The sequence below is a fragment of the Dendrobates tinctorius genome, unplaced genomic scaffold (genome assembly GCF_039654945.1).
Source record: "Dendrobates tinctorius isolate UK_male_01 unplaced genomic scaffold, ASM3965494v1 ptg000054l, whole genome shotgun sequence".
Lineage (NCBI taxonomy): Eukaryota > Metazoa > Chordata > Amphibia > Anura > Dendrobatidae > Dendrobates > Dendrobates tinctorius.
In genome coordinates this window covers 17,176,690-17,320,138 of record NW_027361722.1, presented here as the reverse complement: position 1 = coordinate 17,320,138, position 143,449 = coordinate 17,176,690, and the positions used below count along the sequence as shown (strand labels likewise).

The 143,449-nt window shown below is 46.0% G+C and overlaps 5 protein-coding genes and 1 pseudogene across 11 annotated transcripts; 4 read left to right on the top strand and 2 right to left on the bottom strand.

The window, feature by feature from the left end:
• The first annotated feature begins 8,396 nt into the window (after nt 1–8,396).
• Nucleotides 8,397–12,301, top strand: LOC141091533 (aquaporin-3-like). The gene is made up of 6 exons (XM_073577181.1): nt 8,397–8,558; nt 8,771–8,897; nt 9,929–10,066; nt 10,563–10,681; nt 11,127–11,344; nt 11,718–12,301. The coding sequence occupies exons 1-6, from the start codon at nt 8,433–8,435 to the stop codon at nt 11,887–11,889; spliced, it is 900 nt and encodes a 299-aa protein (XP_073433282.1). The 5' UTR covers nt 8,397–8,432; the 3' UTR covers nt 11,890–12,301.
• Nucleotides 12,302–32,870: 20,569 nt separating this feature from the next.
• On the top strand, nt 32,871–36,172 carry LOC141091532 (aquaporin-3-like). The gene is made up of 6 exons (XM_073577180.1): nt 32,871–33,027; nt 33,226–33,352; nt 33,945–34,082; nt 34,448–34,566; nt 35,075–35,292; nt 35,512–36,172. The coding sequence occupies exons 1-6, from the start codon at nt 32,911–32,913 to the stop codon at nt 35,690–35,692; spliced, it is 900 nt and encodes a 299-aa protein (XP_073433281.1). The 5' UTR covers nt 32,871–32,910; the 3' UTR covers nt 35,693–36,172.
• A 5,306-nt stretch (nt 36,173–41,478) lies between these two features.
• LOC141091531 (aquaporin-3-like) lies at nt 41,479–50,311 on the top strand (annotated as a pseudogene).
• A 17,447-nt stretch (nt 50,312–67,758) lies between these two features.
• On the bottom strand, nt 67,759–80,714 carry GTPBP8 (GTP binding protein 8). 4 transcript variants are annotated; one of them, XM_073577177.1, is made up of 7 exons: nt 80,589–80,714; nt 78,063–78,402; nt 77,522–77,620; nt 77,169–77,299; nt 75,416–75,515; nt 74,932–75,050; nt 67,759–68,562 (listed from the first exon to the last, which is right to left on the bottom strand). In XM_073577177.1, the coding sequence occupies exons 2-7, from the start codon at nt 78,384–78,386 to the stop codon at nt 68,484–68,486; spliced, it is 852 nt and encodes a 283-aa protein (XP_073433278.1). In that variant the 5' UTR covers nt 78,387–78,402; nt 80,589–80,714; the 3' UTR covers nt 67,759–68,483. The 4 variants fall into 4 exon arrangements, with proteins under 4 accessions (XP_073433278.1, XP_073433276.1, XP_073433277.1 ...); XM_073577175.1 differs by having other exon boundaries at nt 80,482–80,628; XM_073577176.1 differs by having other exon boundaries at nt 78,063–78,414; nt 80,482–80,618.
• Nucleotides 80,715–80,724: 10 nt separating this feature from the next.
• LOC141091528 (Golgi pH regulator) lies at nt 80,725–115,285 on the top strand. 4 transcript variants are annotated; one of them, XM_073577172.1, is made up of 15 exons: nt 80,725–80,864; nt 81,268–81,419; nt 82,526–82,585; nt 82,968–83,071; nt 89,589–89,695; nt 90,300–90,401; nt 90,553–90,673; nt 90,763–90,843; nt 104,277–104,386; nt 107,912–108,000; nt 108,419–108,511; nt 108,843–108,938; nt 110,967–111,056; nt 111,547–111,612; nt 113,801–115,285. In XM_073577172.1, exons 2-15 carry the CDS (start codon nt 81,378–81,380, stop codon nt 114,005–114,007), a joined length of 1,368 nt encoding a protein of 455 aa, XP_073433273.1. In that variant the 5' UTR covers nt 80,725–80,864; nt 81,268–81,377; the 3' UTR covers nt 114,008–115,285. The 4 variants fall into 4 exon arrangements, with proteins under 4 accessions (XP_073433273.1, XP_073433272.1, XP_073433274.1 ...); XM_073577171.1 differs by having other exon boundaries at nt 80,829–80,962; XM_073577173.1 differs by having other exon boundaries at nt 80,859–80,988.
• Nucleotides 115,286–117,821: 2,536 nt separating this feature from the next.
• PDZK1 (PDZ domain containing 1) lies at nt 117,822–131,113 on the bottom strand. Its single transcript, XM_073577170.1, has 9 exons — nt 131,036–131,113; nt 129,451–129,662; nt 127,932–128,208; nt 127,368–127,504; nt 123,042–123,237; nt 121,247–121,443; nt 120,845–121,087; nt 119,501–120,268; nt 117,822–118,273 (listed from the first exon to the last, which is right to left on the bottom strand). The coding sequence occupies exons 2-9, from the start codon at nt 129,658–129,660 to the stop codon at nt 118,220–118,222; spliced, it is 2,082 nt and encodes a 693-aa protein (XP_073433271.1). The 5' UTR covers nt 129,661–129,662; nt 131,036–131,113; the 3' UTR covers nt 117,822–118,219.
• Between the last annotated feature and the right edge of the window lie 12,336 nt (nt 131,114–143,449).

Below are 143,449 nucleotides of genomic sequence, written 5' to 3'. Positions count from 1 at the left end.
AAACCGCGTGAAAAATGGAAGAAATCCGCAGGAAAAATGCAGGTCATTTGACCTGCGGTTTTCTTCCATTCTGCACGGAAAAATCCGCAGGGCTCAAAACTCCGTCTGCACTCAGCCTAAATCTTTCCTGTTTGAAGTTATGCTGGGCTCTGCCTCCAGTTCTCTTGAATTCCAGAAGGAACGTGGGATGCACCAGGGATGAAGCAGCTGTCAGCACAGTGAGTACAGATTGTGCTGAAGTGTCCACCCCCCCCCTCGACCGTTCTAGTACAAATCGATCCAGTCAACTTTAGTCCCAACTGTCCTGGATACTGCGGACAGTTCTGGATTTGGGTCTACGCCTTGTAGTCTCATGCATCTGCTGAATGTCCCTCTGACAACTCCACCAGCAAGGGTAGAAAGAAATGGCAAATTGGTGTGGCTACACATCGCCTCCTCTGCAAAGCAAGAGACATCATGGGAAATGTAGTCTGCAATCAGGGAACAATGTCAGAAGAAAAAAAGAAATTAAGATGGTAGACGACCAGGAGTAGCAACAGAACCAGCCATAAAAATCAGACTTTTGTTTTTTAAACCCCCTAGGCCAGCTGCAGCCATTTTTTTTTATTTCTCCTTCTCATTTTCCAGGAGTCTTTACTTTTTATTCACTTTTTTTTTTTTTTTCACTTTTTCATTTTTTTTTTTTCTGGGCGAGCTGTACTTTTAAATCACAACATTCATTTTACCATTTGATGTAGTGGAAGACAGAAGTAAAAAATTCCAAGTGGGGGAAAAACTGCAAAAAAATAAAAGGCTATTTTACAATTTTTTTTTTTTTTTTTTTTTTTTTAGTGTCCATTAAACGATAAAAATGACTTGGAAAGAAGATCCTAAAGTTCAGCACAATTACAGCAATGCCACACTTGCATAGTTTTGCTTTTGTCGCCATTTTCTTGAATCTGTAACTTTTGACTTTTTTCTGCTGATGGATGAACACGAGGGCTTGGTTCTTGTGATACCATTTTGGGGGTTATATAGTCTTTATAGTGGACTTCTTTCGGAGATGGGGATGATTGTGGCGTGTGAAAAACACTAATTCTACAATTAACTATATATATATTTTTATTTTTTTATAAATTTTTACGTCTTATTAGTTTAGGTAATTGCATGCCTGGCAACACCACATGTAAAACATTTTTTGCGAGCACTGAAAACGAAATTCTGCTATTTAGGAAAGGAAAAATTGGATTCAAGAAAAAATGCGTAATAAATGGCTTCTTCCCATGCCTGTATTATAAGAGTCAGACAAGAACGCAAACCACAATCCCAAAACAGAATGTCACCGTCAAGCCTTCAACCACAGGTTATCAAGGCAAAGACTTCCCGTATAAATCGGACCGAGATCAGATCAAAATGCTTGGACTGGCCGGCTGCTCGCAAGACCGCTTCATATATTTCTGTGTAGCTGTCACGCTCAGGTAGGCAGATCCGCCGGTCAGTCTGATCAATGCGTTGCAATCTCGCTCGGTCCGATTTATATGGCCATCTGACTGCACCCTAAACAGTCTCTTCTCGGAGAAGAACCAGCAAGATGATCTCAACTTAAAGGCTGTCCCATGAGCAAAATATATTACATAGCCACAGAATAGATAAAAAATGTATGATCACTGGGTGAGGTGATTCGTCTGGTGAGGCCCACGGAAGGAGGTCCCAAAGTTCCTTGTGTGAATGGAGTAAAAGTGCTTAAGTGTGACCACTGGAGTCGGTGCAAATCTAATTGTGTTTTACCAGGCGTTTTCGACTGCGAAGTTGCTCTATACTTTACTATAGATTTTTTTTTTTTTCTTGTTTTTTTTTGCATTTTTTAAGGATATGTTCACACTACATTTTTGTATACATGGTCAAAAATGACGAGTTGGTCAAATGGAAACGGCTGCAGAAAACTTTTTTTTTTATCCAGAATTAGCATCTAAAAAATAGCTCCGAAATTGCTTCTGAAAAGTTGGATGAGTGGAATCTGTATGATTCAACTTGTATCATGTGAGTGTGCGATGTTCTCACCTAGCATACGTACGACATGGAATGGGTTTTACACATCATCTTTTACATACTGTAATTTTCTATGTCATTTAAAGCTATTTTTCAAACTAATAAAGCAACCTTATATATAGATACATAGAAAGATATCCACAAGATACATAATTAGTGCCGTACTGTACATGTATTTAGCTAATATATGGTATGGGGTCCTCCCCTATTTTTAATAATCAGCCAAGGGAAAGCAAACAGCTGTGAGCTTGTCTTATTATGCTGGGAAGTGCCCAATAACTATGAAGCTTTCCAGTTTATTAATATCAGCTCACAGCTGTCTGCTTAGCCTTTACTGGTTATTAAAAAGGCGGACCCCCCCCAAAAAAATGATGTGGGGTCCCTCCTATTTTTAATAACTAGCAAAGGCTAAGCAGACAGCTGTGGGCTTACATTATAAGAACAGCCTAAGAACACTAGCCCCAATTAGATGCATCAATTCTGTTGCTTAGCTTCGGCTCTTCCCAGTTGCCCTGGGGAGCTGGCAATTGGGGTAATGGGTTTGTGGGGTTGAGGTCAGTAGCTGTGGCTAACAACAAGCCCATGGGTTAGTAGTGGAGACGTGCCTGTCAAACCCCCCCTTTGTTTAATTCTTTTGACTACAAGGTTAGCAAACACACAGAAAAGTCCTTTATTTGTAAAAATCACTTTCCGACAATTTCTCTCTTTTGCTCATTTATTACAATAAGGAAATAATCTACACTGGTCCGCCGTAATCCAAAAAATGGAGATCCTACGACATCCAGTGTATGGAGCCCCGTTCAGAGAACGAAGCTCCATATATAGGAGCAGCAGCCAATGCCGGTTCTCACGCTGCGCTCTGTGAGGACCCAGCAGCTGTAAGCTACGGTAACCTTACTGATGTAACCCTGCATCAAAGCAGCCGGGCTCTCGCAGAGCGCAGCGTGAGAACCGGCATTGGCTGCTGCTCCCAGTCCATTCATCCATCAATCAATCCCTTTGAGATGTGTGAATAGAAATCGGATGCCACATGCGTGTTTAAAGAAAGAGGAAGAAAGCACAAATAGGGTCTTATGCCACAGATTTGAAACCGGAATCTCCAAGAAACTGCTCACCTGGTGGTGCAAGATAAAGGCTCAAAGATATCGGCCGCTGCAGATCCACGGGATGGTTAACGACTCTATGAAACAATGTGCACAAGGAGTGTGGATTATTTCCGCCCTGCATCAACAATACAGTTCCAGAGTTGATAAAGTAGTAATGGTGGTTTATTTAACGCGTTCCAAGGTCTCAATGACCCCTTCTTCAGGAGATGCCACACAAAACATAGAGCAACAGTACACTTACAATCCTTAAATACCTACATGATTCAAAAAACGGCGACAAACATTCACTTACCACGTGGTATCAAGATTCAAAATAAGGGACAATTAAAGCTTGTTTATCGGCACAAAATAAATAAAGTTTCAATTTCTTACTAGTAAATTTATATCTTTTGCAGAAAATCAAGGTGAAAAATTCATACAAATAAAGAAATGTTATGATTCATTGTATAAACCATAGTTACGTTATAAAAAGGTTCTCAACCAAAAAAAGGGAAAGGAATCAGGGGAGAACCCACAGAGGAAAGCATCCAAGCACCAGATTTGGCCGCGCTGTAAACGAGCCAACGAAACAGTCAATGAAGCTTGTGAATGGATATGTAGTGAAAATGAGAGGTTTTGTTGAAATACCACCAAAAAAAAGGGCAGTAAGCCTTTATTAGTAATTCATATTAAAAAAAGAATATATATGTATAATAAAAATTGTTACCAAAAAAATGGTTAAAATATTTCTGCAAAAATATATAAAAAAATACACATATCCATTCACGAGCTTCATTGACTGTTTCGGTGGCTCGTTTACAGCGCGGCCAAATCTGGTGCTTGGATGCTTTCCTCTGTGGGTTCTCCCCTGATTCCCTTCCCTTTTTCGGTTGAGAACCTTTTTATAACGTAACTGAAGAAGGGGTCATTAAGACCTTGAAACGCGTTGGATAAACCACCATTACTACTTTATCAACTCTGGAACTGTATTGTTGAAGCACTCTCGGAAATGATCCACACTCCTTGTGCACATTATGCTTTTTTTTTGGTCGCACCCTTTGACTTGCATTGGGGAGTGTGATTCAATTCTAGCAATTCCCAGTCTGATCTGAACTGAAAAAAACTCACAGATAAATACTGACTCATTTAATAACATTGGTCAGAGTTCAATGCCATGTTTTCTCACATTGCACTCCTGCGTATTATGCGCCAGTGTGAGCGAGCCTTTAGGGGGATGATTTTCCCACATTTTTGACAATTATTAAGCCAATTGAATCCAATGCTCACATTTTTTAAGGCAAATATGCTTATAAAATGCTCAAAAAGTGCCTCGAAATCCAACCAGGAGTCTCTTGAGACTTCCAATTTACTCCTACTCCTTCTGTGTTTTTTAGGCTACGTTCATATTTTGTGTTACCCTCATGTCAGGGGCTCAGTCGGGGTTTACGTCTGAAGCCCTAGAAAACGGGTGCATGCACTGATGGAGCCATTGACTCTCACAGTGCATGTCAGACCGAATGAGAATCATGAGGTCAAAGGAACTGGCCAAGGAGATCAGAGACAGAATTGTGGCAAGGCACACATCTGGCCAAGGTTACAAAGGTCAAAGGAACTGGCCAAGGAGCTCAGAGACAGAATTGTGGCAAGGTACACATCTGGCCAAGGTTACAAAAGAATTTTTGCAGCACTCAAGGTTCTTAAGAGCACACTGGCCTCCATAATCCTTAAATGGAAGAAGTTTGGGACCACCAGAAGTCTTCCTAGACCTGGCCGTTAAGCCAAACTGAGCAATCATGGGAGAAGAGCCTTGGTGTCAGAGGTAAGGAAGAACCCCAAGATCACATCCCTAAGGGGGGTGCAGCCGCCAATTCCTACCCGACAGCCTTTGCAGTACCCTCCACCTCTGCAGGCCTGGGCGCTCCCCACTTCTCCCTAACACCGGAGGTGCCCTTCCCCACCCCCAGGCAGGCGGCCTGGGTGAAAGATATAATCTAAAAAAAAGAAGCAGCGAGAAAAGTAGGTGTGGGCCGAGCTGCAGCAGGGTGGAAGCGCTCTGGCAGGCGGGCGCACCGAGGTCGGTTAGCGTACGTGGACATTGAGCGGGGGTACGGCTTCATCAGGGAAGACGGGACCAACGCGAAGGTCTACCTAAACGCGGCCTCCATCAGATTCGGCAGAGCCCTGAAGTAGGGCGATGAAGTGTTCTTTTTTAAGGAAGATTGTCCGTGGGGTATTATGCGGTCGCGGTGACCCTCCTACGTGAGGATTACATGGGGCTATTTCCACAGCCGGAGCAGGCTGCCCCACCACCATCTTCTACACCCCGCGTGTTAGGCGTCAGGTTTCTGCATCTACTCTGCAGGAATCCAGAACCTCACATTCTGCGGTCTCCTGCTGTCTATCTACCAAAGAGGAGATTGCTTTGCAGCAGATCGCTCCAGGGACTAAGTCCCTCTGTTCTCCTACTGGGCATGCTCACGAGACGATCTCCCATTTGAGATCGAGAGTCATGTGCCCAGGTCCTGCTCCAGATCTCATTGGTCCATCTCGGAGATCTGGAAGCTTTCGGAAGGTCCCGGCTATAAAAAGCGTGCATGACCGTTCGGCCATGCGCTAGTATAGTCGCTACTGTGTGAATGATGATGGATGTATGAACCTGCGAATGACTCATTAAGATCCCCTTCCTCTGATATTACGAATGTGGACAGGGACTTAGATTAGAGTCAGCGCCAACGCGTGGCAAGCCTCAAGCCGCTACAACATCATCCACAGTGCTAGCGTCCGACATTGCACGTGCTTCCTTGCTTTGTCGACTAGCGGCAGTGTTCTACGCTGCGCTGCAGTTGCAGCCCACTTTAGCATCCGCAGTAGCGACGCCGCACGCACGGTAGGTCTAGACGGATGCAGCTCCTGTGTTTTGGGTTCTGTCCTGTGACCAGATACCGTGTGTGCATTTACCTGAGACCTGTGACACTAACAGGCTCAGCCTTTTGTGTTTACCTCTGCTGACATCTCTGTGAGCAAACAGAGATTGCTTACCGCATTTGGGTGATGTTCAACCCGTGTGCGATATACCGCCATATTGTGCATCTGCCATTATCTAGCAGCGGTGAAACACCTACTGCACGGTGGACCCCAAGCGGCGAACGCACTTTATTATTTATTTTTATTCAGTGCGTTCCGCCGTTCCTAACACCGCGGTGCATCTCACCCTTTGATGTCTTATGATTCTGCAGCTGCACAGTCGTACAACAGTAGCCACCGGCAACGGAATCAGGTTCCGTTTCCGGTGGCACCGGATGCGTCGGACCGGGATGTCCGCCGCTGAGTACTGTCGCTTTAAGAAAAAAAGTTGCACTTGTTGCGCCTGACAAATATTGCGGAAGGACTGTTTCGTGTCCCCATAATGCTAATGATCCATGTGCAAAAATAAATATATGTTTTTCTTGCTGATGAGGAAACCTGCTCTCCTTAAGGAAAGGGGGAGCTCTACTTCAGAAAGACTGATGGCATCTGGAAAAAACGGGCCGTATTATTGCAAAAATATGTTATACTGTATATATATATATATATATAATGTATATATTGATGGACTTAACCTGGAGGACTCTGAGCCAAGATTGCACTTTCTAAGTTATGTACAGTGTAAATTCTTTAGGATGTTTTCTATGTATTGTGTAAATATTGTAGTTGGTTTGGTCGGGACGACCAAATTTTAGGAAAGGGAGAATGTAGGGGGTTGAGGTCACACAGGAGTGATGCTGCGGTACCGCCAAGGGCGCTACTACCCTGGAATGTGCGTAAGGATGTAGAAAGCAAGCAAGGGAAAGTGCAGGAGGAAGGCTGTGTGAACTGTAATATAACTGATGTGTCCTGGACCGTTGAAGAAGAAAGTAAAATCGTTGATTTGGCATCAGAACCGGTATCTGTGTCCGTTATTTCAACCCTGAGTGCTGGAACCAAGTGTGCAGGAATTGGGTCACACTACAGTGAAATCCCTGATGGTGGACGAGCATCTCGAACAGGTACACCGGTAGAAGCTGATGGTTTTTCTGTGGGAGGAGGTCAGGACACCAGAGCCTCAGTGTCCTCGACTACGAATATCGTCCGGCCACCCTCTTACACCAGGGCAATCAGGATGAGATGGGTAAAGAGCCAGAATTGGCATATCTAATGTGATGCGCCAATTCTGTGGTGGCTGCGGGCCTCTATTTTTTGGCTCGGGACGGGCCATTAGCCCTGAACTGTCCCAGCTCTCAGCTGTCTGCTTTATCTGTGCTGGTTTTAAAATATAGGAGGGACACCACAACGTTTTTTTAAAAAATTTTATTTAATGCGCGACAGGGAAAATAGAAAGCCTCCTGATATTTCCAGGCCGGGGTCAGACTTGCGAGTGTGATGCGAGAAACTCACGCAAGTTTCTCGCTTCAACACCTGGCACTGCTGCCGGCACTCGGGACCGGAGTGTGCGGCTGCATAGAAATACATGCAGCTGCACATTCCTGTCTGAGTGGCGGCGGCAGTGCCGGGTATTGATGCGAGAGACTAGCGCGAGTTTCTCTCATTGCACTTGCAAGTCTGACCGTGGCCTAAAACTGTTCTCAGCGTTGCCTAGTCTCGCTGACTGCAGGGAGACCTGAGAATGATGAGAGTTGTAGTCAGCACCTAGGAAAAGCTCAGATTTTTATTTTCCTGGCCGCCGCCAGAGCATTTAATTCCGGGACGTGACACGCAGATGTTACATAGATGTGATCAGTGTTCACGTGTGCGGAAAGCATTTCCTCTGTGCTGATGAAAAAAAAAAGGACTGCGGGTTTTTCACATGGACACACTGTCTGTGTCAAAAAAGAAAAAACTGACATGTGTGCACCAGGCATAGAAAAGAACGGGTGTGCGGTATTTAAAAAATGAGCCACACACGGACCACAAAAACGGACGTGTGAAGGGGGCGTAAGATACACTTATTAAGCCTTAGGCCAGAAAATGGAGCAACTTTTAGTACAAATCTACGCCTGTTGGATTTCATTTTCAGGTTTTAGGACGATCCAAAATATGGAATATTTATTAAGAGAATTAATTTGGCAAATTTGACTCCACAAATCTTTTTTTTCTTATATTGTCCAAGCCCCAATATCTTAAAGAACAAAACGCCTCACTCCAGAAAATGGCGCTGTCATTGTAGTGAGAGTTAAATAGTTAATGGAGCTCAGAATCAGCTGCACTTCGATCAGAGCCCAGGTCAGTAGATTGGGTCCTATATCAGGAGGATAGAAAGTGCAGCTGTGAAGGAAAAGCAGCTGCAGTCAGAGGGTCAGGGACATGGCGGATATGGATGAGATGAGTCTGCATGAGCGATCACTGGAGACGCTCAAACGTATGTTTAGGACCACTAATCCCTATGTGCGCTGCGGGCTGGCGGAGTTTTTAGGGACTGCCATATTAATTGTAAGTAAAGTGCTGTCATGTTCTGTAACACTGTTATTTCATGTAATACATCCCAACTGCTGCAGAACCTCTTTGAAGTGGTTAAGAGATTCTGTACCATATACGATCACTTTTATATAAAAGTGCGTGGCCCTGCAGTATGTATATGGAAGTGGTTATCAGTGCAAGTGTCATGCAAGAACTGTCTTTCACAGTTCACTTTCTTCCCTTAGTTATTTGGCTGCGGTTCTGTGGCTCAGATGGAGCTGAGTGGTTTTGCCAAAGCTCAGTTTCTAAGCGTCAATATGGCGTTTGGTTTTGCGGTCACTGCTGGCTCGTATGTCTGTGCTGGAATCTCAGGTGAGTGGGTAACTATGGATTTTTTTTTTTTTTTTTTTTTTTAACATTCTATGTTGATGAGGTGAGCAGGTTACAAGAAGTGTATTAAAACTTTGCATGTATTGATGATGTGATTTATATAAAAAGGTCAGCTGTACTCACTATTCTGCTGGTGCAGTCACTGTGTATTTACATTACTGATCCTGAGTTACATCCTGTATTATACCCCGGAGCTGCACTCACTATTCTACTGGTGCAGTCACTGTGCACATACATTACTGATCCTGAGTTACCTCCTGTATTATACCCCAGAGCTGCACTCACTATTCTGCTGGTGCAGTCACTGTGTACATACATTACATTACTGATCCTGAGTTACCTCCTGTATTATACCCCCAGAGCTGCACTCACTATTCTGCTGGTGCAGTCACTGTGTATATACATTACATTACTGATCCTGAGTTACCTCCTGTATTATACCCCAGAGCTGCACTCACTATTCTGCTGGTGGAGTCACTGTGTACATACATTACATTACTGATCCTGAGTTACATCCTGTATTATTCCCCAGAGCTGCACTCACTATTCTGCTGGTGCAGTCACTGTGTACATACATTACTGATCCCGAGTTACATCCTGTATTATACCCCAGAGCTGCACTCACTATTCTGCTGGTGCAGTCACTGTGTACATACATTACTGATCCCGAGTTACATCCTGTATTATACCCCAGAGCTGCACTCACTATTCTGCTGGTGCAGTCACTGTGTACATACATTACATTACTGATCCTGAGTTACATCCTGTATTATTCCCCAGAGCTGCACTCACTATTCTGCTGGTGCAGTCACTGTGTACATACATTACTGATCCTGAGTTACATCCTGTATTATACTCCAGAGCTGCACTCACTATTCTGCTGGTGCAGTCACTGTGTACACACATTACGTTACTGATCCTGAGTTACATCCTGTATTATACCCCCAGAGCTGCACTCACTATTCTGCTGGTGTTTTTAGGTTTCTGATAACCCATTTCCCGTTACACTCCAGGCGCGCATCTCAATCCAGCTGTGTCTTTCTCCATGTACCTCCTAAAGAAGATGACCTGTGAGCTCATGATCGTCTACTTTGTGGCACAATTCCTCGGATCCTTTTTTGGCGCAAGCCTGGTATTTGTCTTGTATTTTGGTAAGAGATCAAACCATGAGATGCTTTTTGACTGGTCGGTCCATTATGAGCAGCCTGCTAACCTGGGTACAGTGTAATACTTGTGTGGAGAGCAGCTTCAGGGGAGGATTGTGCACCCGATCGCTGGATTTTACAACAGTTGACATCTTGAGCTGTCAGAAGGTGGCTGCCTTAAATCCTGTGTAATCCTTTAGGTTCTACTTTTCTCCTAATTTGTAAAAATAACTTTATCTCACTATTGTGATTCTGTATTCTGCAATTGTTTCTTTCTATGCAGCGCCTCCTACAGGTGATCTGTAGCTTTACATGGTATCAAATTCCATGGTCTTCATGTTCTGTATCCTTTAGAGGGACCACCTCCCCTTGCTGATATATTACTATTGAGGTGCCCCCTTTAACTCCCCATGTTATAATAAGGTATCTGAAAATGGACTTTATAACTGTCCTGTAATTTTGTACAACTGCCAATCGCTTATCTTTTATTGGTGACCTCTAGATGCCCTTCATGTGTACAGTGGCGGGAACTGGACGGTGTACGGGCCACAAGCGACTGCTGGGATATTTGCGTCTTATCCATCAGAACATCTGAGCGTGGCTAATGGATTCTCAGATCAGGTAAAGTCTCCATGGGGGAAAAATACATGGCTTTTAAATTACATATAAAACACCTCTGTTTTGTCTGCATCAATCTGGAAAGGACATGGGGAGGAGCCCAATCCCCTCCTTACAATGCTCCTCCCTCAAGTCCTTTCCAGACTGGTGCAGGCAAAGTATAATTTTGTGGTTTGGGGTTCTATACAAGACATCTCTAATGAATTGGTAGCTCAAGACCCATTTGGCGTTCAACGCTACAAGGTGGGGAAAAATATTATCCTGGCTACACAGTATTTACTGGAGGCTCTTCTTGACAGAAGAACCATAAGACTGGAAGCTCACACTAGGCTGAAAAAAATATAAATAAAGAATGTAGATCATTAGACTATTAGGCTCCACCCCTCCAGGAATAGGTCTGCCCCTGAATAAATATACTTTTTTTTTTTTTTTTTTTTTCCCAACCCAGGTGATCGCCACTGCTGCCTTAATGATTTGCCTCCTGGCCATTATTGATGAGAAAAATAATGCAGCCCCCCGGGGTCTTCAACCGTTTGTGATTGGTTTGATAGTCTTGCTTGTTGGTCTTTCTATGGGATTCAACTGTGGATACCCCATAAATCCAGCCCGGGACCTAGCCCCTCGCTTCTTCACGGCGCTTGCTGGTTGGGGTGCTGAAGTCTTCAGGTAACTTGTGTATGGTTTTCCTTTTGTTTGTGTGTTTTTGTTTTTTTTTTCTCATCCTCTTTTACGTGTACTAAATAATATTAATAAGCATATGTCTTGTGCCGTGTAATTGTCTGTTCATAATTTTGTAAACTCGAGAGCTGAAATCTTCCAGCATCCCCTGCTCTTTCAGTTTCTGCACAGTCTTGTTACAGTGACGTGAATACTGGGAAGACGTCAACTTCAGTTATTATATAGAACTTTTCCGTGACTTAAGACATTAAGGAGTCTTCCGATAAGCTTGTTGACTAGTAACTTGTATGGTTATTTTGGGTGGTAGGACATCTCACAAATCTGAGTTGTTAACCTATTTCTGATTATTTTTGTCTTCTAGGGCTGGAGGTCACTGGTGGTGGGTACCAGTAGTGGGCCCCATGGTTGGTGGGGTCATTGGGTCATTTATTTATGACCTCCTCATTGGAATTCATCATCCACCAAGTCTATGCAATGACGAGACTGAAGAGCGCCATCTTCCTGACTACGAGTTGGTCCAGTCGGAGGTGTAGTCCCGAATGTGGTCCTCCACAGATTGACTTTTTAATGGCCATCTTAATGAAACTTAACAATGTTGATTCCAAAACAAGTGCTCCCCCCCTTCCTGGTTCATGTGTATGACTGTTTGCATTCCACCATAAATGGCCCCAGAGAGGTCATGGTTCCTGCTAGTCTTGAGGCCTGGCCCTATAACCGTGGGGAGGACTATACAGTATCTTGGGACTACTGGGTGCCACTTCTTGTAGCAGATTCTGTCATCGGAAGATGGAAACCAACTGTGGGCGGCTGTGGCCTTTTTATCCTATTTTATTTGTTTTTTTTATAATCACTTTTGCGTAAAATCCTATTTCTGTATTGGATTTTGGAGCATTTTAGACAGCTGATTTCAGTAAAATTTTCAATAAAGATGATGGCTGGGGAAAAGTGTGCATGAATTTCTTTAAATTAGGAGGTCTTAAAGTGATCACCCCTCCGTATTTCATCTATCAGCTTTATTTTTTATTTTTCCCCTTATATGCAGTTGAGCTCGAACTGGTCGTTCTTCACTCGTTAGGCCTGTTTCACACTTCAGTTTTTCACGTCAGTCAAAATCCATCACTTTTTGAAAAAAACCGATCCGCCCATTTAGAGAGAGTTTGCGCGCAAGAGTGCGCACGCTCTCGCTGATATGTCGGTGGGGAGGTGCACAGGACTGTTGGCTGCACTAAGCGCTTGTGCTGAGTTTGAACAGTAACTTTTTTCTTTTGCTGACAGAATATTTATCTGTAAAATTCCTCCTCATCTCACCCTAAATTCATAAAATAAAAATATATTTGTGCACTTGGGTCAACCACTCCTCCCTCTGTCTTCACAGGCAGTAAATAAACTTGACACTCTACAAAAAAAAAAAAATTGCTGTCCACCTCAGCCAATCCTAGAGCAGCTTGCAGCTCTTCAGAAACGAAAGCTTCGCAATGATTGGTTGCTATCGGCAAAAGTTTCTTTCTAAAAAATTTTTTCTTTTCTGATTTCTGCTCTATATAACTGAGGATGAAGCGGCATCCCAGGCGATACAGACGCCGTTGTTTACATCAAAGGGACAACGGCCGCATCGCTGACTGCCATGATTAGGACGAGCAATAAGAATCCACCTCCTCTGCAAGGGGAAAGGCATCATGGGAAATGTAGTCTGCAATGAGGGTCACGATGTCGGATGAGGGGAGAGAATCAAGATGGCTGACGACCCAGGCATGGCATGTTACCTGAAACTGACAAAAAAAAGAGAGCAGTTTCCACAGTCAGGTCTTCACAGAAGCACCATGACCCCAGGTGTCATGGCACACCATCTATGTCCTGCGTTTGTGTGGAATGATAGGCCCTTAGTGACAATCATCAGAGGTGGTTGGAGCGGTTACAGGCAGATGGCTGAATAGTCATTATCCACTCCATACTCCCGCTGAATGACCTATCAGAATATGGGGCGGGAAGGGGCTAATGCATAAATTTGTTGAAACTTAATTAGAGCAAAGTGCCGTCTCCTCCACCATCCAGAAGACTCGAGTTCCCGTCTTTCCATCTGTGATTCTTCAGAGACTTCCTTCCTCAGTGGCTGGAAAATTCCTCTAATTTTCAAAACTGTAAATGGGTCCATAAAGAGGGGGAGGAGGGAGATGCGGCAGCTTCAGTAAGCCGGGATGAGGAGTATAAGGAGACCTATTATTGGCTGGGAGCACATAACTTTAGCATCTCTCCTGGACAAGCTGCTACACACTGAGGAGTATCGTCCTGAGAAAAGGTACAATAAGAAAAAGGACCTCAAATCTGCAGATAAGGTCTACATGTCACACGCTCCCACGGCGGTCTGGGGCCTTGAAGCTGGCAGCTGACTTCAGCGTGCATGCGACGGAAAAGCATGACGTCACTGCCATGAGTCCCCAATCATGTACATGTGGCGCCCCTGAGGCTCAGTCACCACAGAGGTACTGCACCTTCTCCTAAGGTGGGAACTCCTTTCCACACTCCAACACTCGCATCCCACACGACAGGGTAGTTCAGCACAACCACATTGAGGTGTCTCTCTCCTCCTAGACATTAGGAGTGCCTTGGTGGTTCCCAGCTTGGAACACTAGATGTGCTGGGAGGTGGGTGGAGTTGAGATCCACATAAAAGAGTGGGAAGGTTTAGAATTACAGGTCAGTCTGACGGGAGGTCAGGTGAGTCTGAGGACGGGTCTGAGAAGGAGTGCTGCAGCTGCCTCAGTGATCTGAGCCAGCTGGCACGGGAAAAGAACAGAAGGAGAAAGATGTAGAACTGCAACCTAAGCATCCATAAGAGAGAGAAAGAACAGTGCGGAACGAAGGAGTAGGAGAACAGAGAGGAGAAGAGGGTTGGAAGAGGAACCCTGCCTATAGGTTCTCAGCGCAAGGCCGGGGCCCAGTCCCCGAGGGTGTATGGACACTTATGGTTCTGCAGCAGACACCGGTGAAGTAGTTGGCAGTAAATGCACTACTCCCATCTAAGACTTGGGGCACAACAGCAACTGAGAGCCAGGACTCCAGAGAAGGCGTCCCCGAGAGAGGCTACAGCTGTCTGCCATACGAGTAGAGTTGTTAGGAACATCTGACAGGAGGAACTCCAGAGTACCACGGTACTGGAGTTCTTCACACCTTAAGGCGCAATAGAGGAGTTGTTCAGGAAAGGTACATGTTGGCGGAGTGTTGGAGAGGAGAATCCTGACTTGCCCGGGAGGTTGATTGAGTCTCTACCCCGAGGACACGGCACGGAGGCAGGCACCAGTGTGTACCACGGATTGTGAGTAAAGCTTTGGAACTGCAAGCCCTGGTGTCTTCCATTCATTTGTGCGCTAACACCGTCAGCACCACTACATCTGGGTACCAGCATTCCTCACACCGCCTGCACCTATCCTCATCTATTGCAATTACACTCCCCTGGGGTTACAGCTTCACCTGTGGGGAGCTACACCATCCACCATCTATGCTGCAACACACCATCAGCCCCAGAGGATCTGCACGCAGCGTTGGCTTAACATCTTGCTTGCCAAACACCACAGGTGGCGTCATGAACTATTCCATCCCACTTAAACTACATCAAATTCCGCCATTACTTGGGCGCCCAGGGCGACGGACCGGGTCACCGCTGCTGTGACACATCCCACTGACACCGGCCTGGTACCGAGTATCCCACAGCCCTGGGAGGGCGACCCAACTTGGCGTAATGAACAGGATGACGAGACCCGATACCATCGGGTTCTGTGTGCCTAAGATTTGTTAGACTTTATACTTTTGAAAATGTGCAGAAGACCTGATTTGATGGACTGTAAAATGGACATTAGAAATTGCCGCTGGCGCGGAGAAGGACGTGAAGAGATAGGAGGTCCTAGGAAAAGACCGCGAAGAGTCTTGGGCATCACCTGCCTGAATTACTATGTGACAGCGACATGGCCCACCCTCCCGAGGGGTTCATATACTGGCTTGGTATGGAGGCGCTGGAAGAAGACGCCGCCCCCGGAAGGAGGGGCAGAAGAAGCCAGTGACGGGAAAGGGGCCGAGGCAGGAAGAACGCCAGAACGTCATGATGGAAGGGGCGCAGAGGCCAGAAGGAAATGGCGGGGGGAAGCCACCCTCCCCAGGCAGCGCTCGCGGAGCATACCACCGCTCTGACACCCTTTACAGCGCCCGCTGCTGCCGCCAGGCCGGTGCTGTCATTGGACGCAGCCTGCCAGGAGAAGATATATGAGAGTCCCGGAGATTGTGGGACGGGAGCGGAGTCCCAGCCCGAAGCCGGCGCAGCTGCGCAGGCTCCTGCCTGCCTGTCCTGGTCCTGATCCAGGACGGATACAGCTACCGGCAGTACGACAGACAACCCCGGGGGTTGCGGCTGCCATCATTCGCCATCCAGTGCCCCCGCAGGAGCCGGAACATCACCGGGAGGTAGCAGGTACGATGACTGCCCCTACCATGATCCTAGTATTAGGAGCCGCGCCCGCAGACAGAAACGGTCCAGTGATCGCGCCGACATCAGTGGGTGGCCACCAAATTGCCTTATACCCGCAGCAGCTGGCCGTAGTATCATTTGCTGTGATACCCCCTGCAGTCGCGGAACAACACCTATCGGTACCCGCTGCCACTCTGGCCGAATAGCTAACGGCAGAAATGCCAGCTGCAACCCCTGCAGAACCCCAAGTAACAGACCCATCAGCTACCACAGTATCCGCACAGGCAGCTGTCAATCTTATCCCTGAAGGAGCAGAATACATGCGGCTAGCCAAAAACCAGAATCAAGATGAAGATACCACATCTGGTAGCGGGACCCAAGCTTCCAGAACCCCAGGAGGGGACCACAATTAGAAAACTTTCAAAATGTCGTGACCCAGTAGGGTTTGTTGCACCGTTGTGCCTGTTTCTATTTTTGTTGGTTATCATGTTTTTCTGGTAGCACTTTTGTTGCCTAATTTTTGCAGTGGCAGCATTCTTCAATTTTGAACTACAGTGATCATGAACTTGGAGTGTATCACAAACGCTCTTGTACATAATTTGCGCCTCTTTAGGTGCCCTCTCTTGGTTTTACATAAAAGACACTTTGCGAAGATGATGTTTTGCATGGACACTTTTCGAAGATGATGTCTACCTCAAGGGACACTGCAGGAGATCCCAGCTGGGAGCGGTGTCCAGCACTTACAAGAATCTTTGAAATGTTTTATTGTTGATAATGTGTTTTATAAGATTATTAGTAATTGAGAAATGGCTTTTAGATAGAGTGAGAAATGTTTTGATATAGAATTCAGAATAAAGAATTGAAAGTAGACAGGTGACGGACCAGGTACTTGCGGTCAGCGTCTTGCGTCTAGAAGAGACAGTGAAAGTAGAAAAATGATAAAGAAATGTGTACTAGAGAAGGAAAGCTGAATAATATTGAAGTGATAGTGAGTCACAGATAATGGCACTTAGAATGAAGAATTGCACTTTTTGACTTGTAGTTTAGATAGTTAAATAAGAATTGTTTGTAACGTTCAAGAATAAGTACCTCCTATACTAGGAAGTTTAGTATAAGAATTGTTTATGCAGCATTATAAAATTTTGTATGTTCCTGTACTGTCAACTTTGTTGTTGTAGTGAAACCTCCACCAGGGGGAGCTGGTGAGGGAAGAGAGGTTATACACTAAGAGCAGCAACCCTGAGCAACAGCACAGGTGCCACAGGTAACAAGAGAGAATAGTCAGACGAACCGAGTCAGAAACTAGCAGGAGCAGACGTACCAGAAGGAGCAGCAATACACGTAGTCAAAATACCAAAGCCGAGAGTCAGAAAGCCAGAACATGAGCACGGGGTCCAAAACGTGAGACGAAATACTTGGTCGGGGTACAAGCCAGGGAGTCAGATGCCAGAGAGGGAACGTAACAGCAGAGACGAATACCAAGAGACGGGGTCAGAAATCAGTCCGGGTCATACACGTGAATATCAGTCAAAGGCAGGAGGATCACCAGGGTACAAGGGTCAGCGGCTCTAAACTGCAAGCTAGAGCTATCACTAACACTGGTCAGCAGGCTGTGAGGGATTTAAATAGCCCAGCTAGCTCCAGAACGAGGCTGAGGAGATTAAACCCCCGCATGACCAGTCCGGAGTTTAGACATCAGAAGATAACCTCCGGACTGGACCATGACAGTACCCCCCTCTCAATGGGGGGCCACTGGACCCCCAGGCTTCCCTGGATGACGAGCGTGAAAGGCCCGGACCAACCGATCCGCATGGACCGAACGCGCCGGCACCCATGACCGATCCTCAGGACCGTATCCTTTCCAATGGACCAAGTACTGAAGTGAACGACGGAGCATACGAGAATCCACCACCTGTTCCACCTCGTACTCGGTCTGCCCATCTACCATAACAGGCGGCGGGTGCGAGGGAGACTCGTCAGAGGAAGGCACCGAGGGCTTCAGAAGCGCTTTGTGGAACACATTAGGAATCCGTAATGACGGAGGCAACCGCAGGCGAAAGACCACAGGATTAATCACCTCTAAAATCTCATACGGACCAATAAACTTGGGACCCAACTTAGCAGAGGGAATTCTCAGCCTTATGTTTTTGGTGGATAACCATACCTTATCCCCCACCTGATAAGCCGGCCCCACCGAGCGTCGTTTATCTGCAAAAAACTTATATTTGCCCTGAGCCTCCCCAATGTTTCTCTGAACTTCCCTCCAAACCTCTTCCAACAGCAAAAAGGCTAAATCAGCCCCTGGACACTCCGAATCTAGTCTGGAGAATTCACCAAAATGAGGGTGAAACCCGTAGTTGCAGAAGAAAGGAGGAGTACCAGTAGACTGATTGACACGATTATTGAAGGCGAATTCCGCCATAGGTATCATAGAGCACCAATCATCCTGTCTGGATGTGACAAGACACCGCAGGATCTGCTCTAAAGACTGATTGGTCCTTTCAGTCTGACCATTGGTCTCGGGATGGTAGGCCGATGAAAAGGTCAGACTGATGCCCAGCCTTTTACAAAAAGCTCTCCAGAATTTTGACACGAATTGCACCCCTCTATCAGACACCACACTGACAGGCACACCATGCAACCGAATCACATGCTCAATGAACAGCCCAGATAGAGTCTCAGCATTAGGAAGGCCCTTAAAGGGTACAAAATGTGCTTGTTTGCTGAACCTATCCACAACTACCCAGATCACGGTTTTGCCATTAGAGGGTGGGAGATCGGTGATAAAATCCTTGGACAGGTGAGTCCACGGTCTATCCGGAAGTGGCAGTGGCACCAATTCCCCGGCCGGCCGGTTGTGGGAGGCTTTAGCGCGGGCACAAGTTTCACAGGAGGACACAAAACCAGTGACGTCAGAAGTCAACGAGGGCCACCAGAACAGCCTAGTGATGGCTTTACGAGTGGCCGAGATTCCTGGATGCCCACTCAGAGCTGAGTCGTGGAACTCCCGAAGCACTTTTAACCGATACTGGACAGGCACAAAGAGCTTATTTTCAGGTATGGACGGGGGAGCAAGAGATTGGGCCTCACGAATCTCCTGCTCCAATCTCTGGGACACCAAAGCCACCACCACCCCGCGCTGAAGAATGGAGGAAGGAGGCTCCGGAGGCGATACCGGATCTAGGCTGCGAGACAAGGCATCCGCCTTCACATTCTTGGAACCTGGTCTGAAAGTGATGGAAAACTGAAATCGGGAAAAAAAAAGTGACCACCTTGCCTGTCTCGGAGTAAGACGTTTGGCGGATTCGATGTAAGACAGATTCTTGTGATCTGTAATGACAGTGATACGATGGACAGCCCCTCCAAAAAATGCCTCCATTCTTCAAAAGCCAATTTAATGGCCAACAACTCTCGGTTACCCACATCATAATTCCTTTCAGCAGAGGAAAATTTTTTAGAAAAGAAGGCACAGGGTCTTAAGTTAGTTAATGTGATGGGCCCCTGGGACAACACAGCCCCCACTCCCACCTCAGAGGCATCCACTTCTACGATGAATGGTTTAGACAAGTCAGGTTGCACCAGTACCGGAGCAGTCATGAAACGTTCTTTTAACAAAGAAAACGCCACCACAGCTGGAGCTGACCAGTTTTTAAGATCCGCTCCCTTTTGGGTGAGATCAGTGAGGGGTTTGACCACTTGAGAGAACCCCTTGATGAATTTTCTATAATAATTGGCGAAACCCAGAAATCGCTGAAGACCCTTGAGATCTCTGGGTTGCACCCAATCCACAATGGCCTGTACCTTCCTAGGGTCCATACGAAACCCCTCAGCGGACAGGATGACCCCTAGAAAGGACACTTCTTGAGTAAAAAATGAACACTTCTCCAATTTGGCAAAGAGTGAGTTCTCCCTGAGCCTCTGGAGAACCGCATGAAGATGACCCATATGACTTTGTCTATCAGAAGAATATATAAGTATATCGTCAAGATAAACAACTACAAAACGTCCAGTAAAATCAGAAAAAACATGGTTAATGAAATTCTGGAATACCGCTGGTGCGGTAGTCAAACCGAAGGGCCTAACCAAATTTTCAAACAGACCCTCAGAGGTGAGAAACGCAGTTTTCCATTCATCCCCCTCCCGCATACGGATGAGATTGTATGCTCCCCTGAGGTCCAACTTAGAGAACCACCTGGCCCCCGTCAATTGATTGTACAAATCAGGTATCAGTGGGAGAGGGTAGGCGTTTCTTATGGTTATTTTATTCAGTTCTCGAAAATCGAGGCATGGGCGTAAACCACCATCCTTCTTTTTTACAAAAAAGAACCCTGCTGCCACGGGAGAGACAGATGGCCGTATATGCCCTTTACGGAGGCTTTCAGAGATATACTCCTTCATAGCAGCTCGCACAGGGCCGGAGAGATTGTACAGCCGGGCTTTGGGCAATTTGGCACCGGGAACAAGATCCACGGCACAATCGAATGGGCGGTGTGGTGGTAGAACCTCAGCCTCCTTTTCGGAGAACACATCCTTAAAACCCTTTAGGTACTCCGGAACACCTTCCAGGTTGACGGATGACATAGACACAGTAGCAAGACAATTTTCAGAACACCCAGGTCCCCATTTAACAATATCCCGGGACCCCCAGTCAATAACTGGGTTATGCCGTTGCAACCAGGGAAACCCTAACACCAGGCCAGCAGGGAGGTTATCCAAAACAAAGCATGACATGCGCTCCTGGTGTAGGGCCCCCACCCTGAGGGTAAATTCTTTAGAACTGAAATGGAGACCATCCTTAGTGAGTGGTGTAGAATCAATAGCCACAATTTTTAAGGGAGTCCCCAACCTAACTGTCCCCAATCTACAGCGAGCCACCAGCTTAGAGTCAATCAGGTTCAGGGATGACCCACAGTCTACAAAAGCCGAAGTATGGAAAAAGCCGTTCTCAACACCAAGTTCCACCTTTAGCAGTACTCTTGAAAAGGAAGAAAAAGGTACCTGAGAGTCTGGGTGACCTCCACGATTATCACCCAGATTCAGCCGCTTGTTAGTCGGAGGACAGGAGGGGCAGTCTTTTTTCCAATGTCCGGGATCTCCACAGTAAAAACACAATTTTCCATCACGTCGCCGTCTCCTCTCTTTCTCCTGGGGGTTGGTGGCTCCCACCTCCATAGGTTCAGATGGAAGCAAAACATCAGGGTTAGCAGGGAAAAACGGAACCCCTCGCTGAGTAACACCTCTCTCCCGCAGTCTCCGATCCATACGGATAGCCTGAGTCATAGCCTCCTCCAATGAACTGGGAGGTGGATGGAGAGCCAGAGCATCCTTCAAGCAATCCGACAGTCCCTTCCTGAACAGACATCTCAGTGCAGAGTCGTCCCAGGACACCTCAGTGGACCATCGATGAAATTCGGAGCTGTACCATTCGGCTGAGTGCTTCCCTTGCCCCAGACCCAAAATAGTGTCCTCTGCCACCCTAACACGGTCCGGTTCGTCATAGATAAGTCCTAGGGCCTCAAAGAACCTATCTACCGACATCCGTTCAGGCGCAGTAGGGGGCAACGAAAAAGCCCAGGATTGGGGACCCTCCCTAAGTAAGGAGATAACAATCCCCACCTGCTGAGTCTCATCCCCAGACGATCAGGGTCTAAGAGAAAACCATAATTTACAACTCTCCTTGAATATATGAAATGTATCTTTTTCGCCAGAAAATGTGTCAGGAAGTTTAACTGAGGGTTCAGGAGAGTGCAAAATAACATCTACAGAGTCACCTGGTGGACAAACAATATGAGAGGTGTTTCCCTGCATGGTCTTAATAGTCTCAGTCAGTTTTTTCTGTAAGAGGGTCTGAGACATGACTGATGATTCACAGAAAAGTCCTGCGCCATCTGCGTCAAACTGGACACTTGATCTGCCAAGTTATGCAGCAGATCCATAGCCAAAGAAAAAAAAATGCAAAATCCCGTTTAAATGTGGGGTTAGTGATAATGTAGTGAAACCTCCACCAGGGGGAGCTGGTGAGGGAAGAGAGGTTATACACTAAGAGCAGCAACCCTGAGCAACAGCACAGGTGCCACAGGTAACAAGAGAGAATAGTCAGACGAACCGAGTCAGAAACTAGCAGGAGCAGACGTACCAGAAGGAGCAGCAATACACGTAGTCAAAATACCAAAGCCGAGAGTCAGAAAGCCAGAACATGAGCACGGGGTCCAAAACGTGAGACGAAATACGTGGTCGGGGTACAAGCCAGGGAGTCAGATGCCAGAGAGGGAACGTAACAGCAGAGACGAATACCAAGAGACGGTGTTGTGAGTTCATTTTCCCCTTCACTACTGAGGCCCGAGGAACTCCCTCTTCTGGTAGAGAAAGGTAGTGAGCCTGATTGTCAAACACCTGGGTCTGATCATGATGGCTGGCTGAGTGGAGTTACTGACTGGATATAAGGCTGCCGACGCCCTTTTTCCCTGCGGGTGACTTCTCTGTGGGATCCTTGGAGACCAGTCTGAATTCCTGCTCCTCCAAAGCTAAGTTTGCTGCTCGGCCTTTTGCTTTTGTGCTTTGACTTTGTTTTTGCTTTGTTTTTCTGGATTTCTGCCATTCCCTGCTGGGGTGTGCTGAATTCATTTAGCTCTGTCTTCTGAAAATACCTGAGTGCTGATTCAGTTTTTGAAGCCTAGCTGCTTCAGGGCCTTTTTCATATCAGCTGGTTGGCTTATGTCTTTGATAGGGTTTTGGCAGATTGCAGACAGCAGCCTTCCTTTCCTTTCCTATCTAGGTAGTTTTGGGCCCCGTCTTTGCTCAGTCTATCTTTCTGTCTGTGTTAGTATTTTCATCTTGCTTCACCGTCATTATATGTTGGGGGCTGCCTATTGCTTTGGGGTCTGCTCTGGGGCAGTTTAGATTTCCCCTTTCTTTCTTTAGGCCTATGTATTTCTCCGGCTGTGATCGAGGGGTCTAGGGCATCGTAGGAACCCCCCACGGCTACTGCTAGTTGTGTTGATAGGTTCAGGGGTCTGCAATCTGATAGTTGCCAACTTCTCTGGTTTTCTGGACTTAGCTTGTATTTCTGCTTTTGCCTCCTACGGTGACTCATTCATAACAGAATCACCCGCCATACCGCAGATCCTAGGGTACTCAATAGCAGGAAAGAATTGTAAAAATAAAAATAAAAAAGTGTGTATATTTTTTCCTCTATATCTCTGCGGCCGTAGGGGGAATTTTTTTTTTCTTTTTTTTTCTCTCAATGGAGATAAAGCAATTGTCTGATCGTGTGGAGCAGCTCGCTGCGGAAGTGCGGGGAATTTCCGCCTACCTTGCTCATTCACATGATGCTGAACCAAAGATTCCTACACCTGATGTATTTTTTGGGGATCGGTCTAAAATTTTGAATTTAAAAAATAATTGTAAATTATTTTTTGCCTTGAAGCCTAACTCGTCAGGGAGCTCCGCGCAGCAGGTTAAAATTGTCATCTCTTTGCTGCGTGGCGATCCCCAGGATTGGGCGTTTTCTTTGAAACCAGATGATCCTATTCTGACTAATGTGAACGCATTCTTTCAAGCTTTGGGGTTGTTGTATGACGAACCTAATGCCATTGATCAGGCTGAAAAGACCCTGCTGGCATTGAGCCAGGGTCGTGATTCTGCAGAATTGTACTGTCAAAAATTCCGAAAGCGGGCAGTACTTACTACCTGGAATGATAATGCCTTGGCTACTCTCTTTCGGAAGGGGTTGTCAGAAGCCGTAAAAGATACTATGGTGGGATTTCCTGTTCCCTCTGGTCTTGACGATTCTATGTCATTAGCCATTCAGGTTGATTGGCGTTTGCGCGAATGCAAAGCTGCACGAGAGGTGTTACCACCAGTTGAACAGGTGTCTGAACCTATGCAATGTGATAGAGTTTTTTCCAGAGAGCAGCGTCAGGAGTTCAGAAGGCGTAATAAGTTGTGTTTTTTCTGTGGAGATGCCTCGCATATTATTTCTGTCTGTCCCAAACGAGAGAAACGCTTTGCACACACGTTTTCTGTTGGGGGTGTTCAACCTAAGTTTCTTCTGGCTATTACTCTGATCTGCTCCCTGTCCACATTTTCCGCCAAGGCGTTTGTGGATTCGGGAGCAGCCCTAAACCTAATGGACTTGGATTTTGCTAAACGTTGTGGATTTCCGATGACACCTCTGGAGACGTCTATCCCTTTGAGGGGAATTGATGCTACTCCTTTGGCTAAAAATAAACCCCAGTTTTGGACCCAGGTGGTAATGCGGGTCGCCCCAGACCATCAAGAAAATTGCAGATTTCTGGTGTTGCATAATCTGCATGATACTGTTGTTCTGGGGTTTCCCTGCTTACAGATTCATAATCCAGTTTTGGATTGGAAATCTGTGTCTGTGGTGAGTTGGGGTTGTCGGTGTGCCTTTAGTGAGGCTCCGGTGTTTTCCACCTCTCCTCAGTCGCATGATGTTCCTGATTATTTGGCGGACTTTTACAATGTATTTAGTGAGAATGAGTCTGCGTCTCTGCCTCCTCATAGGAGTTATGACTGTGCAATTGAACTGAGCCCGGGGTGTAAATTTCCCAAGGGTCGGCTCTTCAATTTATCTGTACCCGAGCATGAGGCTATGCGATCCTATATTAAGGAGGCGTTGGAGAAGGGTCATATTAGACCATCCTCGTCACCCTTGGGTGCCGGTTTTTTTTTGTAGCCAAAAAGGATGGATCATTAAGACCTTGTATTGATTATCGTGCCCTCAACAAAATTACTGTTAAATATCAGTATCCGTTACCCCTGATTTCTGATCTAATCTCCAGAGTTAAAGGTGCTTGCTGGTTTACCAAGCTTGACCTCAGGGGGGCGTATAATCTTATTCGCATTAAGCATGGGGATGAATGGAAGACGGCGTTTAATACTCCGGAGGGACATTTTGAGTACCTGGTGATGCCTTTTGGGCTCACTAATGCCCCTTCTGTCTTCCAGTGCTTCATGAACAATATTTTCCGAGATTTTGTCGATAAATTTTTGATTATCTATCTGGATGATATTTTGATCTTCTCCAAGGATTGGGATTCTCATGTAGAACATATTCGGACTGTGTTCTGGATCTTGAGGGAGAATTCCCTGTATGTCAAGGGATCTAAATGCCTTTTTGGAGTACAGAGGATTTCTTTTTTGGGATTTATTTTGTCCCCGTCAACTATTGAAATGGACCCGGCCAAGGTACAGGCCATTCACGATTGGGTTCAGCCCACTTCTTTGAAGGCCCTCCAGAAGTTTTTGGGTTTTGCTAATTTTTATCGGAAATTTATAGCAAAATTTTCTAGTATTGCCAAGCCATTGACTGATTTGACTAAAAAGGGTGCTGATGTTGTAAATTGGTCTCCGGAGGCTGTTTCTTCCTTTCAGGAGTTGAAGCGAAGATTCACCTCTGCCCCGGTTTTGCGGCAACCTGATGTCTCACTTCCATTCCAGGTAGAGGTGGACGCTTCTGAGATTGGTGCAGGAGCTGTTCTGTCCCAAAAGGATCCTGTAACATCTAAAATGAATCCCTGTGCTTTCTTTTCCCGAAAGTTCTCTCCATCTGAACGTAACTATGATGTGGGAATAGGGAACTGTTGGCCATGAAATGGGCATTTGAGGAGTGGAGACATTGGTTGGAGGGAGCTAAGCATCAAGTCGTGGTCCTCACTGACCACAAGAATTTGATTTACCTAGAGTCGGCTAAGCGCTTGAACCCTAGACAGGCTAGGTGGGCCTTGTTTTTTACACGTTTTGATTTTGTGGTTTCTTTTCTTCCTGGAACAAAGAATGTCAAGGCAGACGCCCTCTCTAGGAGCTTCCTTGCTGATTCTCCTGTGGTGACCAAGCCTGCTACCATCTTAGGCGAAGGGGTAGTTCTTTCTGCCATCTTGCCCGATTTTAGACGTGCTCTGGAAGAGTTCCAGGAGGACAAACCTGAGCGTTGTCCCAGTGGAAAGTTGTATGTTCCTGACCAGTGGAAGAAGAGAGTGATGTCTGAAAATCATTGCTCTGCTTTGGCTGGTCATCCAGGTATTATTGGTACTAGAGATCTGGTGAGTCGGTCTTTTTGGTGGCCCTCCTTGTCTCGTGATGTCAGGAATTTTGTGCAGTCCTGTGGGACGTGCTCCCGGTCTAAATCGTGTTCTCGCTCTAGTGGGTTGTTGATGCCTTTGCCTGTCCCCAAGAGGCCATGGACCCATATTTCAATGGATTTCATCTCTGATATGCCTGTCTCCCAAAGGATGACTGTTATTTGGGTGATTTGTGATAGGTTCTCTAAGATGGTTCATCTTGTACCACTCCCTAAGTTGCCGTCTTCCTCTCAATTGGTGCCCCTGTTTTTACAACAGGTGGTTCGCTTGCACGGGATTCCTGAGAACATTGTATCTGACAGAGGAGTCCAATTTGTGTCTAGATTTTGGAGAACTTTCTGTTACAAGCTGGGAATTCAGTTGTCCTTCTCCTCTGCTTTTCACCCTCAGACCAATAGGCAGACAGAGAGAACAAACCAGACCTTGGAGTCATATTTGAGATGTTTTATTTCTGCTGATCAGGATGATTTGGTTTCATTTTTGCCCTTGGCCGAATTTGCTTTAAATAATAGAGCTAGTTCTGCCACTTTGATGTCACCTTTTTTTTGTAACTTTGGGTTTCATCCTCGATTTTCTTCAGGGCAGGTGGAGCCCTCTGCCTGCCCAGGTGTTGACACTGTGGTGGAGAGAATGCACCAGATCTGGGACCAAGTGGTGGATAAGTTATCTCTCTCCCAGGAAAAGGCCCAGCGGTTTTCCAACCGACATAGGACCATTGGTCCCCAGTTTAAGGTTGGTGATATGGTGTGGTTATCATCAAAAAATATTGCTATGAAGGTGGCTTCTCCTAAGTTTAAGCCTAGATTTATTGGACCTTACAAGATTTTGGAGATTATTAATCCGGTCTCTTTTCGTTTGGCTCTTCCTGACACATTTAAAATCCATAATGTGTTCCATAAATCTTTGTTGAAGAGGTTTGTTGAACCTGTTGTTCCGGGGGTGGCACCTCCAGACCCTGTATTGGTTGAAGGTAACATGGAATATGAGGTAGAGAAAGTACTGGATTCCCGTCTGGCTAGACGGAGACTCCAGTATTTGGTTAAGTGGAAGGGTTATGGTCAGGAGGATAATTCCTGGGTCTCTGCCTCTGATATTCATGCCAAAAGATTGGTGCATGCCTTTCATCGGGCTCACCCTGATCGCCCTGGTGGCGTGGTTGAGGGTTCGGTGACCCCTCCTCAAGGGGGAGGTACTGTTGTGAGTTCATTTTCCCCTTCACTACTGAGGCCCGAGGAACTCCCTCTTCTGGTAGAGAAAGGTAGTGAGCCTGATTGTCAAACACCTGGGTCTGATCATGATGACTGGCTGAGTGGAGTTACTGACTGGATATAAGGCTGCCGACGCCCTTTTTCCCTGCGGGTGACTTCTCTGTGGGATCCTTGGAGACCAGTCTGAATTCCTGCTCCTCCAAAGCTAAGTTTGCTGCTCGGCCTTTTGCTTTTGTGCTTTGACTTTGTTTTTGCTTTGTTTTTCTGGATTTCTGCCATTCCCTGCTGGGGTGTGCTGAATTCATTTAGCTCTGTCTTCTGAAAATACCTGAGTGCTGATTCAGTTTTTGAAGCCTAGCTGCTTCAGGGCCTTTTTCATATCAGCTGGTTGGCTTATGTCTTTGATAGGGTTTTGGCAGATTGCAGACAGCAGCCTTCCTTTCCTTTCCTATCTAGGTAGTTTTGGGGCCCCGTCTTTGCTCAGTCTATCTTTCTGTCTGTTAGTATTTTCATCTTGCTTCACCGTCATTATATGTTGGGGGCTGCCTATTGCTTTGGGGTCTGCTCTGGGGCAGTTTAGATTTCCCCTTTCTTTCTTTAGGCCTATGTATTTCTCCGGCTGTGATCGAGGGGTCTAGGGCATCGTAGGATCCCCCCACGGCTACTGCTAGTTGTGTTGATAGGTTCAGGGGTCTGCAATCTGATAGTTGCCAACTTCTCTGGTTTTCTGGACTTAGCTTGTATTTCTGCTTTTGCCTCCTATGGTGACTCATTCATAACAAGACGGGGTCAGAAATCAGTCCGGGTCATACACGTGAATATCAGTCAAAGGCAGGAGGATCACCAGGGTACAAGGGTCAGCGGCTCTAAACTGCAAGCTAGAGCTATCACTAACACTGGTCAGCAGGTTGTGAGGGATTTAAATAGCCCAGCTAGCTCCAGAACGAGGCTGAGGAGATTAACCCCCACATGACCAGTCCAGAGTTTAGACAGCAGAAGATAAACTCCGGACTGGACCATGACAGTTGTCTTGCAGCCCGCGGACATGCTGTGTTTAACGGGGGGGTATGTGGCGCCCCTGAGGCTCAATCGCCACAGAGGTACTGCACCTTCTCCTAAGGTGTAGTGCCCCACCATCCGGGTAAGGTGGGAACTCCTTTCCACACTCCAACACTCACATCCCACACGACAGGGTAGTTCAGCACAACCACATTGATGTGTCTCTCTCCTCCTAGACATAAGGAGTGCCTTGGTGGTTCCCAGCTTGGAACACTGGATGTGCTGCGAGGTGGGTGGAGTTGAGATCCATATAAAAGAGTGGGAAGGTTTAGAATTACAGGTCAGTCTGACGGGAGGTCAGGTGAGTCTGAGGACGGGTCTGAGAAGGAGTGCTGCAGCTGCCTCAGTGATCTGAGCCAGCTGGCATGGGAAAAGAACAGAAGGAGAAAGACGTAGAACTGCAACCTAAGCATCCATAAGAGAGAGAAAGAACAGTGCGGAACGAAGGAGTAGGAGAACAGAGGGGAGACAAGGGTTGGAAGAGGAACCCTGCCTATAGGTTCTCAGCGCAAGGCCGGGGCCCGGTCCCCGAGGTTGTATGGACACTTATGGTTCTGCAGCAGACACCGGTGGAGTAGTTGGCAGTAAATGCACTACTCCCATCTAAGACTTGGGGCACAACAGCAACTGAGAGCCAGGACTCCAGAGAAGGCGTCCCCGAGAGAGGCTACAGCTGTCTGCCAAACGAGTAGAGTTGTTAGGAACATCTGACAGGAGGAACTCCAGAGTACCACGGTACTGGAGTTCTTCACACCTTAAGGCGCAATAGAGGAGTCGTTCAGGAAAGGTCATGTTGGCGGAGTGTTGGAGAGGAGAATCCTGACTTGCCCGGGAGGTTGATTGAGTCTCTGCCCCGAGGACACGGCACGGAGGCAGGCACGAGTGTGTACCACGGACTGTGAGTAAAGCTTTGGAACTGCAAGCCCTGGTGTCTTCCATTCATTTGTGCGCTAACACCGTCAGCACCACTACATCTGGGTACCAGCATTCCTCACACCGCCTGCACCTATCCTCATCTATTGCAATTACACTCCCCTGGGGGTTACAGCTTCACCTGTGGTGAGCTACACCATCTATGCTGCAACACACTATCAGCCCCAGAGGATCTGCACGCAGCGTTGGCTTAACATCTTGCTTGCCAAACACCACAGGTGGCGACATGAACTATTCCATTCCACTTAAACTACATCAAATTCCACCATTACTTGAGAGGCCAGGGCGACGTACCGGGTCACCGCTGCTGCCTCAGTGATCTGAGCCAGCTGGCACGGGAAAGGAACAGAAGGAGAAAGACGTAGAACTGCAACCTAAGCTTCCATAAGAGAAAGAAAGAACAGTGCGGAACGAAGGAGTAGGAGAGCAGAGAGGAGACGTGGGTTGGAAGAGGAACCCTGCCTATAGGTTCTCAGCGCATGGCCGGGGCCCGGTCCCCGAGGTTGTATGGACACTTATGGTTCTGCAGCAGACACCGGTGGAGTTGTTGGCTATAAATGCACAACTCCCATCTAAGACTTGGGGCACAACAGCAACTGAATAGAGAGCCAGGACTCCGGAGAAGGGAGCCCCCGAGAGAGGCTACAGCTGTCTGCCATACGAGTAGAGTTGTTAGGAACTTCTGACAGGAGGAACTCCAGAGTACCACGGTACTGGAGTTATTCTCACCAGTCAGTCAGGAGAGTCTGAGGACGGGTCTGAGAAGGAGTGCTGCAGCTGCCTCAGTGATCTGAGCCAGCTGGCACGGGAAAGGAACAGAAGGAGAAAGACGTAGAACTGCAACCTAAGCTTCCATAAGAGAAAGAAAGAACAGTGCGGAACGAAGGAGTAGGAGAACAGAGAGGAGACGTGGGTTGGAAGAAGAACCCTGCCTATAGGTTCTCAGCGCATGGCCGAGGCCCGGTCCCCGAGGTTGTATGGACACTTATGGTTCTGCAGCAGACACCGGTGGAGTTGTTGGCTGTAAATGCACAACTCCCATCTAAGACTTGGGGCACAACAGCAACTGAATAGAGAGCCAGGACTCCGGAGAAGGGAGTCCCCGAGAGAGGCTACAGCTGTCTGCCATACGAGTAGAGTTGTTAGGAACTTCTGACAGGAGGAATTCCAGAGTACCACGGTACTGGAGCTCTTCACACCTTAAGGCGCAATAGAGGAGACGTTCAGGAAAGGTACATGCTGGTGAGTGTTGGAGAGGAGAATCCTGACTTGCCCGGGAGGTTGATTGAGTCTCTGTCCCGGAGGACACGGCACGGAGGCAGGCACCAGTGTGTACCACGGACTGTGAGTAAAGCTTTGGAACTGCAAGCCCTGATGTCTTCCATTCATTTGTGCGCTAACACTGTCAGCACCGTTACATCTGGGTACCAGCATTCCTCACACCGCCTGTGCCTATCCTCATCTATTGCAATTACACTGCCCTGGGGTTACAGCTTCACCTGTGGTGAGCTACACCATCTATGCTGCAACACACCATCAGCCCCAGAGGATCTGCACACAGCGTTGGCTTAACATCTTGCTTGCCAAACACCACAGGTGGCGTCACAAACTATTCCATTCCACTTAAACTACATCACATTCCACCATTACTTGGGCGCCCAGGGCCACGGACCGGGTCACCGCTGCTGTGACACATCCCACTGACACCGGCCCGGTACCGAGTACCCCACAGCCCTGGGAGGGCGACCCATACACGCCAACCAGCGCTGTGGAGTCTATACGCCAAACCACCGACTCTGACTCCTCAATTTCCCTGACTCCCGACTCTGACTCCACAGCACTGTCTCACTACTGACCATGTACATAAAGTGCAGCACAGATTCTTCTCAACTAAAAGCCGAGATCACAAACACAACAGACTTTTATAGCACATTTCCTAACTTTCACAAATTATTATGGAACCATTACAGCACGTCCTGCACTAAACGACTGAACCCAATTTATTAGATATTTTTGGAATCGATCCATTTTATACCAACTCCGACTCCACAGCCCAGACTGTCGCCAATGTCAGCTTCTGATTGGCCGGCAGTTTGTACAACAGTGCACGGACCCGGCGGGTCTCTGCGCCGCAATACACTTCAGCTGAATGTGCGATTGAGGACACACATTCAGATGAAGTTTGCGCTGCATCGACGGGCCTCTCACCCACATGGGCAGAGTTGCGGTCGTGACCTCTGAGGCTGTGAACATTACGTTCCTGCATGTGGACATGTATGAAGATTCTTTTAAGAATTTTCTGAGTAGTTTTTCAGGGTGGACCGGTTAAAAAAAAATGCCTGAAAAAAAAAAATCTGCAGTGCAGACATACCCTTAGGGAGTGTGCACACGTTGCAGATTCTGCTGCAGAATCCTCCTCACAGATTTGTCTAAATCTGCAGGTCGAAAGACCTGCGGTTTATCTGCAGATTTAGTGCGGACTAGCCTGCGGTTTATCTGCGGATTAGCCTGCGCTTTTCCCCTGCGGTTTGACACCTGTCATGGAACAAGTGCCAAACCGCTGCGGAATCCGCACAAAGAATTGACATGCTGCTGGCATAAATCCGCGCAGAAAATTCCGTAATGTGTGCACTGCGTTTTTCAATTTACATAGACTAAAATGGTACTGTACAATGCAGCAGAAACTGCAGCAGAATCCGCAATGTGTGCACACACCCTTATGTGCACATGACTTTTTTTCAGGCAGATTCTGCTGGAATCCGCATGAAAAAACATCACTAAAAATGGATATAATGTGCAGAAATGTCCAATACTGCGATGCACAAGATCAGTCTTTTGTTATTTCTTTTAACCGCAAAAAAAAAAAAAGACTTTGTGTAGAAGAACTCAGCTGGAAAAAAAAGAATTTGTGTGCAGATAACATTTTTCTGAAGTGGTTTTGAAGAGTTTTGGACGTTTTTTCCTGCGGCGATCTTTGAAGTTGTTTAAGTTGTTTTCTTGTTTTTAATGCTTTTTTAGGTGCAATACAGGCAGAATCTGCCAGAAAATATTTGTTGTGTGCACAAACCCTTTTGGAGCAGAAACTGAGTGGAAACTCTCCAAGTCCTTCTCAAAATCTCAAAACTACCCAAAACGACGGTTTTTCTGCACATGGACTGAGTGTCCTTGCAAAAAAGAGAACACAGCCTGCGCTAAATCAGATCCCATACGGATCGTCTGTGTAGCGTCAGATCTTCACGGACACATTACAGATATTAATATAGGAAACTGTATTGATGTTGAAGTATAAAAGCAGATCGCACACCGATGTGAAATACGGACACGCCTGCGTTTTCACATACTGTAATGCGTTATTTTGTCGCATTCCGTGCGCAAGCGTGCGCATGAGGTTTTTTTTACGCCGTTGGACGGACCCAAAAATGCAACAGGTTGCGTCTGGTGCGCCTGGGCGCACATGACGAAAAAACGCATGCGCACAAAATCGCATATGAACGTGTGCAAATGTTAGACCATGCCCCCGCATGTTAAACATAGGTGCACATGACGCATGCGCATGGAGGCGCACGTTGCGCAAAAAAACACTAATGTGAAACCAGCCTTAGAATGGCCAGGTCAAAACATTCCACCCCAAAATTCGAGTAAATGGCAGCTGACGTCTGACAATTAACCTGCCTGGCAATGAATGAGTTACTGGAGCTCAGAATCAGCTGCACTAAGATCAGAGCCGATTTCCATGGATCAAGTCCATAAAGTGCAGTTGTGGCGGCAATGAAGCTTCCATCAGAGGGTCAGGATCATGGTGGACATGGATGATCAGCTGCCGCTCCTGGAAAAATTGAAACAAAAGATTATGACAACTAATCTTTATGTGCGCTGCGGGCTGGCGGAGTTTTTAGGGACTTTTATATTAATTGTAAGTAAGGCGTTATTCCCTATAATCCACTTCTGCTGCTGTGGAACCTCTTTCCGTAAGGTGCAAGGAGTAGCGCCCTATACTATACAGTACTCATTTTATATAGGTGTACGGTGGCTGAGGGGCTCAGTATAGCTAAAATATAAGTGGTCCCTTCCAAAAAGACTACATATATATATTTTTTTTTTCTTCCCTTAGCTATTTGGCTGCGGTTCTGTGGCTCAGATGGAGCTGAGTGGTTTAGCCAAAGCTCAGTTTCTAAGCGTCAATATGGCGTTTGGTTTTGCTGTCAGTGCTGGTGCCTATGTCTGTGCTGGAGTCTCAGGTGAGCGGGTAACTAGAAAATGGTGTCTTCTCATAGGTATTTACCCAGTTTTACTTTATTTTTCTTGTGTAGAATATCCATATAAAAAGTTCAGCTGCACTCACTATTCTGCTGGTGCAGTCACTGTGTACATACATTACTGATCCCGAGTTACATCCTGTATTATACCCCAGAGCTGCACTCACTATTCTGCTGGTGCAGTCACTGTGTACATACATTACATTACTGATCCCGAGTTACATCCTGTATTATACCCCAGAGCTGCACTCACTATTCTGCTGGTGCAGTCACTGTGTACATACATTACATTACTGATCCTGAGTTACATCCTGTATTATACTCCAGATCTGCACTCACTATTCTGCTGGTGCAGTCACTGTGTCCATACATTACTGATCCTGAGTTACATCCTGTATTATACCCCAGAGCTGCGCTCACTATTCTGCTGGTGCAGTCACTGTGTACATACATTACATTACTGATCCTGAGTTACATCCTGTATTATACTCCAGAGCTGCACTCACTATTCTGCTGGTGCAGTCACTGTGTTCATGTACTAGGTTTCTGGTAAGTAATGTCCGTTGCTCTGCAGGTGCCCATCTCAATCCGGCTGTGTCGTTTTCAATGTTCCTCCTAAAGAAGACCACCTGGCAGCTGATGCTCGTCTACTTTCTGGCACAATTCCTCGGCTCTTTTATTGGCGCATGCCTAGTATTTGGTTTGTATTTTGGTAAGAAATCATTTTCCCTTTTGGATGAACCAGCACGACTGCATTGTATCAGCAGACCGTTGAAGTTAATGGGTGCTGTGTAATACTTGCCACATGCGGAGGGGTTTCAGGGGTAACTGTACACATGATGGTTGGCTTTTACCACTGTTTACCCCTGACATCTTGGCCTTTCAGAAGGCGCACACCCTGCTGCGCCATGAGACCCTTCTAAGTTAAGGGATTGCACAAAGTAAAAAACTGTCTTTCTAAACAGGAGAACACTCGTAACGATTCCACAAGGAAAACCAAGCACAGTCCCTGCAATACAGAGAAATGTCCCAGATTATCATTCCCTTCCTGATTCTTGTCTTACTGGTACATTCTAGATGCCCTTCACGCGTACAGTGGTGGCAACTGGACGGTGTACGGACCACAGGCGACTGCTGGGATATTTGCATCCTATCCGTCAGAACATCTGAGTCTAGTGAATGGACTCGTGGATCAGGTAAAGTCTAATTCCTGCCGTTATACTGGGAAAAAGTATATGACTATAAACTGTAAAAAAAAGTAATTATTTTACAAGCTAAAATACTGTAGCTCTTATGTCTGCATCAAGCTGGAAAGGACATGGGGAGGAGCATTGTGAGATCAGTCAGCTGCTCTTGGCCAATGGTATCACACTACCAGGAAGCTGATTGGCTAAGACCAGCTAACAGGCCCCTTCTTGCAATGCTCCTCCCTCCAGTTCTTTCTAGACAGATTCAGGCAGCGTACAGTGTCTTGCATGGCAGGGGCTCAACAAGGTGAATGAAGAGTAAAAAAAATATTGTGCAGCAAGCATAGCATTCCTGAAACTGAAGGTTTGAAATATATGGCTGGAATCTAGACCAGATGGAACAATCATTCTATTGATGGACTGTCTGTTCCTCCAGGACAAAGATCACCCCAACTTCATTTTTTTTTGGGTTTTTTTTCTGTTTAAAATAAAGTCCTTTTCTTCTGTTTTGCCCCAGGTGATCGCCACTGCTGCCTTAATGATTTGCCTTCTAGCCATTTTTGATGAAAATAATAATGCAGCCCCCCGGGGTCTTCAGCCGTTTGTGAGTGGTCTGATAGTCCTGCTCGTTGGCCTTTCTATGGGATTCAACTGTGGATACCCCATTAATCCAGCCCGGGACCTGGCCCCCCGAATCTTCACAGCGTGTGTTGGCTGGGGCCTAGAAGTCTTCAGGTAACTTGAGCACTCTTCTTATTTCACTTACCTCTGCTAAAAAGCACTTAAATATGGGAGAGTGGATGTGTCTTGCAGTTGAACCATTGTCAGTTCATAGCACTCTTAATATTTCTGCAAACTTCAGAGCTGAAATCTTCCAGCATCCCCAGCTGGCTCAAATTTACCATAATGTAACCTGGGATTGGTCTGTTCTGATGGTATATCTTTATCTTCTAGGGCTGGAGGTCACTGGTGGTGGGTACCTGTAGTGGGTCCCATGATCGGTGGGGTCATTGGGACATGTCTTTATGAACTGCTCATTGAAATTCATCACGCACCGAACCGGTGCAAGGCCGACCATGAAGAAAATGGAGAGTGCGATCCTCCTGAACTCCCGCTGATCGAATTAATGGGATAGGCTGCATGTGGGCAGCTGTAGACTAAAAATTTTAATGGCCGTCTTTGTGAAATTTTACATAACTGGTTACTCTTGATGCTCCTTACCACCCACTCACCCCAGCAAGGTCACATCTTGTGCTGTCAGTCTTGTGGCAAAGCCCTATAATGGCGGGGAGGACTACCGGATGCCACTATTCGGATCAGATCATCTTTCATTTTCAGGTGCCTCTGAAACATGAGTCTTGGAATCTGAGATCTTCCTTTCCACTTTTTATTTTTTTTTTTTTTGTTATAAATTGTCTTATATAGACTGAACCGTATATAAATCACAGCCGATGAGTGACTGGTGCTGTGGGCCATGCGAACCAGATGACCTCTCATTTTCAAGGGCCTCTGAAACATGAGACTTGGTTATTGTGAGCAGCTGTTGCATTTTTAATTTGGTTTTATAACTGATTTTGTTTTATTTGAATAAAAACTTTTTATTTCAGGATCAGCATTGGGACTTTTAGATGTAGATTTTGTAACCTTTTTAATGATGAGACCCACAAAATGTTAGGCTTTGTTCTGCTAAGGAGCAGCAGAATGTAGAGGCAGAGACCCTGATTTCAAAAAGATTGAATAATAGGCAGTGACTACTAGAATGGTATTTAACAGGGAGAAATACGAGACTCTACATCTGGGCAAGAAAAATTAAAAATTACATCTACAGAATGGGAGTAATAGAACTAAGCAACAGCAGGTGTGAAAGACTTGAGTATTCTAATACAGCGTGGGCCATTTACATGGATAAATCTAAATAAAATGGGAATGGTTGGTGATATCAACTTCCTGTTTGTGACACATTATTATATTGGGGGGACTTTCCAAGATGGGTGGTGGCCATTTTGAAATCAGCCACTTTGGATTCAACTTTATTTTTTCCAATAGGAAGAGGGTCATGTGACGCATAAAACTTATTGAGAATTTCACAAGAAAAACAAGGATGTGCTTGGTTTAAATGTAACTCTATTCTTTTGTGAGTTATTTACAAGTTTATGACCATTTATAAATATGTCCCAAGTGCTGCCCATTGTGTTGGATTTTCAATGCAACCCTCTTCTCCCACTCTTGACACACTGACAGCAACACCGCAGAAGAAATGCTAGTCTTAAGCCCCCGTTACACACTGCGATATCGCTAGCACTATCGCTGTAACGTCATCGATTTTGTGACATTGCAGCGATATTGCTAGCGATATCGCTGCATGTGATACTTACCTACGACCGGCTCCCCCGCTGGTAATCGCTGATCGCGTGAGAAGCTGCTGGACCATTCCTCGTCGGTCACTTCCTGCAGCGCTTCCTGCTGTGACGACGAGCAGCGTGTGGAGCCGGGCAGGAGGACGTCAGGATCGCCGCGTCTGACAGGTAAGTAGCGACCCCTATCCCCAGCGATGTCGCTGGTGATATCTGCCTGAGTGGCAGCTCACTAGCGACCACCTAGCGATGCACCAGCGATCCTGACCGCGTCATATCGCTGGTCGGGATCGCTGGTGCATCGCTAGGTGTAACGGTACCCTAAGGCTACTTTCAGACTTGCGTTATGAGGCGCAGGGCTGCAGCTAAGCTCTGCCCCCAGTCGCGCCTTCTCCGGTCAGCTCCTCCTATGGGCGCATGACTCTGCATGCGACCGGTGTACTCTATATTTAGCGTTGGGTACACTGGCCATGCGCTGGTCTGCTTTTGCCGGCCGAGGAGCTGACAGGAGGAGGCAATGCTCGGGGTGGAGCCTAGTGACGGCCTTGCGCTGCGCCTCATAACGCAAGTCTTAAAGTAGCCTTAAGGGGTCACATTCTTTGTAGGAATGCTTGGACCTGACCCCCATAATGAGGTGGGGCACCATCTTGGAAAAACTCAGGGAACGTGCCTTCTTCAGTGCGTAAAGAGGGCAACACGTCATGGAGCAATTTCAGATATCCAGTGGCATTGAGGTTTCCATTGATGAACAAAGTCCCCACTACCTTTGTACCCCATATACCATCAATTATGGGTGTCAGGTCTGAGCGTTCCTACATGAACAGTTTCCTGGAAAGTGGACTGGTCATCATGGGCCAGTTGAATGGCCACCAAGATCTCCCAATCTGACCCCCTTAGACTTATCTTTGGGGTCATCTGAAGGCAATTGTCTATGCTGTGAAGATGCGAGATGTGCAGCGTCTGAAACAACAGATACTGGAAGCCTTTGCTAGCATTTCTTCTGCGGTGTTGCTATCAGTGTGTCAAGAGTGACCATCTTACCTTGACTGAATTTACAAGTTTATGACCACTTTATATAATGTGTTCAAAATGCTGGCCATTGTGTTGGATTGTCTATGCCATAGACAATCCAACACAATGGCCAGCATTTTGAACACATTATATAAAGTGGTCATAAACTTGTAAATTCAGTCAAGGTAAGATGGTCACAGGGGAGCACCAGCCAAGTGCAGCTTTGGGTGATGTAATCCAGCTCCAGCCGGGTGCCTCAGACGAGGAAGGGAGGTGCAAAGTTGGATGAAAGCCGGTCAGCAGGAGCGCAAAAACAGGGGCTAAATTAGTAATCAATCTTTTAGTAAATCCACAACGTGTTTCAACAGGTTATTCTGTCTTCCTCAGGTGGCAAAGAGTGGTGTTTAGATCAACCACCCATGCTGTAAGGTGCAGGACCTTTTAAGGCTACAAAAAGTTAATGGCCCACTGAGAGGTGTGATGTGGCAGTAGCTTCCCAGTATGATCAAAATGTTAAAATAAAAACCTCGTGTTCAGGTTTGTAAATTTTTGCCTGGCAGTATTGGATAAACATATTTGGATATGTGGCCCAAGGCTTTTTTTCTACAGTTGCCAAGAATAGACCTGTTTTGTGTCCAGGCACAAGGACACATCATATCTAGTCTACGCCCTAAACTCAAGGATTGACCTGTAGGGATAGCTGCCCTTTGTCAAAATTAGAGTCTGTCTCTGAATTATGCCTTCCCTACTCTATGGTCTCCTTTCAAAGGTTCTAAGGAAAGTGAGAAGACCGGGACAGAATTAGTCCGATGACGCCCTTTTATCTCAAAATGGCTTGGTTCACACCAATTTACTTCCCTTCCGTTTACGCCTATGGGTGCTTCCAGACATTCCAGATCTCCTTAATTGGGGACCTGTGGTCCACCCTCCGGTTAGGGGCCTGCATCTGACTACTTGTGTCATGAACGGAGACTTCTTGAAAAGCAGAGGTTATCTTAGAGTGGTTTCCACCCCGTTAAGATGCAGGAAACTGGTCACATCCATGATCAATTTCAGATTTGGAAAGTTTTTTTTTGTGAAGGCCTCGTAACTCATTCTGGATGCCACGTGGCCTGCCAGAAAGGGCATTGTCAGAACGGTGTTGCTGCGGGAGAAGAGTATCCATTGTTTTATTTTGAATGGGAACCAAAAGTGATTTAAGCAGGGGTCGTCTAGCAGTGGACAAGCCCTTTAACCTCTTCCCACTGCCATCTTTCTTCACCTTCCTGACCAGGCCACTTTGGAACAATTCTAAACATCTCAGTGATTATAAGTGTATTATCATTGTATGGCATTTTTCTTTGTGTTAGTGGTAAATGTAAGTCAATATAATTTGTTTTAAGAAAATATAAAAAATAACATTAAAATAATGCATTTTTTTCCTTATTATAGACATTCTGCATAAAATGGTTAACATTAACAAATTCTGCTTTATATCCACATCATATTTTTTTTTGGTTAGAATGGTTAAAGTTTATTTTTTTTTTTTTTTTAATGTCAATAAAATATACAGAACCTATACTTGGGCACTTTGATTTGAGAGCACAAATTTTGCTGCGTTTCTTTTGGGAAAGGAGGAGCCATAGTGCTTTTCCAGAGTCTTTGTGCTACCAGTAATGTGGAAGCCCCCTATATTTCCATTAGCAGATGATAGACCTGAGTGGGGACATGCTTTTGTGTGTTTAGTTGAAGCTTGTATTACCATTTTCAGATACAATATTTTAGATCCGTTCACATTTATCCTGCGCTCTATGCTGAGCACTACCATTAGATTTCCGTGTAAATCTATGAGTGACGTGATTCAGCTGAAACCTCCGAGGGATCCATTCACTATAGTGAGGCAGCAGAGTTACTCTGGACTAAGTATGGCCTCTGTTCCGCGATTTCGTTCTTTTCAGAAGTCCACAAAACTGTGGCTGATGGCACTTTTGTGCAATCCTAAAAAGACAGACACCGCCGGATCACAGGTCAGATGACGTCCATACTGCCTCATTACAGAAAATCTTCCGTTAGAGGTTTTGTCTGAATCACATCTTGGAGCTTCATCACAAGCAAAGGTTTTTGTAAGAAATATTAAATAAATTTCAGTAAGCGTGTTCAATACTTTCCTGTATTATTTCCTGTATAAAAAAAAAAAGAATTTGTGTAGAAGAACTCAGCTGGAAAAAAAAGAATTTGTGTGCACATAACATTTTCTTGAAGTGGTTTTGAAGAGTTTTGGAAGTTTTTTCCTGCGGCGATCTTTGAAGCCTTTTTGATTTTTAAGTTGTTTTCTTGTTTTTAATGCTTTTTTAGGTGCAATACAGGCAGAATCTGCCAGAAAATGTGTTGTGTCCACAAACCCTTTTGGAGCAGAAACTGAGTGGAAACTCTCCAAGTCCTTCTCAAAACTACCCAAAACGACGGTTTTTCTGCACACGGACTGAGTGTCCTTGCAAAAAAGAGATCATAGCCTGCCCTAAATCAGATCCCATATGGATCGTCTGTGTAGCATCAGATCTTCACGGACACATTACAGATATTAATATAGGAAACTGTATTGATGTTGAAGTATAAAAGCAGATCGCACACCGATGTGAAATACGGACACAAGAAGGGTGAAACGCGGACGATTTTTCAGAATCTCGTCTGATCCCAAACTAAGCGTCAGTGCACACGACATCTTTTGTGAACCCGTTGAATATATAAAGTAGAAGAAGCTTCACTAACCGCAAGCTTTTCTTCATGAAGATTTTTTTTCCACCAATTTTTTGCTGTTGTTCTGAGCACAAAGTGTTCAATGTTTTTTGAGCATTTTTTTTTTCCATAATATTTTTGGGCATCTTTTTTTGTTTGTCACAAATTTACGCCTACTGGATTTCATTTTTAGACTTTAGGAGAGTCCAAAATATCACAAATTTATTAACAAAACTTGAACTAATTAATTTGCCAAGACTTACCCCGTCAATATTTTTTTTCTTAGGCTACTTTCACATTAGCGTTTTTTAGCGCTGCGCTTCGTGCGCAATAGAAACGCATGCAAAAAATGCATCATGCGCTTTGCATGCGTTTGTGTTTTTAGGCGCATGCGTTTTAAGCAGTTTCTAGCCATGTTAACTCTTAAAACGCATGCGTGCGCATGTCCATGCGCATGCCTGCGTTGCCACAGACTGTAATGCGTTATTTTGTCGCATTCCATGCGCATGAGTTTTTTTACGCCGTTGGACGGACCCAAAAATGCAACAGGTTGCGTCTGGCGCGCCTGGGCGCACATGACGAAAAACGCATGCGCGCTAAAAAGCATACGAACGCGTGCAGATGCTAGACCATGCGCCCCCCCATGTTAAACATAGGTGCACATGACGCATGCGGGCGCAAAAAACGCAAATGTGAAACAAGCCTTAGAATGGCCAGGCCGATATATCTTAAAAGACAAAACATTCCACCCCAAAATTGGAGTAAATGGCAGCTGACTTCTGACAATTAACCTGCCTGGCAATGAATGAGTTACTGGAGCTCAGAATCAGCTGCACTTACATCAGAGCCAATTTCCATGGATCAAGTCCATAAAGTGCAGCTGTGGCGGCAAAGAAGCTTCCATCAGAGGGTCAGGATCATGGCGGACATGGATGATCAGCTGCCGCTCCTGGAAAAGTTGAAACAAAAGATTAAGACAACTAATCTTTATGTGCGCTGCGGGCTGGCGGAGTTTTTAGGGACTTTTATATTAATTGTACGTAAGGCGTTATTCCCTATAATCCACTTTTGCTGCTGTGGAACCTCTTTCCGTAAGGTGCAAGGAGTAGCGCCCTATACTATACAGTACTCATTTTATATAGGTGTACGGTGGCTGAGGGGCTCAGTATAGCTAAAATATAAGTGGTCCCTTCCAAAAAGACTACATATATATATATTTTTTTTTCTTCCCTTAGCTATTTGGCTGCGGTTCTGTGGCTCAGATGGAGCTGAGTGGTTTAGCCAAAGCTCAGTTTCTAAGCGTCAATATGGCGTTTGGTTTTGCTGTCAGTGCTGGTGCCTATGTCTGTGCTGGAGTCTCAGGTGAGCGGGTAACTAGAAAATGGTGTCTTCTCATAGGTATTTACCCAGTTTTACTTTATTTTTCTTGTGTAGAATATCCATATAAAAAGTTCAGCTGCACTCACTATTCTGTTGGTGCAGTCACTGTGTACATACATTACATTACTGATCCTGAGTTACATCCTGTATTATACCCCAGAGCTGCACTCACTATTCTGCTGGTGCAGTCACTGTGTACATACATTACTGATCCTGAGTTACATCCTGTATTATACCCCAGAGCTGCACTCACTATTCTGCTGGTGCAGTCACTGTGTTCATGTACTAGGTTTCTGGTAAGTAATGTCCGTTGCTCTGCAGGTGCCCATCTCAATCCGGCTGTGTCGTTCTCAATGTTCCTCCTAAAGAAGACCACCTGGCAGCTGATGCTCGTCTACTTTCTGGCACAATTCCTCGGCTCTTTTATTGGCGCATGCCTAGTATTTGGTTTGTATTTTGGTAAGAAATCATTTTCCCTTTTGGATGAACCAGCACGACTGCATTGTATCAGCAGACCGTTGAAGTTAAAGGGGGCTGTGTAATACTTGCCACATGCGGAGGGGTTTCGGGGTAACTGTACACACGATGGTTGGCTTTTACCACTGTTTACCCCTGACATCTTGGCCTTTCAGAGGGCGCACACCCTGCTGAGCCATGAGACCCTTCTAAGTTAAGGGATTGCACAAAGTAAAAAACTGTCTTTCTAAACAGGAGAACACTCGTAACGATTCCACAAGGAAAACCAAGCACAGTCCCTGCAATACAGAGAAATGTCCCAGATTATCATTCCCTTCCTGATTCTTGTCTTACTGGTACATTCTAGATGCCCTTCACGCGTACAGTGGTGGCAACTGGACGGTGTACGGACCACAGGCGACTGCTGGGATATTTGCATCCTATCCGTCAGAACATCTGAGTCTAGTGAATGGACTCGTGGATCAGGTAAAGTCTAATTCCTGCTGTTATACTGGAAAAAAGTATATGACTATAAACTGCAAAAAAAGTAATTATTTTACAAGCTAAAATACTGTAGCTCTTATGTCTGCATCAAGCTGGAAAGGACATGGGGAGGAGCATTGTGAGATCAGTCAGCTGCTCTTGGCCAATGGTATCACACTACCAGGAAGCTGATTGGCTAAGACCAGCTAACAGGCCCCTTCTTGCAATGCTCCTCCCTCCAGTCCTTTCTAGACAGATTCAGGCAGCGTACAGTGTCTTGCATGGCAGGGGCTCAACAAGGCGAATGAAGAGTAAAAAAAAATATTGTGCAGCAGGCATAGCATTCCTGAAACTGAAGGTTTGAAATATATGGCTGGAATCTAGACCAGATGGAACAATCATTCTATTGATGGACTGTCTGTTCCTCCAGGACAAAGATCACCCCCAACTTCATTTTTTGTTTGTTTTTTTTCTGTTTAAAATAAAGTCCTTTTCCAGGACGTCCACCTGACAGCACCATGGAGGACGTCCTCCTCCTCCTTACAGGGACAGGAAAGCACACGAGAGGTTAAAAGGCCATGTCCCACCCCCTTTCCCTCAGTGTTTTTCCTGTCCCTGCACGGAGGGACACGCGAGAGCTTACCGGAGGGGCCCAGGGGATTGTGCGGCCGGTCCAATCCTTCCCCTGTCAAGAGGTCCCGGGGCCGAAACTTCCCGGTGGGGAGTCCCTCGGCTCCAAAGGCCAGGAGCAGGACGACGCTCCTGGAGGGAGCCGTTCCTCCCGGTGGGGGGGCTCTCTGCTCCAGGACGGGTCGGCTCCCCGCAGGCGGCTGGCCGTGCGGGCACCGACAGAAGTGGGCGCAATCGGCCGCGGCGGGTCGAGTACCCGCAGGACGACGCCGACGGCTGGGCATTGGAGGCCGGAGCGCCATAGCAGGCGGGGAGGCGGCTCCCTGCATGCGCCGAGCGCGGTCGCGCGCAGATGCCCGGCAGGAAGTGGAGGCGCGGCTTACCAGCGTCACATCCGGTGACGTCAGACGCCGGTTTCAAATCCAGGGCGCGCGCGCTCCTGGACCACAGCGTTCTCCAGAGTCGTCACAGGTCGTTCCAGGCTGTGTGACTGCATCGGACGCCAGGGGATGGAAGGCAACACTGCATCTGGTGGAGGGGTAAGTGCGCATAGCGCAGACCACCCTCCCCACCCGTCCCCACAGCCCAGATCTGATGAGGTGCCCCTTATGTTATCAGGAAAAGGGAACCCCGGCAGAGTCCCCCTCGGGGAAGGACCCGGCAAAAGCCACCTCCAAATCAGTCAGATGTCCGGTGTGCAGAGTAAAGCTGCCAGACACCTATAGCAAGACCCTATGCGGTCCCTGTACCTCCAGGGTCATAGGCGAGGAACAGCCATCTCTACTTTCCGAAATGAGGTCGCTGATAAGGGAAGAGATTCAGGCCTCTACAACTCGGCGTCGATCCCCCAGCCCTGGGCCAAGTCGCAAGCGTCCGAGGTGGGAACCAGTCCCAGTATCAGAGGCGAGCCCTAGCGAGGAATCCGATTTCCGGGACTCAGATCAGGAGGAAGAAGGCGAGATCCTGGGGGATAGTCAGGAGCAGAACAGAAAGTACCTATTCAGACTGGAGGATACGGACGAGGCACGGTCAGAAATACCATGCAGATGGAAGAAGTCCCTAAGCCACAGTCCAGACAGGACTTAATGTTTGGAGGACTGGTGTCCCGCAAACAGGTGGTGTTCCCTGTAAGCGAGCACATCAAAGCAATGATCCTGGAGGAGTGGAAAGAAGCAGAGCGTCGGTTGACACTCTCCCGAGACTTTAAAAATAGACTGCCCTTCGATCCCGAGGAAACTCGGGCGTGGGAAGAAGTCCCTAAGATCGACGTCCCAGTCGCCAAGGTTACTAAGAAGTCGGCTATCCCAGCCGAGGACTCATCCGGTCTTCGAGACCCGATGGATAGAAAGGCGGACGTCTTGTTAAAAAGAGCATGGGAGACGTCGGCGGCCCTGATTAGAGCCAACATAGCGGCCACCTCGGTGGCTAGGTCTATGTTCCTGTGGTTGGGGCAATTGGAGGAACACCTAACCAACAAAACCCCGAGGTCAGAGATACTAGCATCTCTTCCTCTCTTGAAATCAGCCACGGCGTTCCTGTCGGATACGTCGGCGGAATCAGTTAGGTTTGCGGCCAGAAACAGCTCCCTCTCTAATGCGGCCCGGAGAGCAGTCTGGCTTAGATCCTGGTCGGGGGATAACTTTGCTTTAGAAGGGTTATGTGCCATCCCTTTCTCGGGTCTGAGGGTGTTTGGTCCAGCCCTGGATAATATCCTTGAGCTGGTGTCCGATAAGAATAAGGGATTCCCGGAAGAAAAGCCCAGGCGGTCCCAGTCCTTTCGGAGAGGCTCCTTCTTCAGAGGACAGTCAGAGTTTAGGGGCCGGGCGAGGTCTAATAGAAGCTCCTACAAAGGCTCCTTCAGCCAAAGTGGGAGGAACAGAGGTCCCCCATTTGCATCGACTTCTAGATCGAGGAGACAATGACGCCATAGGCATTGGGGGGAGACTTCGCCACTTTGCAGCAAACTGGTCACGAGTCACCAACAATCAGTGGGTCCTCAGAACCATCAGGGAAGGTTACAGGATAGAGCTCTATTCTCCTCCCCCCGACAGATATATTGCCCCCACTGTCGTCCAGGAGGACTCCGCAATGTGGTCGGATCTTCAGGACATGTTAGACTCAGGGGTCATAATACCAGTTTCACTGTCAGAAAGAGGGAAAGGGCACTACTCTTCCCTGTTTGCAATCACAAAGAAATCCGGCGAGGCCCGCACCATCATAAACCTGAAGCCACTAAATGCTTGGGTCAGATACAGGAGGTTCCGGATGGAATCAATCCGATCCGCAATTCCTCTGATAGACAGGGACGCAGTTATGTGCACCCTAGACCTAAAAAAGGCATACTATCAGGTTCCTATTCATCCCTCATCCCAAGGCCTACTAAGGTTCGCGATCAGTTCACCAGCCCGGACCTGCCATTTCCAGTTCCAGGGTCTTCCATTCGGGCTGGCCTCAGCTCCCAGGATCTTTACAAAGCTGGTGGTAGAGGTGGTGGCCTACCTGAGAGATCAGGGTATTGTGATTGTGCCGTACCTGGACGACTTCTTACTGGTGGCAAGATCCAAAGAAGCGCTCATCCGAGACAGGATCCGAACAACTACTGTGATGGAGTTCCTGGGCTGGGTGATCAACTGGGAGAAGTCGGACCTCACACCAGACACCAGAAAGGTATTCCTGGGAGTCCTCCTAGACTCAGCCGACAGAATATCCTGGCTACCCGAGCAGAAGCAGAAGTCCATTCAGGCCAGAACCAGAGGCCTGTTGAAGCGTCAATGCTCCATAAGGGAAGCAATGGAGGTCCTGGGCCTCATGACGGCCTGCATCCAGTGCGTCCGTTGGGCCCAATTCCACTCGCGGTTGTTACAAAGAGAGATTCTCGCGAGGTGGGACAGGAGTCAGGCGTCGCTAGACAAACCCCTAAGGCTCTCAGGACGAGAAAAGGAGTCCCTTCGCTGGTGGTTACAGGCCAGGAACCTTCAGGTGGGCGTGCATTGGACAACCTCTCCATATGTGGTAGTCACCACAGACGCAAGTGCATGGGGATGGGGAGCCCACATAGAAGGGAAGATCTTCCAGGGGAAGTGGCCAGCAAGCATCAAGGCCAGATCCTCCAATTTCAAGGAACTCTTCGCGGTCTGGGAAGCGTTGCGGAGAAACCGGTCGGTACTAAAGAGTCGTCATGTTCGCATTTTATCCGACAATACAACGACAGTGGCATTCCTGAAACACCAAGGAGGAACCAGACATCAACCACTACAGGCACTGGCGGAAAAGATATTCACGTGGGCAGAACGGACAGTTCGATCCGTGACCGCGGTACATCTAGAGGGTTCCCAAAACGAAGTGGCAGACTACCTGAGCAGACAACAGATCCACCCGACAGAGTGGGAATTGAACGTAGAGATCTTCGACCAGCTTTGTCAGCGCTGGGGGAACCCCAGTATAGATCTCTTCGCAAGCCGGAAGAACTCGAAGGTTCCCAGATTCTACTCCCTAAATCCGATGGACCATCCAGAAGGCGTAGACGCCCTGAGTCAGACTTGGGGAGAATCCCTCTCTTATGCGTTCCCACCACTGGCCCTCATACCGGCAGTGCTCAGAAAGATACGCGAGGACCCCACGCAAGAGTGATATTGATAGTGCCATACTGGCCGAGGAGAAGCTGGTTTTCCCTTCTGGGAGCCATGGCAGTAGAAGATCCAGTCGAGCTGCCCTTGTGGGAGAACATCATCCACCAGGGCCCGATCCACCACCCGGACCCAGCAAGACTCCATTTATCAGCTTGGATCCTGAGAGGGACATCCTGAAGGCAAAAGGATTGTCGGAGCAAGTCATATCCACCCTACAGGCCAGCAGGAAGCCGGTGACGTCGGCAATTTATCGGAAGATATGGAAAAGATTCTGTCTGGAGGGTGGCAGGTCCGAGCTCGTGGCAGGCACCCCCTGATCTCCCTAACATACTAGGGTTCCTGCAGGCAGGTTTTAATAAAGGCCTCAAGCCCAGCACTCTAAAAGTCCAGGTTTCAGCTTTGAGCGCCTTCTTCGATTATCAGTTAGCTGCACATCCCTGGGTGATAAGGTTTATAAAAGCCACACAGCGCCTGCGCCCCACGATTAGGCAGCTCACCCCGCCATGGGACCTGGGCCTGGTACTTCGGTTCCTCTGCTCGGACACTTTCGCCCTTAGTGAGAAGATAGCCATCCCTGCTCTCACTCGTAAAACGGCCTTTCTAGTAGCCATTACCACGGCCAAAAGAATAGGGGAGATCCAGGCCCTATCCACTAAGGATCCATACCTCCAGATAAGCGAGGATAGTATAATCCTAAGGTTAGACCTGGCATTTACCCCGAAGGTAGTCTCTACAAGAAATCTGAACCAGGAGGTAGTGTTACCCTCTTTCTGCGATAATCCCCGAAATGAGAAGGAGCGGCGGCTCCACTCGCTAGACGTGAGGCGCGCAGTTATAGAATACCTAGAGGCCACCAATAGTTGGCGTGTCGACCCGAACCTGTTCGTTCTCTTTGGAGGTAGGAATAAAGGGAAGAAGGCCTCTAAGGCGTCCATCGCGCATTGGATTACCTCAGTAATCTCGGATGCCTACCAGGCTGAAGGCGCCAGCCCGCCTGATTCCTTAAAAGCCCACTCTACGAGGGCGGTATCGGCCTCATGGGCCGAGCGGGCGGGGGCGTCAGTTGATCAAATTTGTCGAGCGGCAACCTGGGCTAGTCTTAATACATTCTGCAAACATTACAAACTACATGTGTTAGCTGGCCAACAAACCGCATTTGGGAGAAAAGTTCTCCAGGCAGTAATCCCACCCTGAGGAGGTGCTTTGGTACTCTCCATGGTGCTGTCAGGTGGACGTCCTGGAAAATAGGTATTAGACCTACCGGTAATGATGTTTCCAGGAGTCCATCCTGACAGCACGGGTAGTTCCCTCCCTGTTATGTTATACTATGTTGTATTATGTTATGTCATATGCTGTAATATGATTGTTTCATTAAACCGTTACTAGCATCATCCACCTTGTGGTACTTGTCAAATCACTGAGGGAAAGGGGGTGGGACATGGCCTTTTAACCTCTCGTGTGCTTTCCTGTCCCTGTAAGGAGGAGGAGGACGTCCTCCATGGTGCTGTCAGGATGGACTCCTGGAAACATCATTACCGGTAGGTCTAATACCTATTTTCTTCTGTTTTGCCCCAGGTGATCGCCACTGCTGCCTTAATGATTTGCCTTCTAGCCATTATTGATGAAAATAATAATGCAGCCCCCCCGGGGTCTTCAGCCGTTTGTGATTGGTCTGATAGTCCTGCTCGTTGGCCTTTCTATGGGATTCAACTGTGGATACCCCATTAATCCAGCCCGGGACCTGGCCCCCCGAATCTTCACAGCGTGTGTTGGCTGGGGCCTAGAAGTCTTCAGGTAACTTGAGAACTCTTCTTATTTCACTTAGCTCTGCTAAAAAGCACTTAAATATGGGAAAGTGGATGTGTCTTGCAGTTGAACCATTGTCAGTTCATAGAACTCTTAATATTTCTGTAAACTTCAGAGCTGAAATCTTCCAGCATCCCCAGCTGGCTCAAATTTACCATAATGTAACCTGGGATTGGTCTGTTCTGATGGTATATCTTTATCTTCTAGGGCTGGAGGTCACTGGTGGTGGGTACCTGTAGTGGGTCCCATGATCGGTGGGGTCATTGGGACATGTCTTTATGAACTGCTCATTGAAATTCACCACACACCGAACCGGTGCAAGGCCGACCATGAAGAAAATGGAGAGTGCGATCCTCCTGAACTCCCGATTGAATTAATGGGATAGGCTGCATGTGGTCAGCTGTAGACTAAAAATTTTAATGGCCGTCTTTGTGAAATTTTACATAACTGGTTACTCTTGATGCTCCTTACCACCCACTCACCCCAGCAAGGTCACATCTTGTGCTGTCAGTCTTGTGGCAAAGCCCTATAATGGCGGGGAGGACTACCGGATGCCACTATTCGGATCAGATCATCTTTCATTTTCAGGTGCCTCTGAAACATGAGTCTTGGAATCTGAGATCTTCCTTTCCACTTTTTATTTTTTTTTTGTTATAAATTGTCTTATATAGACTGAACCGTATATAAATCACAGCCGATGAGTGACTGGTGCTGTGGGCCATGCGAACCAGATGACCTCTCATTTTCAAGGGCCTCTGAGACTTGGTTATTGTGAGCAGCTGTTGCATTTTTAATTTGGTTTTATAACTGATTTTGTTTTATTTGAATAAAAACTCTTTATTTCAGGATCAGCATTGGGACTTTTAGATGTAGATTCTGTAACCTTTTTAATGATGAGACCCACAAAATGTTAGGATTTGTTTTGCTAAGGAGCAGCAGAATGTAGAGGCAGAGACCCTGATTTCAAAAAGATTGAATAATGGGCAGCGATTACTAGAATGGTATTTAACAGGGAGAAATGCAAGACTCTACATCTGGGCAAGAAAAATTAAAAATTACATCTACAGAATGGGAGTAATAGAACTAAGCAACAGCAGGTGTGAAAGACTTGAGTATTCTAATACAGCGTGGGCCATTTACATGGATAAATCTAAATAAAATGGAAATGGTTGGTGATATCAACTTCCTGTTTGTGACACATTATTATATTGGGGGGACTTTTCAAGATGGGTGGTGACCTTGGTGGCCATTTTGAAATCAGCCACTTTGGATTCAACTTTATTTTTTCCAGTAGGAAGAGGGTCATGTGACGCATAAAACTTATTGAGAATTTCACAAGAAAAACAAGGACGTGCTTGGTTTTAATGCAACTTTATTCTTTCATGAGTTATTTACAAGTTTATGACCATTTATAAATCTGTCCAAAGTGCTGACCATTGTGCTGGATTTTCAATGCAACCCTCTTCTCCCACTCTTGACACACTGACAGCAACACCGCAGAAGAAATGCTAGTCTAAGGCTACTTTCAGACTTGCATTATGAGGCGCAGGGCCGCAGCTAAGCTCTGCGCCTCCTCCGGTCAGCTCCTCCTATGGGCGCATGACTCTGCCTGCAACCGGTGTACTCCTATATTTAGCGTTGGGTACGCTGGCCGTGCGCTGGTCTGCTTTTGCTGGAGGAGGAGCTGACTGGAGGAGGCAATGCTGGGGGCAGAGCCTAGTGGCGGCCCTGCGCTGTGCCTCATAACGTAAGTCTTAAGGCTAATTTAAGGGGTCACATTCTTTGTAGGAATGCTCGGACCTGACACCCATAATGAGGTGGGGCACCATCTTGCTGGAAAAACTCAGGGAGCGTGCCTTCTTCAGTGCATAAAGAGGGCAACAGGTCATCATGGAGCAATTTCAGATATCCAGTGGCATTGAGGTTTCCATTGATGAAGACTGGCCCCACTACCTTTGTACCCCAAATACCATACCATCAATTATGGGTGTCAGGTCCGAGCATTCCTACATGAACAGTTTCATGAAAAGTGGATTGGTCATCATGGGCCAGTTGAATGGGAGACCTTGGTGGCCAATCTGACCCCCTTAGACTTCTATCTTTGGGGTCATCTGAAGGCAATTGTCTATGCTGTGAAGATGTGAGATGTGCAGCATCTGAAACAACGGATACTGGAAGCCTGTGCTAGCATTTCTTCTGCGGTGTTGCTATCAGTGTGTCAAGAGTGGGAGAAGAGTGTTGCATAGACAATCCAACACAATGGCCAGCATTTTGAACACATTATATAAAGTGGTCATAAACCTTGTAAATTCAGTCAAGGTAAGACGGTCACAGGGGAGCGCCAGCTAAGCGCAGCTTTGGGTGATGTAATTCAGCTCCAGCCGGGTGCCTCAGACGAGGAAGGGAGGTGCAAAGTTGGATGAAAGCCGGTCAGCAGGAGCGCAAAAACAGGGCCTAAACTAGTAATCAATCTTTTAGTAAATCCACAACGGGTTTCAACAGGTTATTCTGTCTTCCTCAGGTGGCAAAGAGTGGTGTTTGGATCAATCACCCATGCTGTAAGGTGCAGGACCTTTTAAGGCTACAAAAAGTTAATGGCCCACTGAGAGGTGTGATGAGGCAGTGGCTTCACAGTATGATCAAAATGTTAAAATAAAAACCTCGTCTTCAGTTTTGTAAGTTTTTGCCTGGTGGCGTTGGATCAACATATTTGGATATGTGGCCCAAGGCTTTTTTTTCTACAGTTGCCAAGAATAGACCTGTTTTGTCTCCAGGCACAAGGACACATCATACCTAGTCTACTCCCTAAACTCAAGGATTGACCTGTAGGGATAGCTGCTCTTTGTCAAAATTAGAGTCTGTCTCTGAATTATGCCTTCCCTACTCTTTGAGAGAATATGGGAAGCAAGGTGTGCCACAGTCCGCGCTGCTGAGTCCACAAAATCACCTGGGATGCAAGATGTTGTAACAAAGTACTTTATTCCTTCCTACGCGTTTCGGCACCCTTCCTGGCACCTTCCTCAGGGATATTCTTTGGTCTCCTTTCAAAGGTTCTAAGGAAAGTGAGAAGACCGGGACAGAATTAGTCCGATGACGCCCTTTTATCTCAAAATGGCTTGGTTCACACCAATTTACTTCCCTTCCGTTTACGCCTATGGGTCCTTCCAGACATTCCAGATCTTCTTAATCGGGGACCTGTGGTCCACCCTCCGGTTAGGGGCCTGCATCTGACCACTTGTGTCATGAACGGAGACTTCTTGAAAAGCAGAGGCTATCTTAGAGTGGTTTCCACCCCATTAAGATGCAGGAAACTGGTCACATCCATGATCAATTTCACATTTGGAAAGCTTTTTTTTTGTGAAGGCCTCGTAACTCATTCAGGATGCCACGTGGCCTGCCAGAAAGGGCATAGTGGGAACGGTGTTGCTGCGTGAGACGAGTATCCATTGTTTTATTTTGAATGGGGACCAAAAGTGATTTAAGCAGGGGTCGTCTAGCAGTGAACAAGCCCTTTAACCTCTTCCCACCACCGTCTGTCTTCACCTTCCTGACCAGGCCACTTAGAATCATTGAGATGTTTAGAATTGTTCCAAAGTGTATTATCATTGTATGGCATTTTTCTTTGTGTTAGTGGTAAATGTAAGTCAATATAATTTGTTTTAAGAAAATATAAAAAATAACATTAAAATAATGCATTTTTCCCTTATTATAGACATTCTGCATAAAATGGTTAATATTTACAAATTCTGCTTTATATCCACATTTTTTTTTAATGGTTAAAGTTTAGTTTACCTTTTATTGACATAAAAAAAAATAAAAAAAAAAAAAAATATACAGAACCTATACTTGGGCACTTTGATTTGAGAGCACAAATTTTGCTGCGTTTCTTTTAGGAAAGGAGGAGCCATAGTGCTTTTCCAGAGTCTTTGTGCTACCAGTAATGTGGAAGCCCCCTATATTTCCATTAGAAGATGATGGACCTGAGTGGGGACATGCTTTTGTGGGTTTAGTTGAAGCTTGTATTACCATTTTCAGATACAATATTTTAGATCAGTTCACATTTATCCTGCGCTCTACGCTGAGCACTACCATTATATTTCCGTGTAAACCTACGAGTGATGTGATTCAGCTGAAACCTCCGAGGGATCCATTCACTATAGTGAGGCAGCAGAGTTACTCTGGACTAAGTATGGCCTCTGTTCCGCGATTTCGTTCTTTTCAGAAGTCCACAAAACTGTGGCTGATGGCACTTTTGTTCAATCCTAAAAAGACAGACACCGCCGGATCACAGGTCAGATGACGTCCATACTGCCTCATTACAGAAAATCTTCCGTTAGAGGTTTTGTCTGAATCACATCTTGGAGCTTCATCACAAGCAAAGGTTTTTGTAAGAAATATTAAATAAATTTCAGTAAGCGTGTTCAATACTTTCCTGTATTATTTCTCATTATTACACATACAATGGGGGAAAAAAGTATTTAGTCAGCCACCAATTGTGCAAGTTCTCCCACTTAAAAAGATGAGCGAGGCCTGTAATTGACATCATAGGTAGACCACAACTTTGAGAGTCAAAATGAGAAAACAAATCCAGAAAATCACCTTGTCTGATTTGGCAAGCTTTATTTTGCAAATTATGGTGCAAAATAAGTATCTAGTCATTAGCAAAAGTTCATCTCAATATTTTGTTATATATCCTTTGTTGGCAATGACAGAGGTCAAACGGTTTCTGTATGTCTTCACAAGGTTGGCACACACTGTTGGTGGTACATTGGCCCATTTCTCCATGCAGATCTCCTCTGATGTTTTGGGCCTGTAGCTGGGCAACACAGACTTTCAAATCCCCCTAAAGTTTTTCTATGGGGTTGAGATCTGGCCACTCCAGGAGCTTCATATGCTTCTTACAAAGCCACTCCTTTGTTGTCCTGGCGGTGTGCTTGGGATCATTATCATGTTGAAAAAGACTCATCCACATGTCATCTTCAATGCCCTTGCTTATGGAAGGAGGTTTGCTCTCAAAATCTCAAGATACATAGCCCCATTCATTCTTTCATGTACACGGATCAGTCGTCCTAGTCCCTTTGCAGAGAAACAGCCCCAAAGCATGATGTTGCAACCCCCATGCTTCACATTAGGTATGGTGTTCTTTGGATGCAACTTAGCATTCTGTCTCCTCCAAACATGACGAGTTTTGTTTCTACCAAACAGTTCTACTTTGGTTTCATCAGACCATATGACCTTCAAATATTGTTTAGCAAACTTCAGACGGGCGCGGACATGTACTGGCTTAAGCAAGTGGACACGTTTTGCACTGCAGGATCTGAGTCCCTGGCGGCGTAGTGTGTTACTGATGGTAGCTTTTGTTACAGTGGTCCCAGCTCTATGCAGGTCATTGACTAGGTCCCCCCATGTGGTTCTGGGACTTTTACTCACCGTTCTCGTGCTCATTTTGACCCCATGGGGTGAGATCTTGTGAGGAGCCCTAGATCAAGGGAGTTTATCAGTGGTCTTGTATGTCTTCCATTTTCTTATTATTGCTCCCACAGTTGATTTCATCACACCAAGCTGCTTGCCTATTGCAGATTCAGTCTTCCCAGCCAGGTGCAGGGCTACAATTTTGTTTCTGGTGTCCTTCGACAGCTCTTTGGTCTTCACCATAGTGGCGTTTGGAGTGTGACTGTTTGAGGTTGTGGACAGGCGTCTTTTATAGTGATAAGTTCAATCAGGCGCCATTACTACAGGTAATGAGTGGAGGACAGAGGAGCCTCTTAAAGAAGATACAGGTCGGTGAGAGCAAGAAATCTTGCAAGTTTTTAGGTGACCAAATACTTATTTTCCACCATAATTTGAAAAATAAATCTTGCCAAATCAGACAAGGTGATTTTCTGAATGTATCTTATTTTGTCTCTCATAGTTGTGATCTACCTGTGATGTCAATTACAGGCCGCTCTCATCTTTTTAAGTGGGGGAACTTGCACAGTTGTTAGCTGACTAAATATTTTTTTTCCCCACTGTAATTTATTGACATCTATTCACTCGGTACATCACCCAGCTTTCCACACAGACTTCTTACCTCTGCTCCTAGTATTCACTCGGTATGTCTCTCAACTAACCCCCTGCTTTACTCCAGTGTTATTTATGACCTTGTTTACTTTGGCTTGATCATATGCATCTGGTCCACTCTTAATTGTCTGACCAAGAATGCACTTTATAGCACATATATTGCATAGCACAAGGTACCAAGACTTAAGTCTGCAGTGTGTATCCTATAAGTGTGTATCTTAAAAGTGTGAGATATGAATTAATCCAGAACTGAACCAGAAGGTAACTGAAAAGTCACTGTAAACGATGTTTGCTTGTTTCCACCCCTATAATCCTTCACTTTCTGATAACCCCACTAATCCCTACACCAAGCAAGGAACTGTTCATCTCTTCTTCAATCCTTCCAATCCATCTCACCTCTTCCTCAGATCTGTTCCTCCCACAATCCTCTGTCTCCAAAAACAGACAGCCCCCTCATGCCCTCTCCTGCTCCCACCTGCTAACACTCTCTCTGCTCCTCACTGCGGGCAATATCTCTCCAAATCCTGGTCCTCCTCACCACATTTCCACAGTCATTTCTACCTCCCATCCACGCCCAATCACAACTGTCCGTAACCACTCCAACCTTATACACATTCGCCCGGCCCCAGCTTCCTTAGTCCCGCTAACAGGAGCTCTGTGGAACGCTCGCTCTGTCTGCAACCAACTTTCCTTCATCCATGATCTTTTTATTACTAACAAACTATCCTTTCTCGCCATCACCAAAACCTGGCTCACCCCCTCTGACACAGTCTCTCCTGCTGCACTCTCGTATGGTGGATTCCACCTTTCCCACACCCCCCGCCCCAGCAGCAAGTATGGTGGAGGAGTTGTTTTCTCCTGTCAGATATCTGCTCCTTCACCCCAATCCCACTGCCACCCTCCCTTCCTTTGAGGTGCATTCTGTGTGCATCTACTCCCCCTCCAACTAGCTGTCATATACTGCCCTCCAGGGCCAGCCACCACCTTCTTTGACCACTTCACCACCTGGTACTTCATTTGCTTTCCACTGATATCCCCACTATCATCTTGGGTGACTTCAACATCCCCATTGACACTTCCCTCTTAGCTGCCACTAAACTTCTATCTCTCACTTCCTCCTTCGGCCTCACTCAATGGTCTTCTGCAGCCACTCACAAAGATAGCCACAAACTATACCTCATCTTCACCTACCTCTGCTCCCTATCTAGCCTCTCTATGCTGATGATACAAAGCTAGGAAGAATAGCTAATACTAGAGAAGAGAGAGAGAGGATTCAAAAAGATATAAATAAACTGGAGCAGTGGGCAGCAACTAACAGAATGGTTTTTAACAGAGAAAAATGCAAAGTACTACATCTGGGCAATAAAAATGAAAAAAGCATATACAGAATGGGAGGAATAGGGCTAAGCAACAGCACATGTGAAAAAGACTTGGGTATACTAATAGATTACAGACTGAATATGAGTCAACAGTGTGATACAGCAATAAAAAAGGCAAATGCAATTCTAGGATGTATTAACAGAAGCATACAGTCTAGATCACATGAAGTCATTATTTCCCTCTACTCCTCTTTGGTCAGCAAATAAAGAAAAAAATAGAGTAGCCATAAACCACAATAGAAATATAAGAAAAAAATGAAAAATAAATCTTTATTAACACATCTTAAAACAATATCAGACATTTATAAACACATAATAGAGGTAGATATACAAGGAATAATCCCAGTGTAGCGCACGGTAAACGTCCCTATACATAAAGTGACAGCAGGCAAAAGCACCATATGCTACAAGTATGAAGCTTAGTCTAAGCACCAAAGCGTATTGTGCAACTTATCCCGAGACAATGTCTCTATATACCTAAAAAGAACCGGGTGCTGTATATAATGTAATGCTAAGATTATATAAGCAATTGCTGGCTCAAAGGAATATATCAATCAATTCTGGGATCATACCCAATATCTTTATTGTTCATGCCACTTACCCATAGGGGAATATAAATGCAGGGAGGATACTGCGCTCAACCCCGACGCGCGTTTTGCCTCGGCTTTCTCAAGGGGAAGTGCCTATCTATCCTCAAGCACCCATGTATAAATGCAGCATTCCAGGTGTTACTAATCAATAGCGGCGCATGCCCAGTGTAGCCGCATGGTAACCGCGCGATGACCCGCCGCCATCAGTGAGCAGCGGCCCACAATATGATGGCCGGAGCATCGCGACCAATGTCGGGCACACCGCGCATGCGCTCAGGATCAGCGCCACGTTCTCGGAGACACTGCAAGCGGCCATAATGGTGGGGTCTGAACAGATCGTTAGGCTGCTCACAAGCAAGATACAAGAGCGAGGGAGGGGGACATCATAATAAGAAAAAAATCCATGGTTGCTAGAAAAAAAGGTCCAAAAAGAGTCCCCATTATATAATTGCAATAATATACAACCAATCAAAGACATGAGCAGTACCTATAATATAACGCCATATAAAAAGGGAAACAATAATGCAAATATGCAAAAGAGGTTGTATTAAGTATAGATCACAGAGAAATCCCGCCATCGTAAAATACCGTCTACGGGAGGAAAGACGTTCTAAAATAGGAACAAGCTATGCCCCAGATCATACATATAAATGGCACTTATGATACATGCAATTAAATATTAGAATAAGAGTACAATGGATATCATAATGTATAATATTACAAAGCATCATACAATCATCATTAATTAAGCGATACAAAAATATAGAGAATTCTTCTTTGATGTCTGGACATAACAAGATCAACAATATATAGAAAGCAACCACACCAACCCCCCCCCCACAAGAACCCCCCTAATAATGGCAGTTCTTCAGTGAAGCGTGGGAAATTAAAGATATCAAAATACATTAAACTTTGTTTGTCCTCTGGATATCATATTCAGCCATGTTTCACGAAATTGCAGGCAGTATAGTTTCCCAAAGAAGACGACTGCTGATCCAAATAGTTATGAAAAATATTGTGGAACCAACTCTTCCGCATTCAGACATGGATGCCAGAAATAATACAACTGTGAAATAAACTAGAAAAAACAGACACAAAAAATTAAAACCAAGTTAAAAACACAACAAGGACACAGACAGATAGTCAGACCACAATGGAAAAAAGGATGGACTGAGTCATAGCCAAGATCACTATTATCCCAGTGAAACTTAAGGAAAAACCGTAATATTTCGAAACCCAAATTAAGGTCTATTAAGACCAATCCCTAATTAAGAAAGGGAGCAAAGGTATTGGTTTCATTCAGGCCAGCAGGAGCTAAGGTATCTAATGTCACGATCCACCTGCACTCATGTTGTGCAAGGATCTTCTTAACATTGCCCCCACGAATGCCACAATCAATCCTATCAATCCCACGGACTAATAAACCCTTAGGATTGGCACTATGGAACAGTTTAAAGTGCTTCGGAAGTGTTTTTAGACAGGAAATATCCTGAATATCTCTAGATGCCAGTATGTCCCTAACATGTTCGCGTACCCGAACTTTAAACTCTCGTGACGTAAGTCCAATATAGATTTTATTACAAGGACAAGAGGCATAATACACCACATTTGATGTGTTGCATGTAATATAACTCTTTATAGAGAAAGTCTTTTTTCCGTCAGATGTAGTGAAGGATGTAGTTTTACAAATATTCGGACATGCAACACATCTCCCACAAGGGAAACATCCTTGTATACGGGTTAAGCCACGGACTGTTGGTATTGTGGGTACATAATGGCTTTTGACTAGATGGTCTTTTAAGTTCCAGCTCCGTCTAGGAATGATTCTAGGTCGTGATGGCAAATGTGCTGCCAAAGTGGTATCAGTATGTAAAATGGGCCAACATTTATCAAAGATTTTCCGCATCCGATCCCACTGGCAGTTAGATGTGGACACAAAACAGATAGTGTCCTTAGTTTCATCTTGTCGAGTGCTGATGGATTTAGCCAACAGATCATTACATGAGGCCTGCTTAGCCCTCCTATACCCCTGTTTGATGCATCTATTACTATACCCTCTAGCCTTAAACCGATGCCCCAAATCCTTGGCCTGTTGTTCAAACATTATCTCTGTAGAACAGATACGCCTTGTTCTTAAAAATTGCCCAATGGGGATGGCAGGAATAATTGGTGGAATGTGTGCAGAAGACGCGTGTAGTAGGGAGTTCCCCGCTGTTCCTTTACGGAACAAATCCGTTTGAATCAGGCCTCCCGAATCGGCCCTAATTAAGACATCCAGGAATTCAATACTAGATCTATGCCATTTATAAGTAAATTTAAGATTAAAGGTATTTAGATTAAGACAATGCATGAAGTCCTGGAGGTCAGATGACGACCCTTGCCAAATGGCAAAGACGTCATCGATATAGCGGTGCCAGCACTACACATGGTTTACGGCAAGCGTCCCGCCCCCATAGAAAACCTGCCTCTCCCAAAAACCAAGAAACAGGTTAGCATAGGACGGGGCGCAAGCCGCACCTATGGCAGTGCCACGCCTCTGCAAGAAGAACCGATCCTTAAAGACAAAATAATTATGAAACAAAACGAATTCTAGAAGTTCCATGAGAAATTCACACCAATGGCCATCCTGGCTCGTCATCTCCAAATAAAAGCGCACAGCAGCCAATCCATCCACATGGTTAATGGACGTATACAGTGATTCAATATCAATAGCCACAAGGATCATGTCATCCTCCAGGGTAATCCCATTGATCTTATTCAACAAATCGGTGGTATCCCTGACATAGGAGGGCAGCGTCTCGACAATAGGTTTCAGATAATAATCAATAAATTTACATGTCATATCGCATAGCCCCCCTATGCCAACCACAATGGGACGACCCGGGGGGTTGACCGGATCCTTGTGGACCTTGGGTAACAAATAAAAAGTTGGCACCCTAGGATTCCTGGTCATGAGTCGATCAAAGATTTTTTTGGGAATCAAACCCGACTCAAGTGCATTAGACAATATTCTCTCCAAAGACTGAGCAAATGATGTGGTAGGATTATTCGTTAGCTGTTGATAAGTTTCCTTATTTTTTAGCTGCCGAAAAGCTTCCTTTTCATATTTATCGATGGGCCAGATCACAACATTTCTGCCCTTATCTGCAGCCTTAATAACCACATCATTAATCTGTTGTAACTCCTTTAAAGCTTGTCTTTGTTTAAATGACAGATTGTCCTTATAAATATTCGTAGGGATCTTTTTAAATTCCTCAATCACCATTTTGCAAAATATCTCAACCTGTGGGCATATCGATAAGGCAGGAAATGTCGTAGATCTAGGCATCACTATTTTTGGGAACATACCTGTAGATTCCATCTGTTCTCTCAACAGGTCCTCAAGGGCCAATAGTGCTTGGTGCTCGGTATCATCATCCACACCTGTATGCAGACGACGTGCATTGTGCAACTTGGTTAAAATTAATTTTCGACAAAAAAGGTGTACATCTTTCACGGCTGTGAAGAAATTAAAGCCGTTACTAGGTGCAAAAGACAAACCCAAACTCAGGAGGTCAAGTTGGTCATTAGAAATGACATGATTTGAAAGGTTAATTACCTCCATGTTTTTGGGCTTAGTCTTGGCTCCATGAGTAGGTGATGGATATGCCTTTCTTCTACCTGTATGGCGACTTCTAGTATTACGGGTATTCCTACTGTAGGAATCTTTCACTTTGGCTCCAGTTTTGGATGTCTGCCTTGACTCATCGGCAGAAGCAAATGAGGACATAGATTCGGACCTGGCAACAGACAGAGATCGGTCCCGTTTTGGTGTCGCCTTCCACCTGTATACTCTATTATCCTGAAAGTCAAGAACATCCCTCTGGAATTTTTGAGATTTATTCATGCAAATATCTTGCTCCTACTTGGCAAACTCTCCATCTAGCTCCTCCTGGAGTTTAGTTAAAGCTTCAGGGGATAGATTCTTTTTTAATTCTGATTGTAAAACTTCTATCTCAGTCTCCAATGTGTTCAATTTAGTGCCATCAAGTTGAACTAATAGCTCCATATATTCCTTAGAGGATCTTGTTGAGATCCTTTCCCAGTTGTCTCTAAAGGAGGTATCATCTATAGGGAAAGCTGGGAATAACTGAATTCGTAATCCCCTAGGAATCAATCCTTTGCTAAGATATTTTTCCAGGAACGCTTTCCCTTTTTATATGGCGTTATATTATAGGTACTGCTCATGTCTTTGATTGGTTGTATATTATTGCAATTATATAATGGGGACTCTTTTTGGACCTTTTTTTCTAGCAACCATGGATTTCTTTATTATGATGTCCCCCTCCCTCCCTCTTGTATCTTGCTTGTGAGCATCCTAACGATCTGTTCAGACCCCACCATTATGGCCGCTTGCAGTGTCTCCGAGAACATGGCGCTGATCCTGAGCGCATGCGCGGTGTGCCCGACATTGGTCGCGATGCTCCGGCCATCATATTGTGGGCCACGTGCGTGTTGATGACGTCTAGCGGTGCTTTTTCACCGCGCACGCGCGCTGCTCACTGATGGCGGCGGGTCATCGCGCGGTTACCATGCGGCTACACTGGGCATGCGCCGCTATTGATTAGTAACACCTGGAACGCTGCATTTATATATGGGTGCTTGAGGATAGATAGGCACTTCCCCTTGAGAAAGCCGAGGCGAAACGCGTGTTGGGGTTGAGCGCGGTATCCTCCCTGCATTTATATTCCCCTATGGGTAAGTGGCATGAACAATAAGGATATTGGGTATGATCCCAGAATTGATTGATATATTCCTTTGAGCCAGTAATTGCTTATATAATCTTAGCATTACATTATATACAGCACCCGGTTCTTTTTAGGTATATAGAGACATTGTCTCGGGATAAGTTGCACAATACGCTTTGGTGCTTAGACTAAGCTTCATACTTGTAGCATATGGTGCTTTTGCCTGCTGTCACTTTATGTATAGAGACGTTTACCGTGCGCTACACTGGGATTATTCCTTGTATATCTACCTCTATTATGTGTTTATAAATGTCTGATATTGTTTTAAGATGTGTTAATAAAGATTTATTTTTCATTTTTTCTTATATTTCTATTGTGGTTTATGGCTACTCTATTTTTTTCTTTATTTGTATGCTATTGGGAGTACTCCACTATTACTTTATTAGTCCTAATTTTTGGTGGGGGAACTATGATTGTTGTTTAACTGGTTCCTGACCACGTTTTATAGCTATGAAGGTTTTGAACTCGTTTTCAATCCTCTTTGGTCAGACCTCATCTGGAATATTGTGTCCAGTTTTGGGCACCACATTTTAAAAAAGACATCAACAAACTGGAGCAAGTTCAGAAAAGAACGACCAGAATGGTGACCGGTCTGCAATCCCTGTCTTATGAGGAAAGGTTGCAGGATTTGGGAATGTTTAGTTTGCAAAAGAGAAGACTGAGAGGAGACTTAATAGCTGTCTACAAATATCTAAAGGGCTGTCACATTGTAGAAGGATCAACTTTATTCTCATTTGCACAAGGAAAGACTAGAAGCAATGGGATGAAACTGAATGGGAGGAGACACAGATTAGATATTAGAAAAAACTTTTTGACAGAGTAATCAATGAGTGGAACAGGCTGCCACGAGAAGTGGTGAGTTCTCCTTCAATAGAAGTCTTCAGAGGCTGGACAGACATCTGTCTGGGAGGATTTAGCGAATGCTGCTTTGAGCAGGGGGTTGGACCAGATGACCCAGGAGGTCCCTTCCAACTCTACGATTCTAACACACCTCTTCCTCTCTCTGTCCACAACCTACTTACATTCTCTTCCCTTTCCTCCTCAGGTCCACAATCCCCACCTCAAAAACTTGCACACACTCACAGAAATCTTCAACACCTCGATCTACACTCACTATCTAAATCCCTCTTCCCTCTTACAGACATAAGTTCCCTACACAATGCGGATGCCACTGCCGCTCTATATAACACCACAATAGCTGTAGCTTTGGAATCAGTTGTTCCTCTCACACATACCAAAGCTCACAAAATCAACCACCAGCCCTGGCACACCAGTCAGACCAAAGAACTGAGGCGGGCTTCCAGGGCTGCTGAGCGGAGATGGAAAAGATCCCACTCCAATGAGGACTTCATCGCAATCAAACAGTCCCTCACTACTTTCAAGGCCACACTCGCTGCAGCAAAACAAACCTACTTCTCGTCTCTCATATCCTGCCTGTCTCACAACCCTAAACAGTTATTCAACACCTTCAATTCTCTTCTCCACCCCCCAGCACCTCCTCCCTCCCCATTCATCTCAGCTGAAGACTTTGCCTCATTTTTCAAGGAGAAATGTTAGGTGTCTGGTTTCTGCGTCTGATCTGCAGGAATCCAGAGCCTCACATTCTGCGGTCTCCTGTCTATCTACTGCAGAAATTACTTTGCAGCAGACCGCTCCAGAGACTAAGTTCCTCTGTGCTCCTACTGGGCATGCTCATGAGGCGATCTCCCATTGGAGATCGGGAGTCATGTGCCCAGGTTCTGCTCCAGATCTCATTGGTCCATCTCGGAGATCTGGAAGGTCCCGCACGACTATAAAAAGCGCGCATGACCGTTCCGCCATGCGCTAGTACAGGCTATACTTGCTATGTGTGAATGGTGACGGATGTATGACTCTGGTGACTGACTGATTTGAAACCCCTTCCCTCTGATAATACGCATGTGGATAGGGAATTAGTGCAGCAGTCAGCGCCAGTCAGTGGCAAGCCTTAGGCCACTGTGCACACCGCACCTCTACTATAGCTTCCGACATTGCGCCTGCCTCCTAGCTTTGTCGACTAGCAGCCGTGCCCTATGCCGCGCTACAGTTGCAGCCCTCCTTGGCATCCGCAGTAGCGACGCTGCACACACGGTAGGTCTAGATGGACGCAGCTCCTCTGCCTTGGGTCCTCCTCCTGTGACCAGATACCGTGTGTGCATTTCTCTGTGGCCTGTGACACTAACAGGCTCAGCGTTTTCGTATGTTTATGTTGCGGCGCCTCTGTGTGAACAGAGCCCGCTTTGCGCACTTCGGGCGAAGTCTAACCCGTGCGCATTATACCGCCATATTGCTCGTCTGTCATTACCTAGCAGCGGTGTAACACCTACTGCACGGTGGACCCCGAGCGGCACTCCCTGTCAATCCCTGCACTGGCTCCCCATTACCCAAAGACTCCAGTTCAAAACCCTAACCATGACATACAAAGCCATCCACAACCTGAGTCCTCCATACATATGTGACCTTGTCTCCCGGTACTTACCTGCACGAAACCGCCGATCCTCACAATATCTCCTTCTGTACTCCCCTCTTATCTCCTCGTCCCACAATCGCATACAAGATTTCTACTGCGCATCCCCCCTACTCTGGAACTCTCTACCACAACATATCAGACTCTCGCCTACCATGGAAACCTTCAAAAAGAACCTGAAGACCTACCTCTTCCAACAAGCCTACAACCTGCAGTAACCACCGATCCACCAAACCGCTGCACGACCAGCTCTGCCCTCACCTACTGTATCCTCACCCATCCCTTGTAGATTGTGAGCCCTTGCGGGCAGGGTCCTCTCTCATCCTGTACCAGGTGTGACTTGTATTGTTTAAGATTACTGTACTTGTATGTATTATGTATACCCCTCCTCACATGTAAAGCGCCATGGAATAAATAGCACTATAATAATAAATAATAATAATCTATGGAGGATTTATTTGCCGGTGTGGATTGGATGGGTTGTTACTGACAGCTGGTGAAAATTTCATGTCAATAGCAGCTTTAGAAATAGATTTACCTAGAAAATTGTTGACATGTTTAATTCTTGTTTCACCTGCTGTATTTTAGATATTTGCACAGAAACCCCAATGTAAGTGCTCAGCGTAGAGCGCAGGATTAATAAGAATTGAGCCTTATTCTGAGAGCTACAGCTTTATTTTTCAGCTGATGGACCTGATTGGGGGCTTGCTTTCTTTAGCAGGACAAGATGTTTTCAGGGACACCTTTTAGAATTACATAAGACATTTTGAACACATTTTATTCCACTTATTGTTAGGCGGTAAAATAAAAAAAAAAAAGTTTTTGCCGTTTTTATGGTGTTCACTGTAAGGGTTAAATAGCGTGACCGTTTTACAGATGGATAGTTATGGATGCAACAATACCAAATACGTGTACTCTTTTTTTTTTTTGTTCTTCTTAGATAAAAAATAAGCATTTATTGGCGGCAGTGCAATACAGATGTATGCATTAGAGCAATCAGCGTGACTCTGACAGAACGCCTGCGAACAGGCCACCGTACTTGTCAGACCCGAAGGTCATTGTTTGACCTCTGACAGCTCCGTGTACCATCGCCTCCCTTTGACCATGACGCAGGGGTGCAGATGGGTTGAGAGACAGAGCCACATCCATCCTACAAAAGTTTAAATTCCACAATCTCTATTGATTATGGCAGCCAGGGACGTTTGGTGGGGATTGTGCCCGTAAAATCACCATGACCTACTGGTATGTGTATTTGCGGGACCTCAATGCACAGCAGGGTCTACGGGTACGTCAAATGTTGGGAAGAGGTTATTCTTGGCAAAGGGCATAATCGATCACCGGCAGATCAGTGCAAAGTGGTCCTTCTTCACACTGGTTATAAAAGCTATCAGCTCAAAATGACGGTTTAAACCAAGCACAGGTGCTCACGGCACTCTCGGCACAGCCAAAAAGTTCAGCGCCTCTTTCCACCTACTTGTTTTCCATAAGTCTCCGCTGTACTCTTCCTTGATTGACAGCTCTGGCTTTATAGGTGCCAGATACAGATGTAGAAGTCCATCCATGCCAGATTTTTTGTGACTTGCTTTTAGAGATACACTTGGGGGTCCCTTTCACTTTTACTACGCTGCAATGTATCTATCTTAGGTGGTCCCAGCTCTTATCTATATAAACGCCTTATCCTGTCTGTCTGTAACCGAAATAGTGGGCCGCTGATTGGTCGCGGCCGCCAGGCCGCAACCAATTAGCGACAGGCGCAGCTGTTTGTTACGGTAAGCTGCGCCTGCCGCTGATTGGTTGCTGCCGCCAGGCCGCGACCAATCAGCGGCAGGCGCAGGGCTTAATCTGTAAAAAAGAGAAAATAAAAAAGTTATTCTCACCTTCCGACAGCCTCCTGTCTTCTTTCCACGCGCCCGGCCTCGCATTCCCAGTAATGCTTTGTGGCTTAGCCCCGCTGATGACGTTACTCTCGCGAGAGTGAGAAAGAAGACCAACGTCATCAGCGGTCTAAGCCGCAACGCATCACTGGGAACTCGAGGCCGGGCGCGTGGAAAGAAGACAGGAGGCCGTCGGAAGGTGAGAATAACTTTTTTTATTTTTTAATATTATTTTTGTACAGGGCCGCGGCAGTGATTGGTTGCAGCTACAGGGCCGCGTTGCTGATTGGTCGCGGACAGAGGGTCGCGGCTACACAGAAAGGGGGGGTGAGGGGACCATGCATACCAGGATAGGGGGGTGAGGGGACCATGCATACCACGAAAGGGGGGTGAGGGGACCATGCATACCAAAAAGGGGGGTGAGGGGACCATGCATACCAAAAAAGGGGGGTGGAGACCATTCATACCAGGAATGGGGGGTGAGGGGACCATGCATACCAGGATTGGGGGGTGAGAGGACCATGCATACCAGGACTGGGGGGTGAGAGGACCATGCATACCAGGACTGGGGGGTGAGAGGACTATGCATACCAGGATTGGGGGGTGAGAGGACTATGCATACCAGGATTGGGGGGTGAGAGGACCATGCATACCAGGACTGGGGGGTGAGGGGACCATGCATACCAGGACTGGGGGGTGAGGGGACCATGCATACCCCAAAAGGGGGGTAAGAGGACCATGCATACCAGGATTGGGGGGTGAGGGGACCATGCATATCAGGAAAGGGGGGTGAGGGGACCATGCATACCAGGAAAGGGGGGTGAGGATACCATGCATACCAGGATAGGGGGGTAAGAGGACCATGCATAACAGGATTGGGGGGTGAGAGAACCATGCATTCCAGGATTGGGGGGTGAGAGAACCATGCATTCCAGGATTGGGGGGGTGAGGGGACCATACATACCAGGAAAGGGGGGTGAGAGGACCATGCATACCAAGAAAGGGGGGTGAAGGGACCATGCATACCCCGAAAGGGGGGTAAGAGGACCATGTATACCAGGAAAGAGGGGTGAGAGGACCATGCATACCAGGATTGGGGGGTGAGAGGACAATGCATTCCAGGATTGAGGGGTGAGAGGACCATGCATTCCAGGATTGGGGGGGTCAGGGGACCATGCATACCAGGATAGGAGGTTGAGGGGTAGCATGCATATCAGGATTGGGGGTGAGAGAACCATACATATCAGGATTGGGGGTGAGAGAACCATACATATCAGGATTGGGGGGTGCATTATTGCATTATTATTAAATGTTCAAAAATAAACTGCATATATATTCTAGAATACCCGGTGCGTTAGAATCGGGCCACCATCTAGTGGGTCAATAAGCAGGGGAGGAGGGAGATGCGGCTGCAGCAGTTGCAGTAAACGAGGAAGGAAACATATTATGGGTTCAGAGCACAGTCGGGGTATCAGATCAGGACAAGGCAGTAAGGAAAATGACCTGATCGGCGGATTTGAGCTCTGCATCTTATACACGCCCATAGCGGTCCGGCACGGATCTGATGTTATGTTTTTTTATTTTAACAATAAAGGTGCATTGGGGTTTATATTCCACTCCCAATGATCATGGCTTTTGGTGGTCAGCACCCACGGTGTCCATGTTGGTGGCATCAGGTCACATTATGACTGCTTCTTAGAATCGTGTAGGGCCAGGACAGTGCTGCGGATATGTCACCGGTTCTCGATCTTACAGTGATCTCATGACGGTCTATCCTGTGGGATCAAGTTTTGGTTTCCAAAAGAACGTAAACCACAATCTCAGAACAGAATGTTCCGGATGCTCCTTCAATCAAGGCAATGACTTCCCCTGAAACAATCTCATCTCCGAGATTGCCAGGATGATAATCGCTACTTAAAGGAGCTGTCCCATAATTAAAATATATCTTGTACCTATAGAATAGATGATAAATGTTCGATCACTAGGGAGCCCAACCGGTGAGATCCCCCACCGATCCCAAAGTCCTTGGTGTAAATGAACATGAAGTTTGCATGTGTGAACACCACTTCTATAGACAAGGAATGGAGCAGTGGTCACTTCTCCTCCATTCACACAGAGGTGTTTAGGAAACCAGTTCTCAAGATTGATGGGTGTCAATGTACATTTATCACCAAAGATGAGCAAAAAGATTCATAGGACCCGGGGTCCAGTGTCCACATCAAGGTTTGGAGAACATCCTCAAATTCCGGCATCTTGGGTGTCTCTTGAGATGGACCCAGTCATCCCTTTAACTGACTTTCTGAAGATTTCCTGTTATATGAGCAATGAAACATCTGAGGAGGTGAATCCCAGAGAAATTTAGAGAGCTGAAAGAGAAAAGGTCACAGTTTACGACTAGAGATGGGCAGACACCTAGATGTTCGGGTTCGGCCGAAAAGTTACAAAAAGTTCGCTTGAATGGGTGACCCGAACATCCAGTGTTTACCGCGCTGTCATGTGCATGACAGCGAGGAAAACACTGCTTCTGATTGGCGGTAAAATCATCACCAACGGTCAAGACAGCCATGGTTCCCACTCTGTCAAATGACTGCTGTGATCGCAGGTATAAAGTTTACCTACGGTCACTAGTGTCAGCTGATGGGACTACTGCTTCCATGAGTCGACACCTGCTGCCGCTAATAACAGTGAGAGCAGGAGCAGCGGATGAGCGTATTCATCAGCAGCTGCTGCTGCATTGTAAATAATTAAAAAAAAAAAAAACAGCGTCGGTTCCACTGTATTTTTGATAACCAGCCAGGTAAAACTCACAGCTGTGGGCTGCAACCCTGGTTATCAAGAATAGAGCGATCCCCACGCCATATTTTTTAATTATTTAAGTAAATACCGTATAAGCCGAGATTTTCAGCCCATTTTTTTGGGCTGAAAGTCCCCCTCTCGGCTTATATGCAAATCACAAACCGGGGGTCGGCAGGGGAGGGGGTGTCAGAGACCATACTCACCCCCTCCTGGCACGGTCTCTTCAGCCCCTGCTTCCCCCATGGTCTCTGTGACCAGCTGTTCCTGCATTCAGCGGTCGCGTGGTACTGCTAATTAAATATACGCATATTCATCACTTTAATGAGCGGTACCACGTGACCGCTGAATGCAGGAACAGCTGGGGTGCCGAGACCATGGGGGAAGCAGGGGCTCAAGAGACCGTGCGCCAGGAAGGGGTGAGTATGACAGGGGAGGAAGGGGAGCAGTGCAATATTCACCTGTCCCCATTCCACCGCCGTGCACTGCTCTGTCTCCTGGGTCCTGTGGCAGTGAATCTTCAGCAGAGGGTGCGATGATGTAGTCAGTGCGCGCCCTCTGCTGAAGTCTCTGCAGAGGACCCGGGAGACAGTGGCGCGCAGCGATGGAGCGGGGACCGGTAAATATCGCCAGTGTCGACACTGTCACCTGGCCCCCAGCGACGGAGAGGTGAATATGTCATTTTTTTTTTTTAATTGCAGCAGCATTATATGGGGGGTGTGATGGTGTGATATCGCTATGTGTAAAGGTTCCTTTAATCTTGATGCCTTGTATGTCTGCAGCCTGACTTTTATATATGACTCTTGATGACCCCCTGTAGTTTCATAATCTCCCAGGCACCTTTTGTCAGGTCTGGGAGGCCTGAGAACCGCCCAAATCCGTCTGGCTACTCCTGGACATGGGGAGGGGGCTGGAAGGGACAGGAAGGGGGAAGTCAGTTCCTGTGTGCAGAGCATGGTGTGAAGACAGGACTTCGGAGAGAAAGAATAATATATGGAACATGTTATCCACTGTCAGCAGGATTTTGGACTCTCATCTCCCTGGACATTTTATCCTGATACTGAACTGCATTCAGATTCTGGACTATCTAATCCTTTGTGTGGTGGACTGAATATGGACCTCTCTAATTTTGCCTGTAAGAAATGTCTTGGAATTGTTCACTCTCCTCTTGCTCTGTTGATTGTGTGATACCAGAGAAGGACCCCGTGACAACTGGTGGCAGCGGTGGGATCAACAGAGCGTAACCTAATGGAGAACCACCCACAGAGTGAGTACAGAAATTGGACTCTATGCAGTTCACAGGAGAGAGCCAGAGACCTGGGCCTGAACTACCAGGGACTGACTAAAGAGGCCTTAATCGATCTACTGGTAGGCGCTAGCCCGGCCACCTCCTCGCAGATGTCTGAAGGACGAGCACTGGAGACAGGGATCCCCTTCCAGAAAAGCCAGTGGTTGGAGTGGTGTGAAGAAGAGATGGCGGTTCTGGGCCCCGGCGTCTCTCAGGAGTACAAGGACGAGGCTGCCCGCCGGGCACAGCGGAGACAGGAAGCAATGGAGCTTGAAAAAGGGAGTAACGCAATGTGGAGTGTAACCCCAACAATCCGGGAGCCTGTACGGATCACCCGGACAGAGTTTAAGCCATTTGATGAGGTTTCTGGAGATGTGGATGGGTTCTTCAAAGACTTTAAGCAGCAGTGTGCTGTGATGGAGGTGCCCCAATCTAGCTGGATGTGTTTGTTAGTGGGGCTCCTGAACGGAAGCATGGCGGAGGCTTACCGAACCATTGACGCACCGCGGAATCGGGATTATAACATTGTAAAGCGGACTATCCTGGATTACCATGCTATCACCCCAGACTCATATAGGGCCAAGTTCCGAGACCTCCCATGCACCACAGGGGGATCGTTTAAGATGTATGCACATAAGATGTCCGAGGCATGTCGGAGATGGCTGGAAGCAGAAAACGCCTTTACTGTGGAAGATGTTATACAAGCGTTCCTTATAGAACAATTTGTGCCCTGCAGAGGTACGGGAATGGGTCCGGGAGCGCACGCCGTGTACCGTGGATAGAGCTGCAGCCTTAGCCGATGAAGCCCTTACTATCCGACCGCAATGGAGGAGGCTTCTGGACAATGAACCACGGCCTGCTCCCGTGCCCCGTCCCCCTCAGATTATATCTGCCCTTCCACCTAGTCGCAAGCCGATGACAATCACGCCTCCGAATCCTAGGCCCCAACAGTTCCGACCAAAACCTTAGGGTATCACAGAGAGGAGATGTTATGTGTGTGGGCAACCTGGACATTTGCAGTTTGGATGTCCCTCAAGGATTCGGAGGGAGCCCCACCTCGTCCAGTGCATCTGGTGCACTCCGTCCCGCCTGAGGAAGAGCTACCACCATCCACACCAGAGTGGACCACCGACCACGGCACCATAGATACCCCTCCTGGAGTGTACGGACTCCGGCCTCTGTCCTTTGGCTACCCAGAGCAACGGCAACTCCACCTGCAGGATGTCTTAATTGATGGACACAAAGTGTCAGGATTTAGAGACACGGGGGCATTCTTGACTATCGCTGACACCCGTGTGGTTTGACCCGAGGCAATTCACCAGGGTGCAGGAATTCCCATTGTCTTGGCGGGGGGTGTCCGCAAATATATACAGCGAGCTTTGGTGCATTGGGATTATGGTTTTGGAGAAAAACTGTGCTGGATTGGAGTTATGGGTGGACTTCCTGCAGATATCCTCCTTCGGAAAGACATTGGGGAGTTACAGTGTCATTTTGTGGGAGCAGCCACTCAACTACAGGCCCTTCAAGCACCACGACACCCGGACCCCACTGGGGAGCAATCTGTTTGGCCAGAAGGTCCGAGGGCCTCTCACTCTTCTGAAAGAACAATTGGAGGGAGATATCGCAGACATTGGAATGCCCATCATTCTCTACGTTCTAGAGTTCAGAGACCGTCTCGCCCAGCTAGCTACCTTGGCTAATGATCAACAGCAAATGGCCTAGTCCAGTCAAGAAACCTGGTATGACCGCAACGCCAGGACCCGGGAATTTGTGGAAGGACAACAAGAGCTTATAATTATTGCAACCCCTGCCACTGTACAAGGAACTATAAACGATTGAGCAATGTGGACTAAAGTGAGCAGGCCAAAGGTCTGTGTAGACCTCATAGCGTGCTCACTTATTATGAGGGGGGAGAGGTTGTGATGGTGTGATATCGCTATGTGTAAAGGCCCCTTTAATCTTGATGCCTTGTATGTCTGCAGCCTGACTTTTATCTATGACTCTTGATGACCCCCCTGTAGTGTCATAATCTCCCAGGCACCTTTTGTCAGGTCTGGGAGGCCTGAGAACTGCCCCAACCCGTCTGGCTACTCCTGGACATGGGGAGGGGGCTGGAAGGGACAGGAGGGGTGAAGTCAGTTCCTGTGTGCAGAGCATGGTGTGAAGACAGGACTTCGGAGCGAAAGAATAATATATGGAACATGTTATCCACTGTCAGCGGTGTTATGATAAGTCACCGAAGGAGGAAAAAACAAAATACTAGCTAAGTCCAGAAAAACCAGAGAGGTTGGCAGCTATTTGCAGATCCCTGAACCTATCCACAACAACTAGCAGTAGCCGTGGGGGGTTCCTACGGTGCCCTAGACCCCTCGATCACAGCCGGAGAACTACATAGCCTAAAGACAGAAAGGGGAAAAACTAAACTGCCCCAGAGCAGATCCCAAAGCAATAAGCAGCCCCCAACATATAATGACTGTGAAGCAAGATGAAAACACTAACACAGATAGAAAGATAGGTTGAGCAAATGATGGGGCCCAAGCTAGCTAAATAGGACAGGATAGGAAAGCTGCTGTCTGCCATCCGCAAAAACCCTATCCAAAATGAGCCAACCGACTGATAGGAAAAACAGGCCCTGAAGTCGCTAGGCTTCAAAAGACTATATCAGCACTCAGGTATATTCTGAAGACAGAACAAAAGATCAACAGATCAGAGACAAAAATGGAATTCAGCTCACCCCCGGCCGGGGATGGCAGAACTCCCAAAAAACAAGGCAAAACAAAAACAAAACTGAAGAGTACAAAGCAGAGCAGAAAAACTTAGCTTTGAGACGCAGGAATCAGACTGGTCTCCAAGAATCCAGCAGGAACACCAGCAAGGCAGAAGGGCGTCGGCTGCCTTATATCCAGTCCTCAATTACAGCCACCCAGTCATCATCTAGCAGCCCAGGTGTTTGGTAATCAGCCTCACTACCTTCCTTCACCAGAGGAGGGAGTTCATCAGACCTCAATGGTGAAGGGAAAAATGAACTCACAACACAGCGGGATTTTAGACTCATCTCCCTGGTCATGTTATACTGTTACTGAACTGCATTCAGATTCTGTACTATCTATCCTTTGTATGGTGGACCGAATATGGACCTTTCTAATTTTGCCTGTAATAAATGTCTTGGAATTGTTCACTCTCCTCTTGCTCTGTTGATTGTGTTTTACCAGAGAAGGACCCCGTGACAGGGGGTATTTATCAATGGAACATCTTGTTGGGCCACCATTAACCCTTGTGCTGCATTTTATGGGGGGGTATTTCTCAATGGAGCATCTTGTTGGTTCACCATTAACCCTTGTGCAGCATTTTTTTTTTTTTTATCCATGGAGCATCTTCTTGGGCCACCATTAAACCTTGTGCAGCATTTTATGGGGGGTATTTATGTATGGAGCATCTTCTTAGGCCACCATTAACCCTTGTGCAGCACCACCCTAGGCTTATACATGAGTCAATACGTTTTCCCAGTTTTTTGTGGCAAAATTAGGGGGGGGTCGGTTTATACACGAGTATATACGGTAATTTTAAAAAAAAGCGTGGGGGGGCCCCCATTTTTGACAACCAGTCAAGCTAAAGAACACAGCTGGGGGTTGGTATTCTCAGGCTGTGTTTGTTATTTTTAAATAAAAATGGAAGACAGTGTTTTGTTTTATTTCAAATAAAGGACTTTATTCTGGCTGTGTCTTTATTTACCATACCACTATAGGATTAGTATGTGCCTCTACATTAGTAATCTGTAGGCTTGATGTCACCAGAAAATACAAAGTTGACATCAACCCCACAAATATGAACACCACTTGCCACCGCTACAGGGCAACTAGGAAGAGCCGGGCAAAGCACCAGAACTGGCACGCTTTTTCTGTGAAGCTGCAGGCTGCTATTTGTAGGCTGGAGGGGGCAATATCCATGGCCCCATACCAGTGTGAGAATACCAGCGACCAGCTGTCTGCGTTAGCTTGGCTGGTTGTCAAAAATTTGGAGGACCGCACGCTGTTTTTTAAAATGATTTAAATAATTAAATATGGCATGAGGACTCCTCTATTCTTGATAACCAGCCTTGCTGAAGCGGACAGCTGAGTTTTGCCTGGCTGGTTATCAAAAATACAGGGGACCCCATGCAGTTTTTTTATATATATTTTTAAATTATTTATTTGCAGCGCAGGCTGATGAATACTCCCATCAGCCACCGCCTGCTCTCGCTGTTATTAGTGGCAGCAGGCGTCGGCTGATGGGAGCAGTAGTCCCATCAGCTCACATCAGTGACGGGAGGTAAACTCTATACCTTCGATCACAGCTGAGCACTCATGCTGTCCTTTGACGGCGTGGGAACCGTGGCTGTCTGACCGACGATGATTTTAACGTCGATCAGAAGCGGTGTTTGCTGTGCTATTTTACATATGACAGCGTGACAAACACCCGGTGTTCGGGGGGCCGAACCTGAACAATAACACGGAACCTCATGGTAAAGCCATGTTCAGTGTCCATGCCTGAACAATAGGTGTTCGGTACAGATGCCAAACTTTACGGTTCAGTTTCTCCTATCTATATTTACGACTATGTTCATACTGAGGCTTCATGTCCTCGACGGCAGAAGGAATCACCTCCACCATGTTACCTGACTAAGAAGGGTTGGGGGAAACATCCGTGTGTCTGAGACGTGATGAAGTCCTGAAGCTGCATGAACTGTGTGACAAGGACAGCGGACCGGGATCTGTCAATCTTCGTCATCACCATCTGAAAAAACAAATGTCTTCTGTTAAAGCTACCACGAGCCAATAGAAGTGAATTGCCTGTTCCAGGTTCTGCAGGTCCTGTATCCGGCTTATCAACGTCACAGCTTTACTCAAGGAGATAAACAGTTAGCGCAGGGTCAGCCATGATGGAAAAGGAAGCTGACATGGCTAATGAACCGAGGCTGCCAACTAATTTGCTTTATCACATGAGCTCACTGCTACCTCATGCCACCTTATCCTTCGTGAGCCGCATGCTATACTGTAAATAATTCAGAATTTATAATTGGAAGGACCCAACTATTCCAGATTATTGGACTTTCACTCTCTTTCTAGTACCATTTTTGCAGGCAATGGAATTAAACTCACAGCGTAAGGAATTCCAAACTCTTCACACATCTCCACCGCGATTAAATCTGCTTTCTGAATACCGATTGACCCATCCACCAGCAAAAATGTCCTTTTCAGGCTGCAAGATGGTAAAAAAAAAGCATTATCAGAACATCGGTCTTAACATCGTTAAAGAGCAGTCATCTCCGACTGCGCTACATGTACGAGTAAACTACGGCCGTGCGCCACATACGAACGGTCGACTATGGCAGTGCTCCATGTAAGGGTGTGTGCACATGTTGCGGATTCTGCTGCGGATCCAAAGCGGATTTGGCCATGCGGATCCGCAGCAGGTTCTGCTGCGTTGTACAGAACCTTTAAAGTCAATGGAAAACGAAAAACGCAGTGCACATGCTGCAGACTGAAATCCGCAGCATGTGAATTCTTTGTGTGGAATCCGCAGCGGTTTGACACCTGCTCCATTATAAAAATCCGCAGGCGTCAAAATGCAGGGGTAATCCGCAGGCTAAGCCGCACTAAATCCGCAGGTAAAACACAGGTCATTTGACCTGTGGATTTACCTGCTGATTTAGCCAAATCCGTGCGGAAAAATCCGCAGCACAATCCACAATGTGTGCACACACCCTCAGAGTGGCCAATTACGGCAGTGCTTCACATAGGAGCCATCATCTACGACTGAGCTCCATGTACTAGTGGTCAACTGTTAAGGCGTTCCACATACAAGCAATCATCTATGGCGGCACTCCACGTATGACCAGTCTTCTGTGGCTGTGCTCCACATACGAGAGGTCGACTACAGTTTCGCTCCGTGTATGACTAGTCATCTGCACCTGTGCTCCAAGAGTGGTCAATTACGGCTGCGCTTCACGTATGAGAAGTCATCTACGACAGTGCTCCATGTGCTAGCAGTCAACAGCTACGGCACTCCACGTACAAGCAGTCATTTATGGCTGCGTTCCACACCACACATGAGTGATCATCTATGGCTGCGCTCTACGTTAGAGTGGTGATCTATGGTTGTGCTCCACATACAGGCTATCATCTACGTCTGCGCTCCATGTACTAGCAGTCACCTATGGCTGTGCTCCACATATGAGCGGTCGACTACAGCTCAGCGCCATGCACGACAAGTCATCTACAGTTGTGCTCCACGTACAAGCGATCGACTGCGACTGCGCTCCATAAAATAATGGTCAATTACAGCTGCACTCTACGTACAAGCTGTCATACTGCGCTTCACATACAAGCGGTTGACTACAGCTACACACCACGACGTACGACCAGTCATCTATGGCTGCGTTACACATACGAGTGGTTAACTTCGTTTGCGCTTCACTCCACATACGTGCGGTCGACTACGGCTGAGCTCCTTGTAATCGTGGATGGCTGCGGCTGAGCTCCATATACGACCAGATATCTACGGCTGCGCTCCATGAAGGAGTGTTCAATTATGGCTTTGCTCCACATAGGAGTGGTCGACTACGCCTGCGCTCCATGAAGGAGTGTTCAATTACAGCCGTGCTCCATATACGAGAGGTCGACTGCGGTTCCACTCCACATAACAGTGGTCAATTACGGCTTTGCTCCACATTCGACTACGGTTGCGCTCCGTGTAGGAGTGGTCAATTACAGCTAAGCGCCACGTATGAAAGGTCAACTACTGTGGAGCTCCATGTATTAGTGGTCAACTATGGCTGTGCTCCACGTTAGAACGGTCATCTACAGCTGCGCTCCACATACGAGCTGTCGTCTATATCTGTGATCCACGTACTTGTGCCTCTCCTGGATGTATCCTTCCACTATTTCCACAAAGTCCTTGGGGGCTCTAAACCCATAGCCTGGCATGTCCACCAAAGTGAAGGCTTTGCCTACTTTGAAGAAGTTCAATTTTTTAGTGTGGCCCTTAAAGAAAAAATAAAACAAAGATTATTTTTTTTTTAAATGAAACAATACTTGAATAGTCTTAGTGAAAGAAAGGATCTCAGCGATCAGCAGCGGAAGCCAGCAGCAAGTGTTCAATCCCCCTACAGTGCCCCTGCAGGTGAAACTAAGTATTACACAGGTCCCACTGAAATCAAAGCTTAGCCTGAGTAACGGATGGATGATTGCGCTTCTTGGACTTACTGGAGTTTTGGAGACTTTTACATCAATTCCTGGAACCAGAGCAAACAGGGCTTTGATCAGAGAGGATTTCCCCACATTACTTCTCCCTATGAAACAGACCTGTAGAGATACAGACATTAGGGGAAGGGCGGCCATTTTCATTGTAAAGGTTTGCCAAGAGCCAGTACACCAAACTAGAGATGAGCAAAAAGATTCAGACTAACCTGGACCATAGGAAAAACAAATGGGGCCTTCCATCTGTGTAAGTGCTGAAGATGCCAAAGTCATTAGTGACCACAACATCTAAGGGGATACACGGCTGCACAAGGAGTTAACTCTGACTGCAACACCTACAAGTTGGTGACAGCTGTATAACAGCCTGCACTTGTCATGTATTGACTGGCTGAGCTCCAGAACTTATATATATATATATATATATATATATATATATATATATATATATATATATATATATATATATATATATATATATATGTAGAGGACAACCCCTTTAATTTTTTGAATATTTTCATCCTGGGGATGGACAACAGAAATAACTCACCTCCGGTTGCTGTAGATCAGGAGTGTGCTCCATCCTGACAGCGGACGTGATATAATCGATCACGTGTTTTCCAGCCGGTCTAAACCATTTTTCGGCCTCTGCTATATCCCCCATTACAGGATCAAAAAGTCTGAAGTTGGTCCTATCAATGTCCGGGCTCAGGAGCTTCTCCAGGTCCGTTACAGGGAAGACGACGCTGTGACATTTCTTCTCCTGCAGCTTCATCACCTCCTGGATAGATGCTAAATTTGCGCCGTTCCTGCGCAGCCGCCATACTGGAAAAGATGTGCGGAGTAGACGACCAGTGCTGAATATAGTCCTCATTTTATCAGGACACTGCCTGAAACGAGAACTGCTGGTGTCTCAGGGTGGGCAATAAAACTGCTCTATCCGTTCGTCATAAATCTACAATTGTGTTTTTTTTTTTTTTTAAACTTTTTTATTACATCTGCAGGACCCTTGTACATTGGTCAAATTCTGGAGGGACGACATCCGCAGCTCTTCTTTTGATTAGCCGGCCTGGTGTGACATCGTATGTACGGTATGTCACGCCAAAATGGTGGCGGTGCTTCAGGCAGGTTAAAAGAGAAGCCATGAGTTAGAAGTCAGTTCCTAGTTCCAGATTAGCGGTGTGGCCAACGGACCGGGTCCCGTGAATCGATTCCCTACAAACTCATTAAAAAAAAAAAAGGGACTGCACATCCAGGATGTCTTGGATGGAAGTAATCTGGTTAACGAAAGTTCTGAGAAATGTCATGAAGTTTTTGGAAACAATACTGGCAAATTCGGGCTAAAAAGTGGAAAAGTTTAAAACTAGAGTTGAGCGACTTTGGTCGGATCGGGTTTCGTGAATCCTGACTGAAACTGGACTGAAACTGGTCCGACTAGGGCAAAAAAAAGTCGGGAGTTTCTTCCGAAACCCGACCCCAATGCAAGTCAATGGGGAATAAAAGTCGGCATTGAGTGGATGAATACACTTTTCAAAGCCTCTCCTACCCGTTAAACACTAAAAATAATACAGGGAAAACTCGACTAACACCCGAAAAGTTGTTAACTTTATTCACCTAAGTGGGTGAGTTTGATCCATGACTCAGATCATAAACGTATACATCTACATTTTTTTGGCTGTGTATGCTAGGTGCATGCTCACCCACGAAACATGCATGTCTGAATGAGGCCCAAAAGTGGGACCTGCTGCCAGAGATTGAGGCAGGATCTGACTGTCCCTCTGTTATATATTACCAGCAGAGATGTTAGTAAGTATACGTCCCGCTGTGAATCCCCAAGACGGACCAGACAAAAAAAACCCTCCCCAGATCGTCCATGATTTATGGCCCAATTTTCTGCATAATCCAATGGGACAAGAAAACGGGACAGTTGGGAGATCAGATCTGACGAAAGGAATAATAAAGCGTTTGGCGCTAGATTTGGTATTATGAGGGGCATGAGAGACCCCACTATAGGGCGGCAAAACATGGGATTGATTGGGGCAAGCTGTGAGATTTTACAAAGTCATCCACGCTGAATTTGACCAGCGAAGCAGACTGTCACCCTTTCCAATGTAGAAAAGTGATATCCGCGGACGTAAATCCGAGTCAAGGCTGCGGCTGAGCGGCAGCACAATGCCGACGATCGCTGTATGGCGGCGCTACGTGCTAGCGTCATGAAGTTGGATGGAAACACGCTGCGACCCACAAGATACCACGACAGGCAAGTCGGAAACGGATTTTTAACGAGGTGTTTGTGGCAGTACCGTGCTGGTCACAATGAGACCCCATTCTCCTGCATTACGCGGCGAGGGGGCAGCCATTTGTGGCCGTGTGATTTGTGTCGCAGTCAAAGTCGTCATGTGCAGAATTTGCTATGGATTCACCTCAAAATCCACAGTCGGATTTGAGGCAGATCTTTCCAGGGCGAAACCTAAGTGAATGGGTTACGTCAGGCATTGAGAGTCTCCACCGCGTCCCTGATGGGCGCAGGCGGCCATATTGTTTGTCACAAAACTGAGAAAAGGGACAGGAAAAAGACAATTTTTAACATCATATTGGAATACATAATGGAACATTCCTTTAATTTGGTGTCAGCGGGATAAATGTGAAATTATCAGATATTCTAGATAATCGCAAATTTACTCCAGATTCTGCCTGTTTCATAGTCTCTATGGTAACAAAGACATGAAAAACTATAACAACCAATCATATTGCTGCTTTCATTTTCCAACATGGCGGACCTGCGTAAAAGCTGAGCATTGATTGGTTGCGCAATATATAGCAACCAATCATATTGCTGCTTATTTCCAAATTGTCTGACATTCATAAAAGCTGAGCACTGATTGGTTGTTCGTCATGTGAGTCAGTGCAGCACCCAGAGAGTAACAACCCTATGACCTAGTCGCCCCTTTCCCCCATACGTCACTCACTCTTATTGCGGCTTTCCTCGGCTTCCGAGCAGCGTGTTCCAAGTTACCGCATTTCAGCTCACATTGCTATGTTTTTCAAGTGTTAATGTTAATAAAGTTATTCTAACCATCAAGGAGACTTTTGCCGCACACTGTTGCGTTCCAAGTCTCGATACGGAGCCAAATCCGCACCTTATTGGCTGGGGTGTACCCTATAGCTCCTCCCCAACTGCGAGTAAGGTGACGTATCTCTTCTCTTAGCCAATCATCTCATAGGAAGCAGGAACACTAGAGCGCCAAGTGACGTATCGCAGGTTATCTCGGTCTTAGGAGACATTTTTGATGACTTGATTGTAGATTACATAGAGCGTTAATAAGTCTCCGCAAACATGGCGCCGGCCACGGTAAGAGGGACAGGAGACTAGCCTGTGCTGTGACAGAGGAGCTGATGTGGACGACGATGATGTGCGACAGCTGAGTGTGTGGAGGGAAAGAAGTGACAGTGAGTGACGAGGAGAAGATACACCGGTGACTGACGCCTGCAACTACTGACATGAAGAGCTAGGGACCTTTACTGGGTGTCGGGGAATCCTGGGACTTGTACTTCCGACCAATAAGGAATGCTGACACTTGTAGTGCATAGTCATAGATAATGCTGGGACTTGTAGTGCATAGTCATAGATAATGCTGGGACTTGTAGTAGTGCCCCCTGAATCCGCTGCTCCTCTGTGGACCAGTCACTCTCACCATCGCTGCGCTGTCAGTAGTAGTTCCTGTGATCATGTCTCCCCGCCTTCATCGTTGCAGTTTTCCTCGAGCCGCGGAGCCGACGTGAGGAATCTCCCAGCGCTGATCTGATGTGAAGAGACCCCGGACCGCCGAGCCCAAATATCTGGAAATCACCGTGCTCAGCCGCCATGAGCTTCCTCATCGACTCCGTCCTCATGGTCATCTCTCAGGTGAGGGGCAGAACCGGGTACTGCCTAGAGAACCCGTCCGTCCCCCCAGAGGCCCTGCCCTAGAGAACCCGTCCCCCCCCCCGGAGGCCCTGCCCTAGAGAACCCGTCCCTCCCCCCCCCCCCCGGAGGCCCTGCCCTAGAGAACCCGTCCCTCCCCCCCCCCGGAGGCCCTGCCCTAGAGAACCCGTCCCTCCCCCCCCCCCCCCCCGTAGGCCCTGCCCTAGAGAACCCGTCCCTCCCCCCCCCCCGTAGGCCCTGCCCTAGAGAACCCGTCCCTCCCCCCCCCCCCCCGGAGGCCCTGCCCTAGAGAACCCGTCCCTCCCCCCCGGAGGCCCTGCCCTAGAGAACCCGTCCCTCCCCCCCGGAGGCCCTTCCCTAGAGAACCCGTCCCTCCCCCCGGAGGCCCTGCCCTAGAGAACCCGTCCCTCCCCCCCCCCGGAGGCCCTGCCCTAGAGAACCCGTCCCTCCCCCCCCCCGGAGGCCCTGCCCTAGAGAACCCGTCCCTCCCCCCCCGGAGGCCCTGCCCTAGAGAACCCGTCCCTCCCCCCCCCCCGGAGGCCCTGCCCTAGAGAACCCGTCCCTCCCCCCCCCCGGAGGCCCTGCCCTAGAGAACCCGTCCCTCCCCCCCCCCCGGAGGCCCTGCCCTAGAGAACCCGTCCCTCCCCCCCCCCCCCGGAGGCCCTGCCCTAGAGAACCCGTCCCTCCCCCCCCGGAGGCCCTGCCCTAGAGAACCCGTCCCTCCCCCCCCGGAGGCCCTGCCCTAGAGAACCCGTCCCTCCCCCCCCGGAGGCCCTGCCCTAGAGAACCCGTCCCTCCCCCCGGAGGCCCTGCCCTAGAGAGCCCGTCCCTCCCCCGGAAGACCAGTCCTTTTTCCTGGAGGGCCCATCCATTAATATGTATGGACAATGTGTAACTCATCTTTTCCCCTGGTGGGGCGCTGCATGGAGATTGAGACCTACACTCAGTTTCCTTACAGATTACATCTGATCGCTGAGGGACCCCTGTAACAGTAGAGATAATCCACAGAGCAGAGCCCCTTTAACCCTTGTTCTGCTGCATACCTGTTTCATGTTTTGTGAGGACCTCTCCGTCCTTTTGTGTCGCAGCTGCTGTTCTTCGGCTTCGGGTGGCTGTTTTTCATGCGTCAGCTCTTCAAAGATTATGAGGTAAGTGCGACACTGTCAGAGGGGGACAAGGACACCGCACACTCCTAATATTTACGAACTTCAAAATATTTTGCAGAAAAAATATAAATATGTAAATATATGTGTAAAATAAAAAGCGTCTCCGGTAAGTCCGAGCTCATACGAAAAATACGACTTGCATTTGTTTCGCATGTGCTGCTTCTCATTGACCCCCGTGACGCGATCCCAAGGGACCGATCGGTTACTATGATTATTGATCGGTGCACTGTGAGTCTGCGACTGCTGGTGACGAGGCCGCTGGGAACATGATCCCATTATCTAGTCCTGTTCCCAGTATGTCTGTAGAGGACGACGTGACGTCACTCCGGGATTTTCTTCCTCCCCCCCCCCCCCCCCCCTGCAGGTGCGGCAGTACGTCGTCCAAGTCGTCTTCTCCGTCACCTTCGCCTTCTCTTGCACCATGTTTGAACTCATCATTTTCGAGATCCTGGGCTTACTCAATAGCAGGTGGGTAATGAACGTCCGAAGTTATTTCAGCTTTGGTTTCCTGCCGCTTTACGTAGATTTATACCTCATTTGTCTCTTTCAAAAATTAGATAAAATTGCAGATAGGTTATAAAACACGCAAATTAGCATTTTCTCTTATTAATTCTCCTCCCCGTTCTCAAGATTGGGGGAATGTTTTAATTTTATAGTTTACTAGTGTCACGGGGTCCTTCTCCGGTATCACACAATCAACAGAGCAAGCGAAGAGTGAACAATTCCAAGACCTTTATTTAGGTAAAAAAACGAAAGGTCCATATTCAGTCCACCACACAAAGGATAAGATAGTCCAGAATCTGAATGCAGTTCAGTAACAGTATAACATGTCCAGGGAGATGAGAGTCCAAAATCCAGCTACATGTTCCATATACTCTTCTTTCTCTCTCAAGTCCTGTGTTCACAAGAGGCTCTCCACACTGGAACTGACTTGTCGAGCCCCTGTCCTCCCCAGCCCCCTCCTTATGTCCAGGGGGAGTCAAACAGGTTGGGGCGGTTTGCAGGCCTCCCAGAGGACAACAAAGGAGCCTTGGGGATTAAGGAACTACAGGGGGACATCAAGAGACAGAGACAGTCAGGCTGTAGACTTACAAGGCAACAAGAAAAACACTATGAAAATAAGTGAAATAGAAATATACACAAAATGATATCCACATAGCATATCACACCATCACAACCTCTCCCCCCTCATAATAAGTGAGCACGCCATAGGGTTTACACAGACCTCTGGCCTGCTCACTTTAGTCCACATTGCTCAATTGTTTATAGTTCCTTGTACAGTGGCAGGGGTTGCAGTAATTATAAGCACTTGTTGCCCTTCCATAAATTCCCAGGTTCTGGCGTTACGGTCATACCAGGTTTCTTGACTGGACTGGGCCATTTGCTGTTGATCATTAGCCAAGGTAGCTAGCTGGGCGAGACGATCTTGAACTCTAGAACGTAGAGAATGATGGGCATTCCAATGTCTGCGATATCTCCCTCCAATTGTTCTTTCAGAAGAGTGAGAGGCCCACGGACCTTCTGGCCAAACAGATTGCTCCCCAGTGGGGTCCGGGTGTCGTGGTGCTTGAAGGGCCTGTAGTTGAGTGGCTGCTCCCACAAAATGACACTGTAACTCCCCAATGTCGTTCCCAAGGAGGATATCTGCAGGAAGTCCTCCCATAACTCCAATCCAGGACAGTTTTTCTCCAAAACCATAATCCAAACGCACAGAAGCTCCCTGTATATATTTGCGGACATCCTTCGCCAAGACAAAAGGAATTCCTGCACCCTGGTGAATTGCCTCGGGTCGAACCACAAGGGGGTCAGCGATATTCTGAAATGCCCCCGTGTCTCTAAATCCTGACACTTTGTATCCATCAATTAAGACATCCTGCAGGTGGCGTTGACGTTGCTCTGGGTAACCAAAAGGACAGAGGCTGAAGTCCGTACACTCCAGGAAGGGTATCTATGGTGCCGTGGTCGGTGGTCCACTCTGGTGTGGATGGTGGTAGCTCTTCCTCAGGCGGGATGGAGTACACCAGATGCACTGGACGAGGTGGGGCTGCGTGGGGCTCCCTCCGGATCCTGCAGATATCCTCCTTGGTAACGACATTGGGGAGTTACAGTGCCAATTTGTGGGACAGTCACCCGACTACAGGCCCTTCAAGCACTACGTCATCCGGACCTCACCGGGGAGCAACCACCACGAACCGCATCAGAGTCGGTAAGCAATACATTCGCTGCTACTACATTGGGAGAGTCTTGGGACAGAAAGGAGTTTAGGAGAGAAATAGAGGGTGACACTACCTTAGCAGCCCTTAGGCGAAAGGCAGAAACTGGGCACATGGGAGATAATGGGGATGGCTTCACTCGAGAGAACGGACTGTATTACCATGTAACAAAGTCAGTGACCAGGGCAACCCTGACTCAACGACCAGGCAACTCATTGTCCCTCAGAAGTACAGGGCACAGCTACTCCAACTGGCCCATGACATCCCCTTGGCTGGACATCAAGGGAGAAAAAGGACTGAAAAGAGACTCACACAAAGATTTTACTGGCCGGGCGTCTCGCAGTCGGTAGCCCATTATTGCCGCACCTGCGATGTGTGCCAGCGAATGCGGCATCCAGGAGCTCGACATAAGGTACCCCTGCAATCCCTGCCCATAATTGAGGAACCATTTCAACGTGTAGCCGTCGACATCATAGGTCCTCTGGCCCACCCCAGCAGGTCAGGGAAAAAATATATCCTGACCGTGGTGGACTATGCCACTAGGTATCCTGAAGCTGTGGCCCTGTCCAGTATTACAGCAGTAAAGGTAGCCGAGGGCCTTGTTACCATCTTTACCCCGGTAGGGTTTCCTAGTGAAATATTATCGGATCAAGGCACTCAGTTCATGTCAGATCTGGTCCAGTCCCTTTGGCATACCTGTGGTGTTCGAGCCATTCGCACCACCCCATACCACCCGCAGACCAACGGACTATGTGAACGCTTTAATGGAACCCTAAAAATATGCTGAGGGCTTTTGTTGACGTTGAAAAAGACTGGGGAAAGTACCTGCCACATCACCTCTTCGCCTATCGGGAGGTTCCCCAAGAGTCCACAGGGTTCTCTCCCTTCGAACTACTGTTTAGCTGGAAGGTCCGTGGGCCTCTCACTCTTCTGAAAGAACATTTGGAAGGAGACATCTCAGATACCGGAATGCCCATCGTTCCCTATGTTCTAGAGCTCAGAGACCGTCTCGCCCAGCTAGCTACCTTCGCTAGAGAACATCAGCGAATGGCCCAGTCCAGACAAAAAACCTGGTATGACCATAATGCCAGGAACCGGGAATTTATGGAAGGACAGCAAGTGCTCATGATTACTGCTTCCCCTGCCAACAAGCTTCAAGCAGTGTGGGAAGGCCCTTATCAGGTTGTCAAGAAAATTAATGACACTAACTATGTTATTGCCCTGGACTTTAGTGGTCGACGACAGAAAACCGTCCATATTAACATGCTGAAAGACTACCACGACCGATCTCTGCCTGTTCTAGCTGTCTGCCACCCCCCTAGTGATACCGCCGACGACGAGTATCTCCCAGATCTCCTCCAGGTTGCCCAAGCGGGAGGATCACTGGAACAAGTGCCCCTGGGCTCCCATTTATCGGATATACAAAAGGACGATATTGTCGCCGTACTAAGGCCGAGGGCTGCTGCTTTCTCCTCAAAGCCGGGGAAGACTACTCTCACCAGTCACCATGTGGAAACCCCCGGACAACGCCCCATCCAGCAGGCTGCCTACCGGGTTCCAGAGGCTGTTCAAGGCATGATAAAGAACGAACTGGAGGAGATGAAACAGCTGGGAGTTATTCAGCCATCTCACAGTTCTTGGGCCTCTCCTGTCGTCCTGGTCCCCAAGAAGGATGGTACAACACGATCCTGCGTTGATTACAGACGACTAAATGATGCCACCAAGAGAGATGCTTATCCCATGCCCAGGATTGATGATCTATTGGATCGTCTGGCCAGTGCCCAATTTGTGACCACGTTAGACTTGAGCAAGGGGTACTGGCAGATACCCCTAATGGAGGATGCTCGGGAGCGCTCAGCCTTCATTACTCCATTTGGACTTTTTGATTTCCTGGGAATGCCCTTTGGGATGAAAACTGCCCCCACTACTTTCCAGAGACTGGTGGATCGACTGCTACAACAATGTCAGGACTTTGCCTGTGCTTACTTAGACGACATTGACATTTTTAGCACAACCTGGGAGGAACATCTTAAACACTTGGGAATAGTGCTGGACTGTATCCTTACTGCAGGACTGACCATTCGCCCTGATAAGTGCCAAATAGGGATGGCTGAGGTGCAGTACCTTGGGCATAGAGTAGGGGGTGGGACACTAAGGCCTGAGCCTGCCAAGGTGGAAGCCATTAGCAACTGGTGTAGACCCCAGACTAAAAAGCAGGTACTTGCATTTTTAGGAACTGCTGGATACTATCGCAAATTTGTTTCTAACTTCAGCACCTTGGCCAAGCCCCTAACCGACCTGACCCGCAAGAACATGCCTAGGAATGTGACGTGGACGCCTGCATGCGAGGATGCCTTTTCAGCGTTAAAGACTGCCCTCGTCACTGCTCCTGTCTTGGCTGCCCCGGATTATGAACGCAGGTAACTCGTGCAGACAGATGCATCCACCTTTGGGATTGGGGCAGTAATTAGCCAAGTGAACGCCGCCGGAGAAGAACATCCTGTTGCTTTTGCCAGTAGGAAACTACTGGATCGGGAAGTTGCCTATGCCACTATTGAAAAGGAGTGCCTTGCCATCGTGTGGGCGCTAAAAAAATTGCAGCCATACTTGTATGGCAGAGACTTTACAATTGTTACAGACCACAACCCCCTCACATGGCTGAACCGCGTATCAGGGGACAATGGAAGATTGCTGCGGTGGAGCTTGTCCTTACAACCCTACAGCTTCTCCATCCAATACAAGCGGGGAAGCCAACACCAGAACGCCGATGGTCTGTCTCGACAAGAAGAACCATAGGCTCCCCAGGCCGACCTACCTCTGCCACTGTACAAGGAACTAGAAATGACTGCGCTATGTGGACTAAAGTGAGCAGGCCAGAAGTCTGTGTAGACCTCATGGCGTGCTCACTTATTATGGGGGGGGGGGAGGTTGTGATGGTATGATATGCTATGTGGATGTCATTCTGTGTATATTTCTATTTCACTTGTTTTCATAGTGTTTTTCTTGATCCCCTGTGGGTCTACAGCCTGACTGTGTCTGTCTCTTGATGACCCCCTGTAGTGCATTAATCTCCAAGGCTACTTTGTTCTCCTCTCGGAGGCCTGGAAACCGCCCCAACCTGTTTAACTACCCCTGGACACAAGGTAGGGGGTGGGGAGAACAGGAGCTGGTCAAGTCAGTTCCTGTTTGGAGAGGATCATGTAAAGACTGCACTTCAGAGAGAAGGACCCATTTTTATCCTCTGGTGCTAGAGTTTTGAAATCTCATCTCCCTGGACTTTTTATCCTGTTACTGGACTACATTCTTGTTCTGGACTATTGTATCTTCAGTATGGTGGATTGTTTATGGACCTTCTAATTTTGCCTGTAATAAAGGTCTTGGGATTGTTCACCCTTCCCTCGCTCTGTTGATTGTGTGGTATTGGAGAAGTACCCCGTGACAGTCCATATTCAGTCCACCACACAAAGGATAAGATAGTCCAGAATCCGAATGCAGTTCAGTAACAGTATAACATGTCCAGGGAGACGAGATTCCAAAACTCTTGCACCAGAGGATAAAATGGGTCCTTCTCTCTGAAGTGCAGTCTTTACACCATCCACGCCACACAGGAACTGACTTGTCCAGCACCTGTCCTCTCCACCCCTTGTGTCCAGAGGTAGTCAAACAGGTTGGGGTGGTTTGCAGGCCTTCCAGAGGAGAACAAAGGAGCCTTGGGGATTTAGGAACTACAGGAGGACATCAAGAGACAGAGACAGTCAGGCTGTAGACTTACAAGGCAACAAGAAAAACACTATGAAAATAAGTGAAATAGAAATATTCACAAAATGATATCCACATAGCATATCACACCATCACAACTAGCCTCTTCTACAGATTATGAGCAATGGTTAAACAACTAGCAAAGATCACAGCGCTCACAAGCTCTTTGCCTTAGAGGCTTGCACAATATATGGGTTAAGGACGTACCGGGAGTCGTAGGTCCCTGTATATGGAGCTGCCCTGATAATATAATTGATGGCTGTACTAAGATTGCTGCTGTGTAGATGTACGGTGGCTCTGGCGCCGCCTTCATGTGCGTACGGTGGCTCTGGCGCTGCCTTCATGTGCTGACGGTGGCTCTGGCGCCGCCTTCATGTGCTGACGGTGGCTCTGGCGCCGCCTTCATGTGCTGACGGTGGCTCTGGCGCCGCCTTCATGTGCTGACGGTGGCTCTGGCGCCGCCTTCATGTGCTGACGGTGGCTCTGGCGCCGCCTTCATGTGCTGACGGTGGCTCTGGCGCCGCCTTCATGTGCTGACGGTGGCTCTGGCGCCGCCTTCATGTGCTGACGGTGGCTCTGGCGCCGCCTTCATGTGCTGACGTGGTTCTGAACTTGTACACATGTAGCAATCAATATCGTTCTTCATGGCTATGTTAAAAATAAATATCAAATCTTTAAGTTTTGAGAATTTTTTTTTATCAGGAGGATTTGTTTAACGGAATCTCTCCAAAGCCTTCTCAACTACTCAAAATTAGGTTCTGTACTAATGGTGGTTCTGGTGATGTATTTATGTAATTACGCCTTGAATTTTTTTACGGCCCTTGGGATTGGTTCAGTATGGCAATGTGGCCCTTGGACCAAAAAATGTTGTGCAGTCCTACTTTAGAGCCTGCACACGGCATTCTGAAGCCGACCGAATCGCCTGATCTGACCATTGTCGGTGCCCCTTTTCGTTCTCTACCCAATGTTATATCTTGTATCTGATGACAAAGATGGTGGTTGTTGTCCCACAGCTCTCGGTATTTCCACTGGAAGCTGAACCTGTGCGTTATCCTGCTGGTCCTCGTCTTCGTGGTCCCTTTCTATATTGGATACTTCGTGTTGAGCAACATCCGACTGTGTGAGTACAGACCAGCGACTGCCTGCTGTGACTCTAGGGCACTGTTAGCCATATTAGCACTTCTGTCCGTTTTAGCCTGTCACCCATTGTTTCCCCCTCTGGGTGACATCGTCTGCTGATTAAATTTTGACTTGAGAATCGGATTGACTTAATTCATCTTGATTCTAACAAGAAGGACTGACAGCTCACTGAGGAATAAAACTCTAGCTGACTCTATGGATAGAGGAAGAAAAAGAGGAGGAGCACAGTGAAAGAGAGACAGATTCACTCTTTTCAGTTTTCTAACAAGTCTTTCCTCTCACCCCAGAGCTTGACTCTCATCTACACAGCTCAGTATTGCTGTATATTGTCTCCTATTCTGCAGCTTTCTGCTATTTAGCTCACCCAGAGCTGGATTCATATCTACACTGCTCAGTATTGCTGTATATTGTGTCCTATTACTGCAGCTTTCTATGAAGTGTTTAGATCACCTAGCTCTAGGTTCACAGCTACACTTCTCAGTACTGAAGCTGAAGATTAGAGAGCGTTCTTTAAACACATCCAAAGCTATATTTTTGTAGGTGCACCCTTCTCATCTTTAAAAATGAATCTTCTCTCTGCCCAGTGCATCGTCAGCGGCTGCTCTTCTCTTGCGTGGTTTGGCTCACCTTCATGTATTTCTTCTGGAAGCTGGGAGATCCCTTCCCTATACTAAGCCCAAGACACGGTAAGTTCAGTCTGTACATCACTGGGAATAAGGTCTAAAGGTGAGGATACACTATCAGGTATTGTATTTCTAATTTCGACTATCACTCCCATCATTCATTACTGGGTGTATCTGGTTGGAGTTATTTGCATTGTAATGTCTCTTCCTGCAGGAATACTTTCCATTGAGCAGCTGATCAGCAGAGTGGGTGTTATCGGGGTGACACTAATGGCCTTACTGTCTGGATTTGGTGCCGTGAATTGTCCCTACACCTATATGTCCTACTTCTTAAGGTGAGTGGATTCACTGTTATTGTACATTTTATTTTTTACATTAAAATGCATTTATAATATGAACGTTTATGGTTTCTTGGGTTTTCCAGGAATGTGACAGAAGCCGATATCCAGGCACTGGAGAGAAGACTGCTGCAAACCATGGATATGATTGTCAGTAAGAAAAAAAGGTAATGCTGGGAAATGTCCACTAGAGGGCAGCAACCTCCTGTGCTATACTGCTCCTATGTACAAGAATATAACTACTAAAATACTGCCCCCTATGTACAAGAATATAACTACTATAATACTGCCCCCTATGTACAAGAATATAACTACTATAATACTGCCCCCTATGTACAAGAATATAACTACTATAATACTGCCCCTATGTACAAGAATATAACTACTATAATACTGCCCCCTATGTACAAGAATATAACTACTATAATACTGCTCCTATGTACAAGAATATAACTACTATAATACTGCCCCTATATACAAGAATATAACTACTATAATACTGCCCCATGTACAAGAATATAACTACTATAATACTGCCCCTATATACAAGAATATAACTACTATAATACTGCTCCCTATATACAAGAATATAACTACTATAATACTGCCCCTATGTACAAGAATATAACTACTATAATACTGCTCCTATGTACAAGAATATAACTACTATAATACTGCCCCTATGTACAAGAATATAACTACTATAATACTGCCCCTATATACAAGAATATAACTACTATAATACTGCTCCCTATATACAAGAATATACTATAATACTGCCCCTATGTACAAGAATATAACTACTATAATACTGCCCCCTATGTACAAGAATATAACTACTATAATACTGCCCCTATGTACAAGAATATAACTACTATAATACTGCCCCTATGTACAAGAATATAACTACTATAATACTGCTCCTTTGTACAAGAATATAACTATTATTATACTGCTCCTATGTACAAGAATATAACTACTATAATACTGCCCCTATGTACAAGAATATAACTACTATAATACTGCCCCTATGTACAAGAATATAACTACTATAATACTGCCCCTATGTACAAGAATATAACTACTATAATACTGCCCCTATGTACAAGAATATAACTACTATAATACTGCCCCTACTGTATATACAAGAATATAACTACTATGATACTGCTACTATGTACAAGAATATAACTACTATAATACTGCCCCTATCTGTGAGGTTGTGTGTCAGTGGTTCTCCTGATGTCTGGAGCAAGCCCAGGGAGGGGCCACCCTGGGCGGGGAAGCTCCCCGGGCAAGGCCCAGGCTTCCCGGCCTACACTGGGACTAGCCTCCCAGGTTTATACTAATGGGAATGTTAATCCCAAAGCCGCTGTGAGACCAGTGAATGCAGCGAGTCAAAGCTGCAGCAGTTTGGTGAAAGAAGAAAAAGCTGTGAGTAAAGTTTTGGGAGGAAAACCTTCTCCAGTTCCAGCAAAGAAGCAAGAAGGCAATGTGTCAGTGAGTGATGGAAACCAGCAGAATGTGAAGTCTTGTAGCTCCCCAGTCAGTAAGCAGCTCCTGCCAGGTGCACAGGTGAGATCGGCCCCAGCTGTGCAGATCACCTCTCCTGCTTCCAGGCAGAGACGGACGTCTTTGGAAAGGCAGACAATGCAGGAGAACTTACAGCAACATGGCAGTATGGCGCGGTCAGGACGCACACGGTCACAGTCAGGTGGCAGCGATAAACCTGCTGCGGAGCCTGCATCCAGCCAAGGGGCCACAAAACCATCCGTGGTGGACCCGCACAAGACTGTCTTCAAAACCCCTGTACCCGTGCTCAAGACTAAACCTGTGGGGCCGGCGCGTGCACCCGAGCTGCAGCTAGCGGATGAGATACCGGGACTTGTCCGAAAACTGGGTGAGTTACAGCAGCAAAAAAAAGCGCTGCAAATGGAGGTAGACTTCATCTACAGTCTAAAGACCACTAATCCTGCCAGTAATGACGCCTATGACCTGAGACTGAACACACTGGGTGTACAGCTGGCGAGTGTTGTGCAGGACACTGAATCTGGGCTGGAGAGCATGGGGCCCCTGGCCGAGACCTACAGGAACCGCGAGCGGTTCGCCTCCTATAAGCAGGACTGTGCTGTAGAGGCCAGGACCCCTGATGTTCAGGACGGGACCCCCCAGCAGCGGACACGGCCAGTGTTACAGGCTGCCCGCTTCTGCTTCCAGGAGGGAAAACAAATGCGGCAGCAGGAAGCTCAGTGTGAACAGGAGCATGCACTTCAGACTGCAGCAGAGGCACCACAGGTCCCAGAATGCCCCACACAGGAGCAGGACAGTGTATGTGAGACTGTTTGTGTTGATGAGGCAGCCGAGTGTGAACAGGAGCACACACTGCAGACTCCAGCAGAGGCACCACAGGTCCCAGAATGCCCCACACAGGAGCAGGACAGTATATGTGAGACTGTTTGTGCTGATGAGGCTGAGGCTGAAGCACAGACTGTGGCTGGGGATGCTGTGCCCATGGGGTCGGGGGTTGGAGGGGTTTCACATTCTGTAATGGACGTCGCACTGTCTGATGATAATAATGCTGCTTATAATAATGTGCATGATATGTGTGACTATCCCCCTTTGCCATCTAGTCCACAAGGTGTGACAGCCCCCCCTGCTGCAGGCCCTCTACCTGTCAGTCAGCCCAGTGTGACCCGGCAGGTGCCCCCCAGGAATGCCTGGAGCCGCGGCGCCCCGTCCTTCACTTCCAGCACCAGGTATACCTGCCAGACATTCAAACGCATTAATGTGGTGCGGTTTAAATACATAGGTGCCAAGGAGGATCTGCCACAACGCAGGTATGTGGTGAGAGAGCTGCTCTGCGGCCAGATGGGGTTTGTGGCAAATGAGATACTGGCAGTGTCTAATCTTCAGGACAGGCAGGGCTACGAGGTCAGCTTCAAGCTCATGTCTGACCTGGACAGATTCTGGGCCAATTACCCCAAGTTCAGAGATGCTGAGGGCTGGAATAAGTTTGTGTTGGTTCCTATCTCCAGGCCGGACACTGTCACAGTAAACATCACCTTCTGGAATGAGGCCGTTCCTCCACAGGACATCGAGGTGTGGCTCCGGAGACACTGTGACCTCGTCTCTGGACTCACCAAGGTCAGAGATGAGGATGGTATCTGGACAGTGGGGTGGCGGGTCTTGGTAAAATTACGGCAATGTGATAACATCACTGCCCACTTACCCAACTCCTTCTTCATTGGGAGGGAGAAGGGAAGGTGTTATTATCCCGGACAACCCAGAAAGTGCTCCAAATGTGGTGGGAAAGGTCATCTGGCTAACGCCTGTACTGTGGTGAAGTGCAGTCTGTGTGAGGCAATCGGCCATGTCGCTGCAGACTGCCGGGACGTCAGGTGCAACCTCTGTGGTAGGATGGGCCACCCTCACAGGGACTGTCCAGACGCCTGGCACAACATCTGCAGAGTCTTCCCTGATGAGTTAGTGATGGCAGGGGCAGAGGCTCAGGAGGATGAGGATGTGGTGGCAGGGACACATGGGGAGGAGGATTTAATGTCAGGAGAGATGTTGACCAGCTCAGATGCCCACCAGGAGTCCACTCAGGCAGCACCAGAGAAGCAGGGTGCAGAGGGGAACATGGAGGTCGTCCATCAGGTCCAGCAGCCTCAGATACCCCCCCCTTCAGCATCGCTGTCTGTATCTGATGACTGGAACCTTAATAATAATAAAAGGAAGAAAAAGAACACATCCTCCCGTAAACCTGAGGAAGAATATGACACTGGTCAGATTGCTAGTAAGAAGGTTCAGAATTCTGCAGGAGTGATGGTCGTGTCCAACAAGTATGGAGTTTTATCTGACTCCAATGGTGACGATTATGAGGAAGAGTTGAGGAAAGTTGATGCTGAGTGTAACAGGGACATAGAGAACCATCCCCCGCCAAAGCGGAAGCCCTTATCTGTGGACCCTCAGGTAGAGTCTGACATGGACACCAGTGGTGGACAGAACATCTCTGACTCATGATGATGGCTGTTACTCTGCTCCTTCTATATTGTGCTGTGATGGCGGGGTTCTCATTGACAGTGACCTCGAGCAATGTGAATAGCATTAAGCTGAGGAGAACTAGACACACGGTGTATGAACATCTCAAATATCTGGACACAGATGTCATCTTCCTGCAGGAGACACGACTGACATCTCTGGGGCTTATGAGAGAGGCTGAGAGGGAATGGCGGTCCGGTCCTTCTTTCTGGTCACTGGCTGTGGAGCCTTACGCCGGGGTCGCTGTCCTGTTTAGCACCAATGATGTGACTGTGCATAGGATGACGGAGGTGGTCATGGGAAGATGTCTGGTCCTAGAAGTCACTGTCCATGGGAGGTGACTCCGGCTTATTAACATCTATGGGCCACAGACAGTGACTGACAGGATCCAGCTGTTTAATGACGTCAAGCCTTAGCTCTTCACTTCTCTTCCAGTGGTGATGGCGGGGGACTTTAATGCCATACTGACATCAGGTGACAGCTCCTCAGGCAGGATAGTGACCAGGGACGGTAAGGTCCTACATAGCGTCATAATGCAGGCAGGACTGACTGACGTTTTCACACAGGGTGGGCGACAGCCAAAATTCACGTATTCATGTTCCAACAGGAGCAGTAGGATAGATTTTGCTTTTGTCAGTCCTACTGAGGCTGTCGGCGCCCTGGGTGAGAAGGTCGTCCCTTACTTTGATCACCTCGCCTTGTGCTTCTTTTTGGGGACCTCTAACCGTCCGGACATTGGTAGAGGGTTGTGGAAGCTCAATTCCAGTCTCCTGGATGATGCCTATGTTCAGAGCCGTGTTCACTCCCTTATCCAGCTTCATCTAGACAGGGTTGACTTCTATGACAACATGACTGACTGGTGGGAGGACGTCAAGGAGGATATCAAATCCCTCTTAAAGAGACTGTCAGTTAATAAAGGGAGGAATAAGTACAGCCAGTATCTAAAGCTGTGCAAAGAATTGGAGTCACTGTATTCGGCGGGCGGGGATGACAAAGTGAAGATCGACCAGCTGAAATCTGAGATAAAGCAGTATCAGTATAGCAGGTATACCTCCCTGGTTCTTGGACGGGATTATGGGTCCTTAGGGGCCCCTGATCCCTTTGAGAATTGCAGGGAGAGGGTGGCCAAAAAAATGGTCACGGGTCTCATTGACTCCCAGGGTGTATTGCAGGATTCACGGGAGGGTATCCTGGAGGTGGTGAGATCTTACTATGCTGACTTGTTTCAGAGGAAAGTTTTGGATAAAGATGAGATGGCTCAATTCTTGGAGGCAACTCCAGTGCCTGATACTAATGATCTGGACTTATCTTGTTTGGCAGCAGAATTAACGGTGGAGGAAGTTAAGGAGGCTATTGATAAGTTATATCTGAAGAAGGCCCAGGTCCAGATGGTGTAACGGCAGAATTTTATAAGAAATTCAGAGACCTCCTGGCTCCAATCCTCGTGGATGTGTATAGAAATTGTCTAGAAAATCACCTGATGCCTCCATCCATGAGTGTCCTCGTTAATTCTGCTGTCTAAAGGTAAAGAGCCGAGCGACATCAAGATCAGGAGGCTGATTGCCCTCTTGAATGTGGACAGGAAGATTCTAGCAAAGATCCTATTTTCTAGATTAGTCTGTTTGTCCCCGGCACTGTTGGCAGGCTCTCAGTTTGGCACAGTAAAAGGGCGGAACATCTCTGGAGCAGTCATCTCGATACGAGAGATGTTTGAGAGATGTAAAGCTCTGCGGTGTGGGAGATATGTTGTTAGTCTGGACCAGGCTAAAGCCTTTGACAGGGTTGATCATGACTATCTGTGGGCCACTTTGTCATAGTCCTGCTACTACATGTGGGGACAAATGACACCGCAAGAAACGACCTGGAAACCATCTGCAGAGACTTTGAAGACTTAGGCAAGAAAGTGAAAGAACTGGGAGCGCAGGTGGTCTTCTCTTCCATCCTCCCAGTGGATGGCCATGGAACAAGGAGGTGGAATAAGATTCTGCAGGTGAACAACTGGCTACGTCGATGGTGCCGTCAGCAACGATTTGGATTTCTGGATCACGGAGTGAACTACTTATACGATGGACTACTTGCTAGAGATGGGGTGCACCTTACGAAGACTGGAAAGCATGTATTTGGAAGTCGCCTTGCTACACTTGTAAGGAGAGCTTTAAACTAGAACAACATGGGAAGGGAAGCAAAAGACCAGAAAAAGCCATACACCTGACAAATGCTATTGAGAACTCTGCTATTAGAAGTGGAAAGGAAGAACAAAGACGAAAGAATCTAATTAATAAAAATATTGGAGAAAGAGAAACCAATCACAAACTAAAATGTTTCTATACTAATGCACAAAGCATGGGCAACAAACAAGGAGAATTGGAACTACTAACACAGGAAAAGAAATATGATGTCATTGGAATCACTGAAACTTGGTGGGACAATACACATGATTGGAATACAAGACTAGAAGGATACAACTTATTTGCAAGAAACAGACTTGATAAACGAGGAGGGGGTGTCGCATTGTATGTTCGAAACGCGTATATCTGCACAGAGATTGAAGCTTCAGAGACTGGGAGTTCTGTGGAAACTGTTTGGGTAAGAATACAAGGACAGAACAATGGAAAGGACACCATTGTAGGCATTTACTACAGGCCGCCTGTGCAAGCCGAAGATATAGATGAACTCTTTATGCATCAGATGGCCAAGTTCTCCAAAAAATATGACATGGTTGTCATGGGAGATTTCAACTATCCAGACATTTGTTGGGAATCTCTCTCAGGCAAAACTAACAGGTCAAGGAAATTCTTATCCTCTCTTGCTGACAACTTTATCTTCCAAAAGGTAAGGGAGAAAACAAGGGGAACTGCTACCTTGGATCTAATCCTTATAAACAGGGAGGAAATGGTTGAGGAGGTAAAAGTGGCTGGGACCCTAGGAGGTAGCGACCATGCTATTTTAGAATTTTGGATAACTAGAGGTGGAAGACCTGTGAAGACTCAGACGTCAAGGTTAGATTTCAGAAAGGCAGATTTTAAGGGATTCAGAAAGAGAATTGGAGGGATCCAATGGCTGGATATCCTTAAAGACAAAAATGTCCAGGAAGGATGGGAAATCTTGAAAAATGAAATTCTCAATGCACAGTTGTTAACAATTCCGAAAAGAGGGAAGAATAGGAAGCATTTAAGGAAACCAGGATGGATGAACACAGAACTTAAGCACATGCTAAAAAGGAAGAAAAAAATGTTTATAAAATGGAAAGAGGGAGGCATATCTAAAGAAGAATATAATGCTGTCTGCAGAACCTGCAGGGCACAAATCAGATTTTCTAAAGCTGAAAATGAACTGAGGCTTGCAAGAGATGTCAAAAGCTATAATAAAGGATTTTGGGGATATGTCAAAAGTAAAAGAAAAGTCAAAGATGCTATAGTATTTTTACAGGATGAAAATGATGAAATGGTAAGACAGGATGTTGAGAAGGCTGAACTTTTAAATTCCTATTTTGCATCTGTTTTCTCTCAGAAAGGAAATGCAACATCAACTGTTATTCACTGTCCTATTAAGGGAATAGAAGAATCCAGGATATCTATAAACAGAAAGATAGTGAGGAAACACTTAGCTAACCTAAATGAATTCAAGTCTCCAGGTCCAGATGAATTACACCCCAGAGTACTGAAGGAGATAGCAGAAGAAATTTTTGAACCCCTCTCCATAATCTTTGAAAATTCTTGGAGAACAGGAGAAGTGCCAGAAGACTGGAGAAGAGCAAATGTTGTTCCTATCTTCAAAAAGGGGAAGAAGGTGGACCCAGGCAACTATAGGCCGGTGAGTCTGACTTCTATACCAGGAAAGATCTTTGAACAAATTATTAAACAACATGTATGTCAATACCTGGATAAGAATGAAGTGATTAAACAGAGTCAGCATGGGTTTGTAACTAATAAGTCATGTCAGACTAACTTAATTTCCTTCTATGACGGTATCACTGATTGGGTGGATCAAGGAAATGCTGTAGATATAGTATATCTTGACTTCAGCAAAGCATTTGACAAAGTCTCTCATACAATCCTTATTGAAAAAATGACTAAGTATGGAATGGACAAGGCAACTGTTAGGTGGATTCATAACTGGCTTAGTGATCGGACCCAAAGAGTGGTCGTAAATGGCTGCACATCCAGTTGGAAGAATGTCTCAAGTGGGGTACCACAGGGCTCTGTCCTGGGCCCTGTATTGTTCAACATCTTTATCAACGATTTAGATGAAGGAATTGAGGGTAAACTGATTAAATTTGCTGATGACACAAAGCTAGGAGGGATAGCTAATACTAGAGAAGAGAGAGAGAGGATTCAAAAAGATTTAAATAAACTGGAGAAGTGGGCAGCAACTAACAGAATGGTTTTTAACAGGGAGAAATGCAAAGTACTACATCTGGGCAATAAAAATGAAAAAGCATATATAGAATGGGAGGAATAGGGCTAAGTGACAGCACATGTGAAAAAGACTTGGGTATACTATTAGATCACAGACTGAATATGAGTCAACAGTGTGATGCAGCAGCAAAAAAGGCAAATGCAATTCTAGGATGTATTAACAGAAGCATACAGTCTAGATCACGTGAAGTCATTATTTCCCTCTACTCCTCTTTGGTCAAACCTCATCTGGAATATTGTGTCCAGTTTTGGGCACCACATTTTAAAAAAGACATCAACAAACTGGAGCAAGTTCAGAAAAGAGCGACCAGAATGGTGACCGGTCTGCAAACCCTGTCTTATGAGGAAAGGTTGCAGGATTTGGGAATGTTTAGTTTGCAAAAGAGAAGACTGAGAGGAGACTTAATAGCTGTCTACAAATATCTAAAGGGCTGTCACATTGTAGAAGGATCAACTTTATTCTCATTTGCACAAGGAAAGACTAGAAGCAATGGGATGAAACTGAATGGGAGGAGACACAGATTAGATATTAGAAAAAACTTTTTGACAGTTAGAGTGATCAATGAGTGGAACAGGGTGCCACGAGAAGTGGTGAGTTCTCCTTCAATGGAAGTCTTCAAACAGAGGCTGGACAGACATCTGACTGGGATGATTTAGCGAATCCTGCTTTGAGCAGGGGGTTGGACCAGATGGCCCAGGAGGTCCCTTCCAACTCTTAAAAAAGAAAAAAAAAAAAAAAAGTACGGTATTCCAGGACAATTTGTGGATTGGCTGAAGATGTTGTACAGAGAGGTGGTGAGCTTTCCTCTGATTAATGGTTGGCAGGGTGACACTTTTGGAGTTGGGGCGGGGGTGAGGCAGGGCTGCCCAATGAGTCCGCTCCTGTATGTTTTTGCCCTAGACCCGTTCCTGAGGTCACTGCAGGAGTGCGATTTTCAGGGGGTGCCGGTCCCCCACTGCCCGCCTCTGAATGTTGTTGCCTATGCGGACGATGTGACGCTGGTGATCTCCAATCCTCGTGAGGTGCAGATGTTATCTGCGTCCATCAGAAGCTACTCAGAGGCCTCCGGGTCTCTTGTCAACCTTGAAAAGAGTCAAGCTCTGTGGACATTAGATACTGAGCCCAGCTTTGATCTGCCGCAGTTTTCCAAAGCCTCCACCCATATTAAGATCCTAGGGGTTACATTTTGGAGAGATGATAATGCCACGCTAAATTGGGAGGAGAAATTGGAAACAGGAAATGCAAAGGTTCAGCGATGGAAGAACTGGAGGCTGACCTACAGAGAAAGGGTCACAATGTTGAAGACTTACCTGGTCCCCGTTTTCTTGTATGTCTCTGTCGCTTTCCCTTTGCCAGAATCTTTCTCAGCGAGGCTCTTCAGCCTGTTCTTCCAGCTCTTGTGGGGGAATAGGATGAACCTGATAAAGAGGGGAATAACGTACCTACGGCGGAGAGAGGGTGGGCTGGATATGTTGAATCCAAGGGTTTTCTTTGACTCCTTGTTTCTAAAGGTGAATTTTGGGAACATGGACTCACACAGTAGCTCCCTGTGGGTAAATAGTATCAGGTACTGGATATTGCCTTTTGCAGAATCTTGGGTGCGAGGCGGCAGTCTCAAGAGGAGGAGATGGACAGGTGACCACCTCCCCCAGTATCTGTACTATGGACTGAAGTGTGTTAGGAGGTGGGGACTGGAGAGGTCTTACATTGAGAGCAGTACGAGAAGAGACCTGTATGCTCGTGTATGTAGGACTTTCTTCTACTCTCCACTGGCCCTGAGAGATTGTGTCACCACCACCCTGCAGGAAAGCCTTAGGTTCCTAAACGGGAAACGACTTCCTCCTAAACTGTTTGATGTCACTTGGCTTTCACTGCATAGTCGGCTCTTTGTCAGAGGGAACCTGAAACATCTGTGTGTCTCTGATCGGAATTGTCCCCTTGGTTGTCAGCAGGAGGAGACTATGGAGCACTTTATATGTGATTGCTGGGGAGGGAGGAAGATCTGGGAGGAAGTGTCAGATAATCTAAAAATCCCCAGACTGCGGACCCTAAAGTATCCCGACATAATCTATGGTGTCCCCTCCACTGTTAGTAACATCAACAGAGAGACGATGTACATTATAATCAGTGTCATCAAATATTATCACTGGCACATGAGAACCCGGGTGTCACTACACAATGAGCTGTTCGATCACACCGCTGCCGCCAATCAGGTTATGTCAGAACTCCGGTGGATAAAATCACTGGAAGCTGGAAGGAGTCCAGGAAACATAACGTTATGGAGAAACGTAAAATTCAGTTAGGAAATGTGCTCCTATGTACAAGAATATAACTACTATAATACTGCCCCTATGTACAAGAATATAACTACTATAATACTGCCCCTATGTACAAGAATATAACTACTATAATACTGCCCCTATGTACAAGAATATAACTACCATAATACTGCTCCTATGTACAAGAATATAACTACTATAATACTGCCCCTATGTACAAGAATATATCTACTATAATACTGCTTCTATGTACAAGAATATAACTACTATAATACTGCTCCTATGTACAAGAATATAACTACTATAATACTGCTATGTACAAGAATATAACTACTATAATACTGCTCCTATGTACAAGAATATAACTACTATAATACTGCTCCTATGTACAAGAATATATCTACTATAATACTGCTTCTATGTACAAGAATATAACTACTATAATACTGCTCCTATGTACAAGAATATAACTACTATAATTCTGCTATGTACAAGAATATAACTACTATAATACTGCTCCTATGTACAAGAATATAACTACTATAATACTGCTCCTATGTACAAGAATATAACTAGTATAATACTGCTCCTATGTACAGGAATATAACTACTATAATACTGCCCCTATGTACAAGAATATAACTACTATAATACTGCTCCTATGTACAAGAATATAACTAGTATAATACTGCCCCTATGTACAAGAATATAACTAGAGAAAACAGAAAGCAAAAAACACAAATATCCTGAACTAAAAGTAAAAAATATACTGCAAATAATGCATAAAGGTAATAATAATAATAATAAGGGTATTTAGTAAACATAATTTTGATCAAAATAATGTACAAGCCATCCCGCCACGTCACGGCAACCCTTGTGGGACAGTCCCTACTCTAGTATTTAAAACCTTTTCACTTGCCAAGTGGCGTAAATGTGAACAAGGGTCGAGCGGCTGAACCACTAGTAACAGCTTGGGCCAGACTGGATGGCTTTCCCAGCTCAGAAAGAGGGCGGTCACACCCATATATGCAAGAATATAACTACTATAATACTGCTCCCTATATACAAGAATATAACTACTATAATACTGCCCCTATGTACAAGAATATAACTACTATAATACTGCCCCTATGTACAAGAATATAACTACTATAATACTGCCCCTATATACAAGAATATAACTACTATAATACTGCCCCTATATACAAGAATATAACTACTATAATACTGCCCCTATGTACAAGAATATAACTACTATAATACTGCCCCTATGTACAAGAATATAACTACTATAATACTGCCCCTATGTACAAGAATATAACTACTATAATACTGCTCCTATGTACAAGAATATAACTACTATAATACTGCCCCTATATACAAGAATATAACTACTATAATACTGCCCCCTATGTACAAGAATATAACTACTATAATATTGCCCCCTATGTACAAGAATATAACTTCTATAATACTGCCCCCTATATACAAGAATATGACTACTATAATGCTGCCCCTATGTACAAGAATATAACTACTATAATACTGCTCCTATGTACAAGAATATGACTACTATAATACTCCTATGTACAAGAATATGACTACTATAATACTGCTCCTATGTACAAGATTATAACTACTATAATACTGCCCCTATGTGCAAAAATAGGTGACAACACTCTGATGCAGAGAATTAAGAACAGGAACCCTCAGTTATCAGTGTCCCAAAAGGTAAAAATGCAAAATCAAAAAATTATAAAAACAAAAAATAAAAAACAGGAATGTAAAAATAAATACCATTGAATGAACTCATGGGCGCCAGTACTTTAGGACGGGCGTTTTCTGCTGCAGCCTTAATGAATCTTTTTTCTCCTGCGCTGCAGAACTTTCCGCAGTCGAGCGCCGCCTGAAATATACAGCAGTCGTGTAACTTTGTGGTGGAAATTATGACGAATGCTTTGGTCGTGTCCGACCACATCCCGACTCACATGAAACATTTTGCGTTGCGGAAAGACTTTTATAACCTGTAAGGAATTTTTCATCCCAATTCTGCCAAATAACAATCGATTAATCGGCCTCAAACTGTTTATCCTACTACTGGGGCAGAGGGGAGAGGCTCCTGCTGCAGCTGGATGTCTTACACTCACATAGGGCAGTGAGTTGGAGGAATAAATGGCTGATTTTTTTTTTTTGTACTTTTTAATTCTTAAGTCGGGCAAGATGGACGATGACTTTTACTATGCTGAAGATTCTGCCATGGTGTCCCCATCGGTGATAGGGGCGCGAAAAGAAGACGCTGAAGCGCTGTGATAGTTGTTTTTGTGAGGATTGTGGCCCTCAGTATTTGGCATTTACTGAGATCCAAGACGTCTCAACTTGGGCAAAACTTTAAAAGTTCCAAAAAATGTTTTGCAGGGGGATGAGGTGAACCAGAAGGAGGCGCGGGCGTCAGCTTTCACACCGTTTTATTAAGCCGCCATCATTAATTCTCATAACCGCCATCTACTTTCTCCTCGTGCGATAGGACGATATCTCCGGGGAGCTGTTATCACAGCCGCACTGCACAGTCCTACTTCCTGTTTCTCATGAGTGATACTATAAATAATTGTTACTTGTTCCTAAAAATAAATACTTTTTTCCATAGACTCCTATTCCCGGCAGCGATCGGCGCTGCTCCTAGTGCCGCTCTCTTTGTTCTTCTGACCTCCCAGTTTCCAGTCTTTCGCGGTTTCTTTGTTTCGCCCGCAGTAATTGTCTCATCGTCCACAGCGTTTAATCTGCTGGGTTCATTTACACCGACTTGTGGTCGAGGAGTAGAATTAATTTTTCTGTAACCGTTAATGATGTTTTTCTCCCTGCAGGATCGCCATGGTGCGGAGGAATATGTTCCAGAGAGGAGAAGTGCACAACCGGCCGACCGGCTTCTGGGGGATGATCAAGAGCGTGACGTCCTCCGCACCGGGCAGCGAAAGTATCTTTTATCATCACAGTGGAAACTAAAGGGAATGTCTGCTCCAGGGTATAATACCAGCCAATCTGCACATCTCCACCAGCAGAATAGTGAGTGCAGCTCTGGGGTATAATACAGGATGTAACTCAGGATCAGTAATGTAATGTATGTACACAGTGACTGTACCAGCAGAATAGTGAGTGCAGCTCTGGAGTATAATACAGGATGTAACTCAGGATCAGTAATGTAATGTATGTACACAGTGACTGTACCAGCAGAATAGTGAGTGCAGCTCTGGGGTATAATACAGGATGTAACTCAGGATCAGTAACGTAATGTATGTACACAGTGACTCCACCAGCAGAATAGTGAGTGCAGCTCTGGAGTATAATACAGGAGGTAACTCAGGATCAGTAAGGTAAGTACACAGTGACTGCACCAGCAGAATAGTGAGTGCAGCTCTGGAGTATAATACAGGATGTAACTCAGGATCAGTAATGTAATGTATGTACACAGTTACTACACCAGCAGAATAGTGAGTGCAGCTCTGGAGTATAATACAGGATGTAACTCAGGATCAGTAATGTAATGTATGTACACAGTGAGTGCACCAGAAGAATAGTGAGTGCAGCTCTGGAGTATAATACAGGATGTAACTCGGGATCAGTAATGTAATGTATGTGCACAGTGACTCCACCAGCAGAATAGTGAGTGCAGCTCTGGAGTATAATACAGGAGGTAACTCAGGATCAGTAATGTAATGTATGTACACAGTGAGTGCACCAGCAGAATAGTGAGTGCAGCTCTGGAGTATAATACAGGAGGTAAATCAGGATCTGTAATGTATGTACACAGTGACTCCACCAGCAGAATAGTGAGTGCAGCTCTGGGGTATAATACAGGATGTACAGTAACTCAGGATCAGTTATGTAATGTATGTACACAGTGACTGCACCAGCAGAATAGTGAGTGCAGCTCTGGAGTATAATACAGGAGGTAACTCAGGATCAGTAATGTAATGTATGCACACAGTGACTCCACCAGCAGAATAGTGAGTGCAGCTCTGGGGTATAATACAGGAGGTAACTCAGGATCAGTAATGTAATGTATGTACACAGTGACTGCACCAGCAGAATAGTGAGTGCAGCTCTGGAGTGTTACATACTTTTGTCACCTGCACTAGCTTTATAGTATGTCCCTTACAGGTCCTGGCGCTTGGAGATACCGCAGGTAACGCCTTTCCTTTAATAGCAGGTATTGGGTGACTAAATTATTATTATTTATTTATATAGCACCATTGATTCCATGGTGCTGTACAGGAGAAGGGGTTACATACAAATTACAGATATCACTTACAGTAAACAAACTAACAATGATAGACTGATACAGAGGGGAGAGAGGACCCTGCCCTTTCGGGCTTACATGCTACAGGATGGTGGGGAAGGAGACAGTAGGTTGGTGGGTTGCAGTAGTTCCGGTGTTGGTTGAGGTGATATCTCCGGTTGTGGTGAGAGAGAAGGAGGTAGCGGGGTCATTGCAGGCTGTAGACTTTCTTGAAGAGATGGGTTTTCAGGTTCTCTCTGAAGGATCCAAATGTGGTTGATAGTCGGACTTGTTGGGGCAAAGAATTCCAGAGGATGGGGGCTATTCAGGAGAAGTCTTGGAGGCGGTTGGATGAGGAGCGAATGTGTGGAGGAGAGAAGGAGGTCTTGGGAGGATCGGAGATTACGTGAGGGAAGGTATCGGGAGATTAGTTCAGAGACATATGGGGGAGACAGGTTATAGATGGCCTTGTTGGTCAGTATTAGTAATTTGAACTGGATACGCTGAGGGAATGGGAGCCAGTGAAGAGATTTGCAGAGGGGAGAAGCGGAGGAGTAGCGAGGAGAGAAATTAATTAGTCGAGCAGCAGAGTTAAGGATGGACTGGAGAGGTGCGAGAGTGTTAGCAAGGAGGCCACAGAAAAGGATGTTGCAGTAGTCGAGGCAGGAGATGATGAGGGCATGTACTAGCATTTTAGTAGATTGAGGGTTGAGGAAGGAACGGATTCTGGAAATATTTTTGAACTGGAGGCGACAGGAGGTAGAAAGAGCTTGGATGTGCGGTTTGAAGGACAGGGCAGAGTCAAGGGTTACTCTGAGGCAGCGGACTTCCTGTACTGGGGAAAGCGTGATGTCATTAATTGTTATAGCTAGGTCAGGTAAGGAAGATCTGTGAGATGGGGGAAAGATGATGAGCTCAGATTTGTCCACATTGAGCTTGGGGAAGCGAGAGAAGAAGGAGGATATGGCTGATAGACACTCCGGGATTCTGGAGAGCAGAGAGGTGACGTCTGGGCCAGAGAGGTGGATCTGAGTGTCGTCTGCATACAGGTGGTACTGGAATCCGTGGGACTTTGAGTTGACCCAGACCAAGTGTGTAGATTGAGAAGAGTAGGGGACCTAGAACAGAGCCTTGGGGGACTCCAACAGAGAGAGGGTGGGATGAGGGGGTAGTGTGGGAGTGGGAGACGCTGAATGTGCAGTTGGAGAGGTATGAGGAGATCCAGGATAGGGCGAGGTCTTTGATGCCGAAGGAGGAGAGGATCTGTAGTAGGAGGCAGTGGTCAACTGTGTGGAATGCAGAGGACAGGTCTAGAAGGAGGAGTATAGAGTATTGTCTGTTAGCTTTGGCTGTAAGTAGGTCGTTAGTAATTTTGGTCAGGCCTGTCTCAGTGGAGTGATGGGGGCGGAAAACAGATTGTAGATTGTCAAAGAGCAAGTTAGATGAGAGGTGAGAGGAAAGGTCAGCGTGGATGTGCAGCTCCTGGAGTTTGGAAGTGAATGGGAGCAGCGATATTGGGCGATAGCTGGACATAGCGGTTGGGTCGAGGGTTGGCTTTTTAAGGATAGGTGTGATTGTGGCATGTTTGAAAGCAGAAGGGAAGGTACCGGACGTTAGTGATAGGTTGAAGAGGTGGGTTAGGGATGGGATAAGAGTGGTGGGGAGGAGATGGGATGGGGTCAAGTGCACAGGTTGTGAGGTGCGATTTGGAGAAGAGGCGATTAATGTCCCCTTCAGTGATGTTGGAGAGGGAGGTTATGGGGTTTGGGCATTGGTCTGGTATACAAAGGGGTTGTGGTGGTTGAACGATGAAGACTTGCCTTGCTTGGTCGATCTTATTTCTGAAGTGTGCGGCAAAGTCCTCGGCAGAGATGAGGGAGGTTGGAGGGGACAGTGGTGGGCGGAGGAGGGAGTTGAAAGTTTTGAATAAGTGTTTGGGATTGTAGGATAGGGAAGATACGAGGGTTGTGAAGTAGGCCTGTTTAGCAGAGGTGAGGGCAGATTTGGCATTATGGATCTGTTCTCGGTGATTCCCCGATATTCACCTGTAGTAATAATTGGTTATATTGCAGTTCCCCGGTATAATAAGCGCAGTGACCCCGTAGCTGTCAGTGTTGTATGAGGGGCTGAGTGTGACTGTATTAGCAGGTGCATTACCATGCGGACCACTTTTGCGGCAGGGTGAGGGGTTTCTGTCCCTTTTCCTTCCTTCACTCGCATCAGACCTGTCTCAGATCCAGCAGGAGGTGGACGCTCTGGAAGAACTGAGCCGTCAGCTGTTTCTGGAGACGGCCGACCTTCACGCCACTAAGGTGAGATCCCGGCGTTGTCTGCTGTGTATAACCCCCCATCAGGCCCTGTGATACTACCATGCTCCCATTGACGTTTTCCTGCCTAATATCCAGCTTGGAGAGGGACGACTGTTCAGAGACTCCTCACAAGTCTTTCGCTTTCGTTATAGTGACTTTATAGTGTAATTCTCCAATCAGAGCTGCATCAGAATTCTGTCGCCTTCCACATAAGGTTTCCTTTTGCAGAAGTTGCCATCTTGTTTTATGCACCTGCAGGTTCAGTGTCTGTAAAGAGACAATCCTCACGTCTTACGGATTTATCTGGCACTAGGACTGCAGCTTTGGGTGTGATCGGAGAAGAAGTCGTAAATTTGATCTAATATTGGGTAAACGTGTTAGTGCTGAGTATTAATATGTCCGTCCACTTTTTACCCCGCAGGAGCGCATCGAGTACTCCAAAACCTTCCAGGGAAAGTACTTTAATTTCCTGGGCTACTTCTTCTCCATTTACTGCGTGTGGAAAATCTTCATGGTAAGAGAAATGGTATTTTAGTGTTTGCTAAAATTGTCTGGGATCTGTGGACCCTCATAGAAATTAAAGGGGCACTCCAGAGCAAACTACGGCATGTGTCGGGGACTCAGTGTTTAGCTTTCATTGAGCCCCTGTGTTACGCTGCGCCCCCTACAGCCCCGCGTCCGGCATTACATAATGCACCGGAGTGTTATAATTGTCAGATCTGTGCTGTCGGTGACTGTACTGATCCCAAACTCTCCACAGCTTCCTATACACCCGCCTATAAGACCCCCAGCCACTACACCCCCAGCACTGACCCCATTCCTGACTTCTCTTCATCTCTTTCCAGGCCACAATCAACATAGTCTTTGATCGAGTCGGAAAGACTGACCCTGTGACTCGAGGGATTGAGATCACCGTCAATTACCTGGGCATACAGTTTGATGTAAGCGTCTACTTCAAAATGTACAGAAATGCTTGAGAAATGCACCTACCCCCACCCCGTATTATAGGGTTAAAGGGCACGTCCAGAACGAAGGTGATGAAGGGTCATTAATATCAGACCAGCCCAACTCAGACCGAACCCTGTTTGGTCAAACCAGCCCCATTCAGATTAGATTGACCCTATTTGATCACCGACCCTCGGACCGGCCACTCTCTGATCAGATCCACCCGACCGATCAGCTTTTACCGCAATCAGATGTACGTATTGTATAACGCTAGGTCGGATCGGCCCCTCGCGCTTCGGATCAGCTCCACTCACGTCGTATTGGCCGCCACTAGGGAGAGCTAAGGAGCAATGAGGATATTCTTTGTCCCTGTTTTCACCACTAGGGGGAGCTAAGGAGCAGCGAGGATATTGTGTCCATGCTGCCACCACTAGGGGGAGCTAAGGAGCAGCGAGGGTATTCTGTGTCCCTGCTTTCACCACTAGGGGGAGCTATGGAGCAGCGAGGATATTTTGTGTCCCTGCTGCCACCACTAGGGGGCGCTAAGGAGCAGCGAGGATATTCTTTGTCCCTGCTGCAACCATTAGGGGGGAGCTAAGGAGCAGCAAGGATATTTTGTGTCCCTGCTGCCACCACTAGGGGGAGCAAAGGAGCAGCGAGGATATTCTGTATCCCTTTGGCCACCACTAGGGGGGACCTAAGGAGCAGTTAGGATATTCTGTGTCCCTGCTGCCACCACTAGGGGGAGCTAAGGAGCAGCGAGGATAGTCTGTGTCCTTGCTGCCACCATTAGGGGGAGCTAAGGAGCAGCGAGGATATTCTGTGTCCCTGCTGCCACTACTAGGCGGAGCTAAGGAACAGCGAGGATATTTTGTGTCCCTGCTGCCACCACTAGGGGGAGCAAAGGAGCAGCGAGGATATTCTGTGTCCCTGCTGCCACCACTAGGTGGGGCCTAAGGAGCAGTTAGGATATTCTGTGTCCCTGCTGCCACCACTAGGTGGGGCCTAAGGAGCAGTTAGGATATTCTGTGTCCCTGCTGCCACCACTAGGTGGGGCCTAAGGAGCAGTTAGGATATTCTGTGTCCCTGCTGCCACCACTAGGGGAGCTAAGGAGCAGCGAGGGAATTCTGTGTCCCTGCTGCCACCACTAGGGGGAGCTAAGGAACAGTGAGGATATTCTGTGTCCCTGCTGCCACCACTTGGGGGAGCTAAGGAGCAACGAGGATATTCTGTGTCCCTGCTGCCACCACTAGGGGGAGCTAAGTAAGGAGCAGCGAGGGTATTCTGTGTCCCTGCTGCCACCACTAGGGGGAGCTAAGGAGCAGCGAGGGTATTCTGTGTCCCTGCTGCCACCACTAGGGGGAGCTAAGGACCAGTGAGGATATTCTGTGTCCCTGCTGCCACCACTTGGGGGAGCTAAGGACTAGCGAGGATATTCTGTGTCCCTGCTGCCACCACTTGGGGGAGCTAAGGACTAGCGAGGATATTCTGTGTCCCTGCTGCCACCACTAGGGGGAGCTAAGGACTAGCGAGGATATTCTGTGTCCCTGCTGCCACCACTAGGGGGAGCTAAGGAGCAGCGAGTATATTCTTTGTCCCTGCTGCCACCACTAGGGGGGAGCTAAGGAGCAGCCAGGATATTCTGTGTCCCTGCTGCCACCACTGGGGGGAGCTAAGGAGCAGCGAGGATATTCTGTGTCCCTGCTGCCACCACTAGGGGGAGCTAAGGAGCAGTGAAGATATTCTGTGTCCCTGCTGCCACCACTAGGGGGGGCGAGCTGGATGACTGTAGTTACATTGGGTTCCATGGGTACAGTGATTACGTCTCTGCATTCATTTCCCCGGTGGACGCTCGGTCCTCCCTAATTAGACAGGTTATGAGATTAACCATCACAGATTTTTGGACATATTTAGATTTTAAAGAAAAAATATATTTATCATATATATATAGAAAAAAATGCAGACCTTAAAAAAGAGGGTTTCAGTACACTGCCACTACACATGTTTTTTTCCCTCTGTTCAGGTGAAGTTCTGGTCGCAACACATTTCCTTCATTCTGGTGGGGATCATCATCGTCACTTCCATCCGGGGACTCCTCATCACTCTGACAAAGGTAAGCCGCCTCTGCGGGCGAGACGTCAGAAGGACGTAGAAAATTTCACTAAGTCCTAAGCCTATTGACCTATGCCTTAAAAGGCGTATTTTGCACCAAATCTGAGGTGTACTCAATTATATTTTGCATTTTAAGCGCAAATTACACCTGCCCTTTGTTCCCTATACATACGTACCACCACCAGAGGGCAACTGGGATTAGCTGCGATGCAACTCAGCTGACGCTGTAGACAAATTGCTCCCCCTTGTGGTGACAGCAGGCAGTAAGTGTGAATATAGGGAAGGAGAAAAGAATCACTAGAGCCCTATGTATAAAAATGCTGTAAATTCGGTAACTGTGAGCCCTACTAAAAAGCCATGTACTCGTATTAATTCCATAGCGGCTCTCAGTGATGCCGCCTATCCCAAGAAATCGCGATCATCCACCTCGTGCGATCTGTTTCTCTTCTATCATTAGACACTAAAAAATGTGATGTTTGTTTTCTTTTTAGTTCTTTTATGCCATCTCCAGCAGCAAATCCTCCAATGTGATTGTTCTTCTCATAGCCCAGATCATGGTGAGTAGATTGTTTTACCCCACTCAGGGTTAAGGGTATTACAGCTTCCAAAATAAGAAACGAGCTGCGTGATAATCAGTAAATTTACCGATAGTTGAGGGTTTTTTTTCCGCAAACCAGGTATAAAATTACTTAATTTACCTATAAGAATTGCATGTCAATTCTTTCTGCGGATTCCGCAGCGGTTTACCATCTCCTCCATTGTGGAGATGATAAACCGCAGGTCTTTTGACCTGCGGATTTATCTGCGGATTTTGCAAAATTCGCGTGGATGAATCCGCAGCAGAATCCGCAGCGTCTGCACACAGCCTTACAGTTTCCACACATTATCATCGCTGTCCCCGATAGGGCTCACAATCTAAATTCCCTATCAGTATGTCTTTGGAATGTGGGAGGAAACCCACGCAAACACGGGGAGAACATACAAACTCCTGGCAGATGTCCTTGGTGGGATTCAAACCCAGGACTCCAGCGCTGCACTGAGCCACCGTGCTGCCGTGATAAGATCCTTTTAAAAATGGATTAAAAACACATGTGACATGCACAAATGTGAACAAGTCGGTCGGACAGTGTTCACACCACCCACTGACTGAAACACAAAAAGAAAGCACAGAATAACAAATGTGCAAAAATGCATCGACTAAATACCCTGTATTTGTTGTCATCTTTTTACCAGCACTTTCTGATTGTCATATTTTTTACTGCAGGGCATTTTTGCACATTTGTTATTCTGTGCTTTCTTTTTGTGTTTCATGATAAGATCCTGTCTGCCGCCACCACTAGGGGGAGCTGACTGTATACAGAGATACATGATAAGATTCTGTCTGCAGCCACCACTAGGGGGAGCTCCCTGTATACAGAGATTCATAAGATTCTGTCTTCAGCCACCACTAGGGGGAGCTCCCTGCATACAGAGATTCATAAGATTCTGTCTGCAGCCACCACTAGGTGGAGCTCCCTGTATACAGAGATGCATGATAAGATCCTGTCTGCAGCCAACACTAGGGGGAGCTGCATGTATACAGAGATAAATGATAAGATCCTGTCTGCAGCCTCCACTAGGGGGAGCTGCATGTATACAGAGATACATGATAAGATCCTGTCTGCAGCCAACACTAGGGGGAGCTCCCTGTATACAGAGATACATGATAAGATTCTCTCTGTAGCCACCACTAGGGGGAGCTCCCTATATATTGAGATACATGATAATATTCTGTCTCCAGCCACCACTAGGGGGAGCTCCCTGTATACAGAGATACATGATAAAATCCTGTCTGCAGTCGCCACTAGGGGGAGCTCCCTGTATACAGAGATATATAAGATCCTGTCTGCAGCCACCACTAGGGGGGAGCTCCCTATATACAGAGATACATGATAACATCCTGTCTGCAGCCTCCACTAGGGGGAGCTCCCTGTATACAGAGATACATGATAAGATCCTGTCTGCAGCCACCACTAGGGGGAGCTCCCTGTATACAGAGATACATGATAAGATCCTGTCTGTAGCCACCACTAGGGGGAGCTCCCTGTATACATAGATACATGATAAGATCCTGACTGCAGCCACCACTAGAGGGAGCTCCCTGTATACAGAGATACATGATACGATCCTGTCTGCAGCCACCACTAGGGGGAGCTCCCTGTATACAGAGATATATGATAGCACAGCTCCATTGTTAATGGATAAGTAAAGTTACAGCTTTTAGAATAAGAAATAATGAAAGCTCCCCCCAAAATTTACCAGTGATGAATTGATGCAGCATAAAAAAGTAAAGAACTATAAAAAAGTGATTATTAGTAGGAATCGGTCGTGGGGTTTTTCCTTTGAGATTGTCCCCACCTTGTGATTCCCTTTCTGCAGACCATTACTATCAGCTATTAATATTGTGCCAGGTCGTAGGATGACGAGCATCGGATAGTCGGATGGGCGACTCAGGCCTGCGCCCTTCTGAGGTCTCGTGAATCTGCTCCAGTTTTTCAGATTCGCTCATCTCTGCCCGCATAGTAACAGACCGCGGCTGTGCGATCAGTGAGGGTCGGGCATCATTTCTTAGCTCAGGGATGTATATAATGATTGCGTCCATCCACTGACAGGACGCCAAGGTCTCGATAGTGGAGGGAAATGGGGACCAAATGCATCAGAATTTTTTTCAGTCCGGCTATGAACTTTTTTTTTATGTCCTTCCAGGGAATGTACTTCGTGTCCTCTGTGCTCCTGATCCGGATGAGCATGCCCCTGGAGTACCGCACCATCATCACCGAGGTTCTAGGAGAGCTGCAGTTCAACTTCTACCACCGCTGGTTTGACGTCATCTTTTTGGTTAGCGCCCTGTCCAGCATCCTCTTCCTTTACCTGGCACATAAGCAAGCGCCAGAGAAACACATGGCTATGTAACCATGACATGGACCACTAGGAGAGACAGATGCACGTATCTGGGTGGTGCCTCATTGTGGTGGCTCTTAGTGGTGCCTTCTGGTGATGCCTCTTATTGGTGCCACCATCTCCTGGTGGTGTCTCTTGGTGGTGCCTCCTGGTGATATCTCTTGGTGGTGCCTCCTGGTGGTATCTCTTGGAGGTTCTTCCTAGTGGTATCTCTTGGTGGTATCTGTTGGTGGTACCTCCTGGTGATATCTCTTGGTGGTGCCTCCTGGTGGTATCTCTTGGTGGTGCCTCCTGGTGGTATCTGTTGGTGGTGCCTCCTGGTGGTATCTGTTGGTGGTGCCTCCTGGTGGTATCTCATGGTGGTGCCTCCTGGTGGTATCTGTTGGTGGTACCTCCTGGTGATATCTCTTGGTTGTGCCTCCTGGTGGTATCTGTTGGTGGTGCCTCCTATTGGTGCTTCTCGGTAGTGCCTCCTGGTGGTATCTTTTGGTAGTACTTCCGAGTAGTGCCTCTTAATGGTATCTCTTCTTGGTGCCTCCTGGTGGTATCTCCTGGGGTGCCTCTTGATCGTGTCTCTCCTGAAAGTATTTCCTGTGGTATCTCAGCCTGGCCTGGAGGAGAAATCCATTACACATAACTTGGGAGGGTTGAGTCATCGGACTGCAGAGAAAGACCCTGACAAAATTTTGTTTTGAGACATAGTGCTTCTACACAATGCTTCAAATTATTGGTATTGTACAAAGGGTTAATCCCATCTGGGACATTTGTGGTAGATCCACAGAATGATAGATGCGGGGCCACAGTTTTGTGCGCTGTTAGGAGTTTATTGGCGCATGCACGACTCACTCCGTTACACCGACCACAGGTGAGCATGCGCACTTGGCAATTTTCAGACCTCCCACACAGATGAATGAAGAGAGCTGCGCATGCACAACGGAGCCCCGTTCACAGGATAGATGTGAGACCCGCAGATATCAGCCAGTCATGTAATCCTGAAGAATCCTTTAAGTCCTCGACCATAATATCATGGTAAAAATTGCTATAATCTCCAAAGAAAAAATAAATTATTTAAATCTAAATGTTAAAAAATTGAGAAAAAGCAGCCGTAATGGCGGCCTTATCCGTCAGCATCCAGCCTTTCCAGTTGCGGCTGATGAGGAAGATGCTGATTTTACGGGATCGCGTCCTATGGATCCATAGGTCCGACTATAAGATTTTATGAATGATCAAATGCTGGTTTACTTGAAGATTTTTTTTTTTCTTAATAAATTTTTTTTTGTTTTTACGAAATGTCTGTTCTCCGTCTTTTTACTTTTCGTTCTTGTGTACGGTCATTTTAGCACCATGCATTTGCAATATGGACATCTACATAAAATAAAATTCCAGTAATGTAGCTTACACCTCTCTAAATGTCACTAATCCAGCAGGCAAAGAAACTGGGCAAGGATTTGTCTCTTTAGAGGAAGCGAGGGCGGGGCTTTGTCTCTACAGGAAGCGAGGGCGGGGCTTTGTCTCTACAGGAAGGAAGGGCGGGGCTTTTTCTCTACAGGAAGGGAGGGCGGGGCTTTGTCTCTACAGGAAGGGAGGGCGGGGCTTTGTCTCTACAGGAAGGGAGGGCGGAGCTTTGTCTCTACAGGAAGGGAGGGCGGGGCTTTGTCTCTACAGGAAGGGAGGGCGGGGCTTTGTCTCTACAGGAAGGGAGGGCGTGGCTTTGTCTACAGGAAGTGTGGATGGGGCTTGGTCTCTACAGGAAGTGAGGACGGGGCTTTGTCTCTACAGGAGGTGAGGACGGGGCTTTGTCTCTACAGGAGGTGAGGACGGGGCTTTGTCTCTACAGGAAGTGAGGACGGGGATTTGTCTCTACAGGAAGTGAGGGCGTGGCTTTGTCTCTACAGGAAGTGAGGACGGGGCTTTGTCTCTACAGGAGGTGAGGACGGGGCTTTGTCTACAGAAAGTGAGGGTGGCGCTTTGTCTCCAGAAAGTGAGGATGGGGCTTTGTCTACAAGAAATGAAGGTGGGGCTTTGTCTCTACAGGAAGGTGAAGGTGGGGCTTTGTCTCTACAGGAAGTGAGGGCGTGGCTTTGTCACTACAGGAAGTGAGGGCGTGGCTTTGTCTACAGGAAGTGTGGATGGGGCTTTGTCTCTACAGGAAGTGAGGGCGTGGCTTTGTCTCTACAGGAGATGAGGACGGGGCTTTGTCTCTACAGGAGGTGAGGACGGGGCTTTGTCTCTACAGGAAGTGAGGACGGGGCTTTGTCTCTACAGGAAGTGAGGACGGGGCTTTGTCTCTACAGGAAGTGAGGACGGGGCTTTGTCTCTACAGGAAGTGAGGACGGGGCTTTGTCTCTACAGGAAGTGAGGGCGTGGCTTTGTCTCTACAGGAAGTGAGGACGGGGCTTTGTCTCTACAGGAGGTGAGGACGGGGCTTTGTCTACAGAAAGTGAGGGTGGGGCTTTGTCTACAAGAAATGAAGGTGGGGCTTTGTCTCTACAGGAAGGAGAAGGTGGGGCTTTGTCTCTACAGGAAGTGAGGGCGTTGGTTTGTCACTACAGGAAGTGAGGGCGTGGCTTTGCTCTACAGGAAGTGAGGGTGGGGCTGTGTCTCTACAGGAAGTGAGGGTGGGGCTTTGTCTCCCTACAGGAAGGTGAAGGTGGGAGTTTTGTAATGCTACTGGAATTGGAGGTGTGGCTTTGTCTTACCAATAACTGAGGGTGGAGCTTAGTCTCTACAGCAATGTTTCCCCAACTCCAGTCCTCAAGAGCCAACAACAGCGCAGGTTTTCAGGATTTCCTTAGTATTGCCCAGCTGATAATTCCATCACCTGTGCAATACTAGGGAAATTCTGAAAATCTGCGCTGTTGGTGGCTCGTAAGGACTGGAGCTGGAGAACTTTGCTCTATGGGAAGGTGAAGTTGGTGCTTTGTTTCTACAGGAAGTGAGGCTGGGACTTTGTCTCTACAGTACAGGAAGTGAGGCTGGGACTTTGTCTCTACAGTACAGGAAGTGAGGCTGGGACTTTGTCTCTACAGTACAGGAAGTGAGGCTGGGACTTTGTCTCTACAGTACAGGAAGTGAGGCTGGGACTTTGTCTCTACAGTACAAGAAGTGAGGCTGGGACTTTGTCTCTACAGTACAGGAAGTGAGGCTGGGACTTTGTCTCTACAGTACAGGAAGTGAGGCTGGGACTTTGTCTCTACAGTACAGGAAGTGAGGCTGGGACTTTGTCTCTACAGTACAGGAAGTGAGGCTGGGACTTTGTCTCTACAGTACAGGAAGTGAGGCTGGGACTTTGTCTATACAGTACAGGAAGTGAGGCTGGGACTTTGTCTCTACAGTACAGGAAGTGAGGCTGGGACTTTGTCTCTACAGTACAGGAAGTGAGGCTGGGACTTTGTCTATACAGTACAGGAAGTGAGGCTGGGACTTTGTCTCTACAGTACGGGAAGTGAGGCTGGGACTTTGTCTCTACAGTACGGGCAGGGCTTTCTATCTCTACAGGAAGTGGAGGTGTGGCTTTCTTTGTACAGGAAATGAAGGCGGGACTTTGTATTTCTAAGGTATGTGTAGATGCGACTTTGTCTTCCAGCTTATATTCTTTTTATCTGCATTCCGGCATTACACAGAGGCAGGCCATTGGACAGTTGAAAGAGCAACACATGGTGGAAGACTAGCTAAAGGAAGTTCCAGCACCAGTAGAACTGATAGAATGCTCTTAAAGAGGAACTGCAAAGATATAGGTAAATGAAAGTGGGACAGCCCCTGGATATGTTAGACTGGTATGTGCAACAAGAGCTGGGGGATGAGGGAAGCGATGACGTGCACAAACTTCTATATGGAGTCACCAATTAACTTTTATTAACCACTTTTACTCTGGACAGATATCGCCCTTTAGCTGCGGCCTCATTGGACGTGTGACTTCCATCTCGTTTCTCGCCGTCTCTCGTGATGTCGATCTCCCGAGCCTCAGAGATGCAAAACAAGTCATAAAAGTGAAATATTTTACTGCCACAATTCTCCAGAGGTTAATTATTACCAAACGGCCATAAATAACCCGGGGCCAAGGCATAATAATACGAGCTTCTCTCCCGGCCCACCCGGCACGGAACCTTGGGTCTTGTATTAGTGCTACAATCGCTTTGGTGTCGGAGTATCATTGACGGAGGCGGAATCCTCCAGAGTTCCTCATAGGTTGGCCATAGGTGGGACCTCTTCTGGTTTTGGTGTCTACAGAGCGGTGTCATCATCATTTTTCGGAGACTCCTCTGGAGGTTTAGTTTCCTGCATAAATGAAACAGTACAGTAAAAAGATATTGATTTATCCCACTATGTAAAACATGCCATAAATCGGAGGTATTAAATGTCGCTATTACTCCCACCAAAGTGTACGTGCACCTTTGGAGTCTACCTCCAGGTACCATCTACATAGCTCACCCTGTGATGATTCTACTATTTCAGCAGGTTGTATCATTTAATGTTTTAAGAATATTTTTCTTTTGTTATATGCGCGCATTTTCGGATGAAAATAATTTTTGCAATTGTGTTTTTCGTAAAAATATTTGCACTGTTTAGATTTTACAAGATCTGTATTTCGTTGCACATACGGTATTGCTGGCTGCAGAAAGAGTTGACCGAGAATCCATAAGTGAGCTTATTTTGACTTTGATTTATTTATCTGTCTCTTTCTAAACTCAGCTGTCCTGGGTTTATGCCCAAAGACCACACAAACGTGAAGCTGAATTTTGATGTGGTTATAGATCAGCCGAGATGAGTTTAGAAAGAGAAAGACGAGAGTCACATACTCTCCAGTCAGAATCAGCTCACTGACTGATTCTCAGTTAACTCATTCTGCAGCCAACATTGTGCAGAGAAGCAAGCAATCTAAAAAAATATTTTTAATGAATCGCAATGGCAAAAAATTATCTTTGGCCCCAAAATACATGGGTATAAAGGTATATTATTTTTTAACTGGACAACCCGTTTTTCAATAAAAAAATAAGAGCTTTTCTTACCCTCCCCTGGTCTAGTGCTGTGTTTCTGCTGCCGCCCTGGTCTCTGTTGTTTGGTGCTGTAGGGAAGTCTCATCGACAGCGATGCAGCCACTCACTGAGCATGTCATCTACATCAGCACCGCCCCTGAGCTCAGTAATTGGCTGCAACGCTGTTGAAATCGGCGCTACAGCCAAACAACAGGGATGGGGCAGCGGCGGAGACTTAGTGCTGGACTTTCTGTTGTAAAAGTGGTCACACTATAATATTCTCTACTGTAAGAGCAGTTATCACAAATTCTTTACGGTAAAAGCTGTTACATTACATGACTATCTGCAGGAAGAGGTTGCCAAGATTAATTCTATAAAAGATGTGTCTGTCTTTCTAAACCCTATGTTCCCGGAATGAAATTTTCTTTCCTTATGGTTAGGAAAATTTGCTTGCCTATTGCAGGAGAGTACATTGAGCTTATATATGTGTTTTTCAATCCTTACAAACCATGTTAATATTTCATCTCACCGTTTCGACGGGTTCTGGAGCTGATCTTGCTTTGCTAGGTGGAGTTTTTTGGTTGGTGCTTGTTTCCGCTACAGGGTCAGCTTTGCTGGGTGGATTACTTTGGGTGGAACTTGTAGGAGGAGGATTTTTTGTTTCCGGTGCAGGTTCAGTTTTGCCTGGTAGATTATTTTGGGTGGAACTTGTAGGAGGAGGATTTTTGGTTTCCGCTGCAGGTTCAGTTTTGCTGGATGGATTATTTTGGGTGGAACTTGTAGGAGGAGGATTTTTGGTTTCTGGTGCAGGTTCAGTTTTGCTGGGTGGATTATTTTGAGAGGAAGTTGTTGGAGGAGGATTTTGGGTTTCCGGTGCAGGTTCAGCTTTGCTAGGTGGATTATTTTGGGAGGAACTTGTAGGAGGAGGATTTTTGGTTTCCGTTGCAGGTTCAGCTTTGCCTGGTAGATTATTTTGGGTGGAACTTGTAGGAGGAGGATTTTTGATTTCTGGTGCAGGTTCAGTTTTGCTAGGTGGATTATTTTGGGTGGAACTTGTAGGAGGGTTTTTGATTTCCAGTAGGGGGTCAGCCATTGATGAAGTGATTGGGATGTTTTGTGCCTTAAAGTGCTCATAACCCTCTTTTGAAACCACCAGTAATGTAACGTTCCCTCCTGCTTCTTTGATTTTTACCACAACGTCATCATAAGCCTCCTTCTCCACGTTCACACCATTGACTTCAACCAAGAAATCATCTTCTTTGATTCCAGCCACATCTGCAGGACCACCCTTGATAACCTTTAAATAAAACCAAGATATGTTTTTAAAATTTGGAATATAAAGAGCATCCAGGTAGAATTTAACCAAATCCTAAGTATAAGCAGTTCCTTATCCAAAATTGGATGTGACCATACTGTCTACTCATCGTTGACCAAGTAAATGGGACTGGTCAAGAGAAGACCTGCTTCCTGAATAAAGAAGCCATGTTTAAGTAATGAAAGGGTTTTCGATCCAAAGGTGAACCACGTAGGAGTGCAGAAAGTATATTAACCCATCTGGTTAATAAAAAAAATTGACAAATGCACTGGAAATCTTCTTGATAGCTCAAAAGAATCAAGACAGGTTGAAAGACATACCCAAGGTTATAAAACACCAAAGTAGCAAACTGCTGTAGTGAGAGGAGCACTGTCCAAAACCAGGTGACCACTAAAACCGTTAACATAGCCCACCCTTCGAGAAGTTCTCTTGACCCAGTATTCTCTCCCATTGTGTTAACGCTGAAGCCCAGCACAATCCCCAACCTTTGCTTTATGTTGCCACCGTCGGCAATGGTCTTTGATACTATCATCCCCACCACCATCTGCAATGATTTACCTGCTTAAGGAACTGTCCTGGGACATCTTTGATAGCATTGAGGTTAAAGCCAAAACCTGAGCTGCCCTTCGTCAGTCGGCATAGTCTGGGCTTGTGTTTTGGATCAGGAGAAGATGCGATGGCTGCAGGTTTAACCGGTGCTGGGGTTGGCTTGGCAAGCGTTTCTGTTGGTTTTGGAGTTTCTGTTTTTATTGGTGTCGAGGTCTTTGATGTTTTCAAATATAGGAATGTGGAAATGCCAGCCTGAAAACCAAACGTTCAGAACATTATACTCTTCTTCTGGGCTCCTGGTATGGCATGGTGGTTTTATTTTGGGTTGTAATACATTTTTTTTGGTCCCTAGAAAAACCAAAATTCTAGACACTCGGTAGTAAATCCACCTTCTTCACACCGGACACCTACCTTGGTGTATATTTCATCTGTCGCTTTGTTTGAGATCAGCAGGGTGGTCTTGTTTCCTCCCTTCTGGATGGCCTCCACCACCTGTTCGTGCTCGAAGGCCTCCACGGATTCTCCATTCACAGCGACAATGCGGTCATATTCCTTGAGGCCAGCTTTGTGTGCTGCGCTTTTCTGGTCAATTTCTACAATGAAGTGACCTGCGAAGAACATAGTAGTCACAATATTTATGGATATTGTTTTGTTATAGGTTATTTTTTTACTGTGGTAACCAACAATTTTTTGACGTGTGCCTAAACCACCATCACCAATTGCTAAGCTGAAGGGGCAGAAGGGCTAAGCCGAGTGCTGGTCGCCTTAAAAAGTTGGGATTAGCAGAAGACAGCCCCATCTTCAGCTAGTCCCTCTGTCTCGTGACGTTGTATTTCCTTTTTTTATAAAGGTTCTCCTAAATACAAAGTTAGCAAAATCTGATTAATATTGCCGGCAAAATGAGGTGGCTGCTGCCAATCTGACAACGCATTATTAGCAACTGGTCTGCTTCCTATTATTCATATTTTGACAGGCTGTGACCTGTATGATAAGGAGACTCTGCAGAGCTCAGACCAGGATTGTCTGTTTCTTACTGCTTTATTAATCAGATAATGATGTTCAGTGGTTGGTGAATCGGAGACTGTTTTTTAATCAACAGTGCAATTGTTCTGGGATAGTCCCTGGGAATGGAGCCTGTGGGATTAACCCAAATGTACTGTCTATCCCTTCATTGTCTTAAAGAGACCTGCCACTTGCTCAAAAAACTGAGCTAAATGCTTTTTAAAATTCCCTGAGTTCCCCTGTTTCTGTCGTTTTTTTCCTTTTCGCCCTGCGTTGCTCCATTGCAGAGATATTGACATTTGTTGTTTTCGGAGTGCAATATGTGAAATTTCTTCTTGTAGCTCAGATGGGTGTTTCTTCAGAGTCTCCTCTTAGGGTGTGCGCTTTCACCGTTCCCTCCCAAAGACTGCTAATAACAGCTCAGCATCTGATCTAGCGGTCCTAAACACTGCTAAGCTGTCTGGGTGGGGAAGGGTGAAAGCACACGCCCTCAGAGATGACTGAAGAAATGTCTAGAGATTTCTCATAACGCTCCAAAAAAACCAAACAAATGTGAATATTTCTGCAATGGAGCATTGCAGCACAAAATGGAAAAAAACACCAGGGTCAGGGGGAGCTCAGGGATTTTTACAAGGTTTTTAACTTAATTTTTTTTGAGTGACAGGGTTCTCTTTAAGCTGGCCATTAACATCAGATAACTGTTGGTCGAGTATTTTTTCGGCATACCACGCTCACTGCCGACTACCCCAATATACACAAACAACCCGCATGGCCATACATTTATGCATATTTAACAGGGGATACCTGTTTCTCATAAAATTAGAGCTATGGTATGTTCCTCAGTTACACCTCCTGGAAATATCTGAAAAATTACCACTGTTAAAATGGTTACTGTTCCCCTTGTGAAGGGAATGGTCCCTGCATTTTACAATCATCGCTGCCAGTGGTAGATTGTGTGAGGACACACCCAGCGGAATACAATTGCCCAGTTGACCATTTATATATTTCCAGGAAGAATAACAGAGGGAACAGCACAATACATAGTTCCAGGAACACAATAGTTTTCAATGGGAAAAGTACAGACCTTTCAGGAGAGGTCCTCTTTAGAGACCCCTTTTTTTTTTAACCTAAGCACACCACCCCACCCACAGTAAAGTGATTCCTATATTGGTCAGTGGATCCACCGGTCACATTTCTTCGTTACCTCTATGATTTTTCTCCTGTCTCAAATAAAATCCGTAGCCATCTGCTTCCTTCTCCAGCCCCACGATCCTTGGAGGGTTTGGTAGTAGCTGCAGGCTCGCCTGGTCTGCTGTGATTTTTTTCTTGTTTTGATCGAAGTAATCAGAGGTTTCTTTATCGACCACCAGGAACATGACGGAATCTCCGGAATCCTTCACCTGCAGGAAACACAGAGATGCCGTATATCACCGATCAAGGCCGCAAGATCAGATCAGCCGTCACTTTGTCGGGACGGCCGGTTCCGCTGTAACTAAAGCTCCGTCAGACGTTCTGCAAATTTCTAATATATTTTTGTGTTTCACTTCAATGTTGTAATCAAGACCTCTGCTTGCTACGAGAATGGAAACCTGCATCGTTATCGAAGACACTGAAACTTCTTCTAATGTCCCGTATGAGAACGCGTGACAGCGGAGCATAATCCGGTCATGGTGATGACAGTGCTCCCCTTCACTGACCGCAAGCCGAGATATTGAAAATTCTGTCAAATTAAAACAATTAGAATTTTTTTTATAACATTTAACAACTTTTTCAAACACTACTGTAAGGAAAAGTTTGGTGACTTGTACCAAGTCAGAAAATGAAAAGAGAAAAGTATAATTGTGCCACACAGCAGACACTTTCCCAGTAAACTGCGGCCCATTTCTTAACACTTTTTATAACTGGGAATTGTTGGAAAAAAGTTGCAATTCTTGGCTCAAAAAATGGCACTTTTGTTTTTTTTTTTTTTTATTTTTATTTTTAAAAGTTCAGTCTTCTGCCAAAAACTGGAGGAGACTACCTACAGGAGCTTCTCACAAAATTAGAATAGCATCAAAAAATTAATTTATTTCAGTTCTTCAATGCAAAAAGTGACTCTCCTCTATTCTATAGAGTCATTACACACAGAGTGATCTATTCCACATGTTTATTACTGTTAATGTTGATGATTATGGCTTACAGCCAATGACAACCCAAAAGTCATTATCTCAGTAAATTAGAATATTTTATAACACCACCATGAAAAATTGATTGTAAAATCTGAAATGTTGTCCTCCTGAAATGTATGATCAGTAAATTCACTCAATACTTGGTCGGGGCTCCATTGGCATCAATTACTGCATCAATGCGGCGTGGCATGGAGGGGATCAGCCTGTGGCACTGCTGAGGGGTTATGGAAGCCAAGGTTGCTTTGATAGCAGCCTTCAGCTCGTCTGCATTGTTGGGTCTGGTGTCTCTCATCTTCCTCTTGACAATACTCCATAGATTCTCTATGGGGTTAAGGTCAGGCGAGTTTGCTGCCAATCAAGCCCAGTGATACTGTTGTGTGTACACCAGGTATTGGTCCTTTTGGCCGTGTGGACAGGGGCCACGTCCTGCTGGAGAACGACATTTCCATCTCCAAAAAGCTTGTCGGCAGAGGGAAGCATGAAGAGCTCTAACATGTCCTGGTAGACGGCTGCGCTGACTTTGGTCTTGATAAAACACAGTGGATCTACACCAGTAGATGACAGTGGATAGCACTGCAGCCTTGCAGTGCTGGGGTTCTAGGTTCAAATCCCACCAAGAACAACAACATCTGCAAGAAGTTTATATGTTCTCCCCGTGTTTGCGTGGATTTCCTCCCACTTTATAAAGGCATACTGATGGGGCTCACAATCTAAATTCCCTATCAGGAACCTTGCAAATAATGTCTGTAAAGCACTGTGGAATTAAAGGGAACCTGTCACCTCATTTTTCTCATGTAAACTGCAGCCACCGCCATTCTATGTCCTCTTCCTTGCTTGATTCAGTTGCGGCTCCTGCGCAGGCATACTGATTTGCCCACTTGAGGGCAGAGCCGAGTATTGCAGTGCGCAGGTGCTTCTGGCGTTGTCTATTGGTCATGAGTGGCTGACACAAGGAATGTGACACTTGTAGCCCATGTCCTGGATACGTCTGTGTGTGGTGTGAAGCAATGACTCCAGCAGCAGTCCACTCCTTGTGCATCTCCCCCAAATTTTTGAATGGCCTTTTCCTAACAATCCTTTCCAGGCTGCGGTTATCCCGGTTGCTTGTGCACCTTTTTCTACCACACTTTTTTCTTCCACTCCACTTTCTTATAATCTGCTTGGATTCAGCACTCTGTGAACAGCCGGCTTCTTTAGCAATGACCTTTTTTTGCTTCCCCTCCTTGTGGAGTGTTTCAGTGACTGCCTTCTGGACATCTGTCAGGCCACCAGTCTTCCCCATGATTGTGGAGCTACTGAAACAGACTAAGGGACCTTTATAAACGCTTAGGAGCCTTTACAGTTGTTTTTTGTGAATTCTAATTTACTGAGCTAATGACTTGGGTTTTCATTGGCTGTAAGTAGTGATGGGCGAGTAGCATTGTTGCTCGGGTCTCCCCGTGCATGCTCGTGTGATCCCGAGCATTTTGGCATGCTCGGAGATCTATTTTTTGTCATCTCAGCTGCATGATTTGCGGCTGCAAGACAGGCTGAATACATGTCGGTATTCCCTAACAAACAGGCATTCCTCACATGTATTGAAGCTGTCTAGCAGTCGCAAATCAAACAGCTAAGACGACGAAAAGTAAATCTCCGAGCACGCCAAAATACTCTGAGGACACTCAAGCAACGAGTACACTCGCTCATCACTAGCTGTAAGCCATAGTCTTCAACATTAACAGAAATAAACCTGTGAAATAGATCACTCTGTGTGTAATGACTAGAGTTGAGCGACTTTGGTCGGATCGGGTTTCATGAAACAAAATTTGTTTCAGATGAAACTGGTCCGACTAGGGCAAAAAAAAGTCAAATTTTCGTCCGAAACCCGACCCCAATGTAAGTCAATGGGAAATAAAAGTCGGCATTGAGTGGATGACATTCATCCACTCAATGCCGACTTTTAATCCCCATTGACTTGCATTGGGGTTGGGTTTCGGACGAAAATTTGACTTTTTTTTGCCCTAGTCGGACCAGTTTCATCTGAAACAAATTTTGTTTCATGAAACCCGATCCGACCAAAGTCGCTCAACTCTAGTAATGACTCTATAGAATATAGAAGAGTCACTTTTTGTATTGAAGAACTGAAATGATGATTTTCTAATTTTGTGAAAAGCATCTGTAGTGAAAGGGTTAACAATAAAATTCTGACTGCCTGAAGCCACCACTGGGGGGACCTCATTGAATATAGATGTTATACATGTCACGGATCCTTGCTTTGCTTCCCTTACCCCGGTCCACTAGACTTTTCTTGTGCTCCACATTAGACTTTGCAAGTAGCCCCGTGTGCTCCCATGTGTTCAACTTCCAAGACCAATATAAGGCATCCCAAGACACACACCTGTGTCTTGGAATTGAGACTTTCTAGTATGACTTTTAGTTTGTGTGTCTGCGGCTTCCGTTAACCCTTCTACATGTCTGCCTGCGGCTTCCAAGACTTTAAGACTTTTAGTTTGCCGTTGCTACGTGTCCACCTGCGGCTTCCAGGATGTCTCATGTCCGCTTACGGCTTCCAAGACTTTATTAAGACTTTTAGCTCAACCTCGCTATGTGTCTGCCTGTGCTCTCCACGACGTCTCCATCTTGCCTGCGGTTTCCTGCATAACGCTTGCTCCCCTGTGGTCTCCTGAGTATCTCCCGCCTCCTACAAGTCTCCCACCTGCCAGCAACCTCCAGCGTCCCACCTGCTTGTCTGTGTTCTCCTGGACATTGCCCGCCTACCATCAGTTTTCACCATCTCACTTGCCTGTGGTCGCCTAAATGTCTCCTACCTACAGTCTCTTGGACATCTCCTGTCCTCCTGCCTGTGATATGGACATTTCCCACCCACCTGCGGTTTCTAGCATCCTGCCTGCGGTCTCCTGGAAGTTTCCTGCCGCATTGCCTGCGGTTTCCAGCATTCCTTCTATCTACCCGTGGTCTCCAGTCGCTCAACTCTCCGAATTCTGCATGCTCAGCAGTTTAACCTTGAACCTGCTTGCAACAGGATTGGGGGGGTTGCAAATGGTGATGTCATGGCAGATGGGGGTCTACTGGAGGCCCCTGTGTCAGCCATGCTTTAAAAAATAGTAGAAATAAAGAGACTATAATGTTGCATGGACCCCAAAATATTAATGATAAAAACTACAGCTTGTACTACAAAAAAAACCAACAAGCCCTTATACAGCTCTATCGACGTAAAAAATTGTAAGGGGAAAAAGTTCCTGTTGGGACTCTGTCTCCCAAAGACCCATATAAACCTGAATCCGATCCTGTTGCTTAGGCACCAGGGCCCTTGTGTGACTGCTGCCTCTGCCTAAAAGCCGTACCCCCAGATATAAACTTACCTTCTTGACCAGTTGATCGTAGGTGTCAGATTCAATGTTCTTGCCATTTATTTCGATTAAGCGGTCACCTTCCTTGACGCCGGCTGTAGCGGCCACGCCACCTGCTGCCAGGGTGTCCAGGAAAAAGCCTTTGATGCCTAAAGGGCAGGAAATCCCATGAGAAGCATATCTGAATAAATGTATAATATCAATATTGTCAGAGGATTATGACAGTGGCCAGAGGTTCTTTTTAGACTAAGCAACCCAACTTTGAGGATTTTGGTGCAACATCCAACTGATTGAGTAGACTAATCTGCATCCTGAAAGTGGGGCATGCCATAGTATTATCCATATAAAGACTAGGTTGTTCTATTATAATGGTTCGTCGTGGATAAAAAGGCTGCTCTCGTAAAAAAATGAAGCACCACCACTGTCCACAGGTTGTATGTGGTTTTGTAGCCCAACGCCATTCACTTTAATGTAGTCGAGTTGCAATATCGGACACAACTCACAGACGGATGTGGTGCTGTCTTAGGAAGAAAGCCAACATTTTTCTTTATCCCTGGACACTTTCTGACGTCTTACCTTTTGGCGCCTTTAAGGAGAATCCGAAAGAACTTTTGCCTTTCACCAAGTAGCAGAGCCTTGGTTTTGGCGTCTCTGCTTTATTCTCAGTTGTTGCTTTATTCTCAGATGGTGCTTTATTCTCAGACGGTGCTTTATTCTCAGACGGTGCTTTATTCTCAGACGGTACTTTATTTCCAGATTGATCCGCTGAACTCTTCTTGGAATTTAAGTAAGAAACTTCGTCCTGAACTGTCACAGTCACAGACGAACCACTGGCTTGAATCATCTCCACCACCTGTGGATGGTCAAACCCAAAATCACCATCATGACACTGCTGCAGGACATGAAAAAGCAACCTCTGCCCTGAGAAAAAATAGCTCCCAAGCAAACCGTGAGAGCCGCAATCATGGGAGTTGTAGTTTGACACAATCTAGCCTGCCGAAACGTGCTCATCCTTCAATGAGACAACTTATTCTTTAGTCACAGCCAACACTGTGGCAGCACGATGTCCCTTTGGCTGCATCCTATCGGTGGCTACAGTTCCTGTACGGATCCATGTGTCCCCTGGGTTACAGACGACAAAAAAAAAACTGCGTAGTCTGACATGCGTGCAGTCATGGTGCTTCTACTTCACCACGTATGTGGTGTCTCCATGTAAATTAGATGCTTCCAAGACAGCACGTCCCTTAGACTTTTAAAAGAGAGTCCCTATGTATGTTGTGACCGCCGCTCCTCCTCGTCTCTGCTGAATCAGATTAACATATTTTTCAACAGTGTCTCGGAAATCCAGAAGGGGTCGGTTTAATGTAAACAGTATCCAAAACTGGACATTTCCCACCGCAGCTCCATTCATTCCCTATACGGTTGCCGGAATGCAATGCTCAGCAGCCCCATTGGTAATGAATGAAGTGGCAGTGAAGCATCCACTCTGCTAACAGGGACGTTTCCAACAATTGAACCCCCACCCATCAACAAGTTGTCGGTAATCCGCTGGATAGGTGATCACTTCTTTATACCGCTATAAAAGTCCTGATTTTTGAAAAGCAAATATTCATAGACATATAAACTGCCATTCGGAAAGAATGGGCAGTGGACGCCTCCACATCCCCAAGTTGGTGTGGTCTCCATGGCATGGCCTCCTCCATATAATTTGTCCCCATACTCTACCACTTACTAAGCTACTGAAATAAGTTAGACTGATATAACCTGGTTACAGGATCTGACTACAAAGGGTTTGTTTGTAGTCTGTAACCATGGAGACACAGTCTTAGATAGGAGCCCTTGGCAAAAGAAAAAAAAAGGTAGCTTTTTTTTAAGAATATTGGTCATTTTATATGATTAGCTTTGGATATTAAAGAGTAATAAGACTCACCCAAACCTAATACAGTCAATTTACCTCTTTCCTGCCCTGTCAAATGCTTGCGATCTGAGTTTTCAGGGAAGAACTGGTTGCCAGGGAAATTCTGCTGGATAACCCCATTGAAGAGACTGGCATCTAAGTTCATCCATTTATCAAGTCTAGAAAAGTGTCTGTTACCTTAGCGTGTTCCATGTCATCCACAAACTTCCCATTGACCTTCAGGACTCGGTCTCCATCTTTTAACCCAGCTTTATCTGCGATGCTTCCACTCTCCACCGACCGGACAAGGTGACCGGGTACATCCTGCTCGACGCGCAAGAAAAATCCATAGCCTTTTCCATCCTTTTTGGTTAAAGAGCACTCACGGAGTTTGGCGTCCAGGGCCATGTCTGTGGTAGAGGAATATACATATGTGTTATAGACCGGGGAGAGGGAAAATGAAGGCAACTATCGGAGTAGGAGTCATCATCCAGTAATGCTACACTTCGGCTGGGTTATAATCAGTATGGCCGCCATTATCATATCTAACCCATCAATAAAAATAGTTTCCAAGTTCCCTTTTTCCGCGAAGAACTTTCTTCATTGTCCAGAGGTCACAAGATAGAAAGAAAGAAAAAATATCTCAACAATAAGTCAAAGGACGATTCTACCCCAACCTGAAAATTCCAATATGCCTTTAGTTGGGAGTCTGGAAAGTTCTACTTTGGGTGCTTTTCGGCTAATTCTACTCGTCGGGTGCTCTGGCTGCCTCTTTGACTATGAGGCTGATTTCAAGAGTAACAGGTCATCACCAAGTGATCTCCTACCACCTGAAGCTTTTTTTGCTCCTGTCTTTGCATAATCGGTGCAAAACTCCAGGGTTTTGCCACAGTTTTGAGTAAATTTTAGCTGCACGGTGAAGATGAATCCCCGGTGACTGTCACGGGCAGATGGAGCAGCTACAGCATGATCTCATATAACAGGACCCTATAAGTTAGCGTCTTGTGAATTTGACATGGGGTCGAGATGTTTTAATGGGTATTCCAACCATAGACATTTAAGGCATATATGCAGGAAACGTTTGACAGAGGCAAATCCCACCTTTGGGATTCACATTTATCTGTTGGTACTGGGCCTCCCAAACCCCGGTCCATGTTGAGCGATTGACCTTGGTGAGAAGGCCATCGCCTCCAGGCAGTGAAGGAATGGAGAGGCAGCCGGGGATACAAAGTTTAATGGGGAGATGGGAACATCCGCGCCCACCTATCCATTCATTTTCAACCTTGACTTGGTGGCCACCTCCCCAAGTTTGATAGGGGTGTGAGAACTCTCGTTCTAGAGGTGGAACTTTTAAAAGAGGGCCCCGTTTTTTGAGATAGAGGTGGAACTCGCAATTATCAGAGATAGATGACAGCTCTTAAGGATGCGCAGTTAATGTCTGAGATGTAAAATGTTACTTACATGTTTTTGGAATTAGGTTTTGCTCAAATTCTCTCTTTTAGAAAAGTCATAAAGACCACAAAATACCAAATATAGTGCTGCCCACAATCTAGAAAAGTCTCCAAACCAAAAGGACTGACGTTCTACTGCACGCATTTAGGGGAAAACATTTCCAAAGCCTGCAATAAGTTCCACACGGAGTGGATGGAGCTTTTCCCGTCAGGCTTCTTGCTGCTTGCAGATTGTGTTCCAATATAAAATCCCTTATAAATAATCTGCAGCTCTGGGCACTAAATAATAAACCCCTCTATATAGTCTACACACACAGCCACCCAAGCCTTACCTGTCAGATGTGGTGGGGAGGTCGGCTGCCTGTCCTCTCGCTGAGGATTAAGTCTTACCTTGAGTTGGCACGGATCAGCTGGACTTTGGTTGGGCAAAGGTTGAATTAAAAGATGATCTATTTAACTCTGCATTAGTGGATAACCAGGGAATTTTATCTCCTGTCAGGACTATTACTGTTAGCACTGCATAGTACAATACAATATATATATTATATGATAATAAAAAACATATATAAAGTATACAAAGATTGAAAAAACCTATAATATAAAAATATAAAAAAATAGAGTAAGAAAAAAGTATAAAAAAATGAATTGAATAGAAATATATACGGTATATATACATTTATTTCAATGTGTGTGTGTGTGTATATATATACTTTTCAACCTTTTCCCACATATCATGCTTCAAGCATAAAGATACCAAATGTAAATTTCTGGTGAAGAATCAACAACAAGTGGGACACAATTGTGAAGTGGAACGAAATTTATTGGTTATTTTACATTTTTTGGGAAATTCAAAAACTGAAAAGTTGGGCGTGCAATATTAATCGGCCCCTTTACTTTCAGCGCATCAAACTCACTCCAGAAGTTCATTGTGGATCTCTGAATGATCCAATGTTGTCCTAAATGACAAGTGATGATAAATATAATCCACCTGTGTGTAATCAAGTCTCCGTATAAATGCACCTTCTCTGTGATAGTCTCAGAGTTCTGTTTGTAGCACAGAGAGCATCATGAAGACCAAGGAACACAACAGGCAGGTCCGTGATACTCTTGTGGAGAAGTTTAAAGCCAGATTTGGATACAAAATGATTTCGTAAACTTTAAAATCCCAAGGAGCACTGTGCAAGCGATCATAATGAAATGGAAGGAGTATCATACCACTGCAAATCTACCAAGACCCGGCCGTCCCTCTAAACTTTCATCTCAAACAAGGAGAAGACTGATCAGAGATGCAGCCAAGAGGCCCATGATCACTCTGGATGAACTGCAGAGATCTACAGCTGAGGTGGGACAGCCTGTCCATAGGACAACAATCAGTCATACACTGCACAAATCTGGCCTTTATGGAAGAGTGGCAAGAAGAAAGACATTTCTCAAAGATATCCATAAAAAGTGTCGTTTAAAGTTTGCAACAAGTCACCTGGGAGACACACCAAACATATGGAAGAAGATGCTCTGGTCAGATGAAACCAGAATCGAACTTTTTGGCAACAATGCCAAACGATATGTTTGGCGTAAAGGCAACACAGCTCATCACCCTGAACACACCATCCCCACTGTCAAGAATGCTGGTGGCAGCATCATGGTTTGGGCCTGCTTTTCTTCAGCAGGGACAGGGAAGATGGTTAAAATTGATGGGAAGATGGATGGAGCCAAATACAGGACCATTCTTGAAGAAAACCTGCTGGAGTCTGCAAAATACCTGAGACTCGGATGGAGATTTGTCTTCCAACAAGACAATGATCGCAAACATAAAGCAAAATCTACAATGGAATGGTTCAAAAATAATGGCCTGACCTTCTGCCGTGTCAGCCTTGTCTCAGCCCCGGTTGGGCTCTCTCATCCCCACTTGAGCCGTCCCTCTTGGTATCAGCAGTCACCGTATTCGAATCCCTCGAGCCTGCCCCTAACAATCCCTGTATACGGGTCGGCACCACCTGGTCTGCTCGCTCCTGGGAGCTTCGGTGACGCGACCCAGAGGGTCCACTTTTGCCACACGTCACACCCGCCCATCTCTCAGGCTGCCCAAAAAACCTGGCTCAGATGCACCAAACAATCCTCTTAGTGCTATATGCACTAGCGCAATACTCCATGATTACATCACAGACGACAACCATATCTGTGATGCATACCTCTCATCAACTATGTGTCTAGTAGCTTCCTTACAATGTAGATAACGATAATTATTAGCTTTTCTTCAAGTTTGGCAATTCTCAGCAGGGACAGGGAAGATGGTTAAAATTGATGGGGAGATGGATGGAGCCAAATACAGGACCATTCTTGAAGAAAACCTGTTGGAGTCTGCAAAGACCTGAGACTGAGACGGAGATTTGTCTTACAACAAGACAATGATCCCAAGCATAAAGCAAAATCTACAATGGAATGGTTCACAAATAAACGTATCCAGGTGTTAGAATGGCCAAGTCAAAGTCCAGATTTGAATCCAATCGAGAATCTGTGGAAAGAGCTGAAAACTACTGTTCACAAACGATCTCCATCCAACCTCACTGAGCTCGAGCTGTTTGCCAAAGAAGAATGGGCAAGAATTTCAGTCTCTCGATGTACAAAACTGATAGAGACATACCCCAAGCGACTTGCAGCTGTAATCACAGGAAAAGGTGGCGCAACAAAGTATTAACCCCTTCATGACCCAGCCTATTTTGACCTTAATGATCTGGCCATTTTTTGCAATTCTGACCAATGTCCCTTTATGAGGTAATAACTCAGGAACGCTTCAACGCATCCTAGCGATTCCGAGATTGTTTTTTCGTAACATATTGGGCTTCATGTTTGTGGTAAATTTAGGTCGATAATTTTTGTGTTTATTTGTGAAAAAAAGGAAATTTGGCGAAAATTTTGAACATTTTGTAATTTTCAAATTTTGAATTTTTATTCTGTTAAACCAGAGAGTTATGTGACACAAAATAGTTAATAAATAACATTTCCCACATGTCTACTTTACATTAGCACAATTTTGGAAACAACATTTTTTTTCGTTAGGAAGTTATAAGGGTTAAAAGTTGACCAGCGATTTCTCATTTTTACAACAAAATTTACAAAACCATTTTTTTTAGGGACCACCTCACATTTGAAGTCACTTTGAGGGGTCTATATGGCAGAAAATACCCAAAAGTGACACCATTCTAAAAACTGCACCCCTCAAACTACTCAAAACTATATTCAAGAAGACTATTAACCCTTCAGGTGCTTCACAGGAACTAAAGCAACATGGAATGAAAAAATGGACATTTTAATTTTTCCAACCAAAATTTTCTTTTAGCATCAGTTTTTTCATTTTCACATGGGTAACAGAATAAAATGTATCCTAATATTTGTTGGGCAATTTCTCCTGAGTACACCGATACCTCATATGTGGTCATAAACCACTGTTTGGGCGCACGGCAGGGCTCAGAAGGCAAGGAGCGCCATTTGACTTTTTGAATGGAAAATATGCTTGAATATTTAGCGGTTGCCATGTCGCGTTTGGAGAGCCACTGTGCGCCTAAACATTGGAGCTCCCCCACAAGTGACCCCATTTTGGAAACTTGACCCTCCAAGGAACTTATCTAGATGCATAGTGAGCACTTTGAACCCCCAGGTGCTTCACGAATTGATCCGTAAAAAAAAAAAGTACTTTTTTTTTCACAAAAATTTTATTTAGTCTCAAGTTTTTTCATTTTCACATGGGCAACAGGATAAAATGGATCCTAAAATTTGTTGGGCAATTTCTCCTGAGTACATTGAAATCTCATATGTGGTCATAAACCACTGTTTGGGTGCACGGCAGGGCCCGGAAGGGAAGGAGCGCCATTTGACTTTTTGATTGGAAAATTAGCTCCAATCGTTAGCGGACACCATGTCGCATTTGGAGAGCCCCTGTGTGCCTAAACATTGGAGCTCCCCCACAAGTGACCCTATTTTGGAAACTAGACCCCCGAAGGAACTTATCTAGATGTGTGGTGAGCACTTTGAACCCCCAAGTGCTTCACAGAAGTTTATAACGCAGAGCAGTGAAAATAAAAAATCTTTTTTTTTGCTCAAAAATGATTTTTTAGCCCGCTATTTTTTATTTTCACAAGGCTAACAGGAGAAATTGAACCACAAAAGTTGTTGTGCAATTTGTCCTGAGTATACCGATACCCCATATGTGGGGGGAACCACTGTTTGGGAGCACGGGAGAGCTCAGAAGGGAAGGAGTGCCATTTTGGAATGAAGACTTTGATGGAATGTTCTGCGTGCGTCATGTGGCGTTTGCAGAGTCCCTGTGTGCCTAAACAGTAGAAACCCCCACAAGTGACCCCATTTTGGAAACTAGAACCCCCAAGGAACTTATCTAGATGTGTAGTGAGCACTTTGAACCCCCAAGTTCTTCACAGAAGTTTATAAACGCAGAGCCATGAAAATAAAAATATATTTTTTTTTCCCTCAAAAATGATTTTTTAGCCCGCTATTTTTTATTTTCCCAAGGGTAACAGGATAAATTGGACCCCAAAAGTTGTTGTCCAGTTTGTCCTGAGTACGCTGGTACCCCATATGTGGGGGGGAACCACTGTTTGAGCGCACGGCATTGCTCAGAAGGGAAGGAACGTCATTTGACTTTTTGAATGGAAGATTAGCTCCAATCGTTAGCGGACACCATGTCGTGTTTGCAGAGCCCCTGTGTGCGTAAACTTTGGAGCTCCCCCACAAATGACCCCATTTTGGAAACTAGACCCCCTTATCTAGATGCATAGTGAGCACTTTGAACCCCCAGGTGCTTCACAGAAGTTTTTAACGCAGAGCCGTTAAAATAAAAATATTTTTTTCCTCAAAAAATGATTTTTAGTCCACTATTTTTTATTTTCACAAGGGTAACAGGATAAATTGGACCCCAAAAGTTGTTGTCCAGTTTGTCTTGAGTACACTGGTACCCCATAAGTGGGGGGGACCACTGTTCGGGGACACGTTGGGGCTCGGAATGGAAGTAGTGACGTTTTGAAATGTCGACTTGATGGAATGGTCTGTGGGCGTCATGTTACGTTTGCAGAGCCCCTGATGTACCTAAACAGTGGAAACCCCCCACAAATGACCCCATTTTGGAAACTAGACCCCCAAGGAACTTATCTAGATGTGTGGTGAGCACATTGAACCCCGAAGTGCTTCACAGAAGTTTATAACGCAGAACCGTGAAAATAAAAAATCATTTTTTTTCCACAAAAATAATTATTTTAGCCCCCATTTTTTTATTTTCCCATGGGTAACAGGAGAAATTAGACCCCCAAAGTTGTTGTGCAATTTTTCCTGAGTACGCTGATACCCCATAAGTGGGGGTACACCACTGTTTGGGCACACGTCGGGGCTCGAAATGGAGGGAGCACTGTTTGACATTTTGAACCCAAAATTGGCTGGAATAAATGGTGGCTCCATGTCGCGTTTGGAGACCCCGTGATGTGCCTAAACAGTGGAAACCCCTCAATTCTATCTCCAACCCTAACCCCAACACACCCCTAACCCTAATCCCAACCCTAATCATAACCCTAACCACAACCCTAATCCCAACACACCCCTAACGAAATCCCAACTCTAACCCTAACCACAAGCCTAACTGTAATCACAACCCCAACCCAACCCAAATCCCAATTACAACCCTAACCCTAATCCCATCCCTAATTCCAACCCTAACCCTAATTCCAACCCTAACCCTAAGTCCAACCCTAACCCTTAGTCCAACCCTAACCCTATTTCTAACCCTAACCCTAATTCCAACCCTAACCCTAACCCTAGCCCTAATGGAAAAATAAAAAAATATGTATTTTTTTATTTTATTATTTGTCCCTACCTATGGGGGTGATAAGGGGGGCGGTGATTTACTTTTTTTTTTATTTTGATCACTATGAAAGTTTATCATAGTGATCAAAATAAATGAATGAATCTGCAGCATTGCAGATTCGATTCGGCGCACTGCGCATGCGCCCGCCATCTTCCAAGATGGCAGCGCCCATGACGCTGGACGGCGGGACACCGAGACGGATAGTGGGAGGTCGGAGGCACAAAGGAGGGTGAGAGGGGGTGATCGGAGGGTGAGAGGGGTGATCAGAGGGCGGGGGGCGGAGGGAAGGCGGGGGGGCAGATTATGATGGCGGCTGCTGATCGGTGCCATCAGACGGTGGCGGCAGCCGATCGGTGCCATCAGTCGGTGTGGGGGGGGTCGGGTCTCGGTCTCCAGCCATGTCCGATGCTATTTCAGCATCGGCCATGGCTGGATTGTAATATTTCACCAATTTTCATTGGTGAAATATTACAATCGCTCTGATTGGCAGTTTCACTTTTAACAGCCAATCAGAGCGATCGTAGGCACGTGGGGGCTAAGCCGCGCCCCCAGGTGTTAACTCTGAAGGGTCCTTTGTGTGCGGGTCTGGTGACCTTTCAGTGACCCCAGTCACCCGACCCGCAGGGGGGCAATCAATTCATGATGCCACAAAGGCGTCATGGGTCGTATTGTCATGACTTTTCATGACGCCTACGTGGCGTCAAAGGTCGTGAAGGGGTTAAGTTAAAGGGGCCGAATTATATTGCACGCCCCACTTTTCAGTTCTTGAATTTCCACAAAAATTTAAAAAAACCAATAAATTTCGTTCAACTTCACAATTGTGTCCCACTTGTTGATTCTTCACCAAAAATTTACATTTGGTATCTTTATGTTTGAAGCATGATATGTGGGAAAAGGTTGAAAAGTTCCAGGGGGCCGAATACTTTCGCAAGGCACTGTAGTCTAATCTGACTCTACCGTGCTGTGGAGGATGGTACTACTGATTAGTACATTTCTGTGATATCTAACACTCAAAAAAAGCATTAAAAAATTAGCTGGATTACATTTCTCACTTATACACTACTACATGGTTTGGGGTAAATTTCTGTGATAATATCTAACAATTAAAAAAAAAGTTAAAAAATATTGGATGGATTACAGTTCTCATCCATACACTACTCCTTGCTCTGGGAGACATTTCCTGTGATCTATAAAACTGAAGAGAAAAACATCAAAAATTTAGCAGTCTTCAATTTCTCAGCCTTAAAATTTCATGTGTTCTGTGGTATATTTCTGTGATATCTAACACTCCAAAAAAGCAAAAAATGTGTTGGATTATATTTCTCACCCATACACAGTTCCGTGGTCAGGGGTAAATTTCTGTGATGCTACCTAACACTCAAATTAAGCATTTCAAAATTTTGCTTGGATAATTTCTCACCCATACAGTAAGACGTGCTTTGTAGTACATTTCTGTGGCATATAACACTGTAAAAAAGTGCAGCAAACTCACTCCAGAAGTTCATTGTGGATCTCTGAATGATCCAATGTTGTCCTAAATGACTAATGATGATAAATATAATCCACCTGTGTGTAATCAAGTCTCCGTATAAATGCACCTGCTCTGTGATAGTCTCAGGGTTCTGTTAGAAGCACAGAGAGCGTCGTGAAGACCAAGGAACACAACAGGCAGGTCCGTGATACTGTTGTGGAGAAGTTTAAAGTTGGATTTGGATACAAAATTATTTCGAAAACTTTAAACATCCCAAGGAGCACTGTGCAAGCAATCATATTGAAATGGAAGGAGTATCATACCACTGCAAATCTACCAAGACCCGGCCGTCCCTCGAAACTTTCATCTCAAACAAGGAGAAGACTGATCAGAGAGGCAGCAAAGAGGCCCATGATCACTCTGGATGAACTGCAGAGATCTACAGCTGAGGTGGGACAGTCTGTCCATAGGACAACAATCAGTCGTACAATGCACAAATCTGGCCTTTATGGAAGAGTGGCAAGAAGAAAGTCATTTCTCAAAGATATCCATAAAAAGTGTTGCTTAAAGTTTGCAACAAGCCACCTGGGAGACACACCAAACATGTGGAAGAAGGTGCTCTGGTCAGATGAAACCAAAATCGAACTTTTTGGCAACAATGCCAAACGATATGTTTGGCGTAAAGGCAACACAGCTCATCACCCTGAACACACCATCCCCACTGTCAAACATGGTGGTGGCAGCATCATGGTTTGGGCCTGCTTTTCTTCAGCAGGGACAGGGAAGATGGTTAAAATTGATGGGAAGATGGATGGAGCCAAATACAGGACCATTCTTGAAGAAAACCTGCTGGAGTCTGCAAAATACCTGAGACTCGGATGGAGATTTGTCTTCCAACAAGACAATGATCGCAAACATAAAGCAAAATCTACAATGGAATGGTTCAAAAATAATGGCCTGACCTTCTGCCGTGTCAGCCTTGTCTCAGCCCCGGTTGGGCTCTCTCATCCCCACTTGAGCCGTCCCTCTTGGTATCAGCAGTCACCGTATTCGAATCCCTCGAGCCTGCCCCTAACAATCCCTGTATACGGGTCGGCACCACCTGGTCTGCTCGCTCCTGGGAGCTTCGGTGACGCGACCCAGAGGGTCCACTTTTGCCACACGTCACACCCGCCCATCTCTCAGGCTGCCCAAAAAACCTGGCTCAGATGCACCAAACAATCCTCTTAGTGCTATATGCACTAGCGCAATACTCCATGATTACATCACAGACGACAACCATATCTGTGATGCATACCTCTCATCAACTATGTGTCTAGTAGCTTCCTTACAATGTAGATAACGATAATTATTAGCTTTTCTTCAAGTTTGGCAATTCTCAGGATTCAAACATACAACCTGTAGAATGGCAAGCAGAAATAATAATAGTGAGCTGATAAGAATAGTAAGATTTTTTCTTCCTAAAAATCTAACTATTCTTCTTTACAGGGATACTAGTACACAGAGATGCATATCTGTAAACCAATGCATCTTTATATACCTGAATATTAGGAGCAAAATGAAAGTAAGGGATTAAAAAAAAAAAAAAAAAAAAATCACATTTTTAATACGCTTTTTAAAAATAAACATCACAAATTAATAAACAACATGGACATATTTGATATCCTGTAACTGTAACAAGTTCAACCCATACAATACAGAGAGCGGATAATTTACGTAAATAATATAAGTAAATGTTGTAAATGATTGTTTTACTTTTCTCCTTTAAAACTGTAGCATGGCAGACCGAATGTTTAGTGGTGATACCAGACTGCACTTCTAAGTATAGGAAAATTTTCTTTGTCTAAACATCTAAATAGTATTTTTCTTCTTTACGGGCACATTGTACTGGTACATAGAGATACATATCTGTATATCAGTTTATACCTATATAACTGTATATTATGGGTAAAATAAAATACATTTTCTTTCCTATAAGATTATTAAGAAATCTGAAAAACAATTACTATAATTACATTTTTAAATACGCTTTTGAAATTCGAAATATTGCAAACCATTAAATAGCACGGACATATTTGGTATCTTTGTAAGCATAACAAACTGTACGATACAGGACGTAGATTATTTAGGATGTGTAAAAAATGAAATACAGGTTGATTGTTGTTTTTTTTAATCTATTAATCCCATAAAAAAGATTATACAAGTCTACCATATTTGTATGACAACATGGCCACTACAAAACCTACAGTTCGTCTTGGAAAAAAAAACAAGGTTTTGGTATGATGAAGCGCACTGTTACATATGACTTATGGGTGTTTTAGTCCCAATATTTGATATTTTGTCACATGGTCTCTGAGTCCTTTCTTTGTGAGATCCATTGTCCTCGGTTTCTGCAGTACTCCAGAATGACCGTCTATATCAGTTATGTGCATTCAGTAGAGTACGTGATACACATATACACTGTAGATCTGTCCATGCATAATAATAAAAGAATAAACCTTGAGCTTTATGGTTCCTTTTATCACATCCTAAGGTATTATTTCCTAATTATTCAGTCACACTGGGGTCACATGGGTTAATATATTATGTGCTTGTTTATGGCCGATGCTTCTTGGAGGTAATAATGAGTTTGAACTCAAGAAACCAGGGGTTACATAGTCAGCGATAAAGCTAAACTGGCATTGACCATACACCGTAACACTCGGAGCCCCTCCAAATCTAATGACACATGTTATACTTTCTGGGGTTCCAGGAAGCTGAGATATGGGGAGCCGCTTTGTCAGGGCCTCACAATGTTGAGCTGAGGTAGCTGTCTCTGTTCCTGTTTATGAAGGAGGGACATTGGCAGAGGCGTACATAGAGTGGGGGTCTCATAGCAAAGGCCAAATTGACTCCCTCATTACAGTGCTGGGCTTGGTTACCCAATAACATCACCTCCCAACAGTTGGATTTCCATTCACATTCCACCCAGGAACGTACACGTTATGTCCCAGAAATGGTCTACTACCGGACACCCTTGGAAAAGGAGCCCAAATGGAGTCAGCAGTTTCAGATTTTGGACTACGTTTGCCTCATCAGGGCTTGATTCAGAGACAGGAGTTATGAAAGAAGAGCCGAAACTCGATGGAAAAGTTGAAAAAACTGGAAACTTGACGCCAATAAATGATGACTCCCGCTCTGGAGATTAGAAGCTAATCTTGACCTTTAAAATTGCCCTTTTACCCCCTTATATCTAAACAGTTGCCTAATATGAAATCTGTGTTAGTGTGAGGTGGCCAGGGAGGCAGTCAGCACTTAACTTAAAGGGATTTCCCATTGTAATGATTTATAAATATTATCGGTGTGAATCTGAGCACTCCAATGCCACCGATCACTATGTAAGTGATCACCAGGTAAGTAAACTCTTGTAGAAGAAGGTAATTCCTGGAGGTCCTTTGGCATACTTATGTAATGTCTGGTGGTAGAATTATTATTTTTTAACCCTGTAAAACAGATGACCTTATCTCTAATCCCTGGTGGTCTGTCTGCTGGCTTACTAGTGTTATCTTTTTTAACCAGCAGTATAATCACTGGTGGTAGAGTAACTAACTTATGTTATCACCCAGCAGTATAATCACTGGTGGTGGAGTAACTAACTTATGTTATCACCCAGCAGTATAATCACTGGTGGTGGAGTAACTAACTTATGTTATCACCCAGCAGTATAATCACTGGTGGTGGAGTAACTAACTTATGTTATCACCCAGCAGTATAATCACTGGTGGTAGAGTAACTAACTTATGTTATCACCCAGCAGTATAATCACTGGTGGTAGAGTAACTAACTTATGTTATCACCCAGCAGTATAATCACTGGTGGTAGAGTAACTAACTTATGTTATCACCCAGCAGTATAATCACTGGTGGTAGAGTAACTAACTTATGTTATCACTCAGCAGTATAATCACTGGTGGTAGAGTAACTAACTTATGTTATCACCCAGCAGTATAATCACTGGTGGTAGAGTAACTAACTTATCTTATCACCCAGCAGTATAGTCACTGGTGGTAGAGTAACTAACTTATGTTATCACCCAGCAGTATAATCACTGGTGGTAGAGTAACTAAAGGCACTGTCACACTTAGCGATGTACCAGCGATCCCGACCAGCGATATAATGCGGTCAGGATCACTGGTACATCGCTAAGTGGTCGCTAGTGAGCTGCCACACAGGCAGATCTCACCAGCGACATCGCTGGGGACGGGGGTCTCTACTTACCTGTCACAACAGGCGATCTTGCATCCTCCCGCCCGGCTCCACGCGTCGCTCGTCGTCACAGCAGGAAGCCCAGCAGGAAGCTGATGACGAGAAACAGTCTAGGACGTTCTCGCGCGATCAGCGATAACCAGCGGGGGAGCGGGTTGTAGGTAAGTATCACACACAGCAATATCGCTAGCAATATCGCTATAACGTCAAAAGTTATAGTGATATTGCTAGCAATATCGCTTAGTGTGACAGAATCTTAACTAATGTTATCACCCAGCAGTATAATCACTGGTGGTAGAGTAACTAACTTATGTTATCACCCAGCAGTATAATCACTGTTGGTAGAGTAACTAACTTATGTTATCACCCAGCAGTATAATCACTGGTGGTAGAGTAACTAACTTATGTTATCACCCAGCAGTATAATCACTGGTGGTAGAGTAACTAACTTATGTTATCACCCAGCAGTATAATCACTGGTGGTGGAGTAACAAACTTATGTTATCACCCAGCAGTATAATCATTGGTGGTAGAGTAACTAACTTATGTTATCACCCAGCAGTATAAACACTGGTGTTAGAGTAACTAACTTATGTTATCACCCAGCAGTATAATCACTGGTGGTAGAGTAACTAACTTATGTTATTACTCAGCAGTATAATCACTGGTGGTAGAGTAACTAACTTATGTTATCACCCAGCAGTATAATCATTGGTGGTAGAGTAACTTATGTTATCACCCAGCAGTATAATCACTGGTGGTGGAGTAACTAACTTATGTTATCACCCAGCAGTATAATCATTGGTGGTAGAGTAACTAACTTATGTTATCACACAGCAGTATAATCACTGGTGGTGGAGTAACTAACTTATGTTATCACCCAGCAGTATAATCATTGGTGGTAGAGTAACTAACTTATGTTATCACCCAACAGTATAATCACTGGTGGTGGAGTAACTAACTTATGTTATCACGAAGCAGTATAATTACTGGTGGCAGAGTAACTAACTTATGTTATCACCCAGCAGTATAATCACTGGTGGTGGAGTAACTAACTTATGTTATCACCCAGCAGTATAATCACTGGTGGTGGAGTAACTAACTTATGTTATCACCCAGCAGTATAATCACTGGTGGTGGAGTAACTAACTTATGTTATCACCCA

What these genes read in the sequence shown, in the direction of transcription:
- PDZK1 (XM_073577170.1), bottom strand. Translation starts at nt 129,660, where the DNA reads ATGGCCCTGGACGCCAAACTCCGTGAGTGCTCTTTAACCAAAAAGGAT. An exon ending in ATGACATGGAACACGCTAAG is followed by an intron (nt 128,209 to 129,450) that starts GTAACAGACACT and finishes GACCATCCACAG; the next exon opens with GTGGTGGAGATGATTCAAGC. An exon ending in CTCCTTAAAGGCGCCAAAAG is followed by an intron (nt 127,505 to 127,931) that starts GTAAGACGTCAG and finishes CCTGCCCTTTAG; the next exon opens with GCATCAAAGGCTTTTTCCTG.
- LOC141091528 (XM_073577172.1), top strand. Translation starts at nt 81,378, where the DNA reads ATGAGCTTCCTCATCGACTCCGTCCTCATGGTCATCTCTCAG. An exon ending in TCCTCATGGTCATCTCTCAG is followed by an intron (nt 81,420 to 82,525) that starts GTGAGGGGCAGA and finishes TTTGTGTCGCAG; the next exon opens with CTGCTGTTCTTCGGCTTCGG. An exon ending in TCCTCATCACTCTGACAAAG is followed by an intron (nt 111,057 to 111,546) that starts GTAAGCCGCCTC and finishes TTTTCTTTTTAG; the next exon opens with TTCTTTTATGCCATCTCCAG.
- GTPBP8 (XM_073577177.1), bottom strand. Translation starts at nt 78,386, where the DNA reads ATGAGGACTATATTCAGCACTGGTCGTCTACTCCGCACATCTTTTCCA. An exon ending in TACATCCAGGAGAGGCACAA is followed by an intron (nt 75,516 to 77,168) that starts GTACGTGGATCA and finishes ACCATCTTGCAG; the next exon opens with CCTGAAAAGGACATTTTTGC. An exon ending in CCCCAACCCTTCTTAGTCAG is followed by an intron (nt 68,563 to 74,931) that starts GTAACATGGTGG and finishes TTTCTCTTTCAG; the next exon opens with CTCTCTAAATTTCTCTGGGA.
- LOC141091532 (XM_073577180.1), top strand. Translation starts at nt 32,911, where the DNA reads ATGGTGGACATGGATGATCAGCTGCCGCTCCTGGAAAAATTGAAACAA. An exon ending in AGTATTTGGTTTGTATTTTG is followed by an intron (nt 34,083 to 34,447) that starts GTAAGAAATCAT and finishes GGTACATTCTAG; the next exon opens with ATGCCCTTCACGCGTACAGT. An exon ending in TGGGGCCTAGAAGTCTTCAG is followed by an intron (nt 35,293 to 35,511) that starts GTAACTTGAGCA and finishes TTTATCTTCTAG; the next exon opens with GGCTGGAGGTCACTGGTGGT.
- LOC141091533 (XM_073577181.1), top strand. Translation starts at nt 8,433, where the DNA reads ATGGCGGATATGGATGAGATGAGTCTGCATGAGCGATCACTGGAGACG. An exon ending in TAGGGACTGCCATATTAATT is followed by an intron (nt 8,559 to 8,770) that starts GTAAGTAAAGTG and finishes TTCTTCCCTTAG; the next exon opens with TTATTTGGCTGCGGTTCTGT. An exon ending in TGGGGTGCTGAAGTCTTCAG is followed by an intron (nt 11,345 to 11,717) that starts GTAACTTGTGTA and finishes TTTGTCTTCTAG; the next exon opens with GGCTGGAGGTCACTGGTGGT.